Source organism: Vicugna pacos, chromosome 11 (genome assembly GCF_048564905.1).
Source record: "Vicugna pacos chromosome 11, VicPac4, whole genome shotgun sequence".
NCBI classification, from domain to species: domain Eukaryota; kingdom Metazoa; phylum Chordata; class Mammalia; order Artiodactyla; family Camelidae; genus Vicugna; species Vicugna pacos.
Window position 1 is genome coordinate 10,647,872 of NC_132997.1, and position 137,015 is coordinate 10,784,886.

Below are 137,015 nucleotides of genomic sequence, written 5' to 3' on the forward strand. Positions count from 1 at the left end.
TCTGCGTGGGTCAGATCCCTGCAAACCTCCAACAAAACAAACGTTATTTTCTATTCTGTAATTTGCTATCTTTTAATGAATGAAAAAGTGTTAAATATCCTTAAAGGTCAGAGGCTTCAGAATAGGATCTCCTGTATATTTCAGGCTCCAGGCAACATTGATTACAAGCAAGATGAAGCCTAGGAGACAGAGCATAGGGTTAAATTCAAAGGAACAGATCTAATATGGAGTCAGATTTGTTCTGTTCTATTACCCGGCCAGAAGCCACTTGAGGATTTAAATCCGTTTAAGTTAAAAATAACTAAAATTTTAAAGGAATTTACATACATATGTGGGAATGTGCAAAGCATATCTGGAACAGCACCCAAAGGATAGCAAACAGTGGCATCTCCAGAGAGGGCTGAAAGAACAGAAGATGAGGGAAAACTTCTTTCACTTGTGTATTTTTGTGCTCTGTTTGAGTTTTTTTTTAACCATTTGCTTGTATTTCTTTTTCAGTTAAAAAAAATGTGTAATGGAACAAAGGAGTAACTAGCATAGCAAATACAGCAGCCATGGAATCACTGAGTCATCACTTTTGATTTAAGCCAGAAAGCATTTATTGACTCTCTCCAATGTGCAGTCGTGTTTTTAGAATTCTTTTAATATTATTATTATTATTATTATTACTACTACTACTGCTACTACTATTAATATTACTATTATTACTATTATTTTATGAAATAATAACACGGTTTATCTCACCCCTGCCCATGGCTGGTGAAAAACCAACTGAGTTTTTCTTGAGTTGTTTTCCAAGGAGTAGAGATGAGTTTATAAACAGAACACATCTTCAGGGTAAAACAGCAGAGTGCTTTTCCAGCAGGCCAGACAGCTATGAAGGGTTTTCAACAGAGGCGCCCAGAAGCTGAGAGAGAATGCCTCCAGGACACTACAAAAAGCTGCCCAAACTGCCTTCTCCATGGCACTACTGAAATAGGAAAGAACAAATCTGACTCCATATTTGATCTGTACCTTTGACTTTAACAAAGCCAAGTTAATATGCTCCGGTCTTTTCATGGGTTATGATGTCACAGAGGAGATGGACAGGTCAACAAGGAACCACTCTGCCGTGATTACGGAGCTGGGGAAAGGGATGGGCTGCAAGATGTATGACGCAGCGGCAACTGTGCCCGTGCTTCTAGGCAGGTATCCAAAATCGCCTCGACAAGGTGTCAAACACTTGTGCCCACGTCCTCATCAACAGACATGTATTAAAGACAAATGGAAACATATAAAAGGCCAATACCCTTGATGGGTACACCGTCCAAAGAAAAAAGTCTCAGTTTGACAACTGGCCATCTCGGTTCCCTGAGATTCATTCTTGAAGAACTTTAAAAACCACTCCTCTGTCCTCAAGAAGTGCTGCATATTTGTCCTATCTTTGGCTCAGGGATGGAACACGTTCAAGTGAACTTTAATGTCTGCACAGATTTGACTGTCTTACTCCAGGTTCACTTGTCCATTCCAAAGAGGCCTGAGCTAAGTCCATCCTCCGTAAGATCTATTCCCTCCAGGGACAGCTCATTGAGCCTGTAATTAAAAGCCAAGTGAACAAGACTGTCCTCTGCTAAAAAGTTCACCCACCCTTCACTGTTTTCTTAATCTCCTCTCCTGGCTAATTGCAACAGACTAACACCTCCCTCCACCAAGATACCCAACTATGTCATTTTGTCTCCCCAAAGAGAAAGTAAGGTCCATAAAAGAGGAGAAAACTACATAGTCACCTCTGAATTCTTAGCATATAGTAATGTCAATAAATAGAACTCAGATTATTGCTACTTTCCTTTAAACCCATTCTGGTTATTTGAATGAGACCTTGGAAGAGAGGTGTTTGCTGTCCAGTATCTTGATCCACAAGACTCTGGAGGCCTTTTTCGGAATAGCTGTTCACTGATTCATTCAAAACACAACTTATCAATCAAGGAGTAGCTGTGCTTTTCTGCCAGGAGTTTGTGGTCACTCTCATGCCAGAACAGCTTTAAACTATATCCTTATTTTGGATTTGTTATTTTTCCCCTCTTCCAACAAAATTGACTTTCCTTACTTTCTTGTCTTGAGGAATTTTTTTTTCCTCTTTCACCCTTTAATAAACCAAGATTCTCAGGATGGGCTAGGCCCATTATATGATCACCCATCCAACTCCTAGTGTGAGAGGCCTGGGGCTAACATCCTGCCCTCCTGTCAAGGCAACTGAAAATCAGTTCAGGAGCCAACCAGCACACCACGGATTCTAACGCTCACTTATCTCCCAGAATCCCTGTTTTCTCGTTTGTCTTGGTTTCTAGGATTTCCCCTTTCTTGACAATTAGTTGTGCAGGTTGAAAGATGAGGAAGGAAGGTTTTATTTCTCAATCAGCATTTTAAGAAACTTGTCTAATGAAGGTTTCCAAGAGGTTCTACAACCCTCCATTGCCGAGACAGAAAACACACTAGACATTTTCTAAATTTAGCTCTCATGTGCATTTTTTCTTTGCTTTTGTTTTCTTAACTGCTAACAGACATTATTTAATTAAAAAAAAGTAAGGCCCCAAAAAGGATATAACACTGAAGGGGCAAACAAAATTAAAGGGCAAAGACAGAAAAATGATAACTACTCTACAAAGTTAATATAATACATACACTATGTATCAGATCAGCAAATCTCAGTAACAGCTAATTGAAACATGACCATGAGGTAAAATTTCTCTCCTGTCAGGACATGGCCAACAGAAAATACAATTAAACCAACACACTAATATCCTAAGTCTGGCAAGGTACAGAAGGCTACAAGCTAAATGTGTCTTCTTCTGGAAAAGAAGGAGACACACCAGCTCTTCTCTGTGGAGCCGGAGCCCACGGGAGGAGGGTGAAGTGAGCTCTGTAAGTACCCAATTAGCAAAGTGAGTGATGAATAAATAGACGTGAGCTTTGTTGACAGTGATGATACTACTATTCATTTGTGCTTTAAAGTATGACTTCACTTTCAGTGATCAATACTTCGGCGTCCTCAGGAGTTGAGATTTTAGGAAAATGCACAGCCTGGGCCCAGACCTCCTATTTAAGCTCGTGACTCTGCCTAGATATCTCAAGGGCACTCCCAACTCAACCTGCAAAGAGCTGACTTCACGGTTCTCCTCCCATAGCCGTCCTGCCCAGGGCTCCTGGTCGGAGGGTAAGGTCTCCCTGCGTCTCCCAACTCAGGCCCATTACTCACAGATGTGAATGGACCCCTCCTTCAGGGACCAGATATCCTCAGTCACAGAGTACCACCACCCTCAACTGACCTACCAGATACTCACTGGCACTCACTCAGCACTGACTCTGTGTTGGAGACCACGCTGCACACTGCACAGTGTATCTCTCTGGATCTCCACAACAGTCCTGGGAATTGGGTACATCACTGCTTCAATTGATTAGATAAATTGTTTCAATTCTTTGCGTGTGTCATTCAAACTGACACGGCTACTAAGCCACAACCCTGGGCCTGAAAACCACTTGAAAATTGAACACTGCTACACCTCGCAGCCACCCTACTCTGACTCATCACATCACCTCCTGCCAAGCCTTCTAAACTTTTCCAAGCATTCTACAAGACAAATGTGAACTACGAGAGCACCCTACTCTCCTACTTAAAATCTGTCAATGATGGTGCACTGCCCTTAGGAGAAAGCCCCACCGGGCTTGAGCACAGCCTAAGACCCCAGCATCCGCGTTCCCTGCATGGCCGCGCTGCCTCACCCACCACGCAGCTCTACACGTGCCGTGTCCAGGACAGGGATGCTGACTCCGCACAACCCAGGGCTTGTCTCACTCGAACAATGATCACATTCTTCAGTGTTCATCTTCATTGCTGACTCTCACAAAAATGTTTTCTCATGATGAATCAATATCTTTTTCCTTACAACTTCCCATCATTGATAATGAGCTCCCCCCAAAAGAGAGAAGACCTAATTCTCAGTCTCCTTATCTGTAAAGTGAGAATAACAAGGAAATATATGAGGTTTTAAGAGAAATAATATTCATGTGAGGCTGAGGGACAATTCCATCATACAGTAAGCACTCAATGTGTGCTTACTTAATATTAGTAAGAATATATTGCATTCTAGCAACCTTCAATCAATGTTTTATGACTTTGTCCAACAGACTACTGACAAACTGTTGGACGAACCACTTTGAGAAGATCAGCACTAGCGTACTGGGAGAGGTAAGCGCTGACTCCAGTTACAGCTGCAGCTACCCAGCACTACGGGGCGGGGGCAGTTTGCTCAAACTCTTACATGTTGCTTGAGCATTTAGTCCTCGTTATAGAATAAAGATAGGTGTTCTTTAGTCAAATCTCCTGAAATATAAATCTTCAAAGATTGATGCAAATTAGGTTTCAAGTACAACACTCTCACTAGAATTTATTTGAAAATTATAGTCTTAGCTACTCCACACATCAAAAGGGCATAATCTTAATGTATCTGACTAAATACACTGAAAGGGTTGTTTAAAAGGAATTAAGAAGAAGCCATTCTGAATAAGCTCTCTGTATCATCTGCACAAAGCCCCACCCATGGGTCTCATTTCTCACTTCCACATAGGTGTTTTCAAGTAGCTTAACTTGGGTCTTGGTTTCTTATAACACGGGGCGGGGAATAGTTGTGGATAGATTTATGTAGCAAATATATACCTAGGGTATTTGCTGTGAAGGAATTCTAGAAATAAGAAGATTGATATATAGTACCACCCATAAGAAACTCAGCCTTTCCATTTACAACAGCATTAAGAATAAAGTGAGAGATACATTTAACAAAAATTTACAAGATTTGCACATTGAACTTTTTGAAGTATCACCAAAATAAATTTTAAAAGATCTACATATATGGTAGACATTCCATTTTCATGGAATGATTGACAATATTATTAAAAATGTTAAGACTCCTCAAAGTGATCTATATATTCAGTGGAATCCCTATCAAAATTCCAGCTAACTTCATTGCAAAAATTGAAAAACTGAACCCAAAATTCATATGGGCGTGCAAGGGGCCCAGGACAGCAAAGCAACCTTGAAAAAGAAGAGTAAAGTTGGAGGATTCACTTTAAAGTGTACTAAAATTCTATAGCACTAAGTCAGTATGAAACTGGCGTAAGTTTGGATAAATAAATTTAAGAGACACAATAAAAACCCACGGGGAAAACTTTCATTTACAAACAGTTTTCCACCTGGGGGCCAAAAACACTCCATTGAAAGAATAGTCTATTCAACAAATGGTGCAGGGACAGCTGGGTATCTGCAGGCAAAAGAATCAATCTGGAATCTGAACACCCATATTTTATATAACAAATAAAATTAATTCAAAACAGATCACAGACAGAAATGTAAAAATTAAACTTATAAACTTTCTAAAAGAAGACACAGTATAAATCTTTTTGGGCCTAGGATAGGCTTTGGTTTCCTAGATACAAAACCAAGAGCACAAGTGATAGAAGAAAAAAGCAGATAAACTGGACTTCATCAAATTTAAAATCTTTTTATTACAAAGGACATCATCAAGAAAGTGAAATGACAGGGGAAATTGTTATCTCAAGTCAGAGAGGGCGTGCTTAGCAAGAAAAATAAAATAAATCATTTCATCTATCTACCTCCCCTGTAAAGAAATTGTTTTAATGTTTAAAAAAAATATAGTGAAAAGACAGTTTGCAGAATAGAAGAAAAATTTTGCAAAGCATGTATCTAATAAGAGAGTAGTATCCAGGATATATAACGAATGCTTTCAACTGAACAATACAAGGAAATAGACACAATTTTTACATTTACCATGAATTTAAATAGATATACAAACGGCCAATAAGCATATGAAACGATGCTCAGCATCACTAGCAAAATCAAGAACAAAATGAGATCTCATTTTACACCCACTAGGATGGTTATAGCCAAAACATGGACAATAACAAATGTCATTCAGGAGGCAGAGAAACCTCATATGCGGCCAGGGGAAAGGGACAATGGTGCAGCTTCTTTGGAGAAGTCTGGTATTTCCTCAAAAGCTTAGAGTTATATGGCTCAGCAATTCCACTCCTATATGTAGAGTCATCCCTCAATACCCTTGGGTGGTTGGTTTTAGGAACCCCACACCCTGGAAACCATAATCCAAGGATGTTCGAGTCCCTTTACAATCAGCCATCTGGATCCATGTAGTGGAAACTACAGATATGGCGGGCCAAATGTACAGCCAAAAGAATGAAAACATATTCTCATAAAAAATTTCACATCAATATTCATAGCAGTATCATTCAGAGTAGCCAACAATTACTAACAATATCCATCCATCAATGAACGGATAAACAAAATTACCAAGAATAGGCCCACAAATTTTTGGTCATTGAAACTTTGACAAAGGAGGTGAGAACATACAATGGAGTAAAGACAGCCTCTTCAGCAAATGGTGTAGGGAAAACTGAACAGCTGCATGTAAATCATTGAAGTTAGACTACTGCCACACAACATACACAAAAAAGAATTAAAAATGTGTTAAAGACTTAAACATGTAGACAAGACACTATAAACCTCTTAGAAGCAACCATAGGCAAAACATCTGACATACATCTCAGCAATGTTTTCCTAAATCAGTCTACTCAAGCAATAGAAAAACAACCAAAAATATACAAGAGGGATCTAATTAAACTTACAAGCTTTTGCACAGCTATGGAAACAGTAAGCAAAACAAAAAGACAACCAACCTATGGAATGGGAGAAAATATTTGCAATAAATGAAACGGCTAGGGGCTTAATTCCCAGAATATGTAAGCAGCTTTTACAGTTAATATGAAAAAAAACAAACAATCAATTCAAAAATTGGCAGAAGTCCTAAAGAAACATTTCTCCAATGAAGACGTACAAATAGCCAGTAGCCACATGAAAAAATGTTCAATATCATTATCAGAGAAATGCAAATCAAAACTGCAATCAAGTATCACCTCTCACCAGTCAGAATAGCCATCATTCAGAAGTTCACTGACAATAAATACTGGAGAGGCTGCGGAGAATTGGGAACACTCCTACACTGTGGAGGGAATTCAGTTTGGTGGAGCCATTGTGGAAAAGTGTATAGATGTTCCTCTAAAGACAAAAAATTGACCTCCCATATGAACTAGCAATGCCACTCCGGGGCATATATCCAGAAGGAACCCTAATTCAAAAAGACACCTACACCCCAATGTTCACAGCAGCACTATTTACAATAGCAAGACATGGAAACAACCGAAATGTCCACTGAGAGATGACTGGATAAAAAGGTTGTAGCATATTTGTCCAATAGACTACTATTCAGCCATAAAATAATAATAAAATAATGCAATTTGTAGCAACATCAATGGACCTGGAGAATGTCATTCTATGTGAAGTAAGCTATAAAGAGAAAGGAAAATACCATATGAGATTGCTCACATGTGGAATCTAAAAAAAAAAGAAAGAAACAAAAAGATAAACTTATCTACATAACAGAAACAGACACAGAGTCATAGATACCAAACTATGGTTACCAGAGGGGAGAGGGTGTGAGAAGGAATAAATTGGGAGTTCAAGATTTGCAGATACTGAGTATGTAACAAATAAACAGCAAGTTTATACTGTATAGCACAGGAGAATATATTTAATATCTTATAGTATCTTGTGTTTAAAAAGAGTATGAAAATGAATACAGGTATGTTCCTATTTAACTGAAGTGTTGTGCTGCACACAAGAAACTGACACAAAATTATAAACTGACTAGACTTCAATGAAAATATTTTTAAATAGACCAAAAACGAAAAAAAGGAAAATGATATTATCAAACAAAAAGAATAAAGTACTAATTCAGGCTACAATATCGATGAACCTTGAAACTTTATGCTAAAAAGCCAGACACAAAAAGTCAAATAGTGCCCTTTAAGGTGAACTGTATCTAAGCTTTTATTTTACTACTCCTGTAAATTTTCCGGTGGTTTGAAATCTATCAATATCAAAATAAGTTGTATTATACATTAAAAGCTTAAAACGCTTCCTCACAGGAGGGCTTTTATTATTAAATTCAGAAACGCATATAAAGCTCTTGGAAAAACACTTTGCACCTCCACACACAATCACTGCTGTCACTGCCACTCAGAAGGTGGTGCCAGCACTGATGAGAGCTGCCTCCACTCTCTCCCCTGCAGAAAGGAGTGAAGGCCTGAGCTCTGACAGGCAGGGTGAGCGTGAACCTGGGTCAGACACAGCCATGTCCCAGGCTCTGCGTTACCCAACTTTCTTATAAAAACTGCAACATGAAATGTAAACATGCTAGAGGGATGTATCTTACAACACAGGGAATACAGACAATGTTTTACAGTAACTATAAATGGAGCATCTATTGTACACCTGAAACTAATATCATATTTTAAATCAGCTATATCTTTCTAAAAAATTAAAAAATATTTCTTAAATGTTATCACTTTAATATTCAATTCGGTTTTTAAGTAACTACTAAACAGCTTAGAATGTATAAAAGCATTTAATTGTGCTGTTTGTTTACATATTTATTCACATTCAGCCTCTTGCTAAAGAGAATTTAAACAATTCTTTTAAAAACAGCTTAACAACCTTAACAACAAAAAGGCAAAACGGAGAGTGAAGAGAAAATGGAGATTCAATACTTAAATGAAACCAGGGGGAGATAAACTCATAAAAATGGATTCCATGAAGTCAGAGCAAGTGTTAAAGGCTGACTAGAAATTCAGCTGTAGGATTCTTGGCAGCTAAACCAAAAAGAAAAGATGATGGGGCGGGTGGTAGAGCGTGTGCTTAGCGTGCACGGGGTCCTGGGTTCAAGCCCCAGGGCTTCCACTAACAGATAAATACATCTAATTACCTGCCCCCATAAAAGATACCAAAGAAAAGAAAAAGAGAAATTTCTTTCCCAAAAATCCCTGATATTAAATTTGGATTAAATACTTAAAAAAAGCAAAAAAGAAAAATAGAAAAGATAAGTGACACTGTGAAGGAAAACCACAGCTGGTCTAACAAGCTAAGTCACAAATCTAAGTGTGATAAGTGTCGGTTTAGTGATGTAAGTTTTGCTGGGCTACCTGGTAAATCTGAAGTTTAGTGTCAGTTTACTGGGCTAATAAGCTAACCCGAAAATCCAAGGTCAACATTTGTCAGTAACGTGATCTGTTCCAAATTGATAAGTTTCAGTGTACTGATTCCTTGCTTTTTGTTGTTTGAGCCTTATTGGCTAATAGCCCCATACTTGTAATTAATCCTATAAAACCTCATGTGCACATCTTGGAGGTGCTCAGAGCTTTGGAAAAGAAACCTCTCTGAGCCTGCCAGCGTAATAAATCTCAGTACTCCAACCCTCTGTGTGATTCTTGTTTCTTGGCTGGCCTGTTGTTTCCATAACAACACAAGGGATAATGCCCGTGAGATAAATCTGGGGAGGCTGCTGGCAGATCCCCATGTCTCACGTGAGAAAATCTGAAACATCCTTCTCACCACTCAGAGTCATCATAAGCCCACACCACACTTCCCGCCGTTAAATGCAGGAGCACGGTTAGGGCCCAGCCTTTACTGTCTTTGTGTCATCACAGTGATACAGGATGGAAGGGGGAAGAGCACATCCATTCAAGGAAGGCCACAGCAATTGACATCAAAATGGTGAAGGATTCAACCCCCAAAAGGCCTTGAGGCTCAGGATGAAGAGATTTAACTTCTAGCAGATCTTGAGATTCAGTAAACACCCATTGTAATAGTAACGTGGTGAATAACATGCCCCAGGCAACATGGCAGTCCCAATGATAGCCACAAAAGGTCAAAGGTGGGAAATGGCTAACTCCCTGGAAATCCCAGCCCCTTGCCCTAAGGCTGGTCCTTCTACTTATTAGCATATGAAACCACCAAGCCCAAGAAAACAAGCAACACAGCGCCACCTCGCGGTCACCACTCTCTCTCCCTCTTTGGTGAAGGCCCACACTCTGTCTGTGCAGTGTGTACCTACTTCTAATCTGAGCATCAAACCCCCACACCTCGTGAAGTTTCCCTTGCCTATCAATGTATCTCTCTGAATAAATATACCTTTACTCAACACTGGCTTGCTCTTGAATTCTTTACTGCATGAAGTCAAGGAACAAAATCTGGTGGGGCACATCCCAGGGACTCAACAAAAGCCTGGGACACAGCCCTTCTCATGCCCAACGTTTTTTTATTCTTCTATCAACAGGACTGGTCTGTGAAGGGAGGTCTGAGACCCCAGCTAAGGGACAGAAGCAGCCTCCAGGGCCCCAGCTTGCAGGCAGCCTCTCCCCCAGCATGGGTCTTGGAGTCTGCCCGGTTCTCTGTGTTTCTCTGTTGTGCTGACTCCCCATCCATACAGCGTACTCCTAGGCCTGTCCCCACAAAACCCTTCTCTCCAAAATACAAGCACATCTTGTCACAATCCTCTTGTTCAACAAGGAAATGTACAGCCCACTTTTTTCCTCCCCAATAAAGTACCCAACTGTCCTCGCTCCCATCACACCACTCTTTTCTTAGTGAGAATTCTGCACTCGCCACACCCCATCCTGAACACAGGTGCCTTGCTGGCTGTGACCGAGATGTTTCTTTCTCACACAGCCTGCGTCCTTTCACTTTCCCCTTGTTACCTTAAAAAAGCCTTTCCTGAGTCACTCACCCCTCTGATTCTGAACTAACAAAGTGCTGAGGTTGCAGTCACTATGTGCATAACTCCCAGGTTTTGGCTATGTTTCCTTCGCAAGATCTTCATTACGGAGCTGCATCAAGAAGTTTAAAGAGGCTATTCTTACATCTGAGTGGAGGAGCCTGCAAAAAATTTACATGGCTTTGAAGAGAGAGTTAACCAGGGACAGAGAAGTCACGGGACCTAGACAAAAGTTTCATGAGGCAAAATGTTCTCCCAAGGCTCAGAGTGGCTTCTGAACATGGAGTCGGCAGGAAGGAGGTGACAGGCAGTGATTAGGGTGGGTGATACAGGGTACGCTCCCCCAGCCGGGAAAGAATAGGTTTTTTTCTAGTTTTCCAAACAGTTTCTTACTGCCTTTTTTCCCTTATTACCACATACCATTTCCTACGAATTAAGCATATTAATGTAAGTCATTTGTGGCACTTGGGAGAAGCTACACGATGCCATTCACAGGGCCGGGACATGACAGCCACACCAGTCAAGGTTGAAAGACCAGTGGGAATACTTCCATGGTAATCACGGGCATGCAGCAAACTCCCCAGCTTCAATGACCTCCTCTCAAAGTTGGCACCAATAAAGCAACCAGTCAAAATGCGTGATGATTATGGCCAACATCTGTTTATTAGTTAAGTGCCCGAGACAGCTGTCGCTTAATGGGGAATGAGTAAGATCAACGAGGCCCTGTCTACCTGGCCACACGCGCCCTGCCTTCCTGCCTTGGTGCAACAGCAGAGCTTGTTAAACTGAGATGAACGCCCCCAGAGCAGCCCGACGGGAAAGCTCCCAGCTCTGCACGGCGAGACGTGTTCCTTTCCTTCTCAGAGCTGATCACAGTTTGCTGTCGTCTGTTTTTATGTTTATCCCTTTTGTAACTGCCTCTCCTCCGGAGATTTTGCTCAAGCAGCACGGGGCCAGTTGTGTCTTGCGGCCTGCCGGATATTTTGGGCAGGGAAACAGCCAAGCCCACATCTGGCTCTGGTGCTGAACGGAGAAGGCACAAGGCCCAGGGGCCCATGCTGAACCGAGGCCCCTGCACCCAAAATTATGGTCTGACTTTGGGAAAATTACATAGTCTTTTTTACCCTGAGATTCCTCATCTGTCTATGAAAATAACTGCCCATGGAACACAGAGTTACAAGTATTAAAGGAAATCACCAAATTCACAACCTAGCCAAGGGGCTACCAGTGCATCCTCAACAGATAAATACTGCCTTTACGGCTCTGACACACGCCAAGCTTGGTGGCCGCACAAAGTGTAAACTGCTAAGTGCCAGTGTGTTAAGTGTTTCATGTGTGCTATAATACCCTTTAGAACTTACAACAATCCCAGGAAGTAACGAATATTATCATGCCCATTTCACAGATTCACCAAAAGGTTAAGAGTGGTTACATTCTAGTCCAAGGCGCTATGGTGAGGTAATGGCGATTTCAACGTGAATATGGCCCCAGGCCTGGGCTCCATCTCTGTCCCATCCACCTGAACACTTGCCTATGAAATCCACCTGTCCAATACCCAAGTTTGAAGCCGGCCAGCTCTTAAATGCAATGTGTGCCACCGTTTGTCTATGTTCCTTAAATATCATAAACAGTTCTCAGAAAGCACTTCAGAAAGGAAAGTTGGACTCACGTCCCTGCCCACAAAGAAGAGGAATTCTGCCTTGCTTTCTCCTGTAACATGCAGAAACCCTTCCCATTCACCACCGAATCCTTTTGTATGCTTCCTCCGTGTTCATGTTTACACATGGCTTATTAAAGTAGAAGTTACCTGCAGTAATTCCATCTCGGTTCCTTTCCAAGGTTCCAGATTATCCATAATCAGGGTAATATCATAATTTTCTGTGAACGAAAATCCTACAATGTGAATGAAAATACTGCAACCATGTCACTAAACAAAGAATGCTGAAAACAATTCATCAGCGACTGCTGCCGCACCCCAGTGAAAACAGGCCTGCAGCCACTCACAACGGTGCCCTCTGAGCAGACTCAGAATAAGAAAGGACAGATTACTGGCCCTAGATAGCTAGGTGCTTGTCTAAAGAATATATTCAGTGAGCCCAAATGTTGGCTTCCTCCCATATATTGAAAAGCACTAAATTCTTGAACTTGAGATACCTGGCTTTCTTTAGATAACAAGCAATGTTTTATTGTTCTAACTACCTGGTCTTTGTTGTAAAGCTCCTATATAATCCTAGCTTCTCCCCTACTCTTGGGAGCAGTCCCTCAGAGTGTTCCGAGAGGCGGTCATCCTGGCTCGAGTCCTCCTGACAAATAAAACATAACTCTTAACATTCAGGCTGCACGTTTATTTCAATCAAGTCCCAGAATAGACACAACTCATCAATTCTGTAATGGGACACACTGGATCAGGAACCAAAAGAGTGTAGTAGTCCAGAAGAACTACGGCTCCCTCTTTCTTCCTGTCATTATACAATCCCACCAGAACTCATTACTATGCTGTCTGCTCCTCTGGCAACCAAACTCATAGAAGAGTGAACTCAGCAGAGCACCATGCTGGGGAGAACCCCCCGCAGCAGCACTGCAGGCTGCCTGCCCTCCCGCACGCTCTGCCGACTGCTAGTGTCCTCCGTGGAGACCAGGTCAAAAGAGCTGTTCCCAACAACTGCAAAGTCCCACATATTAAATAAAAACATTTTATTTTATACGATATGTTACGTATATACCCATCTCTGAAAACAGCTTTGCCAGAAGCCCAAACCTTCAATATTAATATGCAAAGGCAAACCCGGTCCCCAAGGGAAAACAAGTCTTAAGACGACGCTAAGGCCTCCAAAGTCCTCTCCACGACAATGAACCAAACTACCTGCAGGTCTGCAGCTGCAGGAGGCTACATGTCTGCTTTTAAAGCAGCCCCTTCCTGCCCTCCTGTGCTACAATGCCCTTTTATGCCCTCCCATCGCAGGGCAAGAGCAGCCGCTGCAGAAACTTGCAGGGGCCTCAGAGCCAGGGATTATGCCCAGGTCACACTGCAAACCTACTGCCCGCCTCACAGCCCCCAGCCAGCAGGTCACCTGGAAGTCACAGCAAGTGCCCCAATCCAGAAGTCTCTTCATTTGCCAGCACAACTGATCACTGGTCTCCAACCTTCGTCAGTTTTGCACAAAACAGCACCTTCTACTGTGAAGCGGGTGGTTTTCGCTTCTGTGCCCCATCCTTACTGGAAACGTTAAGGGAAACCAAAAGGCCTCTTCTCAACCCTTTTCTGATGACACCCTCCCACCCACAATACTCATATGCTCAAGAGTTTGGATCCACGTGATTTTGTTTCCCTTATGCTAAGTGGCTCAAAACACTGCGGGATTCTTTCTCCTTTGAGTGTATTAGCACTCAGTTTCTCGGCTTTAATCTGTTTTTGTCTCTCTCTTCAGTGTCCCTAGCAGTTGCCACCTCTTACTCCTTTCAGCAGCCTCCCTCCCAACATCTAGTCTAGGGAATCAGCTGTGATGAGGGGCCCGGGGGCAGTCACAGAAGATGCAACTAAGGCACAGAGAGGCTACATAATTTGCCCAAGAAATCACCTTGAGCCACCAACAGAGTGTGTCACGTCCCTCTATTTAAAAGTTATGCTAAGCAAGTTAACTTTTTGTAGATTATGTTTATAAACAGATGAGAAATCAAAATACATACAAGGACACACATGAACTCTAAGATGTTCATTAACTCCACTGTTTTGTTTCAATTTATTTTATTTCTATTAAAAAATTGAGAACCCCTGCAGCCTATATAGCAAAATGTTACTGGGTTTTAAATCCAGAATATAAAGGGGTTATGTCATTACTCATTCTTATATGTATGTTCAGAAGACAAAATGATTTGAAAGTCTCTCTCCCCGCCCCCTACTCACTACTGGCTCTCACCAGAGCTCCCAGATCACACATCTAATACCTTTTCACATTACCCACAGCTGAACTCATCAGTTTTCCCCCAGAACTCCCTCTGCAGTTTTCCGTCCTCAGAACACAGCAGGACCATTATTTAACTCATTAATCCACCCAGAAACCTGGGCCTTACTCCATCCTACCTTCACAGACAGCATTGATCCTTTCATTTTAACCATCAAAACATGCCTTCAATCTGTTCGCTTTTACCCACTGACTGTCCTACCGCTCAAGTGGAAGCCACCAACACTGCCCACCTCGACTCACGAGTCTCCCAAGTGGCCCCACAGCCACTCTTCCCTACATTAGACAAATGGGATTGTGTCACTCCCACGCTTTTTGGACTCTTCAGACCCAATTTTCTTAGAAGAAACTTCAATTCCTTCACCTGGTGAAGGTCTTTGCCATGAAACTGTCAGCTCAGGGAGGGCAGGACCCGCCCTCTCCCCTTGGCCCCGCCCTCTGGCAGAGCTTCAGCTTGGGAGGACCTGCTGAGCTAAATCAGCCTATATTATAAACCTGGTCTTGAGTTCTTAGCAAACAACTTCACTTATCCATACAAATCCAACGTAGATTAGAAAAATTTTAGATGTTGAGCTAGACAATTGATTTGGGGATTTTGCACTGGCAACCTGCAAGTATATGTTCTGATGATTGTGTCTTGTTAAAACCACACAGAGATTAAAGGAGTATTTGTGGAATGTCTTCGGAGTAAAAGGGACTGTACTTTTACAGATTTTATGTTTTATTACATGAACAACCAGGACAGGGTCACAAATGGAAACGCCTCACAAGTGACAGAAGACAGGTGAGACGCATATAGCAACAGGTCACAAAGATGGTAAGAGCAAAGTTGTTTATCCAACCCCCGAAAAAATTCCTCCAAGAACAGAAAACTCACAATTTTGAAAATAAAGTTCTATCATCTAAAGAAAGAAAATAAATAATCCTCTTCATCAGGGTTTCTAGATCTGACTGCAGAGTTATTAGCAGGCCATACTGAATCCTAGCACAGAAAAATCAGATGGACTAGTGGTGAGTAAGTTCCAGGAAAACGGCAGTAATTCCTCCACTTGAAAGAGGACACACACTCACTTGTTCAAGGTGACTGTAAACCGCATTCTGCAGAAATTCAGAAGATTCAGACACCGCTTCTACATGGTGATGACACGGAAGGATGGCTTGGATGCATGCTTCTAACTGAGTCACCGGCATTCTTACACAGCAGGGTGAAACGGAGGCCCTCAGCCAAGAGCACAGATGTTCCTGTCATGTATCCCAGATCGTGCCTCGGGGACTCAGTGTCCTGTAGCAGTGCGGCCCCAGGCGAGGACCCGCAGCATGGCCCACGCAAGCAGGAGGGGCACTGTGCTTGAGAAATCCCATCCCCGATGGGGGCAAGACGGGCTGGTGGGGTGTGTGAACCTATAAATGCTCATAGAAATAAACCTTCATACATTCACGTGATAAAATTAACTGTAGCAGGCTATTTAACAAAATTTCAATTATCAGTGTTAATTTTACCATTCCTTTCCTCTTGTCCCCTGCACTCTGAGACAGGATTAGGCTCTCTCACACATGCAGCTCTGATGCAATAGTTGTGAATTTATTTTATTTTGCTACAAGTGTTTTCGCTCCCAGTGTCGCTGTGACTGTCGTCTCTTAACACAGTCAGATGTCTTCCTGGATCTCTCCCTGTGTTCCTTGCTCCTGCTTCTCAGATCCTGAGATAAAGAACAGGTGAAGGCATATGACTGGGAATGTCAATGAGGACTTGATCAAAGTCCTCAGTGACCCCCTAGGTGAGTGCTGCCCACCCCTTACCTTCGATTCTCAAGGTTCTGCCCAGGGTGACATCCAGACAGGAGAGATTCCTGGGCCCAATTAAGAGCTGTGTGGCTTGGGTGCGGGGAAAGGTGCAGGAGCTGGTTCCGTAGCCGGTCACTTCCATATCTCTGCTACTCTCTCTCCCGAGGCCCCGCTGCCAAGCCCCCAGGCTCCCTGATCTTCTGTCCTTCTCTTCTACTCTAATTCAAGCCCTTTTCCTCTTCCTTTATTCCCTGATTATCCCCAGCTGGAGTGATTTTCCCATCACAGATTCTGAAAAATTTTCCTGCAGCTGAAAAACAGGTCTCCAGAGGTCAATGCCCATATGGTGGTTCCTGAAGAGAGCCCCTGGTTAGGGGGACCCTCACCAACACTCACGGGGCATCAGACATGTTGCAGGGTCGACCACCCCCAACAAGAGTTTTCTGTGACCCCAAAGCACGCACAGCATCCCTGCTCACTAAAGTGTAGTTTTAGTCCTTTATTAAGAAGCAAAAATAAAAAAATTGCTCATGTTTCTTACTAAAATTATTTATGAGGTAGAAAAATTAATTCTAATAGAAAAGAACAAATTTCACTCCATGTTAGATGTGTTCGTCTGACTTTAACCTGTACCTTGTTTTCTAGGCTCAGACTTGCTGTTTTTGCACCTTTTGTAAAAGAATGTTGCCTTTAGCCTGAAATACCCAGGAGGGCCTATTCTCCGGGCTCTGATCTTTAAGGATATTAGCTCTTCTACACTTATGTACAGATGGCAAGTTGCAAAATAGAGAATAACCTTTCTTTTCTTTGGAGGTTATACGGGGGCACCATAATTTGACCCACATGGACAGCTGCAGGAACAAAGGATTCCAAGGAGAAACAATTCGTACAGCAAGAAGTTTGCAACAACCAGCCACATCCCCGCCGCTTTTTAGTATAAAAGGAGACTGAATTCTGCCTTGGGGAAGAGAGTTCTACTGGATATCAATATGCCATTTTCTGGGTCTGCCGTCTTTTCAAATAAAGTCACTATTCCTTACTCCAACATCTCATCTCCCGATTTATTGGCCTGTCATGCAGCAAGCAGAACGAGTTTGGACTTGGTAACAAAGTGACTGCATTAGAGGTAGTATGTCTCCACTGTTTCCTCATTTCTAGAATGTCACAACCTATCAGTTTTATATGCTGTTTAACAACACGAACAAAAAACCTATTATACGGAACTGATTCCAAGAAATAAAATTATTTCTACTCCTTCAAACATTTTTTTCTTTTTCTTTTGTTTTGTTATGCTTATTGAAAAGAAAATAAAAGTCAAATCATTTTATTTCACGTATTTTTTAAAGCTACATATTGTAAGTACTACAAAGATATTTAAATTGCAATAAAAATTGTTTATACATTAGTAGAAAGATATATACACAATCAATGCAGATTAGGAAAGGAGTAGATATTTACTAAAAATCCACTGCACATCCAGTCTTTTACAAGCATATCCTGGAATATAAACTCTATTACCCCGGAGTCCCCCACCCCCATTCTCACTGCGGAGTCCCTTAGTAATCAACTACCAAGGCACCAGCATAGAACCATGCAATCACTATTTTAGGTATAAATGAGAGTATTAGCTCATTCAATTCTAAAACAGAAACCTTAAAATAAATACTGAACTTATTTACAGATAATCAAATTTGGACACAAAAAAGTACAGTTTCTCCCCCAAGACACAAAGATAATAATTGGTAAAGGCAAGATTTGAACTCATCTGCCTGATTCTAAAAGCTAAGGTGGAAATCCCCTTTGACTTTGGAGGTACAGCAGCACAACCTATCACCCTATCTTTGTTCAGATCGAGCTTTAGACAGCCTGAGACAGCACCCCATTCCTATGGAACTCGAGGGCAAACAATAACAATAAGGATTTTATATTCAGTATTTTCTTAAGTCTCAATTATATAAAGTGTCAGCAGATCAGCAGAAAACTCTGGGAAATATGAGTGGCTCCAGAGCTTTTTGCTGATAAGAAACTCATTCTATCAGGACAGAGTGACCTTCCCATGAGAGGCCTCATGGACATAAACTAAAGGCAGCTGAGCAATGAAAACTAGCAAGAACATGGAACTCAAGCAAGAAGGATGCCTGCCATCCCCTGCCCAGTTGCCTCTTCACCCACGTGGACAAGATGGCAGAAGATCCAGGTTCTTGTCCAAGTGACAACATAATGGATTCTCACCCATGAAATGTTATGACTCTATGCTGTCTTAAGTCCTTTCCAACTAAAATATGATGACACCAATATCTCAGCAGAATGTCTATGTCTCCACTTTCTCTCTTCTATTAGGAGACTATATCTATGGCTACAAAGCCGAAATTCAATTAAAAACACCATGCACGAAGCTTGGTGAAAGTCTGTGTAAGAGACATTGTTCTCACGCTCAGTGAGTGAAAACTCAGAAAAAGTGGTCCTTCTCCCTCTGCAAGTGGGAGGTAGCCTGATTGTGTGTGTGTGTGTGTGTGTGCGTACACGTGTGTGTGTGTAAATCAAATACAACGTATTCTGGGATGTGCACAGTTTTTTTTATGTTATTATTATTTCGTGAGAATGAGCCTACCTTTAAATTAATTTGAATCTATTATTCTGAGAGTGTCTCAGGCTCTTTTGGTGGAGGATGGGAAAGGGGAAAGGAAAGGAGGAAAGAAGTAAATGAAGCAAAGCTGTAAGAGTACTGCTAGGGAAAGGCAAGACATTATTTTTGTTCCTACTTGCATCACACACAAATTAGGGACTGGCTTTCCCCCATGTCTTGTCAAGCACTGAGTTGCAGAAGAACAGGCAACAGCCCTTTTCTCACTGAGCTTGTGACTGTACGTGACATCTTATAGACACAAATTATTTAACCTGATCAAACACTCTAGCAGTAGGATGTAATTCTCCTACTTTGAGAGACAAGGAAACAGGAAGTGAAAGAGGGTATATAGCTTGACCAAAGTCAGAGGACAAGTAAACTAAAGAGGATGAATTCAAACTCAGATCTGAACGCAGAGTCTGATCTTCCCACTACTAGGGTTGGAAAATCCTTAACACACAGGGTCCCCAGCTCCTCTGCATTGTTCCTGGCACCAAGCATTTCCCATGGCGATGGTCTCCAGTTCTCAGAAACAGCGCTCTGTGCAGCCAATAACCTCCATTCGACCTTGATCATCTACCTGCCATGCCCACCAGGCTTCACCATACAGGCAGGAAAGCTGACTTTCAAGTGCATACAAAGCCACCCCTGGTCTAACCTGGACTCTTCAGCAGCTTTTCCAGCATAAAGGCAGCCATGAAAGTGCGCACAGTTTGTACATGAGCCACACTACCTCTCTCCATCTGTCTCCCCACCTATACTACTTAGCTATGACCATTTTGAGAATCTTGGAAACAAATTTTTAAAAACAGAAAAGAAAGGATTCTGTAACAAGTACTTAATACTTACAATTTTAAATGAGAAGTTACAAAGTGAGTATTTACAAACTGAATCTGCCTTCCTAGGTGTCAGTTTTAACAGTTAAAAAATATAATAGCAAAAATTTCTCACTTAAAAAATTAACAAAAACATCAACAATAATCTGGGATAAACTCAAAAACAATGCCCATGTTGTATATGGAGGAAGTACAGGACTGTACTGAGGGGTAAAGTAAGAAGTATGAAAGTAGAGACATCAACCTTTTGTATGGAGGAAAGCAGTTTTGTAAAGATGTACGTTCTCCTAAAGATAATTCAAAATTACTAAAAAATCTCATGACAACACTTATCCTTTTTTTAACTTGAAAAAATTATATTAGAATTCTTCAGGAAAAATGAAGTCATAATAATAGCAAAGAAAAATAGGGATCGAAAAGCAAATCAAAAAATTGCACTGTCAGATATTAAATAAATTTTTACAATATGTAAGATATAGTGCTAGAGTAAGAAAGTAAGATTGACAAAAATAAACCATGAGCTCAAAAAGAGACTCTAGTGTACATAAGTATTTTTTACAGGTGGAATTTCAAATTAAAAAGCAAAGTATGAATTCAGTAATTGTCTTGGTACAATCAGAGAATCCCTGGAAAAAACAAATTCTTTTCCAGTCATAATGACCACAAGAAAAGTTACTGAAAGTGATGTAAATATTAGAAAGTACTAATAAGAGCAAATACAACTCTTTGCTCATATCAATTCAGCTTCTCCTCACTGTAACAAGTACCATTATCATCTCCATCTTAGAGATTAAAAAAACCTACAGAAGAAATTTATACCATTATAAGAAAGCATTTCTATGAATAATATCAAGAATAAAACCCAAAAAGAAGACATTTACTATCTAAAGGTTATTTTGGGCCACAACAAAAATGAACCTACTGAACAAAATGAAAGGCAAAAAATGACAAGGGAAAGCTCTGTGATACATGTTGATGAAGACAAGGGGCTAATGTTCATAATATACATAGAGCTGTCACAAAGCAACAAGAAGCTCCCTCACTGAAATATTTGCAAAGGACAAAAGGGATCATTCACTTTTTAAAAGTTAGGTGGCTAATGAGTGAAAAATGCTCAATACCACACTGGTCGTTAAGTGCAAAGTAAAACAATGAAAATCATTTTGCTCATCATATTGGCAAATATTTGTTAAATATATTCCAGCTAGTGTCCATTTTTGGGACAACAAACTGGGAGCGATCTTTTGGAGGACGACATGTCAATGGATATATAAACCCTGGAAAACGTGTGTACACACAGGCTGAACTTCACTTTTAGGAATCGTTTCATTTACAAAAAGAATCAGTTCAAAAAGATGTACTCATCAGAGCATTTACACAGCACTGTTTACATTGGTGGGAAGAAAAGCTGAAGTGCAATCATACCCAGGGATAGAGAATTGGTTACAAAATTTATTCTACATCTTTTCATTCCCCACAGGAGAAGGAATTTCTAGATTCACTTGAAAGGAGCCTGTGATTTATGTAGTTGTCACATCCAAGGACTAAATTTCCAGAAACCTTAACTAAAGGAATACTCATACAAGATCACAGGAATGTTTGTACAAGAAGGATGCCAGTCAGACACCCTTTCTGACAGTGGAAAATGGAGAAAACTTAAGTGTCCACCATCAAGACAATGATGCGGTAAATCACGGTGAGCTGTGGCCACTAAAGTTCCGGTGTTTCGGCGTGGTCCAAGGCCTTGTCCACAGTTCTCTGCCACGAAAGGTGTCCTTACACAAGAGACCAAACCTGCACATCAGGAGACCACTTTACTCTATCTGAAAGGACCGGGTGAGTCTGGAGGGAGAGGACGTCTGTGATATATACCTTAGTGAATAAACCGAGCTGCAGAAAACATATAGTATGGCCTTATTTTTCAATAAAGCTTATATACACACACATATACATAGATTACTCATATACATTTATGTATGTGTATATATATATATGACATAGGCCTAAAGGTCATGAAATATATACTCCACATTGTCAGCAGTTTTTACTCTCAGGAATAAAGGGGAAGGGAAGTAGAGGACTTTCGGTACCACCACAGTTCTCTTTTCAGTATTCCAGTTAAGTTTACTTGGAATTTAAAAGTTTACTTAAGTCCAAAGTAAAATGGACGGGGATTCCACAACACAGAATGCTATAATGGTCATTAAAAATCATGCCAGCAGAGATAGAATACTGTAAAAAAAATTGTAATAAGCCGAATGGAAAATGGAGGTCTCCATACAGCAAACAGGAACACAGTGCTCGCTGGTTTTTATGACAGAGTTAATACACACTGATGAAAAGAACAGAAAATAGATTTTAAAGTGTTAATTATTATCTCTGAATACTGGGAAAAGGATAGACCCTTTTGACCCTTTTTTCAGACTTTTATATTTAATACACATTATTTTTCATCTGAAAAATGCATTTTTAGATGTCTAGTACCACACATTGGAAAAAATACATGAGTACTTACAGAAACAAATAACTAGGAGACACCGCAGCACCATCACACAGTTCAGAATGGGTGATCCTGAATAACACCACGCATTTACATAAGGACCCAAAAAGTGAAAGCACCCGCTGTAACAGGGTGCGGCCCCCTTCTATTTGTCAGTTGTGTCTTCAGGGCTGAGGCAGTTCTGAGCACGGCCAGTGTCAGTCCTGGTGTCTGGATGGATGCCACTGGAGGTGAAGGCACCTGCAAGCCGAGAGAAAGAACAGAAATCATCCCCTGCTTTTTCTGTCTTGTTCCTTTTTCACTTTTAAAGAGAGGCAGAAATAAGATAAACTGAATCTTCCCTACAGAAATTTCAGTATTGAAACAGTTTTATATTGTTCACAACTTATATTCTGTCTATAACTGTCTTTTCAACAAACCATTATATTTATTAAATGTTAATTAACTCAGTTAATTAACTACCTGTTGAAACCTATTAAAGAACATAACATGCACTACGTGAAAGCACCACACCTGCAGTGACTAGCACAGCTGTCTTGAACGACAGTGCAGTCAGCCCCCATCATCCCGTGGCCCTGAGCTCCTGATGCTGGGAAGAGAGCACGCTGCCACCTCAGGCGGAGAAATATGGTAAAAGCATTTTCTGAAATCTACAGCACTGACAAAACATAACTGATTAATCCCAGGCTCCTTTGAGGCTGTCATTTTCCGTTTCTGGCCAACACCCGTCAATGAGCAGAACCACCCCATTCCCGAGTCATGGGACTCACGTGGGCAGCAGTTTTGGAGAAATTTCCAGGTATAGAATGTAAACCAACTATACATAAAACTCTGAAAAAGAAAAGATGCAATAATCTGATTTTGGAAGACACTCAATATATTCTCCTAAGCCTTAGTAGTTGGAAAGGCTGGGCTTCTCCTAAGCCACTTATTTATTTCACAGCCAGTGAGCATCTCCCACAAACCCTGTTTCCCTGTGTGTGCTGGGAGCCTCAGGCACATTGATGCTGTCTATCTTATAAGTCACAAGGCAGAGGCGTGTGTCTCACGCCTGCAAATCTCACACAGGCTCAACTCCGAGCTTCACTGTCTGATATTGGCCCCATTTTCTCACCTGTTTATTTGGTATCTGTTCTTCTGTAAGCTGCCTGAAATGCTTCTTGAAACAAGTCAGAAGAATGAGTGGGTAGAGAAATGGACAGATGGACAGGTGAGAGATAGGCAGACAAATAGTGAGACTCCAAGAGAAGGGGAGCAAACAAAATTTCCTATGCAAAACCCTCTTCTAGTCAAGGAAGAAAACCACCACAAAGAAGTGTGAAGAGGCAGGTGGCTTAGGACTTTTTCCTGGATTCCATGAATAGTCACACCAAGAGATGAGAGGGTAGAAGTATAAATAATAAAAGAAAAAAGCATGCATGTTTGAAAAATATATCTACATTAAGTACTTTCTAAAGAATAGATTCAAATCAGCAAGGCCCAATAACCCAATCCTTGGGTATTTACAGAAGTGAGAATCCCTTCTCCAATCAGCAAGGCATCCATTCGGAGCACTGAGAGTCTACACGGTGTGGTCATAAAGGCGTCACCGCAAAAGCTGTGCTATCCTGCACTTGCGAGGAATGAGCAGGTGTGCTCGGGCTGCCCACTTGCATCATTTACACCCCACAGCACCTCTACGGGGTAGGGATGCCTAGCGAGCCCCGTCTCTGCAGGACAGAAAACCAGTCCTGGAGAGGCTAAGCCGATCTACCAGTTCTCCATCTCACAATACTTGTCACTCCAGAGCAGGACTCGAACTCGGACCCACGTTTGTAACCACAGCACTACCGTAGTTTATGTGCTTTTTGTGTGTATAATACATTTGTTTCTGGCATGAAAGGGTATTTAATAAATGATTGGTTGTCTTGTCTATCTCATTATCTCACAATCTTTATATTTTTGAATTGTACACTTCCCCTGGAGAAATGAATGGAAAGAGCGGTGGTCAGAATGAGGTGGGGCTCCATTCTTTATCTGTTACCTCATGTCATCCAAGTCCCCAAACATGGAGAAGGAGCAAAGGTTTTCTTCATCATTTAAAGAGAGGGCTCCAGTGATGGTGACTTACTCAACTCCAAAACCGAGTCTGGGGGAAGGGCACATGCAGCAACGAGAACAGTATCACCTGTAGGAAAGCGAAAAGAGCTCAGGGGATGGTCAATGGGTCAGCCTGATTTAATTTCAATCGATAATACAATAACACACTCTAAAAATACTAGCATGCAACGGATTTGATCTTTCTTGACATCTAGCAAGTTTCCACAGCCCACATGTAACATTATCATGAACTAATGAAAGGATGAGTCCACAGAAAAGAAAAATCAATGCCACAGGCAGGCTGAAACCCAGGCTGGAAGAAAGGAAGGGAAAGGGCATAGTTAAGAAGAGGGGAAAGTCTGGGAAAAAGACATCATCACAAGGACTCTCAAGCATCATCCAGCAATCATATAATCATTCTTTCAAGAGAGAGTTACTTAGGTCCTATTTTGTGCGAGATTTTACAAAGGGCAGAGAGACCCCAGCGTCCATGGTGGCAGCAATTTGCGGGGCTATAGTACAATTCAAATCCCGGTAACTTGCAACTTGTACTCAGTATAAAGGGAAAAAAATAAAGTAAAATAATACTATGTAAACTCTACACATTGCTGAAAAAAAATTAAAGAAGACCTAAATACCTGGACACACAACGCAGATTCCTGGATCAGATCACAACATTCCTGGGATGGCAGTGGTCCCCAGAGCGATGCAAACATACAACGTGGTCTCGATCACAATCCCAGTGGGCTCCTCTGCAGAAACTGACTAACTGCTGCTACAATTTCTATGGGAATTTGAGGGTCTCAGTAACCAAAACGTACTTGAAATAGAAGAACAATGTGAGAGGACTTGTAATTCTCAATTTCAAACCTTCCAGCTGTATCTCCAAGTGAGATTAGAGGCCATTTTTAACTTATTATTTTGTTTATCTTTATTTTCTAAATTCTGTACAATGAATATACCTGTTAGAATAAGAAAAATAAAAAGTTAGGTATCTTTTAAAACTTGCACACCGATTCATTTATTGGGAAAAAAATATTTTAACTCTAAAGAAGTAAACAAATATCTAGTGAAAAAGGACTACTTAAAAACAAGTGTGCACTTACAATTTTCATAAATTGAAAACTGAAAAGCACAAACACATCAAGTTTCTTGGGAGACTCGTGAAACATATTAATAATTATTTTCAAAAATTCAAATTGAAAAATGAAAACTCAAGAAAGGGAAATTGGTGATTGATAGGCAACTGCGAACACGTGGAGAGCAAAGGCCTTGAAATCACTGTTCCTTTAACTCTGCTACTAGCTCAATAGGAGAGGAAATTCCTCACTGAGGGGACAGTGGAATCCCATGCATAAGATAGGATACACAGTACAAACTGCAGTAGTATCGGGAGTGAATATGTTAGAAGAATTCTGAAGTTACAACATTGCTGAAAAACTATAAAAACACTGACAGACAGATTAAAACACACAGTCATACATATTATATAGAAACATGAACTCTGCTCCCATGTTGCATAGTAATACAAACATATTTGTTCATTTATGGGCACTGATTACTTTATCCCAGGTAGAATATTTCAACTAAAACAAATAATCAATATTACACTCCTATTGTCAAATGTACTTGATAAGTTACTCTGCTATGTAACCATATGTGTCTAAGATAAATCTAAAATTAGTGAAAAAGAGCTTTGTATGGTTTCTTGAATTCTTCTCAAAATTCCAAGCTTAATTTTAAAATAGATCTGAGCAGTATTTCTATATTATCTTTTCCCTTGTGAAATGAACAACAGTCTTTTTTCAAAATTCTGTCCTTACAATGATTCACGAGCACAGTATCCTCACAAAACTGCTGGACAGCAGAGAAATATCCAGACACTGTGACCAAATAAATGAAACACAAGGAAGACAGTGACCCTATTCTGGAGGGCTTATAGTCTGTGTCAACACTGGGGTTTTTACTTGATTGGTTTGATTGGGTAGCAAAATAAAATCAATCAAGTACTTTCTTCTTTGAGCATTCTATAAGTCATGACTGTTTTTAGTGTCATTAGCAGGAAAGACTTAAGCATGACTTGGTTAGGTCAACTAGCAACAATCATCACTGGAGAGTGAGTAATAAAGAAGTTAACTGATAGCAATGCTTCTGCCTACATGAGACCTAAAATAAATCTACACTGACATCCGAAAGGAAAATAAGGAGATGAGGTCCCCAATGAGAAAACCAACTAACAAGAAATCAAAAAAGGAAAGATGTATTCAATAACGATTCCAGGCAGTAGTGGAGCATGGTGGTGAAGATCAGAGATTCTGGGGACAAACATGAGGGTCTGAACTCCCACAGCACTGGGTAGCTGTGACACTGATATTTCAGGGAAATTTTCTGCATCTCAGTCTCCTATCCATAGACTGGGGACAACAACCGTACCCATCTCCTAGAATGTTCCTACAAATTTAGATATTTTATACATAAAAGTTTAAATAAAATACTTCAGATTTTAAATAATACCCCAAAAGCAGAAGGAAGAAAGAAAACAGAGATAAATTGGAGTTCATCAAAATTTAAAATTTGCTTCAAAGGGAACCATACAGAAAGTGAAAAAACAACACACTGGAGAAAATTTTTTCAGATCATTTATCTAACAAGGAATTTGTATCTCCAAATGAAGAAAAAACAACCCTACAACTCAACAATAAAAAGGCAACTCAATTAAAATGTTAATAAAGGATCTGAGAAGGTATTTTTCAAGAAAAATATAGAAATGTCAAATAAGCACAATGAAATGATGTTCAATAGCATTAGCTGTAAGCGAAATCAAGTCAAAACCACTGGGAGAAACAGCTTCACACTCACAACAATAGGTTATAATAATAAAAAAAAAAGGGTAACAAGCACTAATGACACAGAGGAAGCGGAGCGCACAGCCATTGCTGGTGAGGACGTAACACAGCGTGGCCACTTTGGAAAACAGCCTGGCAGGGCCTCAGAGACTTGAACATTTGGTTTCTGTCTGACCCAGCAATTCTGCTCTCTGGGCACACATGTAAGAGAACATAAAACAGATATCGACATAAAAAATCCCACATGAATCTTCGACAAAGGAGGCAAGAATATACAATGGAATAAAGACAGTCTCTTCAGCAAATGGTGTTGAGAAAACTGAACAGCAGCATGTAAAACAATGAAGCTAGAACACACCCTTACACCATATACAAAAATCAACTCAAAATGGATTAAAGACTTAAACATAAGACAAGATACAATAAACCTCCTAGAGGAAAACATAGGCAAAACATTATCTGACATACATTTCAAAAATTTTCTCCTAGAAGAAATAAAAGCAAGAATAAACAAATGGGACCTAATGAAACTTACAAGCTTCTGCAGAGCAAAGGAAACCAGAGATAAAACAAGAAGAAAACCTACGGAATGGGAGAAAATTTTTGCAAGTGAAACTGACAAAGGCTTGATCTCCAAAATATATAAGCAGCTCATACGACTCAATAAGAAAAAAATAAACAACCCAATCCAAAAATGGGCAGAAGACCTAAACAAGCAATTCGCCAAGGAAGACATACAAATGATCAAAAAACACATGAAAAAATGTTCAATATCACTAATTATCAGAGAAATGCAAATCAAAACTACAATGAGGTATCACCCCACACCAGTCAGAATGGCCGTCATTCAAAAATCCAAAAATGACAAATGCTGGAGAGGCTGTGGAGAAAGGGGAACCCTCCTACACTGCTGGTGGGAATGCAGTTTGGTGCAGCCACTATGGAAAACAGTGTGGCGATTCCTCAAAAGACTAGGAATAGACTTACCATATGACCCAGGAATCCCACTCCTGGGCTTGTACCCAGAAGGAAATCTACTTCAGGATGACACCTGCACCCCAATGTTCATAGCAGCACTATTTACAATAGCCAAAACATGGAAACAGCCTAAATGTCCATCAACAGGTGACTGGATAAAGAAGATGTGGTATATTTATACAATGGAATACTACTCAGCCATAAAAACCGACAACATAATGCCATTTGCAGCAACATGGATGCTCCTAGAGAATGTCATTCTAAGTGAAGTAAGCCAGGAAGAGAAAGAAAAATACCATATGAGATCGCTCATATGTGGAATCTAAAAAACAAAAACAAACAAACAAACAAAAACAAAGCATAAATACAGGACAGAAATGGACTCATGGACAGAGAATACAGACTTGTGGTTACCGGGGGGGGCGGGGTAGATGGTGGGAAGGGATAGACTGGGATTTCAAACTTGTAGAACAGATAAACAAGATTACACTGTATAGCACAGGGAAATATACACAAAATGTTATGATAAATCACAGAGCAAAAAATGTGACAATGAGTGTTTATATGTCCATGTATGACTGAAAAATTGTACTGAACACTGGAATTTGACACAACACTGTAAAATGTTTATGAATCAATAAAAATGTAAAAAAAAAAAAGTCCCACATGAGTGTTCACGGCGACATTACTCATCACAGACAAAAAGCAGAAACAACCCAAATGCCTATCACCTGGTGAATGGGTAAACAGAGGGGCCCAGCCATACAGTGGAAAGTTATTCAGCAATAGCAAAGAATAGAATAGTGACTCAGGCCACAACATGGACAAACATTGAAAACGTTACTGAGTGTGAAAGAAGTCAGTCACAATAGACGGTTCCACTTACATGAAGTGACTCGATTTACATGAAATGTCCAGCACAGGCAAATCCACAGAGAGAAAAGTGGCTCCTTAGGGCTGGGGGAGGATGGGGAAGATGGGAATGTCTGCTTATGCATACGGGGCTTCCTGTTGGGGGGATGAAAATGTTCTAAGATTGACTGGGATGCACAATTCTGGGCATAGAGTAAAAACCACTGTACATATTAATGGGTGAATTGTATTAAAACTGTTAAGAACAAAAGCATCTCGGGCCAGTACCTTCCATTGTAAATGCAAATTGCTAACTTTTATTAGAGGAAAAAGAAACTGCCCTCAGCATGAAAGCAGATTAGCAAATGTGAGTTAACCGAAATTGGACAAGAGCATTTCACTTGAAACAGTTGCTGAGTGTACACGAAATATTCAGAAATAGGAAAATCATCTTGACATCACGAAGAACATTCTGCTTCAAATTCAGATCAAGAATTCGGCAAGCACAGCTGCCAGAAATGACCAGAGAAGAATCCTGGTTCATAAAACTAGCACCAGAGCCAACAAGGAATTGGTGGTGAGGAAAGTAGGTGGCGAATATCTGGAACAGTTTGCTGCAAATAATTTCTCCACCGAAAATATAAAAATAAAATGAAAGTGATGAAATGGTCTGTTGACATCACGTGAATGGGCTTCCTTCGGTGCTCGACTGTTCTGTAACCCAGATTGAGAGACTCAGGAGAATCAGCATGGCTCCTGGGGGTCCCCAAAGGACTGCCCACCAGCACGCTGACCACCATCACATCTACCAGGGTTGAATTGCAGGGAAGAGACCAAGTTCTGAAAGGTACAGGAAATGTTGACAAGGGAAGAAAAGGCTGAGTTCAGTCCTGGGACAGAGGCCCGCTGAGCAGAGGCCCGAAGGCTGCAGGTGAACTGCTGTAGCCCTGGGGCAGGAAGGGATCACGGGGGAGCATATCTCAATTCTCTTCTCTCTCTCCCTCCAGTAGGAGAGCTAAAGCCTGCATCCTCCTCACCTGGAACTGTGGGTTCTGGCTGGCGGAAGTCTTACAGACACGGAATGATTATTCAAGACTCTGTGGAAAAAGTCAAGAAATCGAGAGGGAGTAGGGAGCCATCTCCATGAGCTTCTCAAATGTTCCCATATTTATTGTGTATAATCAAAGGGAAAATTCGTTAACAGTTGTGAGAGAGTAAGGAGGAAATTCGGGAAAGACAGGATGAGGCAGAGATTGTAGAATACACAATGAGTACAAAGGATTAGTGTATCTTTAGGGAAGTCATGGGGTGAGGGGAACAAGATACATTTTTTATATGTTCATTACAAAGCAGACCACCAGACCAGCCAGGTCCTTGTTTTGTGGATTATAGACTATCTAACAGCACACAAGCCCAGCGTTTATAGCTGAGGGTCTCGGTCCTTGCTTTGCAACCAGCAGAGTGCTATCTAAAACCTCAACTACACAAGCAAAGCATTGTCTCTGCTTTTTAAGGCAACGAGACTGGAGTGAGGATGCACCGGCACTTGCTTGCAAAGCAGTATCAAAGCATATTTTTTCTTCTTAAAGTTTAGAGGCGACTGGGCTGTTATAAATTGTTAACCCAATCATGGGCTCCCACATGGAACCATTATGGAGGACACCCTAGGATGACAAATCCTGGATGTGGGTCTTTTCCTGCCATCTTCAGCCACTCTAGCAGGGTCTAGGCACATCCGAGAATAACGATCCTACGGAACCACCCACTCTCTTAACTTCTGGTGCTGGAAACTTAATTTTAGCTCTACACAACTTTCCGTAGAAAAGTTTCAGAAATAAAAGATATAATATTCCTTTTATATCTCATCATATTACTGATTTTTCTGATTGCTCTATGCTGCTTCTACTTGGTAAAACACCTCATTCTGCAGGTGAATTCAGTAATTTCCATTGTGCATTTCTAGCCAGTTTGGGCTCGCTAACTACTATTGGTCAAATATCGATACACTTAATTGATTTCTTTGTTTATCAATTTCAGCCAGGTAGAGAGGGATTGTCACTCGTTTCCTCAGCTCAACCTCAACTCTTTTCTCATCAACTCAGGCCTCCTGAAAACAAAACAAAGTATTTGTTTCCCTTCTACTCTTTCCACAAACCCAACAGGAAACATCAGCCTGGAGAAAGAATTCAACACAAATGTTAAAACAAAAATCTATAAACCTGAAGCAACTCCATCTCCGAATCATGATACACAATGACATGAGAGTAATTGTGTCAGCCACAAAGCATGAGGGAGCCTGACTACCTGATTTCTATTCTTCAAAGGAAGGAAGGAAGGTTTTCGTATTTTTTATTATCATTCTTGGTCATTGTTTCTGATTATGCCAAAAAATAGTTTATGAAATAATTATGCACTGCAATAACAGATTTTTAATGTATCAATTTTAGAAGGCATTCAGAGGGGATAGGAAAACCCACCTCTGTAAAACATGCAAAATTTCTTCCCCTGTTAAGAACACGAATACAAATTGCAACAGAGAATTCAAATTCTTGTGGAGAGGAGCAAAAGCCACAGAATCAAAGCAAAGTAATTACAATGAGTCAATTTAAAATTCACTGGACATACATGCTCAATGCATACAAATAATTTCAAAGGCACACTGCAGACCATTCACTTAATGATCTGCAGGCTAGAGGAAGAATTTCCCTCTTTAACAGACAACAGAAATCATTAGGGTGCCCCACCAAACCTGGAGCAGAGAACAATCAGGTTTTTAACAGTTCTGATAAATCAGCATGTTCTAAAGATCAAAATCCAGAAATTTTAAACATTCATTCAAACCACAATGAAACAAGCACTTAAAGAAAAAAAAAACACAAAGAAACTAAGCACAGAGATCATTTAGATAGATCAATGAGAATTTCTTGTACCGCTGGAAGAAAGAACAGGCTATAACCTTTTACTTGAAAAATAAAACTTCTTTTAAAGATAAATGCTAAAACACATTTCATCATTCATGTTGCCTTAAAAAATCTGAGGTACTTGTATCTGATCAGAAAAGCAATTCTGAGTAATAGTATGTTACAATTCAGTGCCAGTTTGCTTTAGAAGAAAAGAGAAAAGTTACTGTTTCTCATTCTGCACAAAGTTTAAAGTACCTCCCTGCCTCTATCTCCTCCCATTTCCTAAGCTCAATCTCCCTAAACTTTCTGAAACAAGTATGAGAAAGTCTTATTCCCAATATGCCAAATGACAAAAGAATATCAATTTATTTGTGTAAATATATGCCTACACCTTGAAATGGAGGCGAAAGTTATCAGAAGTCTATATGGAACTTCTTTCAACCTTCCTGAAATCACACACACAAACGTTCACACAGACACAGACACATACCCCCTGGATTACTGGGCACTTCACAAGCTTAGTACTTACAACTTGTAGAAGATAACTTTGTAGTTAATTTAAAATACAAATCTGTCAGCTTTTGAAAGTCTTCATCATCTGCTAAACCATCTAAATATCAAAGAGACCCAATTAGCCTTCTCTGTAGAATGTAATTTTCTTTGATGGCAAAACAGACCCTAAGAATTACTGGATTAAAAATTCGTGTTTATCACTACCTATGATCGTTTTTAAGCACATTAACAGATTCAGAAATGTATGTCTCATCAACATTTATTCCTATAGAAATAGCATACATGTTCAATTGTCTATACAGTGACTAGTTCCCATGATGGTGTTTAAGAGCTATTTTGTGTATAGCAATATTTATATTCAAGTGCAGAAAAGGAGGGTGTGTATTACTCAGTTGTAGAGCACCGGATTAGCATGCACAATGTCCTGGCTTCAGTCCCCAGTACCTCCAAAAAAATAAATACACTAAGTACATATTTATAAATAAGAATAAACACAGGGAAATATACACAAAATGTTATGATAAATCACAGAGAAAAAATGTGACAATGAGTGTGTATATGTCCATGAATGACTGAAAAATTGTGCTGAACACTGGGATTTGACCCAACACTGTAAAATGATTATAAATCAATAAAAAATGTTAAAAAAAATAAAAATAAATAAATTTGCAAAACAAAAAAAAAAGAATAAAGTTATAAAAATGCAGACTAAAAACCACTGCAACCTAGGTGCTACAATTATACTAAAAAAACAAGTGTTTCTATCAAATATTCACTATATGCCAATCACAGAGACAACCACAAGTCACACCTGAAGCATCAAACGTGATTCTCAACAACCCTACTAAGTAGACACGGATGAGAAACCCGGCTCTGTGGATGAGGAGACAGAGCTCGGAGGAGCCGGGGACGCTGACCATCCTGCTCTGTGTGACACCGCGTCAGCCCAGGGCAAGCACTGACAGTGCTGCACTGAGGGGACACCCAGCTGCATGGAACCTTGGGGCACTGGGGAGTCCCAGAAAACACTAAAAACTTTTCAGTGAAAAACCAGCTAAAATATATTACACTGTGCCGCATCCCTTAAACAGGGAACGTGAATGAGACCTTTTTGATGCCTCCGTGTCCTTTCTGCCATCATCAGTTACTTGCCCTCACAGCGCGACCAGTGATGATCTGGATCCCATATGAAGTGCACTCAGATGGCAGAGCTTTTAAAGCTGTTTTATGAAGTTTGTAAGACTCTGTCTATGCTTCACAGTGGCGGTCATCCATCACTTCTCACCAGTGTGGACGTACCACCTGAAATCATTCCTTTCTGCTTTTTAAAATCCCTTCATCTACTCCAGACTTTTCAACAGCAAAGAAGCAGCTCAACCAAAGACACTGGATAGCTTTTCACCAAATGGACTCGAACAGCCCATCTGACTACCTGGAAGCCCTTGTCTTCTATTAAACCCACTTCCAGGTACTTCATCATTTTCTGATTGGTGGACTCGGCCTCTGACTGGCCTACTCAGAGAGCTCCCAACCTCACATCCAGGAGTGGGAGAGGACCCTGCTGTTGGGGGTAATCAGTGAGGAAGGTGGACATCCTTCAGCCACGTCTGCACGGGTAGAAGTGCCACAGCGTGCTCAGAAATTATACCGTCATCACCCCTGGGCTCCCATGGACTGGTTTCACATTAACCAAACTCATGAGACACTGATGCAAGAAAACCAGAAACTTAGCTTATTAATGTAACAGAAGACGTGAATCTATGAACCAGACTGAAATATCAGAGTTCAACCATGAGTACATTTTCTCCTCCACGGCCCAATTACGGGCAGGCAGTCACATGGCAAGCATGGACAGAAACGGGGCAGGAAAGGTTTCTAGATTAACTCAATGGACTAAATTTCTATTATACGAACAGATCTACTGCCCAGAAGTCAATTAACGCCAATCACGGTGCACTCTCCGTGGACAGTGGCAAGACATGACAATAGCACCCGTGTAACTCTCCTTTCCCTGTCCTTTGTTGGCTAACTGATGCACAGAGGTACAAAGATTCAGGGATGCTGATAACGCTAAACACTCAAAGCCCATCTCTGGGAGCATCAAAACCAGACAGCCAGGGTTTAAATACCAGCTCTGCCAATTACTAGTTCTGTGATTTTGCCAACTTACTTACCCTCTGTGTGCCTCAATTTCCACACTGTAAAACTGGGATAATAATCAAACCTTCCTTACTCGCTAGTTGAGAAGATTGAAGGATTCATTTCTATAAAACACTCAGAAAAGAATGTAGCACATTTTGGGTGTTCAACTAATGTCAACTTAATATCAAAGTGATTTACAAGTCTCCCCTCTAATCATCTTATGTGTTTCCTGGCTAGCCTAAGTCCCAAAGAACATCCTTATTTCTCCTTTTATAAAGTCTTGGGGAGTACCCTTATGATCCATCCAACCACCTGTTTAAACTGAGGGAGGGGATGCCTCCTAACCACTCCTCTGGGCCATGGAGTGTGCTTCTCCCTTCACACCCCTGGCCTCTGGCCCACAGCTACCACTCATCACACTAACAGAGTGAGGTGTGAGTCCGGGGAGACAAGTGGGTCATGTGAAACCCTTCCTTTCACTCCAGTGTTGGTCACCATTGGGAAGCACGCGGGATGCTCAGCTCCATGGCAGGAAAGCCCTATGCATGAAGGAGCACTTCCTCTCTAGGGAAGGTTCGCTGTGGCCCAGAGCTTCATGGGACAGGGTGAGTCTCTACTTCTGGACACAGTATCATGACACGCATTTTCCCACAGCCTTGAAGTTCATGGAGAACGTGGCTTCATCAGTAACAAAGAAGACATTTATCGCCTGTCTACTCTTTTGTGTCATCTCTCAGTTGGCTGCTGGAGACAACATGTGTATAAGTATTGGATCTCCTTAAGCCCCAAAATATATGAAGTAACAAATAATTCTGTGGCTTAACATTGGTTCAGGGTGACTGTGTAACAGTTTTGACTCTGCTGATGCTAAATTATGGGTATAGGAACTATGGAACCTCCTCAAATATCTTTCATCATAAAAACAGCTCTTCTTATTTTCCTGTATATTCCTGTCTTCACCTCAAAGAGCAGATACTATAAATTCCTGATGTAGGATGAGGCTGCGGCCACAAACTGACTCAGCTTGAAATTAATATCCAAGATGAAGCAGCAGATACACGTAAATATTCACGATTGTCAAGTCTGCTCACGGGTCTGGGCCCTTCACTGCCTGAACGGGGGTGAAATCCCCACCCGTGTCTGGGAGAGATACACGGCTCTTCCCGGGGTCACCCAGGCTTCACGGGCTATTTACCCCCACAGACTGGCTTCAACGATTAAAAGCTCTCAAGGTTTTTACACCATGCAAAACTAAAAGACATTTCTGCAGATGGAGCACTTCTCAGGCTTAAAACTTTTTTTGCCTACAATCACCCAGGGGGAAAAAAGAAACATGACTCTGCAAAGTCTCTGACCCTCACCACTCACAGGAGTAGAACGGCCACAGCAGAAGATGGCACTTCACATTGCAGAATGAGAACAAAATAAAGATGCCCCAACGACAGGCACTCCCAGACACAGCGCTCAGCAGTCTTCTGCACAATCACGGTTGTGCAGCCCTCATCACCTTCTATTTCCAGAACACTTCATCAGCCCAAAAGAATCCCCCTATCACTAGCATTCACTCCCTAATCCCCCTCCACTCAGCCCCTTCCAACCATCACCTGCTCTCTGCCTCTGCATGTGCCTATTCTGGGCATTTCAGATCACTGAAATCAACAATTTGTGACCGTTTGTGTCTGCTTCCTTTCAAATAACAAGCTGTTATCAAGGCTTGTATATTTTGAAGTGTTATCAGCATCTCTTTCTTTTTTTTTTTTGGAAAACTTTAAAGATTATTAGAAGGTGGTAAGTACTATCAAAAAGAGTAGAGTGGAGCATAAGTGATTGGGTTTCAAAGGGAAAAGTGTGGGTTGAACAGTCAGGGTGGACTTCCAAAAACAGGTGGCCTTTTACATTTTCCTCTTTTTTTTTTTTTAATTCGTTCTTACGTGTGAATAATGTTCCACTACATGGAGATACTACATTCTGTTCATGCATTCAGCAGCTATTTATGGACGAGGTCCAGAAAAATGAGTGTAAGAGGTGACTAGCATGGATGGCATTTAAGCAAAGGGCAAAATGTGCTTTCAAAAAAAGCCAACAAACAGAGGCACAAGGAAATTCAGTGCGTTTCTGAGCAAAGTGCTTGCTTGCTTCGGCAGGACTACCATGCAGGACTGTGGCGGATATTGGAAGGAGTCATGGTGTGGGAGTCACCTGAAAAGACACCTTACTGCAAGTAGCTCAGCCAATTCTCCTCCCTCATTCTGTATTGTTAGAGCAATGTTTCTAGGTTACTCTTATTTCAAGTAATAGCACTTTAACTGCACATCTGATCATCTCCATCAGACCACCTTACCTCCAAGCCACAGAAAATCATTCACTGACCGGAGCAGCTCCAGGACATAATGGTGACGGATTAGGGAGTCCTGCAGCATTCCAGCCTGCAGGCACAAACCCCACATGTGCCCTGGTGATGTCCAGAAAATAAAATGCATGGAAATATCTCACTGTTTGTACATGACATCTGCCCTCAAATTGCCCCAAAGTCATGCTGGCAAAGCACTACTCAACCCTCTCACTACAAAAAAAAAAAAAAGCTAAGAAGGCAAATTTAGGCTCTTCCATTGAAAACCAGCAACCATCACTGCCAGTATCTGAGCAGGAATGCTCCTGACTTCGAAAACCACTGCGCAGATACTTTTCAAGCGTGAAACTCATATATGTATTCCAAATAGATGATATTGCAGTAGGATTTTTCTTTTCAAAATTTCCACTTGCAACATTAGCACAAGAAAGTTTATGTTTAGGCTTTAAAAAAATCAATTATCCTCCACTTTCTTAATTTTGAACTTATTATTATTTTATCAATTGGGCTATGCTACGTATTATAAACCGTTTGATTTCTGAAAACAAGACCTTTATGACCTCACTATTTCAGAGAAAACTTTAACAATTCTTTGAGAGGTGGGGCCTGGGGCGCCCACTAACAGCTCTTTAAATACTGACAAGGATGTGCTATTAAGTAATGCAAAGGCTCTAACTCCACATTAGCTCCGAAAGCAAAGAATCTACACCAAAGACTTCCTTAAATATTTTATATTTTCCTATTCTTTTGAATATTAAATTTCTTAAAAGATATGATTTTTTTGAAAAAGAAAACAGCTGTATTAAATTTCCTCTCACCAAGAAAGCAATCTTTATGAAGAAAAAAACCCCTATGAAAATCGAAATGCCAGGACGTTTCTATCTAAGTGAACATCCAGATCTGAACACAAACCTAAATCCTATCAGATCTCACTCGAAGGAGCTCAACAAAGTCCTGGGCAACTCTGGAAATTAGCTCTTTTGTTCCAAATGTTGGCTGAGCTAAGATCATCACACTAGGCAGGGAAGGAGAGAAGAGGACAGTCCACCTGGCGGCCTCCATCCGTTTTCTTCCAGGCACAAAGTGCCTCTAGGGCGGCCCGCTAAAAAGCCCCCCATAAGAAAAGCCGGCATCCACACTGCCCCTGCCATCCTCAAGAAGCCCCAATGCCCCTATCCCAGCCTGTGAATGGTCTTCTAATGATCCCCCATTTGGTGGCACCCACCCCCTCTTCGCCGCTACACAAACACACAGAGGCACGGCAGCCTTCCCAAAGCACAAATTTGATTACATCAACCCCACTTCAAACACTTCAGAGGCTCCCTGGTAGAGTTCTAGCCCCACCCCAGACCCTGCTTGCCCAGCCTCACCTAAGTACACAGGTCCTCAGTGACCTCAGGGGCCCCCTGACCTGCTCCTACTTCCCACTTGCTCCAGTCTCATTTTGACTGTTTCCCAAGGAAGCCTTCCATCCCTCCAAACTCCACAATTTGTTCCTCTCTTCCTAGAACATTCTAGGCTAAGTCAACTTCTGACAATGCTAAGCTCTCAAGAAGCAAATACATTTAGCTTACTAATGTGGCTACACTCTGTCTCCCCTAGACTCACAGAAGTGCACGTGTAATGAATAAATGAATGACGGGTTGGGTCTCAAAGGGACAGACATATATGCTCTCTCCTGTCCCGACCCATCTGTCTGTAGAATATTAGAAGCAAAACCAGAAGTTCCTATCTTGAGGGTCACTTCTGTTGACACCCTTCACTGCCTACTGTGTCAGTTCTAGTAAAACTCAACTTATTCCAAAGCCCTACACCCCGGACTCTCTCCAGTGTCCTCCCCAGCAGGGGCTCCCTCCACCGTGGACTGCATAGGGCACTCTCCCCGGGTCCCCACGCCAAAAGCCTCCAGGCCTCTGCCCGGGCTGCACCTGCGACCTGAGCCACATTCTTGACTCCTTCTCCTGGCTGACTCTTACTCTGTCCTCACAACTGAATGTAGAGCCCATTTCTTCCAGGAAGTCCTCTCTGATAATGTCCTTTAGGTCTTGTCTGGGCTCTATCTATAGCAGCAGTACATGGTGACCAACTGGGTGTTTGCCCGCTCCTTTGAGACCACGAACCCTTGGGGACCACGTGGGAAGGAGTGAGAGATTACAAGACGGTTGAGGGAAGCAAAAAGCAGAAATCACAGTCCAAGTCCCAAATTCAAGGATACTTTCTCATAAAAAAGTATAAACTATTTCACACGTGTGCAATTTGGCTACTATTTTTGTGGCATGTGGACAGCAAGAACTTGGTGTTCTAGTCCAAAACCCAGGTTATATGCAAAGAAATGTATATATTCATATCCAAAGGAAACAAGAGCTGCTCAACAACAGTTTGCAGTTAGAACTGAAAGGAATTTTGATAAAGGCAACCTCTCTCTCTCTCTTCTTTCTTTTCTGGAATCATATAATTTTAGAAGTATTTGCGTGACCAACAGATGGCTACAGCCCGTGATTCTGCACTGGAGTGTTTGGGGCTGAGGAAGACCAGATTACATTCACTCTGTAAGTGCAATCACACCAACACACTGATAGGTGCCGTGGTCGTGCAGCTGATGTTCCAAAGCAGGCAACCTTATACGGTAAGAGAACTCTAAATAGAAAGGAAGAAATGCAATGTCCTTTACTGAATTTCATTTGCTATATGGGCCATTAACTGATAGTATATCTTGACTAATGAAACCCAAAAATAAATTGTCAAGTCGGGTTTCTTCATCTGACCGTTTTATGCTAACATCGGATATTAAATCCTCACTCCATATGGAAAGCTCAGGCCTACGCTGCAGCACGGTTACATCCCGTGGAAGAAAGCCAACCAAGGGAGAATTGGAGAGTTCCCTGTAAAAGCTGCGAAGTGTGGTTTTGAACCTATACATCATTTGCAACCACATAAATGACAATGGAGTTAGACGTTACCTCTGTGGGGCGAAAAGCACTGCATGCTTCAGAACCATCAAAGAACGCTGAGCTTTGTGAAACAGTCCTGAGGCACTTAAATCATACTTTTTCTGAAAGGCTCCTAATCTGACCCACTTCACCATTCCAGGTATAACAGGGAAGTACTGGAAACAGTAGAGAGAACATGCCCTTGAAGTCTGACAAGGTCCTGCTTGAATCCTGCTACAGCATTTACCAACCGCTAAACAGACCAATTCCTTAAACCCTCTGAGAAGGCTTCCCAATCTGCAAAAGGGGGCTGCCACCGCCCACCTGGGAGTCATGGATGTGAATGAAATACGCAAGTAGGGCGGCCGACTGGTACCTGACACGGGGCCTGGCTAGATTCCCTCCGCTGCCCTTCTCCCCCTTTAAACTAGCACTGATCCCCCTGGTAAGGATCAAGTCCCCGGAACAGACTGCCCCTATCTTCTGTGTATCCCTGGATACATGCCTTACCCTTAGGAGGCCAGAAAAACATCTGCCTCCTCCCAAGTCACTAATAATATTCTTAAGATTCTGGGTATTTTTAACTCTATTTTTCAGGGAGACTATTCCAGAACTTTCCAAGCACCATTCTCCAGGTTGGCTCCCCTCCCAGTGCCCATCCTTCTCACCTCAGATCCTCTGTCTGACTGCCTTCTGTTCATGGGAAAGCGAGTCCGGTAGGGTGGGGACTCCCTAGGCCTCCCTCCCTCCCTCACAGGTGACTGTGACTACCTTCTCCCCACTCCAACTCCAGCTTCTGAGGATTCTAACCTCCGGTATCCTGCAGCCTCTACATCTTCCCAAGACGCACAAGTGGCCAAGAATCTCCCTTCAGATTTCTTTCTGGCTGGCCCTGCCGACCCCCAGGCCCCTTAAGGATAAATGGCATTGCTCTGAAAATGGCAAACGCCGCTGACTGACACACCAAAGCTGCATGGTCTGGGCTTTCCTCCAACCCAGGCACAGCCCTGCCCCCCTCAGCCTCAGTCTGCAGCCCTCAAGAAGATCTAATTCACATGCAAGGCTGTGAACACTAGCTAAGAATGACGACTCCCAACGTGTATCTCTAGTCCGGCTCCTTCACTTGAGCCCCAGTCTCATAGAGCCGAGTGCCTCTTTGAAGTCCTAACTTGGATGACAATTGGCATCTTAAAAATGCCTCATGTCCACCATTTACTCTGGAATTTGATTCCTGGCAGGTACCTCCCAGACTCTTCATTTTAGTTACAGCCCCAGCACCCACCTAGATGTCTGAGGTCACATTCAATTTCCACTGTTCCCTACCCCCGTCCCTGCCCTGGAATCAGTCCTGTTATTTCCGACAATAAGCCCATCTCAAGTGTGGTTCTGCAGGGACCATGGCCAGAACCCCACAAGCTCACAGCATGGTGCACTGACTAACAGTCCTCCGTAGGGTGCTCCCTGGAGGGGGAGGCATCTCCTGCCGCTGGTCACCTCAGAAGGCATGGATTCTCACACAGGAGGCCCAGGAGAAGGGACTCAAGGTTTTCCCGTGGTCTGAGCTTTGAAGGGCCTGAGGTCTGGGGGAGCTCCTAATTAGCAGACACACTTGCCAGTGAGCAGATGAGGATGGGGGAACCCAGGCAAGGCTGTTCTCACTCCAACTCCTGGGCTCTCGGGAGCCATGGGAAAGGCCTGTGTCCAGGGTACAGCCCGGCCATCATAGATCCCAGCCTGCATTTTCCAACCCGGACAGCCTAGACTCCATCTACTTGAGACACTTATTTCTGTTCTGTTCCCCACCCAGAATGTGATGGACTCATTCAGATATTCTGGCCTGTCTCAAGCGAGACAAATTCAGTGAAAAATGAAGTGTCCACATTTGGACCAGAGCATGAAAGGAGAAACAAGGCCTCATGGTCAGCATGATGGTGGTGGCCAAACACTTTCACCGGGTGAGATGAACTATGGTGAGGGTGAGAATCCAAGGTCCTAGGTCGGCCAAATCATCTTCCTTCACAGTTGTCTGGGGTGTTGGAGACTGACTAACACAAACTAACGACACCGCTATCAGTGGTGGACGTCAGCTGCAACAGAAACGGTTTCAGCTCTTTACTGCCAACATGGGTTAAAAGTAAATGCTGGGGCAGGGAGGTCTGCACGGCTGCTGGGGCAAACCACAGACCCAGCTCTGAATGCCCACTGACTGGAGCAGAGAGGAAGCTACGGCCCTTTTAGCAGTCCCTGTGTCCAACAGATCCAGGTGAGCCAGCTACTTAGGAGAAGGCCATGTATTCCTGATACTCAGAAAAACCAGCCTCGTAAAGGGAAAAAATAGTGGCATGGATTTCAGAACCTATTCTGCCCCTTTATGTAGGCAAAGTAAAGTAAATGGCACGGGGAAGTTGAATGCAAAAAGAAAAAAATTAAAGAACCAAACGGTGACTGCTTCCTCCAACAGCATCCCCTGCAGCTGCTCACCCCCGAGACGGCCACTTCCTCACCAGTGACCGCCAGCCAGGAAGCGACGTCACGCACTTCACACAGAGACAGCCAGGAATAGCGGGCCGAGCACGTTTCTGTAAAAGCAAGAATCGAGCAAGATGCTGCAGAATTTGACTTAACAAGTTTAAATACTCCATGAAAAGAATCCCTCAGCAGCCGCCTAATACAATTCGCATCTCACTTCTTCAAAACAATCAAATTTAATAAGGACGCATTTGTCACCAAATAAAAGTAGGACCAAACAGGTTCCTCAAAGCAAGGATTTTAACAGGTATCAAACACCAGTGGGTAATGTGCTAACAAAGTAAATATTCCAAAATATTAGAAAATAAAAATTACTAGGATAATACATGGATCAAGACAGCTGTTAAGTTTTTGCTTTTAAAAGCGATTGAGACAGCACGGATGGTAATCTGTCTATTTCCAATGCAGGGTGTGCACAGCCCACATTTCCAGATGCAACAACATGCTCACTGGGCAGTACAAGTGAAAAAGGAATAAAGAAAAAGGAAAAGAGGAACAAGAGAAAATTAGAAACACACAAGAACAAAAATGATTTTGACAGCATGTACAAGAATTTACGTGAGTGTGTGAGGCCAGGAACGTGGGGATGGTGAGACTCAACCACACCTCCTGCTCCAGGGAAAGCAGGGGCCTGAGGGGAGCAGCGCTGCCCGTGTACCCCAACGTGTTCAGTGCCCCTAACCAAAATTCCACCTACAAGAGTCTAGGCAGATTTTGAGCTACAAATTGTGGTCGCATTTCAGTCTGGACCGTTTTACTCACTTCCACCAAGAGTAGCAGGAGAGAATTAGGCTCTGCTCCTGCAACATATCATTGTTTAAAAAACTAATGACTGTGGAATACTAAAAGCAACAATGGGGTAAAAGTGACTGGAGGAGAATGTGCTTGACCCGAGCTCACTGGCCGCATTATCTCACTGACGTTCAGATGCTGGCTGAGCTCTTATGGTACCAGAACAGACAGACCCAAGAGGAGGGAGGTTTAATGCGCTGCTGTATTTTGATGCCGGGAGCCATGCCTGGAACACGAGGTTCTGGGTAATCAATGGTGACAGTGTCAATCACTGTGGGCTAAGTACACATCCGGCTAATCCGCCAAGTCCCAAGGGCAGACTTCAAAAGACAAAAACAAGGTGGCATTCTCTGGTGGGTCTGCAGACTCAGAGACAAGCATTTGTTGAGCAAAAATGTCACCAGTGCCTCCTATGACAACAGAGGAGGCACTGGCGTGGGGGCTGGAGCAGGGTTCCAGGCTTCCACTGCTCACTCACCAGTCTGTCCAGGGGGAGAAGGTGGTCTCTGCTTACGTTGCACCGATGCACCTACCTTCACTAATGCCTGGGGCCTCAGCAGGGGTTGACAGGTGAGGGGAACGGAGCCAGACTCTGTGTAGCACGGTGCTGGCAGCTATGCCCTCAGCAGTGCCCAGGCTCCTAAACATGCTAGCTCATCCCCAAGAAGCAGATGGGGAGTGCAGGCATGTAGATCACAGGGCCCTGAGAGGACAAGTACAGATCATGGCCACGACATGCCTCTCCCCTTCCTTAAGCCATTGAGGTATTACTGGGAGGAACAGAAAATTCATCCAGAACCCGCTAGGTTGTCTCTCGCAGGTGGGACTCGTGTCCCCTGTGCTTCTCACTCACAGGGCTGGTCTAGACATTCTTTTTATCAATTCTCTAGCATCTTCTCCTCCAACTTATCAACAACCAGAAAGTAGGATCTGATCTTAGGTAATTTCAAGAATCACAGAGCACTTCCTTCACGGCGGGCCCAGCAGCATGTGCCAGGTTCTGCGACAGTTACCTGTGGGACCACCATGAGCCCTCTACAGACTCAAGGACAGAGGCCGTAGGCCGGGGTGACACAGCTTTCCTCACTCTCCCCAGCAAATGTGTCCATGTCTCGGCAAAGACATCTCACCCTCTTCTGCCCGAGGGACAACACGATAGATACACCGGGAAACAGAGCAGAAGGTGGGGGGGTAGGCAGCCCAGAAGAGCTCAGCTGTATTTCCGAGGCAAAGTGGGGCCTTTGACTTAATCACAGGGACAAACTGAGAATGAACATTTCCCTGCTCTGTCCCAAACACCGTGATACGTCTTTCCCTGCATAAGGAGTTCATTCGGAAGTCCCTGGCGGTGTTTCTGATGTCCTAACTTGACATGGTGGCTGTCGAGCAGGAAGAGAGGGTTTGAGCAGAACAGGTGATGGTCCTGGGAGGCAGGAGACACCGGCTCCAGCCCCAGCTCAACCAGCGCCTCGTTCCGCCTCTCGGGGTTCAGCATCTCATCTATAAGCAAAGGGATGAGACTGTCCCACGACAGGCTGCCCAACAGAAATGAAATGAGAGCCATGTAAAGAAAGTTTCCCAGTTGCCACGTTTAAAATGGTAAACAAAGTAACAAACCAACAAACAAAAACCAATACGAGAAACTGATTTTAGGAACAGATCTTACTTAATCTACTGTATGTTAAATACTATCATTTTGACATGTAATCAATATAGGAAGTAAAGAGATAGTTTATATACTTTTACTAGACAAGCCTCAGCGTCTGATGTGCATTTGACCTACAGCACATCTCAGCTCAGTCCAGCCTCCTACCCAGTGCTCCTAGCATCCATGGATTTTGCTACTCTATTGGACAGCAACTCCAGGGTTCTCACCATGGTCCTGGCTGTGAAGCGGGAGTAAGCGTCCACACTAACCCTAAAAGGATCTCTCTGAAACAAAGGCGGATTCACTTTGAAATGTCTGTAAACCGGCGGGCTGCACCTCTCTCCCCCCTTGGCTACAAGACAGACTTCTTTCTTGCTGATCCCTTTCTGGATGTAGGGAAGCAATCCGGCACACAGCCAGGGTGGACTGTCCTCCAGGTAAACTTACCTGCTCTCTGTGTCCAGTCTCATGAATTCCTCCTTCTCAAACGGGATGCAGAGGAGGGGGATCTTGTCCCCAGAGTTCTTGGGGCCACCAGCCAGCCACTTGGACTTGAGCAAGATAAAGAGTGACTCAGTGAAGTTCTCGAACTTCTTCTCCACCACCCTGCAGTCCTCGTAGTTTGAAGGCAACGTCGGTGCGCGGCTGCTCGACTACCTCCACATGCAGTACAAAGACAAAAAGCTGAGAGTCATTATCGAGGTGCCATACAGCTCCTCTGCACGTGGAGCTTCTCGAAGGCCTTGGTAGAGAGACAGTTGGTAATGGTGACAAGGCCCACAACATAAAGCGGTGTGTCTGGAAGATGCTCCACCCAATGTTGGGCACATAGTGGTGCCTTTAGTGGATACAGAGTGTCCACTGGGAGCCGCATGGGCTGATATGGCTCACCAAGGTGAGTAGCTGATAGATGCAAAAGAAATTCTCCTCTGACATGATCTCTAAGTATTGGACCAAAACGGGACGAGTCTGGTGGTCCTCAGCACACTGCACGTAGTCAGGGATGCTCATGTTGCAGGCCCTGCCGAGAGGGGAGAGGAGATCGAGGTACATAATCTGCTGTGTGCTAAGGGCCCATCTGGGTTGCGGTGACCTGGTGTGTACCAGCCAGAAGGCAAGGGAAGCCAAAGCAAATCCGGGGGTACAGTTTGTCCTCAGAGTCTGCACATGGCTACTGTAGCTCGGATCACATTACCCAGCTTTTGCTCTAGGCTTCCTGCCTCTGCAGAGAAGGGTCACTTCTTATTTTATATTTCCAAGCACCTAGCAAGGCCCTGATACAAAGTCACTGCTCAAAAATGCTGAATAAAGAAATGAACAAAGGAAATGCTTTCCCCAACCCCCTTCAGCAGAATATAAAGAAAAGGACCACAGTAGGATCAAAAGATCTGGATTTCTATCCAATTTATTTGAACTCCTAAGCTTCATAATAATGGATAAGAAAACTTGCCTTGGGGAAGAGTGTACAGTTCAGTGGTAGAGCACATCCTTAGCATGTACGACGTCCTGGGTTCAAACCCCAGTACCTCATTTTAAAAAAATGACACAAATAAATACACCTAATTACCCAGCTGAAAAAGTATTTTTTAATTCAAAACTCAAAAAAAACCTTGCAATTGACACAACATTGTGAACTTGACTATACTTCAATTAAAAAAAAATCCTTGCCTTACAAGAATATATCTGGATTACGGATGTTTGAAAATGTAATATGCCTAGGGTACCACCTGCATAAAAGGAGGTGACTGTACAAATGTTCTATCCCTCCTTTATGAGCTATACTTCCTTTGGGGGGTTATAACCTCTCAGAGCTAATTTTCTCAGATTAAAAATATAAATATTACCTGATTCTCAGTAGTGCTGAAGAATCAGATAACCCTAAGAAAGCATCTGACCCACAGAGTTTACTCAATTAGTGTTTGTTGAATGAATGAATAAACAAGCAAAGTGAATGCTGCTCCCTGACACAAACCATAATGGTACTGCCTGGAATTCCCAAGCCCACGTACACCCCACTCTGCACTAACAAAGTGGGTGACCTGGGCAGGCCTGTGTTCTTCTCTAATCCCCAGTTTAATCATGAATAGAAATAAGGGCAATAACACAAACCTCAAATTGTTAGTGAGCCAGTAATGAATTGTACCCCAACACTGCAAGATGGAACCGTTAAGAAACCTGGGCAAAGGGTCCATATGCCCTCTCCATATAATCTCTTACTACCACATGGGAATATACATTACATCTCAAAATAAGATTTCTAATATTTTAAAGAGATCATTGAGGTTAGGTGAGCTCACTGTCTCAAATAAGGAACACACAGTACAAATAGGATAATGCCCAGCCCATGAGATACACTCAGTTAACATTCCCACTGAACCCACTAGTCCCTCCAAGTTCACAGCAAGAGGATGGGTCCTCGTGGCAACAGGCCACAGCACCTGAATCTAACAAAGCTAATGGTGTCCACTTCCAAGAGCCCCTGTCACCACCATTGTTCTAATTTTCTATTTGTAAAGTAAAAACTTTTCATTAAATTGAAACTCCCAATTGCATACAATTCTTACCAGATATCATGATGGCAGCCCTTCAAAGCCTGACCACAGAGATCATGATGGCAGCCCTTCTTGGTGAAACAATAAAATGGAAAGCCATTTCCACAAGACCTCTGTGTAAATCTACTAGGAAACTTCATCCTGGACTGAGGAAGAGGACTGGGGAGTAGCGGGTAAACTGGGGTACGGAGAACTATGGGCCACCTGTCCCACGATGGACTTTAGACTCACCCTCACCCTACAGGAACTTCAAAATACACAGACAGAGTGCTATGGACAATAATTTTTTTTTAATCAAATTCCTGTATCCCTAGCTGATCTTGTTTCTACCGAGACACAAATGGCTAATGTGTATAATGTTTCACAAAAGCCTTAAAATATTATCACCCCAACTTGACCCATCAAGAAACTGAGGTAGAGAAGTTTATCACATTCTACAAGATTAGAGAGAGGCCACGTCAGACACCGTATTTAAATCCAAGTCCCTGCTCGAGTGCTCACACTAGAAAGTGTGACATAATGCCCCTTTCCTGCCCTCTCCCTGCAATCAATCTCTGAAGAGTCTTTTCTGTGTCACCTGGAATCAAAATCACATCAATTTTTCACAAAGAGCTATGTCACTCCTTGGAGGACTTATCAAAATCTAAAGGGTTGGGTTGAGAGGAGAGATTTGCAATTTCTGTTTCTCAAAGGAAACATGGCTTTAAAAGAAACTGAAAAGTACTTATCTAGTCTAAGCCCTCATTGTGCAGAGAAAGAAACGGAGGCTCAGAGGAGAAGATGAAACGGTGTTATTAACAAATATTGCCTCAGCGCAGCACCAAGCCAGCCCTGGGCACTTCTGGGGGAGGATCTGGAAGGCCCAGGAGAATGAGTGTTAGAAAATAGAAAGAGAAGAAGCATATAAGGCCCCGTCTCTACACCACCATACCATGAATTTCCACCAAATTAACCAGTGTGGGTGCAGCCAATATTAAGGTTGTCTAAACAGGTTATTGAAACCTGGAATTCTCAACTATAGTGGAAATTCCAGCATTTACTGTGCTTTTTTCCCAGTCCAACCATCAATTCTGTGGACACTCTGTACCAGGGACTACACGAGGCCTGGAGTTCTCCCAATTACAGATCTCTATTACCACGTGTGCAAACCACATAAAGGCTACCAGAAGAAAAGCGCCCACAGATAAGATGGAATTACTGAAACCTAAAGCATCCAAAGGGCATATATTACTAGGAAAAACGGTGCTCCTAGAAATGGACTCATGGACATAGAAAGCAAACTGTGTTTAGCAGGCAGGAAAGGGGGGATTAACAGATACAAATTAGTAAATATAAACTAAATGACAAGGACCTGCTATATAACGCAGGGAAATATATTCAATTTCTTGTAATGAGTTATACTAAAAACAATCTAAAACATATGTATATACATATGCATATGTTTATAACTGAATCTCTGCTGTACACCTGAAACTAACATTGTAAATTGACTACACTTAAATAAAAAATAATTTAAAAAATAAGTAAAAATAAAAGCAACGGCATTAAGAAAAAATAAAAGAACACTCTAATCCCCTTAGCTGTAGGTGGTGGAGAATTCTGGTTTTAAGCACCAAGTCCACTGGATCACTCCAGCACTAGCTGTCTCTCTTTCTGAACATCAGGGAGTCACTTGCTTCACTGAGGTTTCTTTTCTCTTCTGTGAAAGGCTACAGTTGCAACTAACGATGTATAGAATCTCATCATTCACAAGTATAACAAATAGTGAAGGCTTCCCATGGGCCAGGCACTGTACAGATGAGAAGATAGGGTCCCAGATATATTCATGAGTAGAAGAAGTTTATGCCATAAAGACATTAAATCTTCCTGTTTTGATAGACAGATTCATTGTAATTCTGATTAGAATTCCTTCAAGATTTTTCTTGGAATGTAACAAGTGAATTTATGGTCAGGAATAGCCAAGAAATTTCTTTAGAACCACCACTGGGGAGGTGTGGATGGGTCATTCATTTCCACTGCTCTTTCTGAAGTGATAAAAACGTTCTGGAATAATAATGGTTGCACCACTGTGAATATGCTAAAAGCTGCTGAATTGTACCATTTAAATGGAAGGACTTCATGGTGTGTGAACTATATCACAATAACGCTGTTATATGAAAAAATATTTCTTGACAAATATTTTTCTGTTTATACCACGAGTGTGTCCCACAATTTAAGAAAAATAAAAAACCAAAACAAACCAAACTGTGCCAGGAGCTTTTTAGGACTTCAATATCCCTGGGTCTCCAAGGCCTCTGGTGGTGCTGTTCCTGTTAACACACACTAGCTGGGCTGGGCTAGTTAGGGATTGTAACTATCTTTTTAAAATCGACGATCACTCCTTTCATCCTGGTAGAGGGAAGGAAGGAGGATGTCTCAGCCTCATACCTTCAGCTCATTTTTAACAGAACCAAGCGCTGCTTTCACCACGGTAATACCTCTCACTATAAAAACACGTGACATCAACAAGCACCGCCATCATAACTCCTGAAAGTGTTCAAAGTACTTACATGCAGCAGAAATACTGAGGGAGGAGACAGAAGCTCGCTCAGCACTGAGACTCCCTTTTCCCAACTCCAACTGGAGAAGCAGGGCGTTACAGCCTGAGGCTCTCAGCCCAGGGAGCAGTGCCTGCGCCACTGAGCTGGTCCTCCGGGAGCGGGAAAGGGAGAGAAGGGCAGCCCCGGGGTGGAGGGAAAGAGGGGGGGACGCGGGCTGCAGGCCCGCTCAGAGGCCAGCCCGAGACCCAGCCCCAGCCCCCCGCCCCGTCCGGGTCCGCAGTCCCCGCCCGCCCAGACACAGCCCTCCCAGGGGCGTGAACGGGCCTGCGGCCTAGGAGAGGAAGCCTGGGAGGAGAGGACTCGCGGGTGGGAGATAAGAAGGGGACGCCAGCCGCGGACTGAGGGGATCCCGGCTGGGTGAGAGGTGGCAGGTGCACACCTGGCCCTGGACAGCTGTGGCCTGGGCGCCGGGGCAGGTGGCGCTGTGAGAGGGGCTGGCCTTGGCAATTCAGCTGAACACACGCTGACTGGCGCCCTGGGGGACTGTGACAGGCTGACTGCCCTCCCGCAGCCGCCTGATCCCTTTCCCGGGAGCCCCCCTCCTTGCACTTCCACAGTCAGAGGCCCCGGCCCCAGGCAGGAACCAAAGGCCTAATGGGCCACAGAGTTGAGAAGCCTTTGGGCCCGATCCCCGGCTCGGATATGGAGCTTCCAACAAGCGGACCACCTGGCACTCCTGCGCATGTGCAGGAGGGCCAGCGATCCTCTCTGAGTTCTGCGAGAGAAGGTGGGACAGCGAGGGAGGGAGAAGATGGGAGTGGGTGGAGCAGAGGTGAAAAGTGGAGGGATACAGATGGACAGGATGAGCAGAGAGTAGGAAGGGATATGGAGAGGGGAGGGTGGTAGCGGTGTTGGAGAGAAAAAGCTTTACCTCTGGGGCACCCAGAGGTGGCAGACCTGCCTCTGTACCATTCTGTAACCCTTCAAGTCCCGCAGCTCAAGTTTTACCTCCCTGATCCAGCCCTCCAACCGATGCTTCTGCAGAAGCCCTATGGGGATCACACCCATTGCCCCCACGCGGACCTGGGTTTTCTCTTGCTCTGAGAACCAAGCACCCGCAGGTGTTGTCGCTCAGAACTACCTTGGGAAAGGTACATAATCCCCTTTTACACGCTGGGAAACAGGCAGGCAGGATCACTGCCTTAGCTCCACTGTCCCAGGTGTTGGGCTGGCGGGGAGCGGGATGGTACAAGATCAGAGCCCCAGAGAGAGCAGACTGCCTGAGTGTTGGTGCATAGTCCCCATCCCTCCTGGGTAAACCATACCCAACCCTAGTGGAAACATCAAGGGCTCGCAGTAGTTCCCTGGGTGTGGGAGAGCTGTCCTCATGTGAAGGAAAAGTCCAGCTGGGCTAACAAGCTAAGTCACAAATCTAAGTGTGATAAGTGTCGGTTTACTGATCTAAATTCTGCTGGGCTATCTCATATATCTGAAGTTTAGTGTCAGTTTATTGGGCTAACAACCTAACTCGTAATTCCAAGCACAACAGGTGTCAGTAATGTGATCTATTACAAATTGGTAAGCTCCAGTGTACTGATTCCTTGCTTTTTGTTCTTTGAGCCTTATTGGCTAATTCCCCCTTACTTGTAATTAAGCCTTTAAAACCTCATGTGCACGTCTTGGAGGTGCTCAGAACTTCGGAGCAGGAGCCCCTCTGAGCCCACCGGCATAATACTTCTGAGTACACCAACACCCCGATTGGTGCTTTTCTTGGCTGGCCTGTTTCCATAACACTCAGCTCCAGTGCCCAGCTTTCTAGGTAGATAGGAGTGTTACCAAGTCGAAATTCTTTCTCCTCAGTGAAGGACAGGACAATAAGTTGGGAGACCAGATGTTGGGGCACGGAATAGCAAGTTTCTTTAGACCTCGATGGCAATCTAATGTCCTGGAAAACCATCTCCCCAAGTCACAATTCAGGCTCCTTTCGTATGTGCTTGGTTGTTGCAAACTTCTTAGTGTAGGAATTCCTTCTTATTAGAATCCTTTGTTCTTGCAGCTATCTGCGTAGGTCAGATCCCTGCAATCCTCAAACAAAACAAAAGTTATTTTCTATTATGCAATTTGCTATCTTTTAATGAATGAAAAAGTGTTAAATATACTTAAAGGTCAGAGCCTTCAGAATAGGATCTCCTGTTTATTTCAGGCTCTAGGCAACATTGTTTTAAAAGCAAGATGAAGCCTAGGAGACAGAGCATAGGGTTAAATTCAAAGGAACAGATCTAATATGGAGTCAGATTTGTTCTTTTCTATTACACGGCCAGAAGCCACTTGAGGATTTAAATCCCTTTAAGTTAAAAATAACTAAAATTTTAAACTAATTTAAATACATAGGTGGGAATGTGCAAAGCATATCTGGAAAAGCACCCAAAGGATAGTAAACAGTGGCATCTCCAGAGAAGGCTGAAAGAACAGAGGATGAGGGAAATCTTCTTTCACTTGTGTATTTTTGTGCTCTGTTTGAGTTTTTTTTTTTTAACCATTTGCTTGTATTTCTTTTTCAGTTAAAAAAATGTGTAATGGAGCAAAGAGTAACTAGCTTAGCAAATAGAGCAGCCATGGAATCACTGAGTCATCACTTTTGATTTAAGCCAGAAAGCATTTATTGACTCTCTCCAATGTGCTCAGTCCTGTTTTAAGACTTCTTTTAATATTATTATTATTATTATTACTACTACTACTACTACTAATATCACAATTACTCTTATTACTATTATTTTATGACATAATAACACTGTTTACCTCACCCCTGCCCATGGCTGGTGGAAAACCAACTGAGTTTTTATTGAGTTGTTTTCCAAGTAGTAGTGATGAGTTTATAAACAGAACACATCTTCAGGGTAAAACAGGCAGAGTGCTTTTCCAGCAGGCCAGACAACTATGAAGGGTTTTCTACAGAGGCGCCCAGAAGCTGAGAGAGAATGCCTCCAGGACACTACAAAAAGCTGACCAAACTGTCTTCTCCATGGCACTACTGAAATAGGAAAATACAAATCTGACTCCATATTTGATCTGTACCTTTGACTTTAACAAAGCCAAGTTAATATGCTCCGGTCTTTTCATGGGTTATTATGTCACTTAGGAGATGGACAGGTCAACAAGGAACCACTCTGCCGTGATTACGGAGCTGGGGAAAGGGATGGGCTGCAAGATGTATGACGCAGCGGCAACTGTGCCCGTGCTTCTAGGCAGGTATCCAAAATCACCTCGACAAGGTGTCAAACAATTGTGCCCACGTCCTCATCAACAGACATGTATTAAAGACAAATGGAAACATATAAAAGGCCAATACCCTTGATGGGTACACCGTCCAAAGAGCAAAGTCTCAGTTTGACAACTGGCCATCTCGGTTCCCTGGGATTCATTCTTGAAGAACCTTAAAAACCACTCCTCTGTCCTCAAGAAGTGCTGCATATTTGTCCTATCTTTGGCTCAGGGATGGAGCACGTTCAAGTGAACTTTAATGTCTGCACAGATTTGACAGTCTTTCTCCAGGTTCCCTTGTCCATTCCAAAGAGGCCTGAGCTAAGTCCATCCTCCGTAAGATCTATTCCCTCCAGGGACAGCTCATTGAGCCTGCAATTAAAAGCCAAGTGAACAAGACTGTCCTCAGCTAAAATGTTCACCCACCCTTCACTGTTTTCTTAATCTCCTCTCCTGGCTAATTGCAACAGACTAACACCTCCCTCCACCAAGATACCCAACTATGTCATTTTGTCTCCCCAAAGAGAAAGTAAGGTCCGTAAAAGAGGAGACAACTACATAGTCACCTCTGAATTCCTAGCATATAGTAATGTCAATAAATAGAACTCAGATTATTGATAGTTTCCTTTAAAACCTTTCTGGTTATTTGAATGAGACCTTGGAAGAGAGGTGTTTGCTGTCCAGTATCTTGATCCACAAGACTCTGGAGGCCTTTTTCGGAATGGCTGTTCACTGATTCATTCAAAACACAACTTATCAATCAAGGAGTAGCTGTGGTTTTCTGCCAGGAGGTTGTGGTCACTCTAATGCCAGAACAGCTTTAAACTATATCCTTACTTTGGATTTGTTATTTTTCCCTACTTCCAACAAAATTGACTTTCCTTACTTTCTTGCCTTGAGGAATTTTTTTTCCTCTTTCACCCTTTAGTAAACCAAGATACTCAGGATTGGCTAGGCCCATAATATGATCACCCATCCAACTCCTATTTTGAGAGGCCTGGGGCTCATCTCCTGTCCTCCTGTCAAGGCAACTGAAAATAAGTCCAGAAGCCAAGCAGCACCCCACGGCTTCTAACGCTCACATATCTCCCAGAATCCCTGCTTTCTCGTTTGTCTTGGCTTCTGAGAATTTCCCCTCACTTTCTTGACAATTAGTTGTGCAGGTTGAAAGATGAGGAAGGAAGGTTTTATTTGTTAATCAGCATTTTATAACACTTGTCTAATGAAGGTTTCTAAGAGTTTCTAGAACCCTCCATTGCCGAGACAGAAACCACACTAGACATTTTCTAAATTTAGCTCTCATGTGCATTTTTTCTTTGCTTTTGTTTTCTTAACTGCTAACAGACATTATTTAATTAAAAAAATATAAGGCCCCACAAAGGATATAACACTGAAGGGGCAAACAAAATTAAAGGGCAAAGACAGAAAATTGGTAACTACTCTACAAAGTTAATATAATACATACACTATGTATCAGATCAGCACTTCTCAGTAACAGCTAATAGAAACATGACCATGTGGTAAAATTACTCTCCTGTCAGGACATGGCCAACAGAAAATACAATTAAACCAACACACTAATATCCTAAGTCTGGCAAAGTACAGAACGCTACAATCTAAATGTGTCTACTTCTTGAAATGAGGGAGACTCACCAGCTCTTCTCTGTGGAGCCTGATCCCACGGGAGGACGGTGAAGTGAGCTCTGTAAGTACCCAATTAGCAAACTGAGTGATGAATAAATAGACGTGAGCTTTGATGACAGAGATGATACTACTATTCATTTGTCCTTTAAAGTATGACTTCACTTTCAGTGATCAATACTTCGGCGTCTTCAGGACTTGAGATTTTAGGAAAATGCACAGCCTGGGCCAAGACCTCATATTTAAGCTCATGACACTGCACGTAGATGTTTCAAGGGCACCTCCAACTCCACCTGCAAAGAGCTGTCTTCACGGTGCCCCTCCCATAGCCGTCCTGCCCAGGGCCTCTGGTCGGGGGGTAAGGTCTCCCTGCGTTTACCAACTCAGGCCCATCACTCACAGATGCGAATGGACCCCTCCTTCAAGGACCAGATATCCTCAGTCACCGAGTCCCACCACCTTAAACTGACCTACCAGATACTCACTGGCACTCACTCAGCACTGACTCTGTGCTGGAAACCATGCTGCACACTGCAAAGTGTATCTCACTGGATCTCCACAACAGTCCTGGGAATTGGGTACATCACTGCTTCAATTGACTAGATAAATTGTTTCACTTCCTTGCCTGTGTCATTCAAACTGACACGGCTACTAAGCCATAAGCCTGGGCCTGAAAACCACTTGAAAATTGAACACTGCTACACCTCGCAGCCACCCTACACTGACTCATCACATCACCTCCTGCCAAGCCTTCTAAATGTTTCCAAGCATTCTACAAGACAAATCTGAACTACGAGAGCACCCCACTCTCCTACTTAAAATCTGTCAATGATGGTCCACTGCCTTTAGGAGAAAGCCCCACCGGGCTTGAGCACAGCCTAAGGCCCCAGCATCCGCGTTCCCTGCGTGGCCGCGCTGCCTCACCCACCACGCAGCCCTACACATACCGTGTCCAGGACAGGGATGCTGACTCCGCACAACCCAGGGCTTGTCTCACTCGAACAATGATCACTTTCTTCAGTGTTCATCTTCTTCATTGCTGACTCTCACAAAAATGTTTTCTCATGATGAATCAATATCTTTTTCCTTACAAATTCTCATCATTGATAATGAGCTCCCCCCAAAAGAGAGAAGACATAATTCTCAGTCTCCTTATTTGTAAAGTGAGAATAACAAGGAAATATGAGAGGTTTTAAGAGAAATAATATTCATGTGAGGCTGAGGGACAATTCCATCATACAGTAAGCACTCAATATGTACTTACTTAATATTAATAAGAATATATTGCATTCCAGCAACCTTCAATCAATGTTTTATGACATTGTCTAACAGACTACTGACAAACTGTTGGACGAGCCCCTTAGAGCAGATCACCACAAGCATACTGGGAGAGGTAAGCGCTGACTCAGTTACAGCTGCAGCCACCCAGCACTACGGGGCGGGGGCAGTTTGCTCAAACTCTTACATATTGCTTGAGCATTTAGTTCTCGTTATTGAATAAAGACAGGTGTTCTTTAGTCAAATCTCCTGAAACATAAATCTTCAAAGATTGAGGCAAATTAGGTTTCAAGTACAACACTCTCACTAGAATTTATCTGAAAATTATAGTCTTAGCTACTCCACACATCAAAAGGGCATTTTCTTAATGTATCTGACTAAATACACTGAAAGGGTTGTTTAAAAGAAATTAAGAAAAAGCCATTCTGAATAAGCTCTCAGTACCATCTGCACAAAGCCCCACCCAAGGGTCTCATTTCTCACTTCCACATATGTGTTTTCAGGTAGCTTAACTTGGGTCTTGGTTTCTTATATCATGGGGCGGGGAATAGTTGTGGATAGATTTATGTAGCAAATATATACCTAGGGTATTTGCTGTGAAGGACTTCTAGAAATAAGAAGATGGATATATAGTCCCACCCATAAGAAACTCAGCCTTTGCATTAAAAATAAAGTGAGAGATACATTTAACAAAAATTTACAAGATTTGTACATTGAACTTTTTGAAGTATCACCAAAATAAATTTTAAAAGATCTACATATATGGAAGACATTCCATTTTCTTGGAATGATTGACAAAATTATTATAAATGTTAAGACTCCTCAAAGTGATCTATATATTCAGTGGAATCCCTATCAAAATTCCAGCTAACTTCTTTGCAAAAATTGAAAAACTGATCCCAAAATTCACATGGACGTGCAAGGGGCCCAGGACAGCAAAAACAACCTTGAAAAAGAAGAGTAAAGTTGGAGGACTCACTTTAAAGTGTACTAAAATGCTATAGTACTAAGTCAGTATGATACTGGCATAAGTTTGGATAAATATATCTAAGAGACACAATAAAAACCCACGGGGAAAACTTACATTTACAGACAGTTTTCCACTAGGGGGCCAAAAACACTCCATTGAAAGAATAGTCTATTCAACAAATGGTTCAGGGACAGCTGGGTGTCTGCAGGTAAAAGAATCAATCTGGAATCTGAACACCCATATTTTATATAACAAATAAAATGAATTCAAAATAGATCACAGACAGAAATGTAAAAATTAAACCTATACACTTTCTAAAAGAAAACACAGTATAAATTTTTGTGGGCCTAGGATAGGCTTTTGGTTCATAGATACAAAGCCAAGAGCACAAATGATAGAAGAAAAAAGCAGATAAACTGGACTTCATCAAAATTAAAACCTTTTCCTTACAAAGGACATCATCAAGAAAGTGAAATGACAGGGAAAATGGGTATCTCAAGTGAGAGAGTGCATGCTTAACAAGAAAAATAAAATAAATCATTACATAACTACCTCCCCTGTAAAGAAATTGTTTTAATGTTTAAAAAAAATATAGTGAAAGGACAATGTGCAGAATAGATGAAAAATTTTGTAAAGCATTTATCTAATAAGAGAGTAGTATCCAGGATATATAACGAATGCTTTCAACTGAACAATACAAGGAAATAGGCCCAATTTTTAAATTTACCACGAATTTAAATAGATATACAAATGGCCAATAAGCATATGAAAAGATGCTCAGCATCACTAGGGAAATCAAAAACAAAATGAGATCTCATTTTACACCCACTAGGATGGTTATAACCAAAACATGGACAATAACAAATGTCATTCAGGAGGCAGAGTAACCTCTTATGCGGCCAGAGGAAAGGGGCAATGGTGCAGCTTCTTTGGAGAAGTCTGGTATTTCCTCAAAAGCTTAGAGTTATATGGCTCAGCAATTCCACTCCTATATGTAGAGTCATCCCTCAATACCCTTGGGTGGTTGGTTTCAGGAACCCCACACCCTGGATACCATAATCCAGGGATGTTCGAGTCCCTTTACAATCAGTCATCTGGATCCATGTAGTGGAAACTACAGATATGGCGGGCCAAATATACAGCCAACAGAATGAAATCATATTCTCATAAAAAATTTCACATCAATATTCATAGCAGTATCATTTAGAGTAGCCAAAAGTTACTAACAATATCCACCCATCAATGAACGGATAAACAAAATTATCAAGAATAGGCCCACAAGCTTTTGGTCATTGAAACTTTGACAAAGGAGGTCAGAGCATAGAATGGAGTAAAGACAGCCTCTTCAGCAAGTGGTGTAGGGAAAACTGAACAGCTGAATGTAAATCATTGAAGTTAGACTACTTCCTCACAGCATGCACAAAAATGAATTCAAAATGTGTTAAAGACTTAAACATGTAGACAAGATAGTATAAACCTCTTAGAAACAACCATAGGCAAAACATCTGACATACATCTCAGCAATGTTTTCCTAGAGAAGTCTACTCAAGCAATAGAAAAACAACCAAAAATATACAAGAGGGATCTAATTAAACTTACAAACTTTTACACAGCTAAGAAAACAGTAAGCAAAACAAAAAGACAACCAACCTATGGAATGGGAGAAAATATTTGCAATAAATGAAACTGCTAGGGGCTTAATTCCCAGAATATGTAAACAGCTTTTATACTTCATAAGAAAAACAAAAAAACAATTCAATTCAAAAATTTACGGAAATCCTAAAGCAACATTTCTCCAATGAAGACGTACAAGTGGCCAGTAGGCACATGAAAAAATGTTCAATATCATTATCAGAGAAATGCAAATCAAAACTGCAATCAAGTGTCACCTCTCACCAGACAGAATAGCCATCTTTCAGAAGTTCACTGACAATAAATACTGGAGAGGCTGCGGAAAATTGGGAACCCTCCTACACTGTGGTGGGAATGCAGTTTGGTGGAGCCATTGTGGAAACCTGTATAGATGTTCCTCTAAAGACAAAATATTGACCTCCCATATGAACTAGCAATTCCACTCCTGGGCATATATCCAGAAGGAACCCTAATTCAAAAAGACACCTACACCCCAATCTTCACAGCAGCACTATTTACAATAGCAAGACATGGAAACAACCGAAATGTCCACTGACAGATGGCTGGATAAAGAGGTTGTAGCATATTTGTCCAATAGACTACTATTCAGCCATAAAATAATAATAAAATAATGCAATTTGTAGCAACATCAATGGACATGGAAAATGTCATTCTAAGTGAAGTAAGCCAGAAAGAGAAAGGAAAATACCATATGAGATTGCTCACATGTGGAATCTAAAAAAAAAGAAAGAAAGAAAAAAAAAATATCTACAGAACAGAAACAGAAACAGAGACTTAGAAACCAAATTATGGTAACCAGTGGGGAGAGGGTTTGGGAAGGAATAAATTGGGAGTTCAAGATTTGCAGATACTGAGTATGTAAAGAATAAACAGCAAGTTTATACTGTATAGCACAGGAGAATATATTTAATATCTTATAGTAACTTATGTTTAAAAAGAGTATGAAAATGACTACAGGTATGTTCCTATTTAACTGAAGTGTTGTGCTGTACACAAGAAACTGACAAAACATTATAAACTAACAAGACTTCAATGAAAATATTTTTAAATAGACCAAAAACGAAAAAAAATGGAAAATGATAATATCAAACAAAAAGAATAAAGAACTGATTCAGGCTACAATATGGATGAACCTTGAAACTTAATGCTAAAATAAACCAGACACAGAAAGCCAAATAGTGCCCTTTAAAGTGAACTCTATCTAAGCATTTATTTTACTACTCCTGTAAATTTTCCAGAGGTTTGAAATCTATCAATATCAAAATAAAAAGTATTATACATTGAAAACTTAAAACGCTTCCTCACAGGAGGGCTTTTATTATTAAATGCAGAAACGCATATAAAGCTCTTGGAAAAACACTTTGCACCCCCACACAAATTCACTGCTGTCACTGCCACTCAGAGGGTGGTGCCAGCACTGATGAGAGCTGCCTCCACTCGCTCCCGTGCAGACAGTTGTGAAGGCCTGAGCTCTGACAGGCAGGATGAGCGTGAACCTGGGTCAGACACAGCAACGTCCCAGGCTCTGCGTTACCCAACTTTCTTATACAAACTGCAACATGTAATGTAAACACGCTAGATGGATGTATCTTACAACACAGGGAATACAGACAATGTTTTACAGTAACTATAAATGGAGCATCTATTGTACACCTGAAACTAATATCATATTTTAAATCAGCTATATTTTTATAAAAAATTAAAAAATATTTTTTAAATGCTATTACTTTAATATTTAATTCAGTTTTTAAGTAACTACTAAACAGCTCAGAATGTATAAAAGCATTTAATTGTGCTGTTTGTTTACATATTTATTTACATTCAGCCTCTTGCTAAAAGAGAATTTAAACAATTCTTTTATAAACAGCTTAAGAACCATAACAACAAAAAGGCAAAACGGAGAGTGAAGAGAAAATGGATATTCAATACTTAAATGAAACCAGGGGGAGATAAACTCATAAAAATGGATTCCATGAAGTCAGGGCAAGTGTTAAAGGCTGACTAGAAATTCAGCTGTAGGATTCTTGGCAGCTAAACCAAAAAGAAAAGATGATGGGGCGGGTGGTAGAGCGTGTGCTTAGCGTGCACGGGGTCCTGGGTTGAAGCCCCAGGGCTTCCACTAACAGATAAATACATCTAATTACCTGCCCCCCAAAAGAGCCCCAAAGAAAAGAAAAAGAGAAATTTCTTTCCCAAAAATCCCTGATATTAAATTTGGATTAAATATTTAAAAAAAGAAAAAAAGAAAAATACAAAAGATAAGTGACACTGTGAAGGAAAACCACAGCTGGTCTAACAAGCTAAGTCACAAATCTAAGTGTGATAAGTGTCGGTTTAGTGATGTAAGTTTTGCTGGGCTACCTGGTAAATCTGAAGTTTAGTGTCAGTTTACTGGGCTAATAAGCTAACCCGAAAATCCAAGGTCAACATTTGTCAGTAACGTGATCTGTTCCAAATTGATAAGCTTCAGTGTACTGATTCCTTGCTTTTTGTTGTTTGAGCCTTATTGGCTAATAGCCCCATACTTGTAATTAATCCTATAAAACCTCATGTGCACATCTTGGAGGTGCTCAGAGCTTTGGAAAAGAAACCTCTCTGAGCCTGCCAGCGTAATAAATCTCAGTACTCCAACCCTCTGTGTGATTCTTGTTTCTTGGCTGGCCTGTTGTTTCCATAACAACACAAGGGATAATGCCCGTGAGATAAATCTGGGGAGGCTGCTGGCAGATCCCCATGTCTCATGTGAGAAAATCTGAAACATCCTTCTCACCACTCAGAGTCATCATAAGCCCACCCCACACTTCCCGCCGTTAAATGCAGAAGCACGGTTAGGGCCCAGCCTTTACTGTCTTTGTGTCATCACAGTGATACAGGATGGAAGGGGGAAGAGCACATCCATTCAAGGAAGGCCACAGCAATTGACATCAAAATGGTGAAGGATTCAACCCCCAAAAGGCCTTGAGGCTCAGGATGAAGAGATTTAACTTCTAGCAGATCTTGAGATTCAGTAAACACCCATTGTAATAGTAACGTGGTGAATAACATGCCCCAGGCACATGGCAGTCCCAATGATAGCCACAAAAGGTCAAAGGGTGGGAAATGGCCAACTCCCTGGGAATCCCAGCCCCTTGCCCTAGGGCTGGTCCTTCTACTTATTAGCATATGAAACCACCAAGCCCAAGAAAACAAGCAACACAGCGCCACCTCGCGGTCACCACTCTCTCTCCCTCTTTGGAGAAGGCCCACACTCTGTCTGTGGAGTGTGTACCTACTTCTAATCTGTGCATCAAACCCCCACACCTCGTGACGTTTCTCTTGCATTTCAATGTATCTCTCTGAATATATATACCTTTACTCAACACTGGCTTGCTCTTGAATTCTTTACTGCATGAAGTCAAAGAACAAAATCTGTTGGGGCACATCCCAGGGGCTAAACGTAAGCGTGGGGCACAGCCCTTCTCATGCCCAACGCTTTTTATTCTTGTATCAACAGGACTGGGCTGTGAAGCGAGGTCTGAGTCCCCAGCTAAGGGACAGAACCAGCCTCCAGGGCTCCAATTTGCGGGCAGCCTCTCGCCAGCTTGGGCCTTGGGGTCTGCCAGGATCTCTGTGTTTCTCTGTTGTGCTGACTCCCCAGCCAGACAGCGTAATCCTAGGCCTGTCCCCACAAAACCCTTCTCTCCAAAATACAAGCACATCATGTCACAATCCTCTTGTTCAACCAGGAAATGTTCAGCCCACTTTTTTCTCCCCAATAAAGTACCCAGCTGTCCTCCCTCCCATCACATCACTTCTTTATTTGTGAGAACTCTGCACTCGCCACACCCCATCCTGAACACAGGTGTCTTGTTGGCTGTGACCGAGATGTTTCTTTCTCAAACAGCCTGCGTCCTTTCACTTTCCCCTTGTTACCTTAAAAAAGCCTTTCCTGAGTCACCCACCCCTCTGATTATGAACTCACATTGTGCTGAGGTTGCAGTCACTGTGCATACATCCCAGTTTTGGTTAGGTTTCCATCGCAAGATCTTCATTAAGGAGCTGCATCAAGAAGTTTAAAGAGGCTATTCTTACATCTGAGTGGAGGAGCCTGCAAAAAATTTAAATGGCTTTGAAGAGAGAGTTAACCAGGGACAGAGATGTCGTGGGTCCTAGTCAAAAGTGTCATGAGGAAAAATGTTCTCCCAAGGCTCAGAGTGGCTTCTGAACACGGAGTCGGCAGGGAGGAGGTGACAGGCAGTGAGTAGGGTGAATGATACAGGTTACGCTCCCCCAGCTGGGGAAGAATAAGTTTTTCCAGTTTTCCAAACAATTTCTTACTACCTTTTTCTATTATTGCCACATACCATTTCCAACGAATTAAGCATATCAATGTCAGTCATTTGGGCCACTTGGGAGAAGCTACACGATGCCATTCACAGGGCTGGGGCATGACAGCCACACCAGTCTAGATTGAAAGAACAGTTGGGGTATTTGCAAGGTAATCACGGGCATGCAGCAAACTCCCCGGGTTCAATGACCTCATCTCAAAGCTGGGGCAAATAAAACTTCCAAGCAATGTGCGTGATGATTATGGCCCACATCTGTTTACTAGGTAAGTGCCCGTGAAAGCTGCCACTTAATGGGGAATGAGTACGATCAATAAGGCCCTGTCTACCTACCCACACGCGCCCTGCCTTCCTACCTTGCTGCAACAGCAGAGCTTGTTTAGCTGAGATGAACGCACCCAGACCAGCCCAGAAGGGAAAGCTCCCAGCTCTGCACGGCGAGATGTGTTCCTTTCCTTCTCAGGGCTGATCAGTTTGCTGTCGTCTGTTTTTATGTTTATCCCTTTTGTAACTGCCTCTCCTCCGGAGTTTTTGCTCAAGCAGCACAGGGCCAGGGGTGTCTTGCGGCCTGCTGGATATTCTGGGCAGGGAAACAGCCAACTCCATATCTGGCTCTGGTGCTGAACGGAGAGAGCAGAAGGCCCAGGGGCCCATGCTGAACCGAGGCCACTGAACCCAAAATTATGGTCTGAATTTGGGCAAATTACACAGTCTTCTTTACCCTGAGATTCCTCATCTGTCCATGAAAATAACTGCCCATGTCACACAGAGTTACAAGTATTAAAGGAAATCAGCAAATTCACAACCTAGCCAAGGGGCTACAAGTGCATCCTCAACAGACAAATGCTGCCTTTACGGCTCTGACACACGCTAAGCGGGGCGGCCCCACACAGTGAACACTGCTAAGTGCCAGTGTGTTAAATGCTTCATGTGTACTATAATACTCTTTAGATCTTTCAACAATCCCAGGATGAAACGAATATTATCATGCCAATTTCACAGATTCACCAACAGGTGAAGAGAGTATGCATTCTGTTCCAAGGCCCTATGTTGAAGAAATGGCGATTTAAACCAGAATCTGGGCCCAGGCCTTGGCTCCATCTCTCTCCCATCCACCTGACCACTTGCCTATGAATTCCACCTGTCCAATATACAAGTTTGCAGCCGGCCATCTCTTAAATGCAATGTGTGCCACCATTTGTCAATGTTGTTTAATTACCATAAAATGTTCTCAGAAACCACTACAGTAAAGAAAGGTGGACTTAAGGAATTCTGCATTGCGTTCTCCTGTAATGTGCAGAATCCCTTCCCTACACCTCCAAATCCAAGTATATGCTTCCTCCATGTTTATGTTTGCACACGGCTTATTAAAGCAGAAGGTATCTGCAGTAATTCCATCTCGGTTGCTTTCCAAGGTTGCAGATTATCCATAATCGGTCTGTGAACGAAAATACTACAATGTGATTGAGAATACTGCAACCATGTCAGTAAACAAAGAATACTGATACCAAGTCATTAAAGGCTGCTGTCACCCCCCAGCGAGGACAGGCCTGGAGCCCAGCCACAGCAGCAAATCACAATGGTGCCCTCTGAGCAGACTCAGAATAAGAAAGGACGGGCTACTGGCCTGAGATAGCTAGGTGCTTGTCTAAAAAATGAATTCAGTGAGTCCTAATATTTGCTTCCTCCCATTCATACAAAATCACTAAATTCGTGAACTTGAGACACCTGGCTTTCTTTAGATAACAAGTAATCTTTTATTGTTCCAACAACCTGGTCTTTGTTGTAAAGCTCCTATGTATCCTAGCTCTTCCTCAACCTCTTGGGAGCAGTCCCTCAGAGAGTTCTGAAAGGCTGTCATCCCGGCTCGAGTCCTCCCGCCAAATAAAACAAAACTCTTAACTTTAAAGCTGCACATGTATTTCAGTCAACAGTTTTGGACACCATGAAGGGACCCACAGCAGATTTCTCTCCACCTGAACTCTCCGAGTAACCGAAGCCTTGCTACCAGCACTGGCCCTTTGTGCCCATCCGCCTCCTCGGGGAGTCCAGATGAATTTTGCTGAGTCTCTCCTGGTTCTCAGATCTCACATATTGGTTGATGATCCTAAGTTTTATCTGGCGGTGTATCCAGGTGCGTGGCCCTCCAGTTGAAAGAAACTGAGGTGAATTACCCACCCAGTGGAGACATACTGGGTGGGGCCTGTTTGAAAGATAACAGGAAATACCCACCTTGAGGATATGTCCAAAGTGGGGCTGGTGGAAACATATGAGGAAAATACTCACCCAGTGGAGACATCCCGAGTGGGTCCAAGTTGAAAGACACTGGGTTCAGGACTGAGTGGTTAGGTAAGTGGCTGGTCTAATATTTTCCTCAATTTGGTTACCTCCATTGAATTTTTCAGGATAAAAGTAAAACTCTTATGAGGAAATTTTCAACTCCAAAATTCGGACCATCCTCCTGGCTGGTAACAGCATTCTCGGGTGACAGAGAATCTTCCAGGAGTGGTAGAGACAAAGGCTTCATGCCACAGAGTTGTCCCTGTGGGAAATCTTACTAGCAAATTTATTCTGAGAACCCGACCTTACAATGGGGAATAGAACTTTCAAAAAAAATAAAGAACAAAAAAGAAAAGAAAAAGAAATGACAGATTGCCAGTCTCCAACTATTACCCCAGCCAGATTTATGTACATACAAAACTTACAACATTAATCGGGAATAAGAAAAAAAAAAAACTCACTCTGAAAATAACCAGGCCTGATAAAAACATTTTTTGGAATTCTGAACTTATAAAAACAAAATCCCCTTTAGGGGGAACTTGGATTTCTCTTCCTGTGTCCTTGAAATGTAAATGTTTTATCTTTCTCTGGGTGTTTTAAGTGTGTGTATGTAAGTATATATATGTTTAGTTTAGTTTTTAAAGGAAACCTTGGACTCTGCCGTACAAAAGTTTCAAGTATTGTGTACATATGGTGGCCACACAAATAAATTGGGATTCTAAGCAATTCTTTGATTGTACCAATTTTCAGATATTTTGCCATCTTAAACTTTGCTGCATCAGCCTGGACCACGAAGGCTTTAAGCTTTTGGAGAGTAAACCTTTGAATTTTATTTAGGCAACACCCCGACTCTCATGTGGAAGGGCCTCTTCATCTTATTGGTATAAAATCACTATATATATATATATATATATATATATATATATATATATATATATATATATATATTTGTATATAATTTGATGGCCATATGATGGATTTTTTAATTTGGAAAAACTTTTTAATTGGTGAAAGTTTAAAGAGATCTCATTATAAACAGCTGTTTTATTGGTACCTATTAAAATAAAGTTTAAATGCAGAAAAATATATCTAATGGTTAACCTAAGAACTCAGATAAAAAAATATAACTGGTTTGAAAAGCTACATTTGTGTTTTTCCTTTCTGATAAATGTTTCTAGGGATGCTAATAAAAACTTAGAATAATTAATGTTATGTAGGTTGAATAACTGGAAAATTGATTGTAAAAATGTCGAAAAAACAGATAAGTAGCTTATCCCAAAACGATAAATATTTTTATATGGTTATTTTGAATGAGATAAATAAAATGGACATTTTTGGATTTACATACAGGGTTTTGATACTACACTATGTAAAGTTAAAAAAAAAAGGGCCAAAGAGATCACCTACTCCCCCCCAACAATAAACTTTAAACAAGTCCGTTTTATTTACCACAGTTTAAAATATATTTATATGTAGACTGAAATACTTGATCAATGATTGGGACAACAGACCAATTAATGAAATTAAAAATCGAGAAGGGCCTAAGCTCTTTGGCTGAAACTTGGGCATCCTAGAGACTTCTATAAAATTATATATAATGCAAACACACAAAAAAAAGTTTTCTGGCACTCCTTCTAGAAATAAGAATTATTGATTAAACTTAATAAATATAAAAATTAAAGTTATAAGATTTAATAAAATTGAGATAAAAGTTTGTGAAATTGGTATATTTAAATGGTCTTTGTATAAACCTTTTGCTTATGTTGTGGGATAGATATGTTTCAGTGGAAAAACGCTTCCCCTTCTTGGTATTATAAGGCTGGGCATATATCTGTCCCTCTGAAAATATTAATTGAACAAATTAAAGGAAACCAATATAGTTACATGAGCCATCCAATATAACGTAAAACTAAAAGCTAATTTGAGTGGCTAATAAAAAAATATAGGTTTACCCTGGGTTTAACTTATAACTCAAGGAAAAGAGACCTTAATAAATGCCTTATGCAAGCTTTGGAAGACATAATAAAGAAAACCTTAAAGTTTTATTACATGGAATTCTTTGTTTACAGCTCTTCTCACTGATACAAAAATGCCAATTAAGGAGATAAAATTGGGTCTGGGTGACAGAGCAGTTCTCTGGGGACATGGAAGAGAGTGTCTTTGTCTTGAAGATCAGAAATATAAATACAACAAACAGTGACCTAGGACTGAGCTTAATTAGCTCAACGAAATAAAACTTGAGGCCAAGAAATTTTTGGCATTTTAGAACTCAGAACTCTGACGGGTCCTTCAGACTTTGTGAAGAAATCTTAACTATCTGTTTCATAAATAGTAAGCCTTAGTGATTTGAGCAAGCAAATTCAGCTTACTCCAACTATTATTATAAATATCTTATAAGTAAGTTTTTAAGTGAATCTATGAGATCTCTAGCTTTTGTCTTTTTATAAGCCTGCGTACAGATTATAGAAGTGAGATATTTCTACTGCTAAAAAAAAAATTCAAAGTCAAAGAGCTCTGCTTAATTGATGTAAAAATATACGAGCTTAAAAATGAAGTATTTTTATAATAAAAACTTAACAAATTGACTTTCAGCGTCATGTGAATTGGAAAATATTCAATATTAAGATAATATTTGTTATTGTTTAGTTTAAGTATGTTCTAATTAATATAGACATCTTTAAAGTCATCAATATTATGTATAATACCTTTACTGTACCTAGGTTTAATGAAAGTCAAATAAGATCCTGTTATATCTGTTGCAGATTTGTCAAAAAAAATAACAGTAATGTGCTGTGGTAAAATTTTAAGTAAATTAAATGCAAATGAGATGAGAGCTTTGGGTAAATATTTAAAATATATTTTTAAAATGTATGCTTAAATAATCTCTAAATGTTTGATATCTTTAAATTCTAGAGTTGTGCTAAATTAAGTTAAATGACAAGATTTTATTAAATATCTATGCCATTGTCAGATAAAATAAGATTGAAATATGAATTACTTAACATTTAACTTCCTCTTACAGTGAAACTAAAGGTGTTTAGAAATATTAATCAATGGTTGGTGCCACACAGAAATGGTCTCTATTAGTAAGGGAATGATCTCAGTATCCTAGGAAAGTAATATAAATGTGTAAAGGAAGATGTAAGAATGGAATTATACTTTGTTAATGAAAAATAGTGAATTTCTCCTGAAGCTGGTTACTTCTGAATGGAAGACAAAATAAGGGACACACTAATATAAGTATAGAAAGCTGTGGAAGGCTTGTGGAAAAGGAACCCTGAGGAAAGTTTTGTACGAGGTCAGAATTGGCTAAGTTTAGAATCAAATTGGGCAACGTAAATGAATCTTAGAAGTAAGCTGGTACAAGATTAGATTTGGTTTTCTCTCTGTTAAGAGGAAAAAATTTTCTTAAAATATTAATCCACCTTCAGTAACAGATTGTAAAACTTCTTATACCTCTTAGCTGACCTGTTCTGCCTTTACCTTTGACATATTTTCTTGTTAATGAATTAGTACTACTTTACAGTGATCTATATGTTTATCTGATCAAGTGTTCTGAAATCTTTCAAAAAGCTCCCCAAATATAAAATTATAATTAATTACATTAAAATTAATTTAATTAATTAAAATTCTTTTAATCTCTAGTTAAGTTTGGGATGCTACAGAAGGCCCCTGAAACATCCCAAAGAGAGATTTTTAACTATAAAGTTTCATTTGGCATTTTAAATAACATGGAATTGTCAAATGAATCATAAAACTTCTAAGGTTATATTGAATGAGAAATATTATTAATATAGGTATTGTAGAAATTATATGGACTCCCTAAAATTCTGGTTTATCTGAAATGTTACCAGTGATAATTATGGGTATAGTGAACAGGTTTCTTTATTGATTATAGTGTAACGGTGTTTAACCATGCTTTTAAATATTTTATCATTTATAGACAGTTAATTGTTTTCTTCTGATGGTTTTGCAAAATGCTTTCTCTTCAAGGAGATTTACTGATTTCTAATAAATTTCAAACTACAGCACTGAACTAAACTGGGTAAGAAATTTTAAAGTTCTAATGAAAACTCTCATTAAAAGAATTAGTTACATGGGACTGAGTAACCTGGTGAATATGGTTATAATTTTTGATTTTGTTTCAAATACTACTGGCTTTTAACCTGTTTCCAAGACATAAAGAATCTCTTCTCCTTAAGCTAGTTATGGTTCACAGCAATTTGATAAATTATACCTATGTATACAGACTTGGAACAGTTATCTTTTCTCTCTATCTGATCCCTCAAAAGACTAAAAATACTTAGGTCCCCAGTGGCTCTATCAGACAAATTAGAAAGATCATCTCCTAAGAGATATAGGAGTATAAAGGTATTTTAAGGATTTTAAAGAGAAAAGAATTTACCTAAATCTGTAAGGCAAAAATTCATGAAAAGCCTTGACGTGGCTTTCTTGGTCTTAGAAAACCTCATTAACATTCTACCCTGAGACTCCGTATTAAAACTTCCAACACAGTCAATTTAAAAAGCCTATATGATCAAATAATCAGATTTAACTTGTAAAGAAATTAATCTTGATTTGGCTATATTTGAGAAAACTGAGGGCAACTTTAGAGAGAAAAAAATTATATTTTAGTGGATATTAAATTCTAGTTTTTTTAATTGAGGTCCATATTTACTAAGACACTTCCCAGATCATTCCTTGCTGTTATGTCACTTTACTGTACAGTTTAATTGAATTATGAAAAGAATACTCTAGGTTTGTTTCTGAAGCTCAGTAATCTATCCTTGGGTAAAGTTCCAATGCCCCATGTCCTGCAGCCAGGGGATTATACATACTGCAACAGGCATGACTTAAAGAACTGTCTCCAACCTGAATGGAAAGACCCTTTTTCAGGTACTCTTAACTAGACCATACAAACCAAAGCTGAAGGAAACGGAGTCTCGGATTAATTTCCTATCTGAAACATCCCCTGCAGTGCACTGGCCTATAGAGCGCTGCTCACCTTAAAACAATGCCCAAATGGAGAAAAAGCTTCCAGACCAGGATGAGAAGAAGACGACATCTGAGCCAGACAGCTGTCCCAAGACACCGGACCAGGACTGTATAAAAATTACTTTGATAATTTCTCCAACCTTTGATTATGAACTACTCCACTTGTTAAGTTTATGATAAATTACCTATGTCTAGTACTTCTGTGTTACCTTGGTGGGTTTCCCTACTCCAAGGCTCTAACTAGATAGCCCTCAGAAACGTTATTCTAAAAAGAAATTATAGTTCTGTTTAGGCCACTGTTGATCTTACAAGGTGGGAGATTTCACCTGGCCAATTAATACCTGCCCTGACCCTGACCATAAATATGAACTTTTTCATAGGATCAAACTCAGAAACACAAGCAAAATTTTAACCCAAAAATACAACTTCTCGACTATTAAATTCTTACTCATGACTTTATTAACGTTACTAGCTTTATTAATTATATCCTGTCTATTTTATAAAATTGTTGTCTGTTACATTTCCCAATGTGTAACTAGGCCCACAAGATTGATGATGGCTAAACATCTTGAAGAAACAGATAAAATTTATAACCCTGAATAAAATAAATATAATAGTGTGATTCTAGGTATGGAAATGAGCAAAGAAGGTTAAACACTTCCTGGATCATAATAGACTAGTAAGACAGGTGATCCAGAGAACTTTTAGTATCAACAGGGCCTGATAAAAAAACTAACACCTTGAATGGCAACTCAGAAGATTTTTCACCTGAACTTGGAATGAGCCATCCTAGCACCGTGGGACAAAATTCGTCATGAAATGTCTCTCAAAATATTGGTCGAATTTAGGACCAAGGGGGAACACTGTGAATGAAAATACTACAATGTGCATGAAAATACTGCAACCATGTCAGTAAACAAAGAATGCTGAATCCAAGTCAAAAGCGGCTGCTGCCAACCCCCAGCGAACATGCCTGCAGCCCGGCCTCTCAACCACTCAAAGTGGTGCCCTCCGAGCAGACTCAGAGCAAGAAAGGACAGGATACTGGCCCTAGATAGCCAGGTGCTTGCCAAAGGAATGAATTCAATGACCCAAATGTTTGCTTCCCACCATACATAGAAAAGCAGTAAATACTTGAACTTGAGATATCTGGTTTTCTTTAGATAACAAGCAAAATTTTATTGTTCCAATTACCTGGTCTTTGTTGTAAAGATTCTATATATCCTAGCTCCTCCCCTACCTCCTGGGGGCAGTCCCTCAGAGTGATCTGAGATGCTGTCATCCCGGCTCGAGTCCTCCAGCCAAATAAATCAAAGCCCTTAACATTTAGGCTGAACGTTTATTTCAATGACGTTCCAGAATAGACACAACTCATCAATTCTGTAATGGAACACACTGAATCAGGAACCAAAAGCGTGTTTTAGTCCGGAAAATCTCCAGGTTCCTATTTCTTCCTGTCATTATACAATCCCTCCAGAACTCATTACTTTGCTGTCTGCTCCTCTGGCAACCAAACTCAGAGAAGAGTCAACTCAGCAGAGCACCATGCTGGGGAGAACCCCCCGCAGAAACACTGCAGTCTGCCTTCCCTCCCGCATACTCTGCTGATCCTTGGTGTCCTCCATGGAGACCAGGCCAACAGAGCTGTTCCCAACAGCTGCAAAGTCGCACACGTTAAATAAATCATTTTATTTTATATGATATTTTACGTATATACCCATCTCTGAAAACAGCTTTGCCAGAAGCCCAAATCTTCAACAATAATCTGCAAAGGCAAATCAGGTCCCCAAGGGAAAACATGTCTTAAGTCGATGCAAAGGCCTCCAAAGTCCTCTCCAAGAATATAAACCAAACTGCCTGCAGGTCTGCAGCTGCAGGAGGCTACATGTCTGCTTTTAAAGCAACCCCTTCCTGCCCTCGGGTGCTACAATGCCCTTTTATGCCCTCCCATCGCAGGGCAAGAGCAGCCGCTGCAGAACCTTGCAGGGCAGCACTGACAGGACTGGACAAAGGGGATCAGAGCTAAACTAAGCATTCTGATGACACGAGCTTGTCACTGTGTCACTTTACAGATGTAGATATATATACAGAGAGGTGGGGTGATATTGCTCAAAGTCACACAGCTAATAAGTGACACAGTATATAACTCTGCTCCTCCCTCCTGTGTGACGCCCAACTGGGACACCCACAGGGTTCTCTCGTGGCTGCCTGAACAGTCTTTTCCTATCACTCATGACACACCACAGTGTCTGAACTTAGCATGCTTTTGCAGCCTCTTTTCCCTCCAGTTTCTCAGGAACAAGGCTGTTCGGGCCTGTATGAATTCCGGCTTCCTGAAATCTCCATGCTCAGGCTGGTCTTGCCTGTGCATCTGGCATGCTGCTCAGAGGCTCTTCCTCCCCTGCAGGAGGACGTTTCTAATCTTCACAGGGACACAACCTCAGGAGAGCTCTCCTCTCGCCCTCAGCACGGCAGGTGTCCCAGACCTCATCCCGAGCAGCCCCATTAGGACGGTGTCTGCCCAGCTCTGCTAGTCAGAACAGCAGCCTCAATGCCAGAGATTATGCCCAGGTCACACTGCAAACCTACTGCCCGCCTCACAGCCCCCAGCCAGCAGGTCACCTGGAAGTCACAGCAAGTGCCCCACCCAATCCAGAAGTCTCTTCTTTTGCCAGCACCACTGATGACTGGTTTCCAACCTTTGGTCAGTTTCTCACAAAACAGCACCTTCTACAGTGAAGCGGGTGGTTTTTCTTCTGCGCCTCATCCTTACTGGAAACGTAAAGGGAAACCAAAAGGCCTTTTCTCAACCCTTTTCTGATGAAACCCTCCCACCCACAATACTCATATGCTCAAGAGCTTTGGATCCACATGATTTTCTTTCCCTTACGCTAAGTGGCTCAAAAAACTGAGGGATTCTTTCTCCTTTGAGGGTATTAGCACTCAGTTTCTCGGCTTTAATCTGTTTTTGTCTCTCTCTTCAGTGACCCTAGCAGTTGCCACCTCTTACTCCCTTCAGCAGCCTCCCTCCCAACATCTAGTCTAGGAAATCAGCTGTGATGAGGGGCCCGGGGCCCGTCACAGAAGATGCAACTAAGGCAGATAGAGGCTACATAATTTGCCTAAGAAATCACCTTGAACCACCAACAGAGTGTGTCACGTCCCTCTGTTTAACTCTTATGCTAAGCAAGTTAACTTTTTGTAGATTATGTTTATAAACAGATGAGGTATGAAAATACATACAAGGGCACACATCAACTCTAAGATATTCATTAACTCCACTATTTTGTTTCTATTTATTTTATTTCTATTAAAAAATTAAGAACCCCTGCAGTCAATATAGCAAAATGTTACTGGCTTTTAAATCCAGAATATAGAGGGGTTGTGTCATTACTCATTCTTATATGTATATTCACAAGACAAAATGATTTGAAAGTCTCTCTCCCCCCCACCCCCTACTCACTATTGGCTCTTACCAGAGCTCCCAGACCACGCATCTAAGAGCCTTTCACTTTACCAACAGCTGAACTCATCAGTTTTCCCCCAGAACTCCCTCTGCAGCTTTCCCTCCTCAGAACACAGCAGGACCATTATTTAACTCATTAATCCACCCAGAAACCTGGGCCTTACTCCATCCTACCTTCACAGAAAGCATTGACCCTTTCCTCTTTACCATCTAAACATGCCTTCAATATGTTCGCTTTTACACACTGACCGTCCCACCGCTCAAGTGGAAGCCAACAACACTGCCCACCAGGACTCATGAGTCTCCCAAGTGGCCCCACAGCCACTCTCCCCTCCTTGAGACAAATGGGATTGTGTCACTCCCACGCTTTTTGGACTCTTTTCAGACCCACTGTTCTTAGAAGAAACTTCAATTTCTTCACCTGGTGAAGGTCTTTGCCATGAAAATATCAGCTCAGGAAGGGCAGGGCACGCCCTCGTTCCTCGGCCCCACCATCTGGCAGAGCATCAGCTTGGGAGGATTGAGTTCTTAGCAAACTAATTCACTTATCCATACAAATCCATGGTACATTAGAAAGATTTTAGATGTTGCGCTCGACTATTAATTTGGGGATTTTGCACTGGCAACCTGCAAGTATATATTCTAAAGTTTGTGTCTTCTTAAAACCACACCCAGATTAAAGGAGTATTTGTGGAATGTCTTCGGAGTAAAAGGGACTGTACTTTTACAGATTTTATGTTTTATACTATGAACAACCCGGACAGGGTCACAAATGGAACCGCCTCACAAGTGACAGAAGACAGGTGAGACGCATATAGCAACAGGTAACAAAGATGGTAAGAGCAAAGTTGTTTCTCCAACCCCCGAAAAAATTCCTCCAAGAACTGAAAACTAAGAATTTTGAAAGTAAAATACTATCATCTAAAGAAAGAAAATAAATAATCCTCTTCATCAGGGTTTCTAGATCTGACTGCAGAGTTATAAGCAGGCCATACTGAATCCTAGCACAGAAAAATCTGATGGGCTAGTGGTAAGTTCCAGGAAAACGGCAGTAATTCCTCCACTTGAAAGAGGACACACACTCACTTGTTGAAGGTGATTGTAAACCACATTCTGCAGAAATTCAGAAGATTCAGGCACCGCTTCTAGATGGTGATGACACGGAAGGATGGCTTGGATGCATGCTTCTAACTGAGTCACCGGCATTCTTACACTGCAGGGGGAAATGGAGGCCGTCAGCCAAGAGCACAGATGTTCCTGTCATGTATCCCAGGCCGTGCCTCGGGGACTCAGTGTCCTGTAGCAGTCCGTCCCCAGGCGAGGACCCGCAGCGTGGCCCAAGCAAGCAGGAGGGGCACTGTGCTTGAGAAATCCCATCCCCCATGGGGGCAAGAGGGGCTGGTGGGGTTGTGTGAACCTATAAATGCTCATAGAAATACACCTGCATACATTCAAGTGATAAAATTAAAAGTAGCAGGCTATTTAACAAAATTTCAATTGTCAGTGTTAATTTTACCATTCCATTCCGCTTGTCCCCTGCACTCTGAGACAGGCTTAGGCTCTCTCACACCTGCAGCTCTGATGCAATAGTTGTGAATTTATTTTACTTTGCTGCAAGTGACTTCCCTCCCAGTGTCACTGTGACTGTCGTCTCTTAACACAGTCAGATATCTTCCTGGATCTCTCCCTGAGTTCCTTGCTTCTGCTTCTCAGATCCTGAGATAAAGAACAGGTGAAGGCACATGACTGGAAAAGTCAATGTGGACTTGAACAAATTCCTCAGTGAATCCCTAGGTGAGTGCTGCCCACCCCTTACCTTCGATTCTCAAGGTTCTGCCCAGAGTGACATCCAGACAGGAGAGAGTCCTGGGCCCTATTAAAAGCTGTGTGGCTTGGGTGCAGGGAAAGCAGCAGGAGCTGGTTCCGTAGCCGGTCCCATCCACACCTCTGCTCCTCTCTCCCCTGAGGCCCCGCTGCCAAGCCCCCAGGCTCCCTGAGCTTCTGTCCTTCTCTTCTACTCTACTTCAAGCCCATTTCCTCTTCCTTTATTCCCTGATTATCCCCAGCTGGAGTGATTTTTCTATCATAGAATCTGAAAAAATTTCCTGCAGCTGAAAAAGAGGTGCCAGAGGTCAACGCCCATATGGTGGTTCCTGAAGAGAGCCCCTGGTTAGGGGGACCCTCACCAACACTCACGGGGCATCAGGCATGTTGCAGGGTCGACCACCCCCAATAAGAGTTTGCTGTGACCCCAAAGCACGCACAGCATCAGTGCTCACTAAAATATAGTTGTAGTCCTTTATTAAGAAGCAAAAATAAAAAAATTACTCATGTTTCTTAGTAAAATTATTTATGAGGGAGAAAAAGAAATTGTAATAGAAAGAACAAATTTCACTCCATGTTAGATGTGTTCGTTTGGCTTTAATCCTGTACCTTGTTTTCTAGGCTCAGACTTGATATTTCTGCACCTTTTGTAAAAGAAAGTTGCCTTTAGCCTGAAATATAAAGGAGGGCCTATTCTCCGGGCTCTGATCTTTAAGAATATTTGCTCTTCTACACTTATGTATAGATGGCAAGTTGTAAAATACTGAATAACCTTTCTTTTTTTTGGAGGTTATACGGGGGCACCATAATTTGACCCACATGGACAGCTGCAGGAACAAAGGATTTCAAGGACAAACAATTCATACAACAAGAAGTTTGCAACAACCAGCCACATCCCCGCCTGTTTTTGGTATAAAAGGAGACTGAATTCTGCCCTGGGGAAGAGAGTTCTACTGGATAACAATATGCCATTTTCTGGGCCTGCCAGCTTTTCAAATAAAGTCTCTTTTCCTTACTCCAACATCTCATCTCCCGATTTATTGGCCTGTCATGCAGCAAGCAGAATGAGTTTGGACTTGGTAACAAATTGACTGCCTTAGAGGTAGTATGTCTCCCCTGTTTCCTCATTTCCAGTATGTCACAACCTATCAATTTTATATGCTTTTTAACAACACGAACAAAAAACCTATTATAAGGAATTGATTCCACAGAAATAAAATTATTTCTACTCCTTCAAAACTTTTTTCTTTTCTATTTTATTTTGTTTTGCTTATTCAAAAGAAAATAAATTCAAATCATTTTATTTCACGTATTTTTATAGCTAGATATTGTAAATACTACAAAGATATTTAAATTGCAATAAAAATTGTTCATATATTTGTATAAAGATATATACACAATCAATGCAGATTAGGAAAGGAGTAGATATTTACTAAAAATCCACTGCACATCCAGTCTTTTACAAGCGTATCCTGGAATATAAGCTCTATTATCCAGGGTCCCCCACCCCCAATCTCACTGTGGAGTCCCTTAGTAATCAACTACCAAGGCACCAGCATAGAACCATGAGATCACTATTTTAGGTATAAATGAGAGTACTAGCTCATTCAATTCTAAAACAGAAACCTTAAAATAAATACTGAACTTATTTACAGATAAACAAATTTGGACACAAAAAAGTACAGTTTCTCCCCAAATTCACAAAGATAATAACTGGTAAAGGCAAGATTTGAACTCATCTGCCTTGAATATAAAGCTAAGGTGGTAATCCCCTTCAACTGTGGAGAAACAGCAGCACAACCTGTCACCCTATCTTTGTTCGGATCTGGCTTTAGACAGCCTGAGACAGCACCCCATTCCTATGGAACTCGAGGGCAAACAATAACAATAAGTATTTTATATTCAGTAATTTCTTAGGTCTCAATTATATAAAGTGTCAGCAGGTCAGCAGAAAACTCTGGGAAATATGAGTGGCTCCAGAGCTTTTTGCTGATAAGAAACTCAATCTATCAGGACAGAGTGACCTTCCCATGAGAGGCCTCATGGACATAAACTAAAGGCAGCTGAGCAATGAAAACTAGCAAGAACATGGAACTCAAGCAAGAAGGATCCCTACCATTCCCTGCCCAGTTGCCTCTTCACCCTTGTGGACAAGATGGCAGAAGGTCCAGGTTCTTGTCCAAGTTACAACATCATGGATTCTCACCCATAAAATATTACGACTCTATTCTGTCTTAAGTCCTTTCCAACTAAAATATGATGACACCAATATCTCAGCAGAATGTCTATGTCTCCACTTTCTCTCTTCTATTAGGAGACTATATCTATGGCTACAAAGCAGAAATTCAATTAAAAACACCATGCACGAAGCCTGGTGAACGTCTGTGTAAGAGACACTGTTCTCACGCTCAGTGAGTGAAAACTCAGAAAAAGTGATCCTTCTCCCTCTGCAAGTGGGAGGGAGGCTGATTGTGTGTGTGTGTGTGTGCACGCGTGTGTGTGTAAATCAAATACAATGTATTCTGGGATGTGCACAGATTTCCTTTATGTTACTATCATTTCATGAGGATGAGCCAACCTTTAAATTAATTTGAATCTAGTATTCTGAGAGAGTCTCAGGCTCTTTTGTTGGAGGACGGCAAAGGGGAAAGGAAAGGAGGAAAGAAGTAAATGAAGCAAAGCTGTAAGAGTACTGCTAGGGAAAGGCAAGTCATTAATTCTGTTCCTACTTGCATCACACACAAATTAGGGACTGGCTTTCCCCCATGTCTTGTCAAGCACTGAGTTGCAGAAGAACAGCCGACAGCCCATTTCTCACTGAGCTTGTGACTGTACGTGGCATCTTATAGACACTAATTATTTAACCTAACCAAACAATCTAGCAGCAGGCTGTAATTCTCCTATTTTGAGAGATAAGAAAACAGGAAGTGAAAGAGGGTATATAGCTTGAACAAAGTCAGAGGACAAGTAAACTAAAGAGGATGAATTCAAACTCAGATCTGAATGCAGAGTCTGATCTTTCCACTCCCAGGGCTGGAAAATCCTTAACACACAGGGTCCCCAGCTCCTCTGCATTGTTCCTGGCACCAAGCATTTCCCATGGTGATATTCTCCAGTTCTCAGACACAGCGCTCTGTGCAGCCAATAACCTCCATTCGACCTTGATCATCTACCTGCCATGCCCACCAGGCTTCACCAGGCAGGAAAGCTGGCTTTCAACTGCATACAAAGCCACCCCTGGTTTATCCTGGACTCTTCAGCAGCTTTTCCAGCATAAAGGCAGCCATGAAAGTGCTCACAGTTTGTACATGAGCCACACTACCTCTCTCCATCTGTCTCCTCACCTATACTACTTAGCTATGACCATTTTGAGAATCTTGGAAACAAATTTTTAAAAACAGAAAAGAAAGGATTCTGTAACAAGTACTTAAAACTTACAATTTTAAATGAGAAGTCACAAAGTGAGTATTTACAAACCGAATCTTCCTTCCTAGGTGTCAGTTTTAACAGTTAAAAAATATAATAGCAAAAAATTCTCACTTAAAAAATTAACAAAATCATCAACAATAATCTGGAATAAACTCAAAAACAATGCCCATGTTGTACATGGAGAAAGTACAGGACTGTACTGAGGGGTAAAGTAAGAGGTGTGAAAGTAGAGACATCAACATTTTGTATGGAGGAAAGCAGTTTTGAAAAAATGTACCTTCTCCTAAAGATAATTCAAAATTACTAAAAAATCCCATGACAACACTTCTTTTTTTTTTAACTTGAAAAATTATATTAGAATTCTTCAGGAATAATAAAGTCATAATACTAGCCAAGAAAATTTGGGATGGTAAAGAGAATCAAAAAAATCGCACTGTCAGATATTAAATAAATTTTTACAATATGTAAGATATAGTGCTAGAGTAAGAAAGTAAGATTGACAGAAATAAACCATGAGCTCAAAAAGAGACTCTAGTGTACATAAGTATTCTTTACAGGTGGGATTTCAAGTTAAAAAGCAAAGTATGAATTCAATAATTGTCTTGGGACAATCAGAGAATCCCCTGGAAAGAACAAATTCTATTCCAGTCATATTGACCGCAAGAAAAATTACAGAAAGTGATGTGAATATTAGAAAGTACTAATAACAGCGAATATAATTCTTTGCTCATATTAATTCAACTTCGCCTCACTATAACAAGTACCATTATCATCTCCATCTTAGAGATTAAAAAAACCTACCGAAGAAATTTATACCATTATAAGAAAGCATTTCTAAGAATAATATCAAGGATAAAACCCAAAAAGAAGACATTTACTCTCTTAAGATTATTTTGGGCCACAACAAAAATGAACCTACTGAACAAAATGAAAGGCAAAAAATTACAAGGAAAAGCTCTCTGATACATCTTGATGAAGACAAGGGGTTAATGTTCATAATATACATAGAGCTGTCACAAAACAACAAGAAGCTCCCTCACTTAAATGTGTTCAACGGACAAAAGAGATCATTCACTTTTTAAAAGTCAGATGGCTAATGAGTGAAAAATGCTCAATACCTCACTGGTCATCAAGTGTAAATTAAAACAATGAAAAAGCACTTTTGCTCATCATATTGGCACATATGTTTAAAAGATATTCTAGCTAGTGTCCATCTTTGAGAGAACAAACTGTGAGCGATCTTTTGGAGGACGACATGTCAATGGATATGTAAACTCTGAAAAACGTGTGTACACACAGGCTGAACTCCACTTTTAGGAATTGTTTCATTTAGAAAAAATCAGTTCAAATAGATGTACTCATCAGAGCATTTACACAGCACTGTTTAAAATGGTGAGAAGAAAAGCTGAAGTGAAATCATATCCAGCGATAGAGAATTGGTTACATAAGTTATTCTACATCTTTTCATTCCCCACAGGAGAAGGAATTTCTAGATTTACTTGAAAGGAGCCTGTGATTTATGAAGTTGTCACATCCAAGGACTAAATTTCCAGAAACTTTAACTAAAGAAATACTCATACAAGATCACAGGAATGTTTGTATAAGAAGGATTCCAGTCAAACACCCTTTCTGACAGTGGAAGATGGAGAAAACTTAAGTGTCTACCATCAAGACAATGATGCGGTAAATCACGGCGAGCTGTGGGCACTTAAGTTCCGGCGTTTCGGCGTGGTCCAAGGCCTTGTCCACAGTACTCTCCCACGAAAGGTGTCCTTACACAAGAGAATAAACCTGCACATCAGGAAAACCCTCTACTCTATCTGAAAGGACCGGGTGAGTCTAGAGGGGGAAGAAGTCAATGATATATACCTGAGTGAATAAACCGAGCTGCAGAAAACATATAGTATGGCCTTATTTTTCAATAAAGCATATATACACTCACATATACATAGATTTCTCATATTCGTGATATATATATGACATAGGCATAAAGGTCATGAAATACATACTCCACATTGTCAGCAGTTTTTACTCTCTGGAAATAAGGGGAAGGGAAGTAGGGGACTTTCGGTACCACCACAGTTCTCTTTTCAGTATTTCAGTTAAGTATACTTGGAGTTTAAAAGTTTATTTAAGTCCAAAGTAAAATGGACGATGCCTCCACAAGACAGAATGCTATACTGGTCATTAAAAATCATGCCAGTGGAGATAGAATATTGTAGAAAAATGTGTAATAAGCCGAATGGAAAATGGAGGTCTCCATACAGTAAACAGGCACACAGTGCTCGCTGGATTTTATGACAGAGGTAATACACACTGATGAAAAGAACAGAAAATAGATTTTAAAGTGTTAATTATTATCTCTGAGTACTGGGAACAAGATAGACACTTTTGACACTTCTTTCAGACTTTTATATTAAATACACACTATTTTTCACCTGAAAAAAGCATTTTTTGATGTCTAGTACCACACATTGGAAAAAACACACGAGTACTTACAGAAACAAATAACTAGGAGACACCACAGCACCGTCACGCAGTGTAGAAAGGGCGATCCTGAATAACACCACGCAGTTACATAAGGACCCACAAAGTGACAGCACCCCCTGTAACAGGGCGCCCCCCCTTCTATTTGTCAGTTGTGTCTTCAGGGCTGAGGCAATTAATTCTGAGCACGGCCAGTGTCAGTGCTGATGTCTGGATGGATGCCACTGGAGGTGAAGGCACCTGCAAGCCGAGAGGAAGAATAGAAATCATCCTCTGCTTTTTCTGTCTTGTTTCTTTGTTACTTTTAAAGAGAGGCGTAAATAAGATAAACTGAATCTTCCCTACTGAAATTTCAGTAATGAAACCGTTTTTAAAGTGTTCACAACTTATATTCTGCCTATGACTGTCTTTTCAACAAAGCATCATATTTATTAAATGTTAATTAACTCAGTTAATTAACTACTTGTTGAAACCAATTAAAGAACATGAAATGCACTACGTGAAAGCACCAAGCCTGCAGTGACTAGCTCAGCTGTCTTCACGTCAGTGCAGTCAAACCCCACCATCCCGTAGCCCTGAGCTTCTGATGCTGGTAAGAGAGCACGCTGCTTCCTCAGATGGAGAGAAACGGTGAAAGCATTTTCTGAAATCTACAGCACTGAAAAAACATAACTGATAAATCCCAGGCTCCTTTGAGGCTGCCATTTTCCGTTTCTGGCCAACACCCGTCAATGAGCAGAACCACCCCATTCCCGAGTCATGGGACTCACGTGGGCAGAAGTTTTGGAGAAATTTCCAGGTATAGAATGTAAACCAACTATACATAAAACTCTGAAAAAGAAAAGATGCAATACTTTGATTTTGGAAGACACTAAAATATTCTCCTAATCCTTAGTATTTGGAAAAGCTGGGCTTCTAATAAGCCACTTATTTATTTCACAGCCAATGAGCATCTTCCACAAACCCTGTTTCCCTGTGTCTGCTGGGAGCTTCAGGCACATTGATGCTGTCTATCTTATAAGTCACAAGGCAGAGGCGTGTGTCTCACGCCTGCAAATCTCACACAGGCTCAACTCCTAGCCTCACTGTATGAACTTGGCCCCATTTTCTCACGTGTTTATTTGGTATCTGTTCTTCTGTAAGCTGCCTGAAATGCTTCTTGGAACAAGTCAGAAGAATGAGTGGGTAGAGAAATGGACAGATGGACAGGTGAGAGATGGGCAGACAAACAGAGAGTCTCCAAGAGAAGGGGAGCAATCAAAATTACCTATGCAAAACCCTCTTCTAGTCAGGGAAGGAAACCACCACGGAGAAGTGTGAAGAGGCAGGTAGCTTAGGACTGTTTCCTGGATTCCATGAAAAGTCACACCAAGAGATGAGAGGGTAGAACTATAAATAATAAAAGAAAAAAAGCATGCATGTTTGAAAAATATATCTACATTATGTACTTTCTAAAGAATAGAGTCAAATCAGCAAGGCCCAATAACACAATCCTTGGGTATTTACAGAAGTGAGAATCCCATCTCCAATCCGCAACGCATCCCTTTGGAGCACTGAGAGTCTACACGGTGTGGTCATAAAGCCGTCACCGCAAAAGCTATGCTATCCTGCACTTACGAGGAAAGAGCAGCTGTGCTCGGTCTGCCTACACGCGTTTTTTACAGCCCTCAGCACCTCTACGGGGGAGGGACGCCTAGCGAGCCCCATCTCTGCAGGACAGAAAACAAGTCCAGGAGAGGCTAAGCCGACCCACCAATTCTCCATCTCACAGGACTTGTCACTCCAGACCCGGACTTGAACTCGGACCCACGTTTGTAACCAAAGTACTACCGTATTTTATGTGCTTTTTGTGTGTATAATACATTTGTTTCTGGCATGAAAGGGTATTTAATAAATGATCGGTTGTCTTGTCTATCTCATTAGCTCACAATCTTTATATTTTTGTATTGTACTCTTCCCCTGGAGAAAGGAACGGAAAGAGCGGGGGTCAGAATGAGGTGGGGCTCCATTCTTTATCTGTTACCTCATCTCATCCAAGTCCCCAAACAGGGAGAAAGAGCAAATGTTCTCTTCATCATTTAAAGAGAGGGCTCCAGTGATGGTGACTTACTCAACTCCAAAACCAAGTCTGGGGGAAGGGCACATGTAGCAACGAGAACAGTATCACCTGTAGGAAGGCAAAAAGAGCTCAGGGGATGGCTCAATGGGTCAGCCTGATTTAATTTCAATCGATAAAACAATAACACACTCTAAAAATATTAGCATACAATGGATTTGCTCTTTCTTGACATCTAGCAAGTTTCCACATCTCACATGTAACTTTATCATGAACTAGTGAAAGGAAGAGTCCACAGACAAGGAAAATCAATGCCACAGGCAGGCTGAAACACAGGCTGGAGGAAAGGAAGAGAAAGGGCATAGTTAAGAAGAGGGGAAATTCTGGGAAAAAGACATCATCACAAGGACTCTCAAGCATCATCCAGCAATCATATAATCATTCTTTCAAGAGAGAGTTACTTAGGTCCTATTTTGTGCAACATTGTACAGTGGGCGAAGCAAGAGCACAGCGTCCGGTGGCAGCAAGTTGCGGAGCTCCAATACACTTCTGATCCCGGTACCTTGCACACTTGTCCTCAGAATAAAGGCAAAAAATATAGTAAAATAATCCAATGTAAACTCTATGCAATGCTGAAAAAAAATTAAAGAAGACCTAAATACCTGGACAGACACACCACGCACATTCCTGGATCAAATGACAGCATTCTTGGGATGGCAGTGCTCCCCAGAGCGATCCATATATTCAACGTTGACTCGATCACAATCCCAGTGGGTTGCTCTGCAGAAACTGACTATCTGCTGCTACAATTCATATGGGAATTCGAGGATCTCAGTAACCAAACCGTAGTTGAAATAGAAGAACAATTTGAGAGGACTTGTAATTCTCAATTTCAAACCTTACAACTGTATCTCCAGGTGAGATTAGAGGCCATTTTTAAGTTATAATTGTGTTTATCCTTATTTTCTAAATTCTGTACAATGAATATACCTGTTAGAATAAGAAATATAAAAAGTAAGGTATTTTTTAAAACATGCAAACCGATTCATTCATTGGGAAAAAACTATTTTGACTATAAAGAAGAAAACAAATATCTAGTGAAAAAGGACTATTTAAAAACAAGAGTGCATTTACATTTTCCTAAATTGGAACCTGAAAAGCACAAACACATCAAGTTTCTAGGGAGAGTGTTGCAACATATTAATTGTTATTTCCAAAATTCTAATTGAACAATGAGAACTCAAGAAAGGGAAAATCTTGATTGACAGCCAACTGCAAACACATGGAGATCAAAGGCCTAGAAATCATAGTTCCTTTAACTCTGCTACTAACTCAATAGGAGAGGAAATTCCTCACAGAGGGGACAGTGGAATCCCATGCATAAGAAAGGATACACAGTACAAACTGCACTAGAATTGGGGGTGGTTTCCTTGGAAGAATTCTAAAGTTACAACATTGCTGAAAAACTATAAAAACACTGACAGACAGATTAAAACACACAGTCATATATATTATATAGAAAGATATGAAGTCTGCTCCCATGTTGCATAGAAATACGAACATATTTGTTCATTTATGGGCACTGATTACTTTATCCCAGGTAGAATATTTCAACTAAAATAGATAATCAATAATACACTCCTCTTGTCAAGGCTAGTTGATAAGTTACTCTGCTATGTAAGCATAATGTGTCTAAGATAGATTTTAAATTAGTGAAAAAGATTTTTGTATGGTTTCTTGAACCCTTCTCAAAACACCAAGCTTAATTTTAAAATAAATCTGAGCAGTATTTCTATATGATCTTTTCCCTCGTGAAATGAACAACACAGTCTGTTGTCAAAATTCTTTCCTTACAATGATTCACGAGCACCGTATACTCACAAAACTGCTGGACAGCAAGGCACTATCCAGACACTGTGACAAAAGAAATGAATCACAAGGAAGACAGTGACCCTATTCTGCAGGGCTAATAATCTGTTCCAACACCGGGTTTTTATTTGATTGGTTTGATTGGTTAGAAAAATAAAATCACTCAAGTACATTCTTCTTTGAGCATTATGTAAATCATGACTCTCTTTTTAGTGTCATGAGCAGGAAAGACTTGAGCATGAATTGATTAGATCAACTAGGCACAATCATCACTGGAGCCTGAGTAATAAATAAGTACATGAGACCTAAAATAAACCTACACAGATCTCTACAAGGAAAATGAAGAGGTGAGTTCCCCAATGAGAAAACAAACAATCAAGAAATCAAAAAAGGAAAACTTTTTCATTAACGATTCCAGGCAGTAGTGGAGCATGGTGGTGAAGATCACAAATGCTGGGGACAAACATGAGGGTCTGAAATCCCACAGCACTGGGTAGCTGTGACACTGATATTTCAGTGAAATTTTCTGCACCTCAGTCTCCTATCCATAGACTGTGGACAACCACAGCACCCATCTCCTAGAACGGTCTTAAGAATTAAGTTATTTTTTATATAAAAGTTTAAATAAAATACCTCAGATTTTAAATATTACCCCAAAAGCTCAAGGAACAAAGAAAACAGTGATAAATTGGAGTTCATCAAATGTTAAAAATTTGCTTCAAAGGACACCATCCAGAAAGTGAAAAAACAACAGAGAGGAGAAAATTTTTTCAAATTATTTAACTGATTAAGTATTCAGATAAAATAAAAGAAAAAACTCCTACAACTCAACAAGAAAAAGAGAACTCAATTAAAATGTGAATAAAGTATCTGAAAATGTATTTTTCAAAGAAAATACACAAATGGCCAATAAGCACAATCAAACGATGTTCAATATCATTAGCTGTAAAAGAAATCAAGTCAAAACCACTAGGAGAAACCGCTTCACACTCACTACAATAGGTTATAATAAAAAAAAGTGTAACAAGCACTAATGAAGACACAGAGGAAGCGGAGCGCGCAGCCCTTACTGGTGAGGATGTAACACAGCGTGGCCACTTTAGAAAACAGCCTGGCAGGTCCTCAGAGAGTTGAACATTTGGTTTATGAATGACCCAGCATTTCTGCTCTCTGGTCACCCAAGTAAGAGAACTGAAAACAAATGTCCACATAAAAACTCCTACAGGAGTATTCACGGCGCCATTACTCTTCACACCCAAAAAGCAGAAACAACACAAATGACTATCACCTGATGAATGGGTAAACAGTGGGGCCCGGATATACAGTAGAATATAATTCAGCAATAGCAAAGCATAGAGTACTGACCCAGGCCACAACCTGGAAAAACATTGAAAAAGTTACTCAGTGTGAAAGAAGTCAGTCACAATAGACAGTTCCATTTACATGAAATAACTTGTTTTACATGAAATGTCCAGCACAGGCAAATCCACAGAGAGAGAACAGTGGCTGCCTGGGGCTGGGGGAGGATGAGGAAGATGGGAATGACTGCTTGTGCATACAGGGCTTCCTGTTGGGGGATGAAAATATTCTAAGATTGACTGCGATGCACAATTCTGGGCATTGAGTAAAAACCGCTGTACATTTTAATGGGTGAATTGTATTAAAACTGTTAAGGACAAAAGCACCTAGGGCCAGAACCTTCAAATAGTAAATGCAAATTGCTAACTTTTATTACAGGAAGAAGAAACTGCCCTCAGCATGAAAGCAGGAGATCGGCAAATGTGGGTTAACAGAATTGGACAAGAGCATTTCACTTGAAAGGGTTGCTGAGTGTACACGAAATATTCAGAAATAGGAAAATCAGCTTGACATCACGAAGAAGCATTCTGCTTCAAATGCAGATCAAGGATTCGGCAAGCCCAGCTGCTAGAAATAACCAGAGAAGAAACCTGGTTCTTAAAACAAGCACCAGAGCCAACAAGGAAATGGTGGTGAGGAAAGCAGGCAGCCAAAAATCTGGAACAGTTTGCTACAAATAATTTCTCCACTGAAAATTCAAAAATAAAATGAAAGTGATGCAATGCTGAGCTGGCCTCACGTTAAAGGGCTTCCTCTGCTGCTCGACAGTTCTGTAACCCCGAATGTGAGGCTCAGGAGAATCAGCATGGCTCCTGGCAGTCCCCAAGTGACTGCCCACCAGCATGCTTACCACCATCACATCTGCCAGGGTTGTATTGCACAGAAGAGACCAACTTCTAAAAGGCACAGGAAATGTTTACCAGGGAAGAAAAGGCTGCTGTCAGTCCTGGGACAGAGGCCCTGTGAGCAGAGGCCAGAAGGCTGCAGGTGAACTGGAGTAGACCTGGGGCAGGAAGGGACCACGGAAGAGCAGATCTCAATTTTCTACTCTCTCTCCCTCGGGTAGGAGAGATAAAGCCTGCATCCTTCTCACCTGGAACTGTGGGTTCTGGCTGGCAGAAGTCTTACGTACAGGGAATGAATACTCAAGACTCTGTGGAAAAAGTCAAGAAAGCGAGAGGGCGTAGGGACCCAACTCCACGAGCCTCTCAAATGCTCCCATATTTATTGTGTATAATCAAAGGAAAACGTCATTAACAGTTGAGTGATAGTAAGCAGGAACTTGGGGAAAGAAGGATGAGACAGAGATTGTAGAATCCACCATGAATACAAAGGCTTAGTGTATCTTTAGCGAAGTCATGGTGTGAGAGGAATAAGATACATCCTTTAGACATGTGAATTACAAAGCAGACCACCAGACCAGCTAGGTCCTTGTTTGGGGGATAATAGAGTATCTAACTGCACACAAGCCCAGCCTTTATAGCTGAGGGCCTGGGTCATTGCTTTGCGATGAGCAGAGTGCTATCCAAAACCTCATCTACGCAAGCAAAGCATTATCTCTGCTTTTTAAGGCAAGGAGACAGGAGTGAGTATGCACAGGGCCCTGCTTGCAAAGCAGTTACTAAGCATACGTTTTCTTCTTAAATTTGACAGGCGGCTGGGGTCTGTTAAAATTTGTTAACCCAATCATGGGCTCCCACATGGAACCATTATGAAGGACACCCTAGGGTGACAAATCCTGGCTCTGGGTCTTTTCCTGCCAGCTTCAGCCACTCTAGCAGAGTCTAGGCACATTCCTGAATAATGATCATACAGAACCACCCACACTGTTAACTCCTGGTGCTTGAAACTTAATTTTAGCTCTACACAACTTAACGTAGAAAAGTTTCAGAAATAAAAGATATTATATTTATTTTATATCTCATCATAGGACTGATTTTTCTGATTGCTCTAAGCTGCTTCTTCTTGGTAAAGCACCTAATTCTGCAGGTGAATTCAGTACTTTCTTTGGGCATAACTAGCCAGTTTGGGCTCGCTAACTTCTATTGGTCAAATACCGATACACTTAATTGATTTCATTGTTCATCAATTTCAGCTGGGAGCAGAGGGAGTGTCACTCTGTTCCTCAGCCCACCCTCAACTCTTTATCATCAGCAACTCAGGCCTCCGGAAACCAAAAAAAGCTTTTGTTTCCCTTCTACAGTTTCAACAAACCCAACAGGATACATAAGCCTGGAGAAAGAATTCAAAACAAATGTTAAAACAAAAATCAATAAACCTGAAGCAACTCCATCTCCGAATCATGATACACAATGACATGAGATTAAGTGTGTCAGGCACAAAGCATGGGTGAGCCTGACCACCTGATTTCTATTCTTCAAAGGAAGGAAAGTTTTCTTATTTTTTATTATCACTCTGTCATTGTTTCTGATTAAGCCAAAAACTAGTTTATGAAATAATTAAGCATTGAAATAACAGATTATTGTTGTATCAATTACAGAAGGCATTCAGAGGTGTTAGGAAAAACCACCTCTGTAAAAAATGTCTTCCACTGTGAAGAACACGTATACAAAATGCAACAGAGAATTCAAGCTCTTGTGGGGAGTAAAAGCCACAGAAACAAAGCAAAGTCATTACTATGAGTCAACTCAAAATTCACTGGACAATCATGTTCAATGCATTCAATGAAATTTAAAGGCATACTGCAAACCATATACTCAATGATCTGCAGGCTAGAGGAAGAATTTCTCTCTTTAACAGACAAGATTAATCAACAGGGTGCCCCACCAAACAAGGACCAAAGAACAATCAGGTTTTTAACAGTTCTGATAAATCAGCATTTTCTAAAGATCAAAATCCAGAAATTTTAAACATTCATTCACACCACAATGAAACAAGCACTTAAAAAAAACCCAAAGAAAATAAGCACATAGAACATGTACATAGATCAATGAGAATTTCTTGTGACGCTGGAAGAAACAGGCTATAGTCTTTTACTTGAGAAATAAAACTACTTTTAAAGATAAATGCTAAAACACATTTCATCATTCATGTTGCCTTGAAAAATCTGAGGCACTTGTATCTGATTAGAAAAGCAATTCTGAGTAATAGTGTGTTACAATTCAGTGCCAGTTTGCTTTAGAAGAAAAGAGAAAAGAAAAGCTACTGTTTCTCATATCCTGCACAAAGTGTGAAGTGTCTCCCTGCCTCTTTCTCCTCCCGTTTTCTAAGCTCATGCTTCCCAACCCTTCTGAAACAAGTATGAGAACCTCTTATTCCCGCCAATATGCCAAATGACAAAAGAAAATCAATTTATTTGTGTAAGTATATGCTTATACCTTGAACTGGAAGAGAAAGATATCAGAAGTCTATATGGAACTTATTTCTACATTCCTGAAATCACACACACAAACGTTCACACAGACACAGACACAGACACATACCCCCTGGATTACTGGGAAATTCACAAGGTTATGATTTCCATCTTCTAGAAGATAACTTTGTAGTTAGTCTAAAATACAAAACTGTCAGCTTTGGAAAGCCTTGATCACCTGCTAAAGCATCCAAATATCAAAGAGACCCAATTAGCCTTCTCGGTAGAATGTAATTTCCCATGATGGCAAAACATACCCTAAGAAGTACTGGATCCAAGTCTCGTGTTTATCACTAGCTATGATCGCTTTTAAGCACATTAACAGATTCAGAAACGTATGTCTCAACAGCATTTATTCTTATTGAAATAGTATACGTGTTCAATTGCCTATACAGAGACCAGGTCCCATGATGGAGTTTAAGAGCTATTTTGTGTATTGCAATATTTATTTTTAAGTGCAGACAAGGAGGGTGGGTATTACTCAGTTGTAGAGAACCTGCATAGCATGCACAATGTCCTGGCTTCAGTCCCCCGTACCTCAAAAAATATAAATAAAATAAGGGCATATTTAAAAATGAGTAAAGTTATAAAAAAAAATGCAGACTAAAAACCACTGCAATCTAGGAGACACAATTACAATAAAAAAACAAGAGTTTCTATCAATTATTGGCTATTTGCCAATCGCAGAGACAACCAGAATTCACACCTGATAACCATCACGTGTGATTCTCAGCAACCCTACTAAGTAGACACGGATGAGAAACCAGGCTCTGCGGATGAGGAGACGGAGCTCAGAGGAGCCGGGGACGCTGACCGTCCTGCTTCCCGTGACACCACATCAGCCCAGGGCAAGCGCTGATGGAGCTGCTATGAGGGGACACCCAGCTGCATGGAACCTTGGGGCACTGGGGAGTCCCAGAAAACACTAAAAACTGTTCAGTGAAAAACCAGCTCAAATATAATACACTGTGCCACATTGTTTAAACAGGGAACATGACTGAGACCTTTTTGATGCCTCCGTGTCCTTTCTGCCATCGTCAGTTACTTGCCCTCACAGCGTGACCAGTGATGAACTGGACCCCATATGAAGTGCACTCAGATGGCAGAGCATTTGAAGCTGTTTTATGAAGTTTGTAAGACTCTGTGCCTCACACAGGCGGTCATCCATCACTTCTCACCGGTGTGGACGTACCACCTGAAATCACTCCTTTCTGCTTTTTAAAATCCCTTCATCTACTCCAGACTTTTCAACAGCAAAGAAGAAGCTAAACCACAGACAGTGGACAGCTTTTCACCAAATTTCTTGAACGGCCCATCAGACTACCTGGAAGCCCTTTACTTTTATTAAACCCACTTCCAGGTACTTCATCATTTTCTGATTGGTGGACTTGGCCTCTGACTGAGCTACTCAGAGAGCTCCCAGCCTCACATCCGTGAGAGGACCCTGCTGTTGGGAGAAATCAGTGAGAAAGGCGTACATCCCCTAGTCAGGTCTGCACGGCAAGAAGTGCCACAACGTGCTAAAAATTTATACCGTCATAACCCCTGGGCTCCCATGGACTGGTTTCACATTAACCAAACTCATGAGACACTGATACAAGAAAACCAGAAATTTAACTTATTAATGTAACAGAAGACGTGAAACTATGAACCAGACTGCAATATCAGAGTTCAACCATGAGTATATGTTCTCCTCCACGGCCCAATCACGGGCAGGCAGTCACATGGCAAGTGTGGACAGAAGCAGAGCAGGAAGGATTTCTAGATTAATTCAATGGACTAAATTTCTGTTATACCAACAGATCTGCTGCCTGGAAAACAATTAATGCTAATCATGGTGCACTCTTCGTGGACAGTTGCCGAGACACGATTGTGAGCACCTGTGTAACTCTCCTTTCCCTGTCCTTTATGGGCTAATTGAGGCACAGACGTACAGAAATCGAGGGATGCAGATACATCTAAACACCCAAAGCCCATTCTGGGAGCCACAATACCATACAGCCAGGGTTAAAATACTTGCTCTGCCACTTACTGGTTCTGTGACCTTGGCCAACTTACCCTCTGTGTGCCTCAATTTCCACACTGTAAAACTGGGATAACAATCAAACCTTCCTTACTCGCTTGTTGACAAGATTGAAGGATTCATTTCTGTAAAACGCTCAGAAAAGAATGTAGCACATTTTTGGTGCTCAACAAATGTCAAATTAATATTACAGTGGTTTACAAGTCTCCTTCCTAATCATCTTCTGTGTTTCCTGGCTAGACTAATACCCAAAGGAAATTTTTATTTATCCTTTTATAAACTCTTGGGGTGCACCCTTCTGTTCCATCCCACCACCTGTTTAAACTGATGGAAGGGATACCTCCTCCCCACTCCTCTGGGCCATGCAGAGTGCTACTCCCTTCACAGCCCTGACCCCTGGCCCACAGCTAGCCCTCCTCACATTAACAGATTGAGTTGTGATTCCAGGGAGACAAGCAGGGCATGTGAAACCCTTCCTTTCCCTCCAGTGTTGGCCACCCTAGGGAAGCACCCTGGATGCTCAGCTCCATGGCAGAACAGCCCTGTGCATGATGGGGCAGATTCTCTCAAGGGAAGGCTTGTTGTGGCCCAGAGATACCTGGGACAGGGTGAGTCTCTACTTCTGGGACACAGTATCATGACACTCATTTACCCACAGCCCTGAAGTTCATGGAGAACGTGGCTTCATCAGTAACAAAGAAGACATTTAACGCCTGCCTACTCTTTTGTGTCATCTCTCAGTTGGCTGCTGGAGACAACATGTGTATAAGTATTGGTTCCCCTTAGGCCCCAACATATATGAAGTAACAAAAATTTCTGTGGCTTAACGTTGGTCCAGGGCGACTGTGTAACAGTTCTGACTCTGCTGATGCTAAATTATGGGTGTAGGAATTATGGAACCTCCTCAAATATCTTTCATCATAAAATCAGCTTTTCTTATTTTCTTGTTTCTTTGTAATTACCAAAGACTATAAAATGATGGCTTCACACAAAACAGCAGCTAAAGTTTATGAGCTCTCTTGACATACCCACTGTGTTAAACACGTTACATAATTACTAATTCTCACAATTCTACAAAGCAGATATGAGCGTCCCCTTCTCACAGACAAGGGGAAAACTCAGAACGAGCTGACTCAGGATCACGTGGTTCAGTGGCAGCACGTGCAGGCAAACCCAAGTCAAGAAACTACACCCCTTCATATATGTACCAAATCAACTGCCACCAATTAACACACAGCGGCGGGGTCAATACTCAGGGAACTCAACACACTTTTCAGCTTTATGGTGCTCCAGAGGCAGCTTCTAGCTGTTTTATAAAATCCCGGCTCACTGGTTTCTAACACTAGAAGAAAAGGCCGATTTTGCCATTGTTTGCACAGCAAGTCTGAAATGTTCACAGCGAGATAACAGAATAAAACTATGATATAAGCAGAAAAATTTTTCCAGGTAGAAAGACATAATGGACATTGTGCTATTCTGAAGCATTAAGCAAAGAAATCAAAATAAAATCACATTGTTTAAGCTTTATTTTACAAACAGAAAAATTAAGACTGTAAAAAGTTGCAACAGCGCCACCTATGGCTAAAAAGACCTTCCAGGTTGCCGGGAAACATGCAACACAAAAATTGACTGTAGGATGAGAAATGAGAATCAGATAACTAGAAGCTTATGTAGCATATACTGCACTTTGCTTCGGGGGAATGGACGGGTATTCAGTATTTAATCTGATATTGCTAATACTCCTAAATATAAACAAAATACATAGGCTCATGGAAATTCATCTTAGAAGTGGAAAGATTCCAGTCCAGCCACTTCATTTTACATGAGGGGAGACTGAGACCTGAGATCTCTCCTCCTGGCAATCAGCAGCAAAGCTCTCCTAGGTCTCATGTCTTGCACTGTAGTAAAAACCAACAGAACTGTACTACGCCTATATTCATAGAAGTCACGTCTGTATTTCTCCAACAGTAGGTAATCTAAGTATCTTGCAAAATAGTTCTCAAAGAGCCAGAAAATGATACAAGTTTGTTGAAATACAAAAACTTTTATTTACATATTAAAACAGCATGAGCTTTATTCTCTCTATTAAAAAAGTGACATGTCAAATCAAAATTTTGAAATTTTAAAACCTGAAAAGAGTGCAGAAAAAAATCAAAATATTCTTTAATCACAAAAGAGAGAAGCTTATTCCCTGAAAATAATCAATGTGGATTTTTCTAAACTTAATGGTTCTGGTCAGAATCCCGAGAAATTAAATGTCTGATGGATGGTTACACGGCAACATGAATTCTGAGCTGTAACAATACACATTCTGTGTAAATAATCTTCAAGGTCGTCTGCTTAAGGCAATTTAAGTAGTCCCTGTCTCACTAGAATGACACAGATTTCAATAAAGCTTCATACTGCACTTATAAAAAAACTGAATCCTAGTTTCTTTAAGCCATATTAATGTATATCATATATGTACATATTGAATATGCATCAGAAATAAGCTACATTTTTAGTATTCAGAGTTGATACTTCTAAACTATCAGTCACTGTGACAGCACATTTTTATTAAGCACCTATACGGTGCTTTGTATACAAGGCGTCCAGCTCTCACAGTCAGACAAGGTAAACCATATTACTCAAATTTCACAAATGATGAAATATACTTAAGCCAGGTAAACAACTAAGATATTCATCATCAGGAAAGAAAAGAGTAAGGATTTTACTTACAATACTCACTGATAAAGTTTTCTTTCATACTAAGACTACATAAAACAAATTCAGTGTTTGGAAATTTTTCAGTAAATAAACACCACTAGAAAAAACAAGTAACATCATTAGCAACAGTTGGACTTTCAAAGACCACTTCTCTCTTGCACAATAGTTATTTTAAATGTTTTGTTTTTAGTTCTCACAAAGCACTAAATTAAAAAAATATTACCTTTAAAGTCATTACCTGAGAATAAAACATTTGTGAAAATGTACAATTTTAATTTATGTCACTCTGCCTCACATTCTCACTGGTGTCTCTCCTTTGAAGACCTCATCAGGCTGAGATAGCTAAAATCGGTCATTTATGGACTCACAGGAGTTCGGGAAAACACTCAACGGGAGGCTGATTGGAGGAGCAATTGAGAATTCATCCTGTGCAGCCTGGATTCCAGCATCGAGCTAGCCACCGCCAGCTGCGTGTGATTTGGGGCAAGCTGACCCATCTCTCAATCCCTCAGCTACAAAAAAGGAGACACTGATACCTACAATCAAACACCTGCTATGAAGTAAAATATGAGCAAAGCATTTTAGCCTCAGTTAGGCGTCCACTCACAGCGAGTTTGGTCATTATGATGATGAGGATGGCAGTTAATAAATTAAGCTCGACCAAACAGGAGATATCACCTTAAAGGAGAAACATTCTAAGTCCATGAGAATTTCCTTTTGGATGGATTGCAGAATATTCTATAGATTTTTTTTTTAATAAACCAAATTTTGTCCATTAATTGTAGATTTACAGGTTCATGGACAAGTCTCCAGAAAAAGAATTAGAGGCCTCTAACCTCTGAAAACTAAGATGTAAATTTTAAAAAAAATCAGGGAAGAGATTATACCTCATTTGGGAGAGTATGTTCTTAGCATGCATGAGGCCCTCAGTTCAGTCCCCAGTAACTCCATCTAAAAACTTTGTTTTGTAAGAAATAGAGAATTAAAGCAAAAAGATGGAGGAATAGGGAATTTTTTAGAGACTCATCTCAGATTTAAGATGGGGAAGAAACCATCCAATTCTCAGAAGAAATCTTGAGGACTATGTAAACTGGATCTGAGATGTCTAGTCTTTTAACATTATTCATGAAATCATATTACCAAGTCTTAAAACTACCTGATAAACCACAGTGGTGATACTGATCATAACAGCTACCATCACGTATCGAGCTCCGGCTAGGACTGCTCTGTTCTGACATCTCTGCACCTCAGGCCTCACCAGGCGGAGAGCACTAAATTCGGTCATTTATGAGCATCTCGTGTAAGTCCTCCATTTGTGCTTCTCACTCTCCCCTCACCAGCTCCTCTGAGGGAAGCACTGTTATCATCTTCCCCACCCACAGATAAGGCCACTGAGGCACAGAGACTAAACCTGTTCCAGGCCACATTGGCATTAAAGGACATCTGTATTTCTGCTATTTTGCTTTTCACAAAGGAATCTGAGATATCAATTCAAGGCAGACTGTTAAATAATCAAGTCTGTCAGGTCTTCACCTCAAAGAGCAGATACTATAAATTCCTGATGTAGGATGAGGCTGCCGCCACAAACTGACTCAGCTTGAAATTAATATCCAAGATGAAGCAGCGGATACACGTAAATATTCACGATTGTCAACTCTGCTCACGGGTCTGGGCCCTTCACTGCCTGAAAGGGGGTGAAATCCCCACCCGTGTCTGGGAGGGAAGCCCGGCTCTTCCCGGGCTCACCCAGGCTTCATGGGCTATTTACCCCCACAGACTAGCCTCAACGGTTAAAAGCTCTCAAGATTTTTACACCAGGCAAAACTGAAAGACATTTCTGCAGATGGAGCACTTTCTCAGGCTTAAATTTTTTTGCCTACACTCAGCCAGAGGGAGAAAAGGAACAGAACTCTACAAAGTCTCTGACCCTCACCACTCACAGGAGTAGAATGACCACAGCAGAAGATGGCACTTCACATTGCAGAATGAGAACAAAATAAAGATGCCCCAACGACAGGCACTCCCAGACACAGCGCTCAGCAGTCTTCTGCACAATCACGGTTGTGCAGCCCTCATCACCTTCTATTTCCAGAACACTTCATCAGCCCAAAAGAATCCCCCTATCACTAGCATTCACTCCCTAATCCCCCTCCACTCAGCCCCTTCCAACCATCACCTGCTCTCTGCCTCTGCATGTGCCTATTCTGGGCATTTCAGATCACTGAAATCAACAATTTGTGACCGTTTGTGTCTGCTTCCTTTCAAATAACAAGCTGTTATCAAGGCTTGTATATTTTGAAGTGGTATCAGCATCTCTTTCTTTTTTTTTTTTTGGAAACGTTAAAGATTATTAGAAGGTGGTAAGTACTATCAAAAAGAGTAGAGTGGAGCATAAGTGATTGGGTTTCAAAGGGAAAAGTGTGGGTTGAACAGTCAGGGTGGACTTCCAAAAACAGGTGGCCTTTTTCATTTTCCTCTTTTTTTTTTTTTTAATTCGTTCTTACGTGTGAATAATGTTCCACTACATGGAGATACTACATTCTGTTCATGCATTCAGCAGCTATTTATGGACGAGGTCCAGAAAAATGAGTGTAAGAGGTGACTAGCATGGATGGCATTTAAGCAAAGGGCAAAATGTGCTTTCAAAAAAAAAGCCAACAAACAGAGGCACAAGGAAATTCAGTGCGTTTCTGAGCAAAGTGCTTGCTTGCTTCGGCAGGACTACCGTGCAGGGCTGGGGCGGATATTGGCAGGAATCACGGTGAGGGAGTCACCTGAGAAGACACCCCACTGCAAGCAGCTCAGCCAATCCTCCTCCCTCATCCTGTATTGTTAGAGCAATGTGTCTAGGTTACTCTTATTTCAATTAATAGCACTTTAACTGCACATCTGATCATCTCCATCAGACCACATTACCTCCAAGTCACAGAAAATCATTCACTGACTGGAGCAGCACCAGGACATAACGGTGATGGATCAGGGAGTCCTACAGCATTCCAGCCTGCAGGCACAAACCCCACATGTGCCCTGGTGATGTCCAGAAAATAAAATGCATGGAAATATCTCACTGCTGGTACACGACATCTGACCTCAAATTGCCCGAAAATCATGCTGGCAAAGCACTACTCAACCTTCTCAGTACAAAAAAAAAAAAAAAAGCTAAGAAGGCAAATTTAGGCTCTTCCATTGAAAACCAGCAGCCACCACTGCCAGTATTTCAGCTGGAATGCTCCTGACTTTGAAAACCACTGCGCAGTTACTTTTCAAGCGTGAAACTGATATATATATACCACGTAGATGATATTGCAGTAGGATTTTTCTTTTCAAAATTTCCAGTTGCAACATTAGCACAAGAAAGTTTATGTTTAGGCTTTAAAAAAAATCAATTATCCTCCACTTTCTTAATTTTGAACTTATTATTATTTTATAAATGGAGCTATGGTGCGTATTTAAAACCTTTTGATTTCTGAAAACAAGACCTTTATGACCTCACTATTTCAGAGCAAACTTTAACGATTCTGAGAGGTGGGGCCTGGGGCGCTCACTAACAGCTCTTTAAATACTGGCAAGGATGTGCTATTAAGTAATGCAATGGCTCTAACTCCACATTAGCTCAGAAAGCAAAGAAACCACACCAAAGTCTTCCTTAAATATTTTTATATTCCTATTCTTTTGAATATTAAAGTTCTTAAAATCTATGATGTTTTTTGAAAAAGACAACAGCTGTATTAATTTTCCTGTCACCAAGAAAGCAGTCTTTATCAGGAATAAAAACCCCTATGGAAATCAAAATGACAGGACGTTTCTAGCTAAGTGAACATCCAGATATGAACACAAACCTAAATCCTACCAGATCTCACTCGAAGGAGCTCAACAAAGGCCTGGGCAACCCGGGAGATTAGCTCTTTTGTTCCAAATGTTGGCTGAGCTAAGATCATCACACTAGGCATGGAAGGAGAGAAGAGGAATGTCCACCTGGCGGCCTCCATCCGTTTCCTTCCAGCCACAAGGTGCCTCTAGGGCAGCCCCGCTAACAAGCCCCACATAAGGAAAGCCGGCATCCACACTGCCCCTGCCGTCCCGAAGTAGCCCCGATGCCCATATCCCAGCCTGTGAATGGTCTTCTAATGATCCCCCAGTTGGTGGCACCCTCCCCCTCTTCCCCGCTACACACAGATACACAGAGCCATGACAGCCTTCCCAAAGCACAAATTTGATTACATCAATCCCACTTCAAACACTTCAGAGGCTCCCTGGTAGAGTTCTAGCCCCACCCCAGGCCCTGCTCGCCCAGTCTCATCTCAGGACATAGGTCCCCAGTGACCTCAGGAGCCCCCAGACCTGCTCCTACTTCCCACTTGCCTCCAGGCTCATTTTGACTGTTTCCCAAGGAAGCCTTCCCTCCCTCCAACCTCCACAATTTGTTCCTCTCTTCCTAAAACATTCTAGGCTAAGTCAACTTCTGACAATGCTAAGTTCTCAAGAAGCAAATACATTTTGCTTACTAATGTGGCTACACTCTGTCTCCCCTAGACTCACTGAAGTGCACGTGTTATGAATAAATGAATGACGGGTTGGGTCTCAAAGGGACCGACATACCTGCTCTCGCCCGTCCCGACCCTTTTGTCTGTAGTATATCTGAAGCAAAACCAGAAGTACCTTTCCTTAGGGTCACTTTCTGTTGACACCCTTCACTGCCTACTGTGTCAGTTCTAGTAAAACTCAACTTCTTCCAAAGCCCTACACCACGGACTCTCTCCAGTGTCCTCCCCAGCAGGGGCTCCCTCCACCCTGGACCGCACAGGGCACTCTCCCCAGGTCCCCACGCCAAAAGCTTCCAGGCCTCTACCCGGGCTGCACCTGCGACCTGAGCCACATTCTTGACTCCTTCTCCTGGCTGACTCTTACTCTGTCCTCACAACTGAATGTAGAGCCCATTTCTTCCAGGAAGTCCTCTCTGATAATGTCCTTTAGGTCTTGTCTGGCCTCTATCTATAGCAGCAGTACATGGTGACCAACTGGGTGTTTGCCCGCTCCTTTGAGTCCACGAACCCTTGGGGGCCACGTGGGAAGGAGTGAGAGATTACAAGACGGGTGGGGGAAGCAAAAAGCAAAAATCACAGCCCAAGTCCCAAATTCAAGGATACATTCTCAGAAAAAATGATAAACTATTTCACACGGGTCCAATTTGGCTACTATTTTTGTGGCTTGGGGACAGCAAAAACTTGATGTTCTAGTCCAAAACCCAGGTTACATACAAAGAAATGTATATATTCATATCCAAAGGAAACCAGAGCTGCTCAACAACAGTTTGCAGTTAGAACTGAAAGGAAATTTGATAAAGGCAATCTCTCTCTCTCTCTTCTTCCTTTTCTAGCATCATATAATTTTAGAAGTATTTGCGTGACTAACAGATGGCTACAGCCCGTGATTCTGCACTGAAGTGTTCGGGGCTGAGGAAGCCCAGATTACATTCACTCTGTAAGTGCAATCACACCAACACACTGATAGGTGCCGTGAGTGGTGCAGCTGATGTTCCAAAGCAGGCAACATTATTCTGTAAGAGAACTCTAAATAGAAAGGAAGAAATGCAATGTCCTGTACTCAATTTCATTTGTAATATGGGCCATTAACTGATAGTATATCTTGACTAATGAAACCCAAAAATAAATTGTCAACGTCGATTTTCTTCATCTGACCGTTTTATGCTAACATCGGATATTAAACCCTCACTCCATACGGAAAGCTCAGGCCTATGCTGCAGCACAGTTACATCCCGTGGAAGAAAGCGGATCAAGGGAGAATTGGAGAGTTTCCCTTCAGAAGCTGCGAAGTGTGGTTTTGAACCTGTACATCATTTGCAACCACGACATCGACAAAGGAGTTAGACGTTACCTCTGTGGGGCGAAAATCACTGCGTGCTTCAGAACCATCAAACAACGCTGAGCTTTGTAAAACGGTCCAGAGGCGCTTAAATCATACTTTTCCTGAAAGGCTCCAAAACTGACCCACTTCACCATTCCAGGTATAAAAGGGAAGTACTGGAAACAGTAGAGAGAACATGCCCTTGAAGTCTGACAAGGCCCTGCTTGAATCCTACTACAGCATTTACTAGCCGCTAAATGGACCAATTCCTTAACCCCTCTGAGAAGGCTTCCCAAACCGCAAAAGGGGGCTGCCACCGCCCACCTGGGAGGCATGGATGTGAATGCAACACGCAAGTAGGGCGGCCGACTGGTACCTGACACGGGGCCTGGCTAGTTTCCCTCCGCTGCCCTTCTCCCCCTTTAAACTTGCACTGTTCCCCCGGTAATGATCAAGCCCCTGAAACAGACTACCCGTGTCTTCTGTGTATCCCTGGATACATGCCTTACCCTTAGGAGGCCAGAAAAACAACTGCCTCCTCCCAAGTCACTAACAATGTTCTTAAGAGTCTGGGTATTTTTAACTCTATTTTTCAGGGAGACTATTCCAGAACTTTCCAAGCACCATTCTCCAGGTTGGCTCCCCTCCCAGTGCCCATCCCTTCTCACCTCAGATCCTCTGTCTAACTGCCTTCTGTTCATGGGAAAATGAGTCCGGTATGGTGGGGCTCCCAAGGCCTGCCTCCCTCCCTCACAGGTGATTGTGACAAACTTCTCCCCACTCCTCACTCCAACTCTAGCTTCTGAGGAGTCTATCCTCCCGGACCCTGCAGACTCTGCACCTTCCCAAGACGCACACTTGGCCATGACCCTCCCTTCAGATTTCTTCCTGGCTGGTCCTGCCCAGCCCCCGGCCCCTTAAGGATAACTGGCATTGCTTTGACAATGGCAAACGCCACTGACTGACACACCAAAGCTGCATGGTCTGGGCTTTCCTCCAATCCAGACACAGTCCTACCCCACCTCAGCCTCAGTCTGCAGCCCTCGAGATGATCTAATTCACATGCAAGGCTGTGAACAGCAGCTAAGAATGTATCTCTAGTACGGCTCCTTCACCTGAGCCCCAGGCTCATCGACCCGAGTGCCTCTTTGAAGTCCTAACTTGGATGACAAATGGCATCTTAAAAATGCCTCATGTCCACCATTTACTCTGGAATTCCATTCCTGGCAGGTATCTCCCAGACTCCCCATTTTAGTAACAGCCCCAGCACCCACCGAGGTGTCTGAGGTCACATTCAATTTCCACTGTTCCGTCCCCCCCAGCCCTGCCCTGGAATCAGTCCGTCAATAAGCCCATCTCAAGTGTAGTTCTGCAGGGACCATGGCCGGAAACACACAAACTCACAGCATGGTGCACTAACAGTCCTCCGTAGGGTGCTCCCTGGAGGGGGAGGCATCTCCTGCCGCTGTTCACCTCAGAAGGCACTGGATTCTCACACAGGAGTCCCAGGAGGAGGGACTCAAGGTTCTCCCGTGGTCTGAGCTTTGAAGGGCCCAAGGTCTGGGGGAGCTCCTAATTAGCAGACACACTTGCCAATGAGCAGATGAGGATGAGGGAACCCATGCAAGGCTGTTATCACTTCAACTCATGGGCTCTCAGGGGCCACGGGAAAGGCCTGTGTCCAAGGTACAGCCCGGCCATCACAGATCCCAGCCTGCATTTGCCAACCCGGACAGCCTAGACTCCATCTACTTGTGACACTTACTTCTGCTCTGTTCCCCACCCAGAATGTGATGGACTCATTCAGATATTCTGGCCTGTCTCAAGCGAGACAAATTCAGTGAAAAATGAAGTGTCCACATTTGGACCAGAGCATGAAAGGAGAAACAAGGCCTCATGGTCAGCATGATGGTGGTGACCAAACAATTCCGCCAGGTGAGATGAACCAGGGTAGGGGTGAGAATCCAAGGTCCTAGGTCTGCCAAATCATCTTCTTTCACGGTTGTCTGGGGTGTTGGAGACTGACTAACACAAACTAACGACACGGCCGTCAGTGGTGGACGTCAGCTGCAACAGAAACGGATTCAGCTCTTTACTGCCAACATGGGTTAAAAGTAAAGGCCGAGGCAGGGAGGTCTGCACGGCTGCTGAGGCAAACCACAGACCCAGCTCTGAATGCCCACTGGCTGGAGCAGAGAGGAAGCTACGGCCCTTTTAGCAGTCCCTGTGTCCAACAGATCCAGGTGAGCCAGCTACTTAGGAGAAGGCCATGTTGTCCTGATACTCAGAAAAACCAGCCTCGTAAAGGGAACAAAATAGTGGCATGGATTTTAGACCCAATTCTGCCCCTTTATGAAGGCAAAGTAATGTAAATGGCACGGGGAAGTTGAATGTAAAAAAAAAAAAATTAAAGAACCAAACGGTGACCACTTCCTCCAACAGCGGCCCCTGCAGCTGTCACCTCCGTGGCGGCCACTTCCTCTCCAGTGACCGCCGGCCAGGAAGCGCCGTCACGCACGTCACACAGCGACAGCCAGGAACCGCCTGCCGAGCACGTTTGTGTAAAAGCAGGAATCGAGCAAAATGCTGCAGAATTAAACCTTACAAGTTTAAATACTCCATGAAAAGAATGCCTCAGCAGCCGCCTAAATCAAATCGCATCTTACTTCTACAAAACAATCAAACAAATTTAATAAGAGCGCATTTGTCACCAAATAAAAGGACGACCAAACATGTTCCTCAAAAGCAAGGATTTCAACAGGTATCAAACACCAGTGGGTGATGAGCTAACAAAGCAAATATTCCAAAAAATTAGAAAATTAAAAAATGACTAAGATAATAGATGGATCAAAACAGCTGTTAAGTTGTTGCTTTTTAAAGCGATGGAGACGCACGGAGGGCAATCTGGCTATTTCCAATGCAGGGTGTGCACAGCCCACATTTTCAGAAGCAACAACATGTTCACTGGGCAGTACAAGTGAAAAAGGAATAAAGAAAAAAGAAAAGAGGAACAAGAGAAAATTAGAAACACACAAGAACAAAAATGATTTTGACTGCATGTACAAGAATTTACGTGAGTGTGTGAGGTCAGGGACGTGGGGATGGTGAGACCCACCCTCACCTCCTGCTCCAGGGAAAGCAGGGGCCTGAGGGGAGCGGCGCTGCCAGGGGACCACAACGTGTTCAGCGCCCCTAACCAAAATTCCACCTACAAGCGTCGAGGCAGCTTTTGAGCTACAAATTTTGATCGCATTTCAGTCTGGACAGATTTACTCACTTCCACCAAGAGTAGCAGGAGAGAATGAGGCTCTGCTCCTGCACCAAAGCATTGTTTAAAAAATTAATGACTGTGGAATAGTAAAAGCAACAATGGAGTAGAAGTGACTGGAGGAGAATATGCTTGACCCTAGCTCACTGGCCGCGTTATCTCACTGACGTTCAGATGCTGGCTGAGCCCTTATGGTACCAGAACAGACAGACCCACAAGGAGGGAAGTTTAATGCGCTGAACCACTGTGGGCTAAGTACACATCCGGCTACTACGCTAAGTCCCAAGGGCAGACTTCAAAAGGCAAAAACAAGCTGGCATTTTCTGGTGGGTCTGCAGACTCAGAGACAAGCATTTGTTGAGCAAAAATGTCACCAGTGCCTCCTATGACAAAAGAAGTGGCACTGGCGTGGGGTCTGGGGCAGGGCTCCAGGCTTCCACTTCTCACTCACCAGTCTGTCCAGGGGGAGAAGAAGGTCCCTGCTTAGGTTTCGCTGATGAACCTACCTTGACTAATGTCTGGGGCCTCAGCAGGAGTTGACAGATGAGGTGAACGGAGCCAGACTCTGTGTAGCACGGTGCTGGCAGCTATGCCCTCAGCAGTGCCCAGGCTCCTAAACATGTCAGCTCATCTCCAAGAAGTAGATGGGGATTGCGGGCATGTAGATCACAGGGCCCTGTGAGGACAAGTACAGATCATGGCCACGACATGCCTCTCCTCTTCCTTAAGCCATAGAGGTATGTCCGGGGAGGAACAGAATATTCATCCAGAGCTTGCTAGGTGGGCACTCGCAGGTGGGACTCGGGTCCCCCGTGCTTTTCACTCACAGGGCTGGTCTAGACATTCTATTTATCAATTCTCTAGCATCTTCTCCTCCAACTTACCAACAACCAGAAAGTAGGATCTGATCTTATGTAAGTTCAAGAATCACAGAGCACCTCCTCCAAAGCGGGCCTGGTAGCACATGCCAGGTCCTCTGACCATCACCTGTGGGACCACCATGAGCCCTCTCCAGACTCAAGGACAGAGGCCGTAGGCTAGGGGGACACAGCTTCCCTCACTCACCCCAGAAAAGGGGGACCACGTCTCGGCAAAGGCATCTCACCCTCTTCTGCCCGAGGGACAGCACGATAGATACACTGGGAAACAGAGCAGAAGGTGGGGGGGAAGGCAGCCCAGAAGAGCTCGTCTGTACTTCCGAGGCAAAGTGGGGCCTTTGACTTAATCACAGGGACAAACTGAGAATGAACATTTCCCTGCTCTGTCCCAAACACCGTGATACGCCTTTCCCTGCATAAGGAGTTCATTCAGAAGTCCCTGGCGGTGTTTCTGATGTCCTAACATGGCATGGTGGCTGTCGGGCAGGAAGAGACTGCCTGAGCTGAAAAGGTGCTGGGCCTGGGAGGCAGGTGACAGCGGATCCAGCAGCAGCTAAACCAGCGCCTCGTTTTGCCTCTCGGGGTTCAGAATCTCATCTATAAGCAAAGGGATGAGACTGTCCCAGGACAGGCTGCCCAACAGAAATGAAATGAGAGCCATGTAAAGAAAGTTTCCCAGTTGCCACGTTTAAAATTTTAAACAAAGAAACAAACCAACAAACAAAAAACAAATACTAGAATGTGATTTTAAGAACAGATCTTACTTAATCTACTGTATGTTAAATACTATCATTTTGACATGTAATCAATATAGGAAGTAAAGGGATATTTTATGTACTTTTACTAGACAAGCCTCAGCGTCTAATGTGCATTTGACCTACAGCACATCTCAGCTCAGTCCAGCCTCCTGCCCAGTGCTCCTAGCATCCGTGGCTTTGGCTACTTTCTTGGACAGCAACTCCAGGGTTCCCACCATGTTCCTGGCTGTAAAGCGGGAGTAAGTGTCCACACTAACCCTAAAAGGATCTCTCTGAAACAAAGGCGGATTCTCTTTGAAATGTCTGTAAAGCGGCGGGCTGCACCTCCCCTCCCCTTGGCTACAAGACAGACTTCTTCCTTGCTGATCCCTTTCTGGATGTAGGGAAGCAATCCGGCACACAGCCAGGGTGGGCTGGCCTCCAGGTAAACTTACCTGCTCTCTGTGTTCAGTCTCATGAATTCCTCCTTCTCAAACGGGATGCAGAGGAGGGGGATCTTGTCCCCAGATATCTTGGGGCCACCATCCAGCCACTTGGCCTTGAGCAAGATGAAGAGTGAGTCAGTGAAGTCCTCGATCCTCTTCTCCACCACCCTGCAGTCCTCTTAGTTTGAAGGCAACGTCGGTGCGCGGCTGCTCGGCTACCTCCCCATGCTGCACAAAGACAAAAGCTAAGAGTCATTGAACGAGGTGCCATACAGCCCCTCTGCACGTGCAGCTTCTTGAAGGCCTTGGCAGAGAGACAGTCGGTAATGGTGACAAGGCCCACGACCTTGCGGTGGGTCTGGAAGATGCTCCACCCATTGTCGGGCACATAGTGGTGCCTGTAGTGCATACAGTGTGTCCACTGTGAGCCGCATGGGCTGATATGGCTCACCAAGGTGAGTAGCTTATAGATGCAAAAGAAATTCTCCTCTGACATGACCTCTATGGATTGGACCACAACGGGACGAGTCTGGTGGTCCTCAGCACACTGCACGTAGTCAGGGATGCTCATGTTGCAGGCCCTGCCGAGAGAGGAGAGGAGATCGAGGTACATAATCTGCTGTGTGCTACGGGCCCATCTGGGTTGCGGTGACCTGGTGTGTACCAGCCAGAAAGCAAGGGAAGCCAAAGCAAATCCAACGGTACAGTTTGTCCTCAGAGTCTGCACATGGCCACTGTAGCTCGGATCACATTACCCAGCTTTTGGCCTAGGCTTCCTGCCTCTGCAGAGAAGGGTCACTTCTTATTTTATATTTCCAAGCACCTAGCAAGGCCCTGATGCAAAGTCGCTGCTCAAAAATGCTGAATAAAGAAATGAACAAAGGAAATGCTTTCCCCAACCCCCTTCAGCAGAATATAAAGAAAAGGACCACAGTAGGATCAAAAGATCTGGATTTCTATCCAATTTATTTGAACCCTTAAGCTTCATAATAATGGATAAGAAAACTTGCCTTGGGGAAGAGTGTACAGTTCAGTGGTAGAGCACATGCTTAGCATGTATGACGTCCTGGGTTCAAACCCCAGTACCTCATTTTAAAAATGAAACAAATAAATACACCTAATTACCCAGCTGAAAATGTATTTTTTAATTCAAAAGTCTAAAAGCACCTTGCAATTGACATAACATTGTAAACTTGACTATACTTCATTTAAAAAAAAAAATCTTTGCCTTAGAAGAATATATCTGGATTACAGATGTGTTCAAATGTAAAATGCCTAGGGTACCACCTGCACAAAAGGAGGTGACTGTACAAATGTTCTATCCCTCCTTTATGAGCTATACTTCCTTTGGGTGGGTTATAAACTCACAGAGCTAATTTTCTCAGATTAAAAATATTAATATTACCTGATTCTCAATACTGCTGAAGAATCAGATAACCCTAAGAAAGCATCTGACCCACAGAGATTACTCAATAAATGTTTGTTGAATGAATGAATAAACATTCAAAGTGAATGCTGCTCCCTGCCACAAGCCATCATAATGGTACTGCCTGGAAATCCCAAGCCCACGTTCACCTGACTCTGCACTAACAATGTGGGTGACCTGGGCAGGCCTGTGTGCTTCTCTAAGCCCCAGTTTAATCATGAATAGAAATAACGGCAATAACACAAACCTCAAATTATTAGTGAGTCAGTAATTAATTGTACCCCAACACTGCAAGATGGAACCATTAAGAAAACTGGGCAAAGTGTCCACATGCCCTCTCCATATAATCTCTTACTACCACATGGGAATATACATTACATCTCAAAATAAGAAGTCTAATATTTTAAAGAGGTCATTGAGGTTAGGTGAGCTCACTGTCTCAAATAAGGAACACACAGTACAAATAGGACAATGCCCAGCCCATGAGATACACTCAGTTAACATTCCCACTGAACCCACTAGTCCCTCCAACTTCAGAGCAAGAGGATGGGTCCTCGTGGCAACAGGCCGCAGCACCTGAAGCTAACAAAGCTAATGGTGTCCACTTCCAAGAGCCCCTGTCACCACCCTTGTTCTAATTTTCTATTTGTAATTTTTTTCTTTTCATTAAATTGAAACTCCCAATTGCATAGAATTCTTACCAGATATCATGATGGCAGCCCTTCAAAACCTGACCACAGAGATCATGATGGCAGCCCTTCTTGGTGAAACAATAAAATGAAGAGCCATTTCCACAAGACCTCTGTGTAAATCTACTAGGGAACTTCATCCTGGACTGAGGAAGAGGACTGGGGAGTAGCGGGTAAACTGGGGCATGGAGAAATAGAGGCCACCTGTCCCACAATGGACTTTAGACTCACCCTCACCCTCCAGGAACTTCAAAATACACACAGAGAGAGTGCTATGGACAAGAATTTTTTTTAAACAAATCCCTGAATCCCTAGCAGATCTTGTTTCTACCGAGACACAAATGTCTTATGTGTATAATGTTTCACAGAAGCCTTAAAATATTATCACCCCAACGTGACCCATCAAGAAACTGAGGTAGAAAAGTTTATCACATTCTACAAGATTAGAGAGAGGCCACATCAGACACCGTATTTAAATCCAAGTCCCTGCTCGAGTGCTCACACTAGAAAGTGTCACATACTGCCCCTTTCCTGCCCTCTCCCTGCAATAAATCCCTGAAGAGTCTTTTCTGTGTCACCTGGAATCAAACTCACATCAATTTTTCACAAAGAGCTATGTAACTCCTTAGAGGATTTATCAAAATCTAAAGGGTTGGGTTGATAGGAGAAATTTGCATTTTCTGTTTCTCAAAGGAAACATGGCTTTAAAAGAAACTGAAAAGTACTTATCTAGTCTAAGCCCTCATTGTGCACAGGAAGAAATGGATGCTCAGAGGAGAAGAGAAAAGGGCGTTATTAACAAATATTGCCTCAGCGCGGCACCAAGCCAGCCCTGGGCACTTCTAGGGGAGGATCTGGAAGGCCCAGGAGAATGAGTGTTAGAAAATAGAAAGAGAAGAAGCATATAAGGCCCCGTCTCTACACCACCATACCATGAATTTCCACCAATTACCCAGTATGGGTGCAGCCAATATTAAGGTTGTCTAAACAGGTTATTGAAACCTGGAATTCTCAACCATAGTGGAAATTCCAGCATTTACTGTGCTTTTTTCCCAGTCCAACCATCAATTCTGTGGACACTCTGTACCAGGGACTACACGAGGCCTGGAGTTCTCCCAATTACAGATCTCTATTACCACGTGTGCAAACCACATAAAGGCTACCAGAAGAAAAGCGCCCACCGATAAGTTGGAATTACTGAAACCGAAAGCAGCCAAAGAACATATATTATTAGGAAAAACGGTGCTCCTAGAAATGGACTCATGGACATAGAAAGCAAACTGTGTTTAGCAGGCAGAAAAGGGGGGATTAACAGATACAAATTAGTAAATATAAAATAAATGACAAGGACCTGCTATATAACGCAGGGAAATATATTCAATTTCTTGTAATGAGTTATACTAAAAACAATCTAAAACATATGTATATACATATGCATATGTTTATAACTGAATCTCTGCTGTACACCTGAAACTAACATTGTAAATTGACTACACTTAAATAAAAAATAATTTAAAAAATAAGTAAAAATAAAAGCAACGCCATTAAGAAAAAGTAAAAGAATGCTCTAATCCCCTTAGCTGTAGGTGGTGGAGAATTCTGGTTGCAAGCACCAAGTCCACTGGATCACTCCAGCACTGGCTGTCACTCTTTCTGACCATCAGAGAGTCCCTTGCTTCACTGAGGTTACTTTTCTCTTCTGTGAAAAGCTACAGCTGCAACTAACGATGTATAGAATCTCATCATTCACAAGCCCAACAAGTAGTGAGGACTTCCCATGGGCCCGGCTCTGGACAGAGGAAAAGATAGGGTCCGAGATATATTCATGGGTAGAAGAAGTTTATGCCTTAAAGACATTAATTCTTCCTGTTTTGATAGACAGATTCATTGCAATTCTGATTAGAATTCCTACCAGATTTTTCTTGGAATGTAACAAGTGAATTTATGGTCAAGAATAGCCAAGAAATTTCTTTAGAACCACCACTGGGGAGGGGTGGATAGGTCATTAATTTCCACTGCTCTTTCTGAAGGGATAAAAACGTTCTGGAATAATAATGGTTGCACCACTGTGAATATGCTAAAAGCTGCTGAATTGTACCATTTAAATGGATGGAATTCATGGTGTGTGAACTATATCACAATAACACTGTTACATGAAGAAATATTTCTTGACAATTATTTTTCTGTTTATACCACTAGTCTATCACACAATTTAAGAAAAACAAAAAACCAAAACAAACCAAACAGTGCCAGGAGCTCTTTAGGACTGCAATATCCCTGGGTCTCCAAGGCCTCTGGTGGTGCTGTTCCTCTTAACACACACTAGCTGGGCTGGGCTAGTTAGGGACTGCAACTATCTTTTTAAAATCGAGGATCACTCCTTTCACCCTGGGAGAGGGAAGGAAGGAGGATGTCACAGCCTCATGCCTTCAGCTCATTTTTAACAGAACCAAGCCCTGCTTTCACCACTGTAATCACTCTCACTATAAAAACACGTGACATCAACAAGCACAGCCATGATAACACCTGAAAGTGTTCAAGGTACTTACCTGCAGCAGAAAAACTGAGGGAGGAGACAGAAGCTCGCTCAGCACTGAGGCTCCCTTTTCCCGACTCCAACTGGAGAAGCAGGGCGTTACAGCCTGAGGCTCTCAGCCCAGGGAGCAGTGCCCGCGCCACTGAGCTGGTCCTCCGGGAGCGGGAAAGGGAGAGGAGGGCTGCCCCGGGGGGGAGGGAAAGGGGAGGGACGGGGGCTGCAGCCCTGCTCGGAGGCCAGCCCCAGCCCCAGCCCCAGCCCCCCGCCCCGTCCGAGTCCGCAGTCCCCGCCCGCCCGGACACAGCCCTCCCAGGGGCGTGAACGGGCCGGCGGCCAAGGAGAGGAAGCCAGGGAGGAGAGGACTCGCGGGCGGGAGAGGGGAAGGGGACGCCAGCCGCGGACTGAGGGGATCCCGGCTGGGTGAGAGGTGGCAGGTGCACACCTGGCCCTTGGCAGCTGTGGCCGGGGCGCCGGGGCAGGTGGCGCGGGTAGAGGGGTCTGGCCTGAGCAATTCATCTGAACACGGGCTGACTGGCGCCCTTGGGGACTGTGACAGGCGGACCGCCCTCCCGCAACCGCCTGAGCACTTTTCCGGGAGCCCCCCACCTTGCACTTCCACAGCCAGAGGCCCCGGCCCCAGACAGGAACCAAAGGCCTACCGGGCGACAGAGTTGAGAAAACTTTGGGCCCGATCCCCGGCTAGGATATGGAGCTTCCAACCAGCGGACCACTTGGCACTGACTGCGCATGCGCAGGAGGGCCAGCGATCCTCTCTGGGTTCTGTGAGAGAAGGTGGGACAGGGAGGGAGGGAGAAGATGGGAGCGGGTGGAGAGGACGGGAAAATTGGAGAGATACAGATGGACACGATGAGCAGAGAGTAGGGAGGGATCTGAAGAGGGGAGGGTCTTAGCGGAGTTGGAGAAAAAAAGCTTTACCTCTGGGGCACCCCTAGGCGGCAGACCTGCCTCTGTACCCTTCTGTAACCCTTCAAGTCCCACAGCTCAAGTTTTACCTCCCTGATCCAGCCCTCCATCGGATGCTTCTGCAGAAACCCTATGGGGATCACACCTATTGCCCCCACGCGGACCTGGGTTTACTCTTGCTCTGAGAACCAAGAACCCGCAGGTGTTGTCGCTCAGAACTACCTTGGGAAAGGTACATAATCCCCTTTTACACGCTGGGAAACAGGCAGGCAGGATCACTGCCTTAGCTCCACTGTCCCAGGTGTTGGGCTGGCGGGGAGCGGGATGGTACAAGATCAGAGCCCCAGACAGAGCAGACTGCCTGAGTGTTGGTGCATAGTCCCCATCCCTCCTGGGTAAACCATACCCAACCCTAGTGGAAACATCAAGGGCTCACAGTAGTTCCCTGGGTGTGGGAGAGCTGTCCTCATGTGAAGGAAAAGTCCAGCTGGGCTAACAAGCTAAGTCACAAATCTAAGTGTGATTAGTGTCGGTTTAATGATCTAAATTCTGCTGGGCTATCTCATATATCTGAAGTTTAGTGTCAGTTTATTGGGCTAACAACCTAACTCGTAATTCCAAGCTCAACAAGTGTCAGTAATGTGATCTACTACAAATTGATAAGCTCCAGTGTACTGATTCCTTGCTTTTTGTTCTTTGAGCCTTATTGGCTAATTCCCCCTTACTTGTAATTAAGCCTTTAAAACCTCATGTGCACGTCTTGGAGGTGCTCAGAACTTCGGAGCAGGAGCCCCTCTGAGCCCACCGGCATAATACTTCTGAGTACACCAACACCCCGATTGGTGCTTTTCTTGGCTGGCCTGTTTCCATAACACTCAGCTCCAGTGCCCAGCTTTCTAGGTAGATAGGAGTGTTACCAAGTAGAAATTCTTTCTCCTCAGTGAAGGACAGGACAATAAGTTGGGAGACCAGATGTTGGGGCACGGAATAGCAAGTTTCTGTAGACCTAGATGGCAAACTAATGTCCTGGAAAACCATCTCCCCAAGTCACAATTCAGGCTCCTTTCCTATGTGCTTGGTTGTTGCAAACTTCTTAGTGTAGGAATTCCTTCTTGTTAGAATCCTTTGTTCTTGCAGCTATCTGCGTGGGTCAGATCCCTGCAAACCTCCAACAAAACAAAAGTTATTTTCTATTATGCAATTTGCTATCTTTTAATGAATGAAAAAGTGTTAAATATCCTTAAAGGTCAGAGCCTTCAGAATAGGCTCTCCTGTTTATTTCAGGCTCTAGGCAACATTGTTTTACAAGCAAGATGAAGCCTAGGAGACAGAGCATAGGGTTAAATTCAAAGGAACAGATCTAATATGGAGTCAGATTTGTTCTGTTCTATTACCCGGCCAGAAGCCACTTGAGGATTTAAATCCGTTTAAGTTAAAAATAACTAAAATTTTAAAGGAATTTACATACATATGTGGGAATGTGCAAAGCATATCTGGAACAGCACCCAAAGGATAGCAAACAGTGGCATCTCCAGAGAGGGCTGAAAGAACAAAAGATGAGGGAAAACTTCTTTCACTTGTGTATTTTTGTGCTCTGTTTGAGTTTTTTTTTAACCATTTGCTTGTATTTCTTTTTCAGTTAAAAAAATGTGTAATGGAACAAAGGAGTAACTAGCATAGCAAATACAGCATCCATGGAATCACTAAGTCATCACTTTTGATTTAAGCCAGAAAGCATTTATTGACTCTCTCCAATGTGCAGTCGTGTTTTAAGAATTCTTTTAATATAATTATTATTATTAGTATTATTATTACTACTAATAATGCTACTACTATTAATATTACAATTATTACTATTATTTTATGGAATAATAACACTGTTTATCTCACCCCTGCCCATGGCTGGTGAAAAACCAACTGAGTTTTTCTTGAGTTGTTTTCCAAGGAGTAGAGAGGAGTTTATAAACAGAACACATCTTCAGGGTAAAACAGCAGAGTGCTTTTCCAGCAGGACAGACAGCTATGAAGGGTTTTCAACAGAGGCGCCCAGAAGCTGAGAGAGAATGCCTCCAGGACACTACAAAAAGCTGCCCAAACTGCCTTCTCCATGGCACTACTGAAATAGGAAAGAACAAATCTGACTCCATATTTGATCTGTACCTTTGACTTTAACAAAGCCAAGTTAACTTGCTCCGGTCTTTTCATGGGTTTGATGTCACAGAGGAGATGGACAGGTCAACAAGGAACCACTCTGCCGTGATTACAGAGCCGGAGAAAGGGATGGGCTGCAAGATGTATGACGCAGCAGCAACTGTGCCCGTGCTTCTAGGCAGGTATCCAAAATCGCCTCGACAAGGTGTCAAACACTTGTGCCCACGTCCTCATCAACAGACATGTATTAAAGACAAATGGAAACATATAAAAGTCCAATACCCTTGCTGGGTACACCGTCCAAAGAAAAAAGTCTCAGTTTGACAACTGGCCATCTCGGTTCCCTGGGATTCATTCTTGAAGAACCTTAAAAACCACTCCTCTGTCTTCAAGAAGTGCTGCATATTTGTCCTATCTTTGGCTCAGGGATGGAACACGTTCAAGTGAACTTTAATGTCTGCACAGATTTGACTGTCTTACTCCAGGTTCACTTGTCCATTCCAAAGTGGCCTGAGCTAAGTTCATCATCCGTAAGATCTATTCCCTCCAGGGACAGCTCATTGAGCCTGCAATTAAAAGCCAAGTGAACAAGACTGTCCTCAGCTAAAAAGTTCACCCACCCTTCACTGTTTCTTAATCTCCTCTCCTGACTAATTGCAACAGACTAACACCTCCCTCACCAAGATAACCAACTATGTCATTTTATCTCCCCAAAAAGAAAGTAAGGTCCATAAAAGAGGAGACAACTTCATAGTCACCTCTGAATTCGTAGCATATAGAAATGTCAATAAATAGAACTAAGATTATGGCTTCTTTCCTTTAAAACCTTTCAGGTTATTTGAATGAGTCCTTGGAAGAGATTTGTTTGCTGTCCAGTATCTTGATCCACAAGACTCTGGAGGCCTTTTTCGGAATGGCTGTTCACTGATTCATTCAAAACACAACTTATCAATCAAGGAGTAGCTGTGCTTTTCTGCCAGGAGTTTGTGGTCACTCTCATGGCAGAACAGCTTTAAACTATATCCTTACTTTGGATTTGTTATTTTTCCCATCTTCCAACAAAATTGACTTTCCTTACTTTCTTGTCTTGAGGAATTTTTTTTTTCCTCTTTCACCCTTTAGTAAACCAAGATCCTCAGGATGGGCTTGGCCCATAATATGAACCCCCATCCAACTCCTAGTGTGAGAGGCCTGGGGCTAACATCCTGCCCTCCTGTCAAGGCAACTGAAAATCAGTTCAGGAGCGAACCAACACCCGAGGGATTCTAAGGCTCGCATATCTCCCAGAAACCCTGCTTTCTCGTTTTTCTTGTCTTCTGAGAATTTCCCCTCACTTTCTTGAGAATAAGTTGTGCAGCTTGAAAGATGAGGAAGGAAGGTTTTATTTCTTAACCAGCATTTTAAGGAACTTGTGTAATGAAACTTTTCATGAGTTTCTAGAACCCTCCATTGCCGAGATAGTAAACACACTAGACATTTTCTAAATTTAGCTCTCATGTGCATTTTTTCTTTGCTTTTGTTTTCTTAACTGTTAACAGACATTTTTTAATTAAAAAAATATAAGGCCCCAAAAAGGATAGAACACTGAAGGGGCAAACAAAATTAAAGGGCAAAGACAGAAAAATGATAACTACTCTACAAATTTAATATAATACATACACTATGTATCAGATCAGCACTTCTCAGTAACAGCTAATTGAAACATGACCATGAGGTAAAATTACTCTCCTGTCAGGACATGGCCAACAGAAAAAACAATTAAACCAACAAACTAATATCCTAAGTCTGGCAAAGTACAGAAGGCTACAAGCTAAATGTGTCTTCTTCTGGAAAAGAGGGAGACACACCAGCTCTTTTCTGTGGAGCCTGAGCCCACGGGAGGACGGTGAAGTGAGCTCTGTAAGTACCCAATTAGCAAACTGAGTGATGAATAAATAGACGTGAGCTTTGATGACAGAGCTGATACTAATATTCATTTGTCCTGTAAAGTATGACTTCCGTTCAGTGATCAATACTTCGGCATCCTCAGGAGTTGACATTATGGGAAAATGCACAGCCTGGGCCCAGACCTCCTCTTTCAGCTCGTGACACTGCACTTAGATGTCACAAGGACACCTCCAACTCCACCTGCAAAGAGCTGACTTCATGGTGCTCCTCCCATAGCCGTCCTGCCCAGGGCCTCTGGTCGGGGGGTAAGGTCTCCATGCCTCTCCCAACTCAGGCCCATCACTCACAGATGTGAATGGACCCCTCTTTCAGGGCCCAGATATCCTCAGTCACCGAATCCCACCACCCACACCTGAGCTACCAGATACTCACTGACATTCACTCAGCACTGACTCTGTGCTGGGGACCACGCTGCACACTGCAAACGTTATCTCACTGGATCTCCACAACAGTCCTGGGAATTGGGTACATCACTGCTTCAATTGATTAGATAAATTGTTTCACTTCCTTGCGTGCGTCATTCAAACTGACACGGCTACTGAGCCACAGGCCTGGGCCTGAAAACAACTTGAAACTTGAACACTGCTACACCTCGCAGCCACCCTACTCTGACTCATCACATCACCTCCTGCCAAGCCTTCTAAATGTTTCTTAGCATTCTACAAGACAAAAGTGAACTACGAGATCACCCCACTCTCCTACTTAAAATCTGTCAATGATGGTCCACTGCCTTTAGGAGAAAGCCCCACCGGGCTTGAGCACAGCCTAAGGCCCCAGCATCTGTGTTCCCTGCGCGGCCGCGCCGCCTCACCCACTACGCAGCTCTACACGTGCCTTGTCTAGGACAGGGATGCTGACTCCGCACAACCCAGGGCTTGTCTCACTAGAACAATGATCATTTTCTTCAGTGTTCATCTTCTTCTTTGCTGACCCTCAGAAAAATGTTTTCTCATGATGAATCAATATCTTTTTCCTTATAACTTCCCATCAGTGATAATAAGCTCCCCCCAAAAGAGAGACCTAATTGTCAGTCTCCTTATCTGTAAAGTGAGAATAACAAGGAAATATGTGAGGTTTTATGAGAAATAATATTCATGTGAGGCTGAGGGACAATTCCATCATACAATAAGCACTCAATATGTGCTTAATTAATATTAATAAGAATATATTGCATTCCAGCAACCTTCAATCAATGTTTTATGACATTGTCCAACAGACTACTGACAAACTGTTGGACGATCCCCTTTGAACAGATCAGCACAAGCGTACTGGGAGAGGTAAGCGCTGACTCCAGTTGCAGCTGCAGCCACCCAGCACTACGGGGCGGGGGCAGTTTGCTCAAGCTCTTACATGTTGCTTGAGCATTTAGTTGTCATTATTGATTAAAGACAGGTGTTCTTTAGTCAAAGCTCCTGAAACTTAAATCTTCAATGGTTGATGCAAATTAGGTTTCAAGATCAATACTCTCACTAGAAATTATTTGAAAATCATAGTCTTAGCTACTCCGCACATCAATAGGGCATGTTCTTAATATATCTGACTAAATACACCGAAAGGGTTGTTTAAAAGAAATTACGATGAAGCCATTCTGAATAAGCTCCAGTATCATCTGCACAAAGCCTCACCCAAGGGTCTCATTTCACATTTCCACATAGGTGTTCAGGTAGCTTAACTTGGGTCTTGGTTTCTTATAACACGGGGCGGGGAATAGTTGTGGATAGATTTATGTAGCAAATATATACCTAGGGTATTTGCTGTTAAGGACTTCTAGAAATAAGAAGATTGATATATAGTCCCACCCATAAGAAACTCAGCATTTCCAATTACAGCAGCATTAAAAATAAAATGAGAGATACATTTAACAAAAATTTACAAGATTTGTACATTGAAATATTTGAAGTATCACCAAAATAAATTTTAAAAGATCTACATATATGGAAGACATCCCATTTTCATGGAATGATAGACAATATTATTAAAAATGTTAAGACTCCTCAAAATGATCTACATATACAGTGGAATCCCTAGCAAAATTCCAGCTGACTTCTTTGCAAAAATTGAAAAACTGATCCCAAAATTCATATGGACGTGTAAGGGGCCCAGGATAGCCAAAACAACCTTGCAAAAGAAGAGTAAAGTTGGGGGACTCACTTTGAAGGGTACTAAAATTCTATAGTAATATGTCAGTATGATACTGGCATAAGTTTGGATAAATAAGTCTATGAGACACAATAAAAACCCAGGGGGAAAAACTTACACTTACAGACAGTTTTCCACAAGGGGGCCAAAAACACCCCATTGAAAGAATAGTCTATTCAACAAATGGTGCAGGGACAGCTGGGTATCTGCAGGCAAAAGAATCAATCTGGAATCTGAACACCCATATTTTATATAACAAATAAAAATTAAAACAAAATAGATCACAGACAGAAATGTAAAAATTAAACCTATAAACTTTCTAAAAGAAGACACAGTATAAATCTTTGTGGTCCTAGGATAGGCTTTGGTTTCCTGGATACAATACCGAGAGCACAATTGATAGAAGAAAAAAGCAGATAAACTGAACTTCATCAAAATTAAAACCTTTTTCTTACAAAGGATATCATCAAGAAAGTGAAATGACAGGGGAAAAGGGTGTCTCAAGTCAGAGAGTGCGTGCTTAGCAAGAAAAATAAAATAAATCATTACATCTAACTACATCCCCTGTAAAGAAATTGTTTTAATGTTTAAAAAATTATAGTGAAAGACAAAGTGCAGAATGGAAGAAAAATTTTGCAAAGCATGTATCTAATAAGAGAGTAGCATCCAGGATATATAATGAATGCTTACAACTGAACAATACAATAAAATAGACCCAATTTTTAATTTACCACGAATTTAGATACATATACAAATGGCCAATAAGCATATGAAAAGATGCTCAGCATCACTAGCCAAATCAAAATCAAAATGAGATCTCATTTTACACCCACTAGGATGGTTATTACCAAATCATGGACAATAACAAATTCAGGAGGCAGAGAAACCTCATATGCGGCCAGGGGAAAGGGACAATGGTGCAGCTTCTTTGGAGAAGTCTGGTATTTCCTCAAAAGCTTAGAGTTATATGGCTCAGCAATTCCACTCCTACATAAAGAGTCATCCTTCAGTATCCTTGGGGGGTTGGTTTCAGGAACCCCACACCATGGATACCATAATCCAAGGATGTTCGAGTCCCTTTACAATCAGCCATCTGGATCCATGTAGTGGAAACTACAGATATGGAGGGCCAATTGTACAGCCAAAAGAATGAAAACATATTCTCATAAAAAATTTCACATCAATATTCATAGCAGTATCATTCAGAGTAGCCAAAAGTTACTAACAATATCCATCCATCAATGAACGGATAAACAAATTTACCAAGAATAGGCCCACAAACTTTTGGTCATTGAAACTTTGACAAAGGAGGTGAGAACATACAATGGAGTAAAGACAGCCTCTTCAGCAAATGGTGTAGGGAAAACTGCACAGCTGCATGTAAATCATTGAAGTTAGACTACTCCCTCACAGCATACACAAAAATGAATTCAAAATGTGTTAAAGAATTAAACATGTAGACAAGACACTATAAACCTCTTAGAAACAACCATAGGCAAAACATCTGACATACATCTCAGCAATGTTTTCCTAGAGCAGTCTACTCAAGCAATAGAAAAACAACCAAAAATATACAAGAGGGATCTAATTAAACTTACAGACTTTTTCACAGCTAAGAAAACAGTAAGCAAAACAAAAAGACAACCAACCTATGGAATGGGAGAAAATATTTGCAATAAATGAAACGGCTAGGGGCTTAATTCCCAGAATATGTAAACAGCTTTTACACTTAATAAGAAAGAATAACAAACAATTCAATTCAAAAATTAGCAGGAGTCCTAAAGAAACATTTCTCCAATGAAGACGCACAAATGGCCAGTAGGCACATGAAAAAATGTTCAATATCATTATCAGAGAAATGCAAATCAAAACTGCTATCAAGTATCACCTCTCACTAGTCAGAATAGCCATCATTCAGAAGTTCACAGACAATAAATACTGGAGAGGCTGCGGAAAATTGGGAACCCTCCTACACTGTGGTGGGAATGCAGTTTGGTGGAGCCATTGTGGAAAAATGTATAGAGGTTCATCAAAAGACAAAACCTTGACCTCCCAGGTGACCCAGCAATCCCACTCCTGGGCATATATCTAGAAGGAACCCTAATTCAAAAAGACACCTACACCCCAATCTTCACAGCAGCACTATTTACAATAGCAAGACATGGAAACAACCGAAATGTCCACTGACAGATGGCTGGATAAAGAGGTTGTAGCATATTTGTCCAATAGACTACTATTCAGCCATAAAATAATAATAAAATAATGCCATTTGCAGCAACATCAATGGACATGGAGAATGTCATTCTAAGTGAAGTAAGCCAGAAAGAGAAAGGAAAATACCATATGAGATTGCTCACATGTGGAATCTAAAAAAAAAAAAAAAGAAACAATAAGATAAATTTATCTACAGAACAGAAACAGACACAGAATCACAGAAACCAAACTATGGTTACCAGAGGGGGGTGGGTGTGGGAAGGAATAAATTGGGAGTTCAAGATTTGCAGATACTGAGTATGTAAAGAATAAACAACAAGTTTATACTGTACAGCACAGGGGAATATATTTAATAACTTATAGTATCTTATGTTTATAAACAGTATGAAAATGAATGCAGGTATGTTCCTATTTAACTGAAGTGTTGTGCTGTACACAAGAAACTGACACAACATTATAAACTGACTAGACTTCAATGAAAATATTTTTAAATAGACTAAAACCAAAAGAAATGGAAAAGGATATTATCAAACAAAAAGAATAAAGTACTGATGCAGGCTACAATATGGATGAACCTTGAAATTTTATGTTAAAATAAGCCAGACACAAAAAGCCAAATAGTGCCCTTTAAGGTGAACTGTATCTAAGCGTTTACTGTAGTACTCCTGTAAATTTTCCGGAGATTTGAAATCTATCAATATCAAAATAAAATGCATTATGCATTAAAAACTTAAAACGCTTCCTCACAGGAGGGCTTTAATTATTAAATTCAGAAACGCATATAAAGCTCTTGGAACAACAATTTGCACGTCCACACACAGTCACTGCTGTCACTGCCACTCAGAGGGTGGTGCCAGCACTGATGAGAGCTGCCTCCACTGGCTCCCCTGCAGAAAGGAGTGAAGGCCTGAGCTCTGACAGGCAGGGTGAGCGTGAACCTGCGTCAGACACAGCCACGTACCAGACTCTGCGTTACCCAACTTTCTTACACAAACTGCAACATGTAATGTAAACACGCTAGAGGGATGTATCTTACAACACAGGGAATACAGACAATGTTTTACAGTAACTATAAATGGAGCATTTTTGTACACCTGAAACTAATATCATATTTTAAATCAGCTATATCTCTATAAAAAATTAAAAAATATTTTTAAAATGTTATCACTTTAATATTCAATTCGGTTTTTATGTAACTACTAAACAGCTTAGAATATATAAAAGCATTTAATTGTGCTGTTTGTTTACATATATATTTACATTCAGACTCTTGCTAAAAGAGAATTTAAACATTTTTTTAAACACAGCTTAACAACCATAACAACAAAAAGGCAAAATGGAGAGTGAAGAGAAAATGGACATTCAATACTTAAATGAAACCAGGGGGAGATAAACTCATAAAAATGGATTACATGAAGTCAGGGCAAGTGTTAAAGGCCGACTAGAAATTCAGCTGTAAGATTCTTGGCAGCTAAAGCAAAAAGATGATGGGGCGGGTGGTAGAGCGTGTGCTTAGCGTGCACGGGGTCCTGGGTTCAAGCCCCAGGGCCTCCACTAACAGATAAATACATCTAATTACCTGCTCCCCAAAAGAGCCCCAAAGAAAAGATAAAGAGAAATATCTTTCCCAAAAAACTCTGATATTAAATTTGGATTAAATACTTAAATAAAAGATAAAAAGAAAAATAAAAAAGATAAGTGACACTGTGAAGGAAAACCCCAGCTGGGCTAACAAGCTAAGTCACAAATCTAAGTGTGATAAGTGTCGGTTTACTGATCTAAGTTTTGCTGAGCTACCTGGTAAACCTGAAGTTTAGTGTCAGTTTACTGGGCTAATAAGCTAACACGTAAATCCAAGGACAACAATTGTCAGTAACGGGATCTGTTCCAAATTGATAAGCTTAAGTGTACTGATTCCTTGCTTTTTGTTGTTTGAGCCTTATTGGCTAATAACCCCATACTTGTAATTAACCCTATAAAACCTCATGTTCACGTCTTGGAGGTGCTCAGAGCTTTGGAAAAGAAGCCCCTCTGAGCGGGCCAGTGTAATAAATCTCAGTACTCCAACCCTCTGAGTGATTCTTGTTTCTTGGCTGGCCTGTTGTTTCCATAACAACACAAGGGATAATGCCCGTGAGATAAATCTGGGGAGGCTGCTGGCAGATCCCCATGTCTCACGTGAGAAAATCTGAAACATCCTTCTCACCACTCAGAGTCATCATAAGCCCACCCCACACTTCCCGCCCTTAAATGCAGAAGCACGGTTAGGGCCCAGCCTTTACTGTCTTTGTGTCATCACAGTGATACAGGATGGAAGGGGGAAGAGCACATCCATTCAAGGAAGGCCACAGCAATTGACATCAAAATGGTGAAGGATTCAACCCCCAAAAGGCCTTGAGGCTCAGGATGAAGAGATTTAACTTCTAGCAGATCTTGAGATTCAGTAAACACCCATTGTAATAGTAACGTGGTGAATAACATGCCCCAGGCACATGGCAGTCCCAATGATAGCCACAAAATGTCAAAGGGTGGGAAATGGCCAACTCCCTGGGAATCCCAGCCCCTTGCCCTAGGGCTGGTCCTTCTACTTATTAGCATATGAAACCACCAAGCCCAAGAAAACAAGCAACACAGCGCCACCTCGCGGTCACCACTCTCTCTCCCTCTTTGGAGAAGGCCCACACTCTGTCTGTGGAGTGTGTACCTACTTCTAATCTGTGCATCAAACCCCCACACCTCGTGACGTTTCTCTTGCATTTCAATGTATCTCTCTGAATATATATACCTTTACTCAACACTGGCTTGCTCTTGAATTCTTTACTGCATGAAGTCAAAGAACAAAATCTGTTGGGGCACATCCCAGGGGCTAAACGAAAGCGTGGGGCACAGCCCTTCTCATGCCCAACGCTTTTTATTCTTGTATCAACAGGACTGGGCTGTGAAGCGAGGTCTGAGTCCCCAGCTAAGGGACAGAACCAGCCTCCAGGGCTCCAATTTGCGGGCAGCCTCTCGCCAGCTTGGGCCTTGGGGTCTGCCAGGATCTCTGTGTTTCTCTGTTGTGCTGACTCCCCAGCCAGACAGCGTAATCCTAGGCCTGTCCCCACAAAACCCTTCTCTCCAAAATACAAGCACATCATGTCACAATCCTCTTGTTCAACCAGGAAATGTTCAGCCCACTTTTTTCTCCCCAATAAAGTACCCAGCTGTCCTCCCTCCCATCACATCACTTCTTTATTTGTGAGAACTCTGCACTCGCCACACCCCATCCTGAACACAGGTGTCTTGTTGGCTGTGACCGAGATGTTTCTTTCTCAAACAGCCTGCGTCCTTTCACTTTCCCCTTGTTACCTTAAAAAAGCCTTTCCTGAGTCACCCACCCCTCTGATTATGAACTCACAATGTGCTGAGGTTGCAGTCACTGTGCATACATCCCAGTTTTGGTTAGGTTTCCATCGCAAGATCTTCATTACGGAGCTGCATCAAGAAGTTTAAAGAGGCTATTCTTACATCTGAGTGGAGGAGCCTGCAAAAAATTTAAATGGCTTTGAAGAGAGAGTTAACCAGGGACAGAGATGTCGCGGGTCCTAGTCAAAAGTGTCATGAGGAAAAATGTTCTCCCAAGGCTCAGAGTGGCTTCTGAACACGGAGTCGGCAGGGAGGAGGTGACAGGCAGTGAGTAGGGTGAATGATACAGGTTACGCTCCCCCAGCTGGGGAAGAATAGGTTTTTTCCAGTTTTCCATACAATTTCTTACTACATTTTTCTATTATTGCCACATACCATTTCCAACGAATTAAGCATATCAATGTCAGTCATTTGGGCCACTTGGGAGAAGCTACACGATGCCATTCACAGGGCTGGGGCATGACAGCCACACCAGTCTAGATTGAAAGAACAGTTGGGGTATTTGCAAGGTAATCACGGGCATGCAGCAAACTCCCCGGGTTCAATGACCTCATCTCAAAGCTGGGGCAAATAAAACTACCAAGCAAAGTGCGTGATGATTATGGCCCACATCTGTTTACTAGGTAAGTGCCCGTGAAAGCTGCCGCTTAATGGGGAATGAGTACGATCAATGAGATCCTGTCTACCTGGCCACACGCGCCCTGCCTTCCTGCCTTGGTGCAGCAGCAGAACTTGTTTAGCTGAGATGAACACCCCCAGAGCAGCCCCGACGGGAATGCTCCCAGCTCTGCACGGCGAGACGTGTTCCTTTCCTTCTCAGAGCTGATCACAATTTGCTGTCGTCTGTTTTTATGTTTATCCCTTTTGTAACTGTCTCTCCTCGGAGTTTTTGCTCAAGCAGCACAGGGCCAGATGTGTCTTGCGGCCTGCCTGATACCCTGGGCAGGGAAACAGCCGACTCCATATCTGGCTCTGGTGCTGAACAGAGAGGGGAGAAGGCCCAGGGGCCCATGCTGAACCGAGGCCACTAAACCCAAAATTATGGTCTGATTTTGGGCAAATTATACAGTCTTTTTACCATGAGATTCCTCATTTGTCCATGAAAATAACTTTCCATGGCACATAGAGTTACAAGGATTAAAGGAAATCACCAAATTCATAACCTAGCCAAGGGGCTACAAGTGCATCCTCAACAGACAAATGCTGCCTTTACGGCTCTGACACATGTTAAGCGGGGCGGCCCCACACAGTGAACGCTGCTAACTGCCAGTGCGTTAAGTGCTTCATGTGTGCTATAATACTCTTTAGATCTCACAACAATCCCAGAATGAAACGAATATTATCATGCCAATTTCACAGATTCACCAACAGGTTAATAGAATTTGAATTCCATTCCAAGGCCCTAGGTTGAAGAAATGGCGATTTAAACTGGAATCTGGGCCCAGGCCTTGGCTCCATCTCTCCAATCCACCTGACCACTTGCCTATGAATTCCACCTGTCCAATACACAAGTTTCAGCCAGCCAGCTCTTAAATGCAATTTGTGCCGTTTGTCAATGTTGGTTAATTACCATAAAATGTTCTCAGAATCCACTACAGTAAAGAAAGGTGGACTTAAGGATTTCTGCATTGCATTCTCCTGTAATGTGCAGAAACCCTTCCCTGCACCACCAAATCCAAGTGCATGCTTCCTCCATGTTTATGTTTGCACACGGCTTATTAAAGCAGAAGGTACCTGCAGTAATTCCATCTCGGTTGCTTTCCAAGGTTGCAGATTATCCATAATCAGTCTGTGAACGAAAATACTACAATGTGATTGAGAATACTGCAACCATGACAGTAAACAAAGAATACTGAAACCAAGTCATTAAAGGCTGCCACCACCCCCCAGCTAGGACAGGCCTGCAGCCCAGCTGCTACAGCAACTCACAATGGTGTCGTCTGAGCAGACTCAGAATAAGAAAGGACAGGCTACTGGCCCGAGATAGCTAGGTGCTTGTCTAAAAAATGAATTCAGTGAGTCCAAATATTTGCTTCCTCTCATACATACAAAAGTACTAAATTCTTGAACTTGAGATACCTGGCTTTCTTTAGATAACAAGCAATCTTTTATTGTTCCAACAACCTGGTCTTTGTTGTAAAGCTCCTATATATCCTAGCTCTTCCTCAACCTCTTGGGAGCAGTCCCTCATAGAGTTCTGTGTGGCTGTCCTCTCAGCTCGAGTCCTCCCGCCAAATAAAACATAACTCTTAACTTTTAGACTGCACATGTATTTCAGTCAACAGTTTTGGACACCATGAAGCACCACAGCAGATTTCTCTCCACCTGAACTCTCCGAGTAACCGGAGCCTTGGTACCAGCAGTGGCCCTTTGTGCCCATCCGCCTCCTCGGGGAGTCCAGATGAATTTGGGTGAGTCTCTCCTGGTTCTCGGATCTCACATATTGGTTGATGTTCCTAAGTTTTATCTGGTGGTGTATCCAGGTACGTGGCCCTCCAGTTGAAAGAAACTGAGGTGAATTACCCACCCAGTGGAGACATACTGGGTGGGGCCTGTTTGAAAGGTAATAGGAAATACCCACCTAGAGGATATGTCCAAAGTGGGGCTGGTGGAAACATATGAGGAAAATATTCACCCAGTGGAGACATCCCGAGTGAGTCCAAGTTGGAAGACACTGGGTTCAGGACTGAGTGGTTAGGTAAGATTCTGGTCTAATATTTTCCTCAATTTGGTTACCTCCATTGAATTTTTCAGGATAAAAGTAAAACTCTTATGAGGAAACTTTCAACTCCAAAATTCGGAACATCCTCCTGGCTGGTGACAGCTTTCTCGGGTGACAGAGAGTCTTCCAGGAGTGGTAGAGACAAAGACTTCATGCCACAAGGTTGTCCCTGTGGAAAATCTTACTAGCAAATTTATTTTGAGAACCCGACCTTACAATGGGGAATAGAACTTTCAAAAAAAATAAAGAACAGAAAAGAAAAGAAAAGAAAAATAAATGACAGATTGCCAGTCTCCAACTATTACCCCAGCCAGGCTTATGTACATACAAAACTTACAACATTAATTGGGAATAAGGAAAAAAAAAACTTACTCTGAAAATAACTAACCAGGCCTGATAAAAGCATTTTTTGGAATTCTGAACTTATAAAAACAAAATCCCCTTTAGGGGGAACTTGGATTTCTCTTCCTGTGTCCTTGAAATTTAAATGTTTTATCTTTGTGTGTTTTAAGTGTGTGTATGTATGTATATGTATGCTTAGTTTATTTTTTAAAGGAAACCTTGGACTCCGCCATACAAAAGTTTCAAGTATTGTGTACATATGGTGGCCACGCAAATAAATTGGGATTCTAAGCAATTCTTTGATTGTACCAATTTTCAGATATTTTGTCATCTTAAACTTTGTTGCATCAGCTTGGACCACAAAGGCTTTTAGCTTTTGGAGAGTAAACCTTTGAATTTCATTTAGGCAACACCCCGACTCTCATGTGGAAGGGCCTCTTCATCTTATTGGTTTAAAATCACTATATATATATTTGTATATAATTTGATGGCCATATGATGGATTTTTTAATTTGGAAAAACTTTTTAATTGGTGAAAGTTTAAAGAGATCTCATTATAAACAGCTGTTTTATTGGTATCTATTAAAATCAAGTTTAAATGTAGAAAAATATATCTAATGGTTAACCTAAGAACTTAGTTAAAAAAATAAAACTGGTTTGAAAAGCTACATTTGTGTTTTTCCTTCCCGATAAATGTTTCTAGATATGCTAATAAAAATTTAGGATAATTAATGTTAATTAGGTTGAATAACTGGAAAAATGATTGTAAAAATGTCGAAAAAATAATAAGTGGCTTATCCCAAAAGGATAAATATTTTTATATGGTTATTTTGAATCAAATAAATAAAATGGACATTTTTGGATTTACAAACAAGGTTTTGATACTACACAACGTAAAGTTAAAAAAAAAAGGGCCAAATAGTTCGCCTACTCCCCCCCAAGATTAAAGTTCAAACAAGTCCATTTTATTTACCACAGTTTAAAATATATGTATATATAGACTGAAATACTTGATCAATAATTGGGATAACAGACCAATTAATGAAATTAAAAACTGAGAAGTGCCTAAGCTCTTTGGCTGAAACTTGGGCATCCTAGAGACTTCTATAAAATTATATACAATGCAAACACACAAAAAAAAGGTTTCTTGCACTCCTTCTAGAAATAAGAATTATTGATTAAACTTAATAAATATAAAAATTAAAGGTATAAGATTTAATAAAATTGAGATAAAAGTTTGTGAAATTGGTATATTTAAATGGTCTTTAAACAAAAATTTGCTTATGTTGTGGGATACATATGTTTCAGAGGAAAAACGCTTCCCCTTCTTGGTATTATAAGGCTGGGCACATATCTGTCCCTATGAAAATATTAATTGAACAAATTAAAATAAACCAATATAGTTACATAAGCCTTCCAATATAATGTAAAACTAAAAACTAATTTGAGTGGCTAATAAAAAAATACAGGTTTACCCTGGGTTTAACTTATAACACAAGGAAAAGAGACCTTACTAAATGCCTTATGCAAGTTTTGGAAGACATAATTAAGTAAACCTTAAAGTTTTAAAACATGGAATTCTTTGTTTACAGCTCTTCTCACTGATACAAAAATGCCAATTAAGGAGATAAAATACGGCCTGGGTGACAGAGCAGTTATCTGGGGACCTGGAAGTCAGTGTCTTTGTCTTGCAGATCAGAAATATAAATACAACAAACAGTGACCTAGAACTGAGCCTAAATAGCTCAACGAAATAAAACTTAAGGCCAAGAAATTTTTGGCATATTAGAACTCAGAACTCTGACGGGTCCTTCAGACTTTGTGAAGAAATTTTAACTGTCTGTTTCATAAATAGTAAGCCTTAGTGATTTGAGCAAGCAAATTCAGCTTACTCCAACTATTATTATACCTATCTTATAAGTAAGTTTTAAAGTGAAGCTATGAGATCTCTAGCTTTTGTCTGATTATAAGCCTGTGTACACATTATAGAAGTGAGATATTTCTACTGCTAAAGAAAAAAAATTCAAAGTCAAAGAGCTCTGCTTAATTGACATAAAAATATAAGAGCTTAAACATTAAGTATTTTTAAAATAAAAACTGAACAAATTGACTTTCAGCATCATGTGAATTGGAAAATATTCAATATTAAGATAATATTTGATATTGTTTAGTTTAAGTATGTTCTAATTAATATAGACATCTTTAAAGTCATCAATATTATGTATAATACCTTTACTGTACCTAGGTTTAATGAAAGTCAAATAAGATCCTGTTATATCTGTTGCAGATTTGTCAAAAAAGAAATAAAAGTAATGTGCTGTGGTAAAATTTTAAGTAAATTAAATGCAAATGAGATGAGAGCTTTGGGTAAATATTTAAAATATATTTTTAAAATGTATGCTTAAGATAATCTCTAAATGTTTGGTATCTTTAAATTCTAGTGTTGTGCTAAATTAAGTTAAATTACAAGATTTTATTAAATAGCTATGCCATTTTCAGATAAAATAACATTGAAATACGAATTACTTAACATTTAACTTCCTCTTACAGTGAAACTAAAGGTGTATAGAAATATTAATATATGGTTGGTGCCACACGGAAATAGTCTCTATTAGTAAGGGAATGATCTCAGTATCCTAGGAAAGTAATATAAATATGTAAAGGAAGATATAAGAATGGAATTATATTTTGTTAATGAAAAATAGTGACTTTCTCCTGAACCTGGTTACTTCTGAATGGAAGAAAAATAAGGGACACACTAATATAAGTATAGAAAGCTGTGGAAGGCTTGTGGAAAAGGAACCCCGAGGAAAGAGTTTTGTACATGGTCAGAATTGGCTAAGTTTAGAAACAAATTGGGCAACGTAAATGAATCTTAGAAGTAAGCTGGTACAAGATTAGAATTGTTTTTCTCTCTGTTAAGAGGAAAAAATTTTCTTAAAATGTTAATCCACCTTCAGTAACAGATTGTAAAACTTCTTATACCACTTAGCTGATCTGTTCTGCCTTTACATTTGACGTATTTTCTTGTTAATGAATTAGTACTACTTTACAGTGATCTATATGTTTATCTGACCAAGTGTTCTGAAATCTTTCAAAAAGCTCCCCAAATATAAAATTCTAATTAATTAAATAAAAGTTAATTTAATTAATTAAAATTCTTTTAATCTCCAGTTAAGTTTGGGATGCTACAGAAGGCCCCTGAAATATCCCAAAGAGAGATTTTAAACTATAAATTTTCATTTGGCATTTTAAATAACATGGAATTGTCAAATGAATCATAAAACTTCTAAGGTTATATTGAATGAGCCAATATTATTAATATAGATATTGTAGAAATTATATGGACTCCCTAAAATTCTGGTATATCTGAAATGTTACCAGTGATAATTATGGGTATAGAGAACATGTTTCTTTATTGATTATAGTGTAATGGTGTTTAACCATGCTTTTAAATCTTTTGTCATTTATAGACAGTTAATTGTTTTCTTCTGATGGTTTTGCAAAATGCTTTCTCTTCAAGGAGATTTACTGATTTCTAATAAATTTCACACTATAGCAGTGAACTAAACTGGGTAAGACATTTTAAAGTTCTAATGAAAACTCTCATTAAAAGAATTAGTTACATGGGACTGATTAACCTGTTGAATATGGTTATAATTTTTGATATTGTTTGAAATACTAGTGGCTTTTAACCTGTTTCCCAGACATAAAGAATCTCTTCTCCTTAAGCTAGTTATGGTTCACAGCAATTTGATACATTATACCTATGTAATCACACTTGGAACAGTTATCTTTTCTCTCTATCTGATCCCTCAAGAGACTAAAAACACTTAGGTCCCCAGTGGCTTTATCAAACAAATTAGGGAGATCATCTCCTAACAGATATAGGAGTATAAAGGTATTTTAAGGATTTTAAAGAGAAAAGAATTTACCTAAATCTGTAAGGCAGAAACCCATGAAAAGCCTTGACGTGGCTTTCTTGGCCTTAGAAAACCTTAGCATTCTACCCTGAGACTCCGTATTAAAACTTCCAACACAGCCAATTTAAAAAAGCCTATATGATCAAATAATCAAGCTTAACTTGTAAAAAATTAATCTTGATTTGGCTATATTTGAGAAAACTGAGGGTAACTTAAGAGAGAAAAAAATTATATTTTAGTGGATATTAAATTCTAGTTTTGTTAATTGAGGTCCATACTTACTAAGACAGTTCCCAGATCATTCCTTGCTGTTATGTCACATTACTGTACAGTTTAATTGAATTACGAAAAGGATACTCTAGGTTTGTTCTGAAGCTCAGTAATCTATCCTTGTGTAAAGTTCCAATGCCTCATGACCTGCAGCCAGGGGATTATACATACTGCAACAGGCATGACTTAAAGAACTGCCTCCAACCTGAATGGAAGGACCCATTTTCAGGTACTCTTAGCTTGACCATACAAACCAAAGCTGAAGGAAACGGAGTCTCGGATTCATTTCCTATCAGAAACATCCCCTGCAGTGCACTGGCCTATCGAGCGCTGCTCACCTTAAAACAATGCCCAAATGGAGAAAAAGCTACCAGACCAGGATGAGAAGAAGACGCCATCTGAGCTAGACAGCTGACCCAAGACACCGGACCAGGACTGTATACCAATTACTTTGATAATTTCTCCAACCTTTGATTATGAACTACTCCACTTGTTAAGTTTATGATAAATTACCTGTCTAGTACTTCTGTGTTACCTTGGTGGGTTTCCCTACTCCAAGGCTCTAACTAGATAGCCCTCAGAAACGTTATTCTAAAAAGAAATTATAGTTCTGTTTAGGCCACCGTTGATCTTACAAGGTGGGAGATTTCACCTGGCCAATTAATACCTGCTCTGACCCTGACCATAAATATGAACTTTCTCATAGGATCAAACTCAGAAACACAAGCAAAATTTTAACCCAAAAATACAACTTCTCGACTATTAAATTCTTACTCGTGACTTTATTAACATTACTAGCTGTATTATTTATAACCTGTCTATTTTATAAAATTGTTGTCTGTTACATTTCCCAATGTGTAACTAGGCCCACAAGATTGATGATGGCTAAACATCTTGAAGAAACAGATAAAATTTATAACCCTGAATAAAATAAATATAATAGTGTGATTCTAGGTATGGAAATGAGCAAAGAAGGGTTAACACTTTCTGGATCATAATAGACTAGTAAGACAGGTGATCCAGATAACTGTTAGTTATCAACAGGGCCTGATAAAAAAAATTACACCTTGAATGGCAACTCAGAAGATTCTTCACCTGAACTAGGAATGAGCCATCCTAGCACCGTGGGACAAAATTGGTCATGAAATGTCTCTCAAAATATTGGTCGAATTTAGGACCAAACGGGAGCACTGTGAATGAAAATACTACAATGTGAATGAAAATACTGCATCCATGACAGTAAACAAAGAATGCTGAATCCAAGTCATCAGCGGCTGCTGCCAACCCCCAGCGAGTACATGCCTGCAGCCCGGCCTCTCAGCCACTCACAGTGGTGCCCTCTGAGCAGACTCAGAGTAAGAAAGGACAGGATACTGGCCCTAGATAGCCAGGTGCTTGCCAAAAGAATGAATTCAAAGACCCAGATGTTTGCTTCTCACCATACATAGAAAAGCAGTAAATACTTGAACTTGAGATATCTGGTTTTCTTTAGATAACAAGCAATATTTTATTGTTCCAATTACCTGGTCCTTGTTGTATGCTTCTATATATCCTAGCTCCTCCCCTACCTCTTGGGAGCAGTCCCTCAGAGTGATGTGAGAGGATGTCATCCCGGCTCGAGTCCTCCAGCCAAATAAAAAAAGCCCTTAACATTTAGGCTGAACGTTTATTTCAATGACGTTCCAGAATAGACACAACTCATCAGTTCTGTAATGGAACACACTGAATCAGGAACCAAAAGCGTGTTTTAGTCTGGAAAATCTCCAGGTTCCTATTTCTTCCTGTCATTATACAATCCCTCCAGAACTCATTAATTTGCTGTCTGCTCCTCTGGCAACCAAACTCATAGAAGACTCAACTCAGCAGAGCGCCCTGCTGGGGAGAACACCCCACAGAAGCACTGCAGGCTGCCTGCCCTCCTGCACGCTCTGCTCACCCTTGGTGTCCTCCGTGGAGACCAGGCCAACAGAGCTGTTCCTAACAGCTACAAAGTCGCACACGTTAAATAAATCATTTTATTTTATATGATATTTTACGTATATACACATCTCTGAAAACAGCTTTGCAGAAGCTCAAATCTTCAACATCAATCCCCAAAGGCAAATCCGGTCCCCAAGGGGAAACAAGACTTAAGACGACGCTAAGGCCTCCAAAGTCCTCTCAAGGACCGTCAACCAAACTGCCTGCAGGTCTGCAGCTGCAGGCGGTTACATGTCTGCTTTTAAGGCAACCCCTTCCTGCCCTCGGGAATTACATTGTCCCTCTATGCCCTCCCGTCTCAGGGTAAGGGCAGCCGTTGCAGTACCTTGCAGGGAAGCACTGACAGGACTGGACAAAGAGGATCAGAGCTAAGCTAATACTTCTGATGACACGACCTTGTCACTGTGTCACTTTACAGATGAATATATATAGAGAGAGATGTGGGGTGATATTGCTCAAAGTCACACAGCTAATAAGTGGCAAAGTCTATATCTCTGTTCTTCCCTTCGGCGTGACACCCCAGCTGGGACGCCCACAGGGTTCTCTCATGCCTGCCTGAACAATCCTCTCCTGTCACTCATAACCCACCACAGGGTCTGACCCTAGCCTGCCTTTTCAGCATCTATTCCCTCCAGTCTCTCAGGAACAAGGCCGTTTGGGCCACTGTATGACTTCCGGCTCCCGGAAACCTCATTGCTCAGGCTGGTCTTGCCTGTGCATCCGGCCCGCTGCTCAGAGGCTCTTCCTCCCCTGCAGGTGTAGGTTTCCAATCTCCGCAGGGACACCCCCTCAGGGGAGCCCTCTTCTCGCTCTCAGCATGGCAGGTGTCCCAGGCCACATCCCGAGCTGCCCCATTAGGACAGTGTGCGCCCAGATCTGTTAATCAGACCAGCAGCATCAGAGCCAGGGATTATGCCCGGGCCACCCTGCAAAACTACTGCCCGCCTCACAGCCCCCAGCCAGCAGGTCACCTGGAAGTCACAGCAAGTGCCCCACCCAATCCAGAAGCCTCTTCATTTGCCAGCATCGCTGATGACTGGTTTCCAAACTTTGGTCAGTTTCGCACAAAACAGCACCTTCAACTGTGAAGCAGAGGGTTTCGCTTCTGCTCCCCATCCTTACTGGTAATGCCAAGGAAAACAAAGAGGCCTTTTCTCAACACTTTTATAAAGACACCCTCCCACCCACAATACTCATATGCTCAAGAGCTTTGGATCCACGTGATTTTCTTTCTCTTATGATAAGCGGCTCAAAACACTGCGGGATTCCTTCTATTTAGATGGTATTTGTACTCAGTTTATGGGCTTTAATCTGTTTTTGTCTCTCTCTTCAATATCCCTAGCAGTTGCCACCTCTTAATCCCTTCAGCAGCCTCCCTCCCAACATCTACTCTAGGAAATCAGCTGTGATGAAGGGCCCTGGGGCAGTCACAGACGATGCAACTAAGGCAAAGAGAGGGTCCATAATTTGCCCGAGAAGATCAGCTTCAACCCCCAACAGTGTGTGTCACGTCCCTGTGTTTAACTCTTATGCTAAGCAAGATAACTTTTTGTAGATTATGGTTATAAACAGATGAGGTATAAAAATACATACAAGGACACATATCTACTCTAAGATGCTCACTAACTCCACTATTTTGTTTCTACTTATTTCTATTAAAAAATATTAAGAACCTCTGCAGTCAGTATAGCAAAATGTTACTGGGCTTTAAATCCAGAATATAGAGGTGTTAATTGTGTCATTACTCATACTTATTTGTATGTTCACAAGACAGAATTATTTGAAAGTCCCTCTCACCTCCCCCTATTCACTACTGGCTCTCACCTGAGCTCCCAGACCACACATCTAACAACCTTTCACTTTACCCACAGCTGAACTCATCAGTTTTCCACAGAACTCCCTCTGCAGCTTTCCCTCCTCAGAGCACAGAAGGACCATCATTTAACTCATTAATCCACCCAGAAACCTGGGCCTTACTCTATCCTGCATTCACAGACAGCCTTCATCCTTTCCTTTTTACCATCTAAACATGCCTTCAATATGTTCGCTTTTAAACACTGACCGTCCCACCGCTCAAGTGGAAGCCACCAACACTGCCCACCTGGACTCACGAGTCTCCTAAGTGGCCCCACAGCCGCTCTCCCCTACTTGAGACAAATGGGACTGTGCCACTCCCGCGCTTTTTGGACTCTTTTCAGACCCACTCTTCTTAGAAGAAACTCCAAGTTCTTCACCAGGTGAAAGTCTTTGCCATGAAATTGTCACCTCAGGGAGGGCAGGACCCGCCCTCTCCCCCGGCCCCGCCCTCTGGCAGAGCATCAGCTTGGGAGGACCTGCTGAGCTACACCAGCCTGTATTCTAAACCTGGTCTGAGTTCTTAGCAAACTGCTTCACTTATCCATACAAGTCCAAGGTAAATTAGAAAGATTTTAGATGTTGAGCTAGACTATTGATTTTGGGATTTTGCACTAGCAACCTGCAAGGACATGTTCTAAAAATTCTGTCTTCTTAAAACCACACCCAGGTTAAAGGAGTATTTGTGGAATGTCTTTGGAGGAAAAGGGACTGTACTTTTACAGGCTTTATGTTTTATAACATGAACAACCCGGACAGGGTCACAAATGGAACCGCCTCACAAGTGACAGAAGACAGGTGAGAGTCACAAAGCAACAGGTCGCAAAGATGATTCTCCAGCCCCCCCAAAATATTCCTGAAACAACCAAAAATTCTGAATTTTAAAAGTAAAAGAGTATCACATAGAGAAATGAAATAAATTATGCTCTTCATCAGGGTTTCAAGATCTCACTCCAGAGTTTTTAGCAGGCCATACTGAATCCTAGCACAGAAAAATCAAATGGACTTGTAGTGAGAAAGTTCCAGGAAAACTGCAATAATTCCTCCACTTGTGTAAAGACATACACTCACCTGCTGAAGGTGAATGTAGACCGCATTCTGGATAAATTCTGAAGCTTCCAGGCTCCGCTTCTGGATGCCAAGGACATGGACAGCTTGGAAGCATGCTTCTAACTCAGTCACCGGCATTTATACACTGCAGGGGAAACGGAGGCACCCAGTCAAGGGCAGAGATGTTCCTGTCGTGTCTCACAGTCCGTGCCTCGGGGATTCAGTGCCCTGCAGCAGCCCGGCCCCAGGCAAGGACCAGCAGCGTTTTCCACCCAAGCAGGAGGGGCACTGTGCTTGAGAAAGCCCTTCTCCGATGGGGGCAAGAGGGGCTGGTGGGGTTGAGTGAACCTATAAATGCCCACAGAAATATGCCTGCATTCATTCAAGTGATGCAAACAACTGTAGCAGGCTATTTAACAAAATTTCAACTGTCAGTGGAAATTTTGCCATTCCTTTCTGCTTGTCCACTGCACTCTGAGACAGGCTTAGGCTCTCTTACACCTGCAGCTCTGTGCAATAGTTGTGAAGTCATTTTACTTTACAGATACCACAGTTCTGCCCAGGGTGATATCCAGCCCAGAGAGGTGGCCCAGGCCAATTTAAAGCTATGTGGCTTGGGCGCGGGGACAATTACAGGAGCTGATTCCGGAGCCAGGCCCCTCCCCACCTCTGCTCCCCTCTCTCCCGAGGCCCCGCTGCCAAGCACTCAGGCTCCATGATCTTATGTCCTACTCTTCTACTCTACTCCAAACCCTTTTCCTTTTCTTTTTTTCCCTAATTATTCCCAGCTGGAGTGATTTTTCAATCTCAATATCTGAAAAAAAATTCCTGCAGCCGAAAAAGAGGTCTCCAGAGGTCAATGCCCATATGCTGGTTCCTGAAGAGAGCCCCTGGCTACGGGGACCCTCACCAACACTCACGGGGCATCAGAGATGTTGCAGGGTCGGCCACCCCCAACAAGAGTTTGCTGTCACCCCAATGCCTGCACAGCATCCCTGCTCACAAAATATAGTTGGTCCACTTATCGGTTATTAAGAAGCAAAAATACAAAATTGCTCATGTTTCTTACTAAAATTATCTATGAAGCTGGAAAGGGAATTGTAATAAAATATAACTGTTTTTACCCTATGTTAGATCTGTTCCTTTGGGTTTAAACCTGTGCCCTGTTTCCTAGGCTCAGACTTGGTAGCTCTGCACCATTTGAAAAAGAAAGTT

At 41.9% G+C, this 137,015-nt stretch overlaps 3 long non-coding RNA genes across 3 annotated transcripts; all 3 read right to left on the minus strand.

The window, feature by feature from the left end:
• Positions 1-22,401: 22,401 nt before the first annotated feature.
• Positions 22,402-25,365, minus strand: LOC140699634 (uncharacterized). The gene is made up of 4 exons (XR_012077874.1): positions 25,103-25,365; positions 24,409-24,552; positions 23,156-23,216; positions 22,402-22,625 (listed from the first exon to the last, which is right to left on the minus strand). It is a non-coding gene; the product is annotated as an uncharacterized lncRNA (long non-coding RNA).
• A 17,094-nt stretch (positions 25,366-42,459) lies between these two features.
• Positions 42,460-63,794, minus strand: LOC140699640 (uncharacterized). The gene is made up of 4 exons (XR_012077882.1): positions 63,524-63,794; positions 62,804-62,929; positions 45,395-45,600; positions 42,460-42,557 (listed from the first exon to the last, which is right to left on the minus strand). It is a non-coding gene; the product is annotated as an uncharacterized lncRNA (long non-coding RNA).
• A 9,146-nt stretch (positions 63,795-72,940) lies between these two features.
• On the minus strand, positions 72,941-106,447 carry LOC140699631 (uncharacterized). The gene is made up of 8 exons (XR_012077867.1): positions 106,238-106,447; positions 104,674-104,843; positions 84,367-84,534; positions 83,672-83,815; positions 82,916-83,037; positions 81,661-81,888; positions 74,995-75,121; positions 72,941-73,214 (listed from the first exon to the last, which is right to left on the minus strand). It is a non-coding gene; the product is annotated as an uncharacterized lncRNA (long non-coding RNA).
• Positions 106,448-137,015: the final 30,568 nt, after the last annotated feature.